This window comes from Equus caballus, chromosome 6 (assembly GCF_041296265.1).
Source record: "Equus caballus isolate H_3958 breed thoroughbred chromosome 6, TB-T2T, whole genome shotgun sequence".
Classification (NCBI taxonomy): Eukaryota; Metazoa; Chordata; class Mammalia; order Perissodactyla; family Equidae; genus Equus; species Equus caballus.
This window is the reverse complement of record NC_091689.1, coordinates 1,856,160-2,000,338: the sequence shown is the minus strand read 5'-3', so window position 1 is coordinate 2,000,338 and position 144,179 is coordinate 1,856,160. Positions and strand designations below refer to the sequence as shown.

The 144,179-nt window shown below is 37.5% G+C and overlaps 1 long non-coding RNA gene across 2 annotated transcripts; it reads right to left on the bottom strand.

The window, feature by feature from the left end:
* Positions 1 to 28,131: 28,131 nt before the first annotated feature.
* LOC138924730 (uncharacterized) lies at positions 28,132 to 110,003 on the bottom strand. 2 transcript variants are annotated; one of them, XR_011439833.1, is made up of 4 exons: positions 109,779 to 110,003; positions 82,692 to 82,845; positions 64,152 to 64,375; positions 28,132 to 28,274 (listed from the first exon to the last, which is right to left on the bottom strand). It is a non-coding gene; the product is annotated as an uncharacterized lncRNA (long non-coding RNA). The 2 variants fall into 2 exon arrangements; XR_011439834.1 differs by lacking the exons at positions 28,132 to 28,274; positions 64,152 to 64,375 and adding an exon at positions 78,202 to 78,271.
* Positions 110,004 to 144,179: the final 34,176 nt, after the last annotated feature.

The window sequence follows — 144,179 nt, the reverse complement described above, 5'->3', positions numbered from 1 at the left end:
CTCTTAGAAAACATAATTTTAATTACAAAATTCCAGACAATGCAACAAAAAATGGAGAGGCTAACACTTCTTTCCAGCTGCTTGATATTCACTTTGTGAGAAATTCTAAGAAAATGTGAACGTACTGTTTTTGTTTTATTTTTTTGAAGGTGAGATGTTACCTTTTTGAAAGTAACAAGGATGAACTTACTGGCTTCCCTCACCTTGACCAAACTTTAGGCAGCCTTCTTTCTGCCTCTAAGCCCCTGACCTTCCTTACTTTAGATCCTTAACTTGTCCTTACAAATTCTTTCTCTGCCTCTTTAAGATGTACATCTTTTTAAAAGCCTCTTGCCAGTTCATAACTCAGGACTCTTTGAAGGATCTGGGAACCATCCTGTTAAAATGTACTCAATAAGGTAAACAGTGCTACTCTCTCTCAGCCTGCATCTCCTGGTCTGTGTGGCAGGGTAGGAGCCGAACTTCAGTGGACACCCTTGCTCCAGGTTGCAAAATTACTTCTTGTTCTGAAGATAAGAGAAAGTTTACTTTCCTTTAGGCTAGGTCAATTAGGGAAAACAGATATTCCTCCACTTCCATCCCAGCTCCCCAAATCTCTCCAGTCCTTTGTTTCAGTGGAGCTGAGCTCAGACTGAGTTCCAGCCTCTGTCCCCTAGTGCAATAGCCTTGAACAAAGTTCCTTGCCAGTTGAACTTTGGTGCAATTTTTCCTTTGACAGTTACTAAATAAACTTTTTGAAACATCTCCTCCTTCTATATTAGAATAGTACATGAGACTGTTATTCCTGCTAAGTGAACCCTTTGAGGTGGGACTATTCCTTTATTTGAGAGGGCATAGATTTCCAACACACTGGAAAAAAAGTACTGGTGCATTTCTCTAGTCCTTACCATCGTACCCACAATAGCTTATTTTTAGAAAAGGAAAAATGATTATTTTAATTCTTACTTTTGATCCCTGAAAGGACCTAACTTTTCAAACACAAACCCAGATGCTCTAATTCCTTCTGGAGATGTCTCCCCCCCAAAAAATATTTATAATTTGTGGCCTAAGAGGCAGCAGTCCATTTTAATCGCTAATTCCAAGGGATGAGCAGCCTTTGAATTCAACCTCTAAAATTGGTGAATTTTGTTAACTTTTAATGGTACTTTTTCTCATCACCAAAATGGACAGCTGTAGTTTCAGTCTCTGTTAGTTCTATTGAGAAGATATCGTGTTTATATTTTGTATAACTGAAAGTTCAGAAGTTTGATTTTTGGTGTTGTTTCTGACCCTTGTTACTGAATCATGGTTGGATTTGGAACCAATCATTTGATGACTATTTTACTGACTTTCCTCCCAAGATGCTCTGGGAAATCATAGATTACCCAGAAACTGCTCTCTGTCAGTAACAATCAAGAGTGATACTCCTGACTAACTTTTATTTAATAAAGAAAGAGAAATGTGTGAATAGGTGTTAGGTTTCAGTGCACAGAGCCAGAGAATACTACTCAGTTACTGCTTAGCACACATTCGCATCAGAACTCTGAAAGCTACTATTTGGTATGTCTAGTGAATGCAGGTGTTTACCTGTTATTCAACCAAGTTAACTACAAATAAATAAATTAACACATAAATAAATATGTACGTGCCTGAACACACACCCTTGCAAGACGTTTGGTTCTGTCCAAAACATTCATCAGACATTTGGTCCGTGCCAAAAGGTACATTTTGAATGTGACCAAATATCAAGTACATTTTGGTGTGGACCAAATGTCTTATGGATGTTTTGGACAGAACTAAATGTCTGCTAATCCCACACAGAGACATACATATATATGGTGATTATTGTTGGATTGTGTTTCTTTTGTGTGATAAGGAACAAAGGAAGAATATATAACAACAATTCTGTGTACCACATACGTCATTGACAAATTTTGGCACTATCTTACTCCGTTGCTTACATGGGAGTAACCAACAATGCTAAATGTGAATTTTGTTGTTATTCTCTTTGTAGGGCTGGGTATCACAAAAGTCCCAGATGTAGCTGCACAAAATGTAACAAGCAATCAAATCATTACAAAATAACAGAAACAATAGTAGGCTTGAGTTACCTTGCAAAGTATCACATCAAGATGTAATTAATGAAAAGACTTTATGACTAAATAATATTCATTCATACAGACACCTGACAATTCAAAAGTAAATTCTAGAGCTTAGCAGCTTCTACTGACTTGGGTAGATGGATTTCTTCCCTATGAAAAGAGAAACCTCTTACCTATGTCTGTCATATGGGATCATAATTTGCTAAAAATGAAAACAATGAAAAAACATAAAAAGTTCGTCCCGATAGCATCGCATAACATGTTTTTCTCTTCTTCTTGGGAAGGTAAGTATCTGAGCTGTTATGCACTTTCAGTAGAAGCCAATATGTGGTATCTTTTGTACCAAAAATCTCCAATAGTCTACTGTGCATGGATGCTACATTCTTAATAATACGTGATTATCTTTGTGAAAACTAATTTTTCCCTATAACTTCTGGTGAATTCAATTCCCGGAGTGGTCATGGTTGGCTTTTGGCTTAGCCTGCCCTGTCCTAGGTGACAGAGGGCAAAGAGATTGCTCATTAACATCCTGTATTTTGCTGTTCTGATATTTAGAGGGGAAATTTTAGATATGAATATGGAAATAAAGCATTTTTTCTTGTGCTTAGAAGAATTTCAAGTAATGTTTTATTAATGTGACTCCTTGAAAAAAATCACATTTCCCAAAGGCCAGCATTTTTTAAGTGGGAGTTCAAAGTTCAGGTAAAATGCAACAAATTCTTAGCATACAGTTATAACTCCTGAAATTGTGGGTGAATAAAATAGGTATTAGTTCTGATCAGGGAAGGAAAGGCTGTGTTTATATTCTTTGAAAATACAATGATATTTCAAAAGACAAGGAAAATCTATGGTTTGAAGGAAAAGTACTTCAGAGCAGATCAGCAAAAGTGGAGTGCTATACACAGATGCACTTTGGATGTTTTTTCTTTGAATTTACTTGATAAATGTTATCAAACAGCAACAATGATACAAATCCAATTCATTATAGAGTTCTCTTTCCTTATAATCATCAACCTCCAAATGAATTCTTTTTTAATCACAGGCGATTCCAAATGGTAAACTACATATTTTGGGGATATCCAATGAATACCTCTGCAATCATCAATTTGTTGAAAGATAGAGCTCCATTGAATTTTAAGTCATTGTAAGAGTGAAAGCTAGGAATCAGTTAACATTAATGCTGGGCCGAAGTTAGTGAAGATAAGGTGGTGGGGTCACCCCAGGAGGTGGGGCAGAGGGCAATGGGTACTCTGATGAAGGCAAAGAGGAAAAGAGACTGACTGTTTTAAAATGTGATTACTCTCTATTATCAATAAAATAAGCGTACTCTTTTAGCAGGAAACATTATAGAACTGTAAATCTTACCAAAAGACTGATCTTTATATGTTCACCAGAAAACACACTGTGGGTTTAGAACTTGTCAGAATGATAGATATTCTGCTTTTCAGAGGTTCTTCTGTAAATTTCTACTGTAGGGGAGGAGGACATTTCCTCTCCCCAAATGTGGGTTCGTCTGGCCGGAGAACGAATTAAATTCACATGAGACAGAATAGCAAGAGAAAATTAAACAAAGCTTTATGAGGAACCATGGCCCGGGGCCTTTCTTCCCGAAGGAAGAAAGGGCACCGAAGAAGTGGGGTGCACAGAGTGGTTATATACCCCCAAATGGGGTGTTTCACATGTGATTGAAATGTCCCTCCCACAATAGTCACAAGATTGCCCTGTTGGCACAGTGCTTGATGGACACAGCAGGCAGTGGTCTGCTATCTCGGTGGGTGTAGCAGGAGGCAAGTGGATTGTCTGGAGCTGGGCGGTCACAGGTGAGCGCAGCAATCAGTTCCTAGCCTAAGGAAAGATGCTTAATCCTTAAAGAAATGCCAAAGTTGGGAGGGGGAGGGAAGTCAGTTACAGGAGGTTACCAGACTAGCACAATAAAATGCAGATTTAAGTCCTTGTCTTTGGTATCGATTAAGAGTTTTTGGAGAGAAGGTCATCTCCTTTCTTCTTCCTGGAACAGAGAGGGAGGCACCTTTTACAGATAGAGATTTACCTTACAAACGTAAACGTGTCCTAACAAAGGGCAAGTTCCATTCCTCAGAGCCTCCTTGCCTGTCCCAGTTTATCAAAAGCAATGAGCCTCAAATAATCCTGATACCAAAGAGACATATCTTGGGGTGGCCATTTCCAGGTCCCCACACTACCATGCTTTCTTTGGTGGAAAAACAATTCAAGCTCAGTCTCTTATAATAAAATGAGTAAGTAATCAAGCAAATAATTTCTTACTTTAGTTAAATTGGGTTACCTTCAGTGAGCGTTGTTGCATACAGTTGAGTCTGGATTTCAGGATGTTAATTGGCTTGTTTAAAAACTTGCATCCAGGGGTCTGGCCCCGGGGCCGAGTGATTAACATTCTGCACACTCTGCTTTGGCAGCCCAGGTTCTTCGGTTCAGATCCCAGGTTCGAACCTGCTCCACTCATCAGCTGTGCTGTGGAGGCATCCCACATACAAAGTAGAGTAAGATTGGCACAGGTGTTAGCTCAGGGACAATCTTCCTCACAAAAATAATAAAGTAAACAAAAAAAACTTATGTCCAGTAAAATTTATATCAAGATTAGACAATAATTGTGCCCTACCACGTCTCAAAATATTGTTTTCTTCTAAAAAAATAAGGGGAAAAATCAAAGTTAAAGGGGAGAAAAGGAAGACATTTATGGAAATTATGAGTGCAGTGACATACAAGCCTTTCATATCCATCCTTGCCACCTGATTCCTAAACTCACAGGCTTTTTAGGGGGATAGAAAAAAATGTAAAAAACCATGACATTTAAACATCAAAAAAAAAAACAGAAAAAATACTGGTTTGAGTCTAAAATTCTAGTCACAGCCAATTGAGGATCCAAAGGGGGAAAAATGTTTTTCTCCATGACTCCTGATTTCTTTTGAATGATCTTTAGTTACCCGACAAATTGGGGGCTATATTACTGTACCCCACACCTGTTCTTAAAAAAAACTATGCTTTAGATACTCTAAAGCAGATGTCAGTGAAAGGTAATATTCCTAAGGTTATGAAAGTAGACCGGATGTGTATAGAATTAGGAGCCCCTGCCTCTGTCAGAAGAAGTATGTTGTGCACTGAGAGAGGCTCTCTCAGAGGTCTCTTAAGTCTCAACTTGCATTTTTGATCATCTCAGTTGAGACTTTTCTACACCCTCGGAATTCTATGTGATTTACTAGCTCAAGTTGATTTGGGTAATTTGTAAACTCTACGTGTGTATATATGCGTGTAAGTGTGTACATATATATGTATGTATCTGTCCATCCATCTAGTGTTCTGCACTCAATTCCAATGTCTGGTGGTATGTTTTTTCACACAACCAAGCAATTCTCAAACACCAGCTGGGTGTCCTACAATTCCACTCAATGCTCATACTGTCTACTTCAACGTAGCATCAGATCCCACAGGTTAAGGGCTCCTTCCTATAAGACTGTCCTACTTCCCCATTCAGAGGCCAGTCACCTGTCCAGTGTTTCTGTGCTTCTCACCAACCTGCTATCGATTGGAGTTTCCAATGACCCCCTCCTTGGGTTCGATTAATTTTGCTAGGGCTTCTCAAAAAACTCAGAGAAATATTTTACTTACTAAACTACTAGTTTATTATAAAAGGATATAATTCAGGAACAGCCAGATGGAAGAGATGCATAGGGCAAAGTATGTGGGAAGGGGTGCAGAGCTTCCATGCTCTCTGAGCGCAGCACTGTCCCCCAACCTCTACATCTTCACCAACCCTGAAGTTCTCTGAATTCCATCGTTTTGGGTTTCTATGGAGGCTTCATTATGCAGTCGCGATTGATTAAATCATTGGCCATTGTGATTGATTCAACCTCCAGCCTCTGAGGTCTGGGGGGGTGGAAATGAAAGTGTGATTGAAAGTGGCCTGCTATGAATATCAAGACGCTTTTACAGCTTTTAACATCTAGGAAATTTCAAGGGTCTTAGGAGCTCTGTGCCAGAAACAGGGAGGAAGACCAAATATATATTTTTTATTATAAACCACAATATCACACCATCATTTACCAATCTATAGAATATATATACTTAAAAAAAATCATTGAGTTCAATGAATTGAAAACTATATTTTCTTGTGTTTTAGTGGAGGTTTCAGGCATCAGAGAGTCTAATTGAGATAATATTTGTGGTACGCTGAGTAATAGCCCCCTCTCCAAGATGTCCATGTCTTAATTTTCAGAATCTCTGAATATTTTCCTTACAAAGTAAAAGGGCCTTTGCAGATGTGATTATGTGATTATGCTAAGGATTTTGGCAATGGAGACATTATCCTGGATTATTTAGATGGGTCCACTGCAATCATAAGGATCTTTATAAAATAAAGTCAAGAACGTTTAAAGTCAGAGAAAGATGTGATGATGGCAGCAGAGATCGGAGTTATGCTATTGCTGGAAGTGCACCGTGAGCCAAGCAATGCAGATGGCCTCTAGAAGCTAGAAAAGGCAAGGAATGGATTCTCCCTTGGAGCCTCCAGAATGAAAACAGCCCTGCTGACCCCTTGATTTTAGCCTCATAAGAGTTGCTTTTGGAATTCTCACCTCCATGACCGTAAGATAACAAATATGTACTATTGTAAGCCACTAAGTTTGTGATCATTTGTTATAGAAACAATTAGAAAATTAGAAAACAAATACACTATTCATAAGGTATCACTTCCAAGAACTTTAAGAGAATAAAATTTTGTATTTTCATGTTACATTGGAATACAATCTTTAGGGAGGAATAGGTCTCACAAAGAAGAATGGCCTCCGGCAAAGAAACAGTGACAGCTGGATCAGATGTTGCGGAATGTTACTTAAAGTTAAAATTAGTGTGAAATACCTTTAATTTTTAAAAGGACATTGTTTAAAGAGAGAAGGTATCCTTAGATATTACCTCTGGAATAATTTCAAACTTTGGAAATAGAATATGTTAATAAAATCTTTAAGTTATCTTAGTTCTATTTCTGATTCGAAGGGAAGGATTCTTAGCTTACAAATATCCCAGGGGGCACATCAAACAGTGGGAAGCAAATCTTCCAGACTCTGAAACAGAAGGGTCTTCATTTGGCTTTCTGTCCCTCTCTCTATGCTGTACAGCATTTCATGGCAATGTTCTGCTGCGTGACCCAGAAACACATCCACGTGTCCACATGGCAGCTTTATGTTAGGGACTCCAACTGTCAGGGCTGGTAGAGTCCTGTCAAAGTTTACTGTGTCCCCCAAACTTGCTATGCTTAGGATCACCTGAAAAACTTTGCGAAAGCACGATGTCTGAGTGGTACCTCATCCTGATTCAATAGTAATTTTCTGGCAATTGAACCAGGAATGTGAATTTCTTTAAGAATCATTATTTTTCCACTCCCAATCCCCGTTTAATAAGCATGATTATATAATACTTTAATAATTTTGACTATGCATCATGTTTAAATCACTGTTCTAGGCACTATATGGGGATACAGAGAGGAATGAGGCTTGGTAACAGCCTCAAAGAAGAAGGTAGATCACAAACAGCTATAATAAAAGTGAGAAATATAGCAGTGCTACACAAAAGTACCAGCTTATGGTCTCAGAGTGATGACCGAACATTCACTGATCTCTGGGGTAAAACCAGAGACAGTTCCCTGGAGAAGGTGAAACTTAAGACAGGCCTGCGAGATTGGGAGACAGTATGGCCTCAGGCTCACGAATCAGACAACCGTGGATTTGAATTTACAATCCCACCTTGATTCCTCCTCCTTGGTGAGATTCAGTTTCTCCCAAGAAAAATGGGGCAAATAAGATGATGCATTGATTAATGCATGAAAAGTCCTTAGGCTGATGCCAGGCACGTTGCAAGCATTCAGCGAATATTAGTGGATGGTGGTGATGATCTTGATGACAATGATAAGATAAAGGAGAGGAGAATTTACTAAGCCTTCAAACAATAAAGATGCATTCTTATTTCATCTCTGCCTTTAGCTTAAAAATCCCTTCCCCATCTGTATGCACGCACGCACCCACAAGCACACATGCACACAACCTGCAGACATGTTAGCTAAACACTACGTAAAAGACTAATGATAAAAAATAAATGCTGTATAAAACAAACTTATCTCTTGCTGCTGTGGAGCTTGTGATCTAGTAGAGAAACGCACGAGTAAGTCAATTTACAGGAATATTAAGTGTGATAAAAACAGTTATCTGGTGCTATGAAAGCTTGTACTGGGGAATTAGGGCCAGTCAGGGAAGGATCTCAATGAATTGACACATAAGCTAAAATATAGAGGGGTAAGTGTCATTATTTGGGTAAACAAGGGAGAAAAGGGCATATCATTGAGAGAGAACTGAATATAGAAAGGCCAGGCCAAGGGACTCCTGGCAGAGAAAAGATAGGCTTTTGTCTAATGAGAAGAAAGCAGAGAGAAGTTAAAGATGATGCTGGAAGATAAATAAAGACCCCACAGCCCATTAGAGATCATGTTAGGGATTTTGATCTTTCTCCTAAGAACATTGGGAAGTTATTGAAGGGTTTAAGCAGATGACTGAAATGATCAGATTTGCATTTGGCATCTATTACTCTCTCTCTACACAGGGAGAAGAACAGTTTAAAGGGTGCCAAAGTAGAGTCTGGGACCAATTAAGAGACTGTTTGCAGTGGTCCAGCTGAGAGATGATGGCAGCTTAGACTAGGAGTGGAATGGTGCCGTAAAAAATTGAAGGGCTAGAGATAGAGATAGGAATATTCTTGAAACTGGATTTGTTGATGAAAAAAAGAGATATTAAGAATAATTTCTGAATTTATGGCTATCATAACTGGATAGATGGTGTTGCATTTGTGAGAAACAGGAAAAAATATGAAGCCCTTTATTGCTTGGGAGAAATAACCGAGAGTCCGGTTTTGTGGATGATGCTTTGGAGTCACGCTTAAGACACTGTCTTAGGCATTTCAGTATGCCAGTTGAGTGCCTGGGGGATAAGGCTGAGCAGGACATACAAACGTAAGAAAAATCTATTTATAGGTGGCAATTGAAGTGGCAGGCAGGGGTGGGATCATCTGATGAGGAGTTAAGAATGAGAGAGGTGGGAGACCTAGGAATGAGCCTGTGGAAGCCCCAGCACAGGGAGAGGATAATGAGTTTACAGTGGACTCACTGTGACCTGATTCCAGTAGTGATGGCTATTCAAGTGGGTGTGGAGAAGAAGGATCGTTGGATCCACTCAAAGATGTGCTTTTTCTAAACAGGATGAAAAAAATATACATAAAATAATGAGAAAGTTTACAAGAATGACAAAGAGTACTATGAAAATGATGACTATGAAATCTAAGATAGATGAGAAAGCCCTTGAGAGGAAAAGATGTGCCAATGAAGATGAGGCTGTTCTCTAGGCCAGGCACAGGGGTTTGGATATCTTACACATACCCCAAAGCATGTTGTTTGTCGGGCTAGTGTCTCTGCCTATGATTAGAGAATAACTCAGTAAAGGAAAAAATTCTAAAGGTCAATTTGGCCAGAATCTAGGAGAATTCTGAGATAACTCTTGTAAATGGTTTTGACATCTTAACACTGAGTCATGAAAGCATTGACTAGCTGGCACATAAAAACCAGTCCGTATCTTCAATGTCATTCCTAAAGAAAAATTCTATATCCTTTCCTTACTTTCTTAGCTTTTCAGAAAAGTTTGGGCAACATCAAGGCTGGATACTCATGACTAGAGCAATTTTTTTATACAACCACTTCAATTTACTGAAGTAAGCTGTCTGGGAGAAATAAATGGATGTAGAAAATGTGAACAGCCCGTGGCAGCAAATGAAAAATTCAGAAATAATGTTGTAATGGAGACGGCCTCTGTGAACTTGCAAAGATGGTTTTAAAGTGCAGTCATGAATTTATTTTCCAGGTTTAAGAAACGTTAGTCAGAAACACTAACACGTCAAAGTTTGGTTTAAAGACATCTCACCCATCTGGTGGGTATATACATGAGAGATCAAGAAGGTTTTTTATTTCTTTTCCTTTTTTAACTTAAATCATGAAAATTTTATTATAAACTGAATCCATTTAAATAATATCCACCTAAGGAATATGGAACTATAAATCTCAGGATAGGTTAGCATAACACAACCGAGGAGTATAAAAAGAATAAAAGAGGTTTGATATGGAATTGAGCAAGCCAACCAGTCTCGCCGTATGAGTTCAAGTTCTCAAATTAACATCAATGCACCATACTGGATAATTTAACCTATTGGAAATATCATTCTATTTACTATTGAGCTATTAGGGCAGATGCAATACCAAGTTATACTTTTTCCTTTCTTTGACTCTATTTGGCCAATGAACAATTGCTTTCCCCCTGAAATTGCTTAGTGTTTTGCTTGTTGGTTGTTTATTTTTAGGTATAGAATCTTATTTTGCCTCTGCTCTTATTTGTTTATTTACAGCAACATTAGCTCTAAGTTATATAAGAGCCATAATTATTCCCTCTTTGTTGTCTATTTTAAAACAGCAGATCTCACTGATTCAAATGGTAGATCAAAAACTAGTTTCCTTGTAGTAGAACGTGCTGTTTGCAACAGTTATCCAAAGTAACCAACCTTATAAGTCTTGTAAGACTAAAATGGTTATTCACAAATAGAAATGTCATGTGGACAAGGACTCCAACAGGAGAAAGCCCAATCGTATTGAAGAGCTTCAAAGAGAAAAATGGGAAGAGAGGATGTCACTTACATGAAAACAGTTGGGTAAGACCCATCAAACTGGTCTTAAGAAATATACTGACTGAAGCAGTTTCATCACATCCTTTTGACCATAAATTATTGTATCATCTAACTATAGTGATATTACGAAGTAACTTAAATAAAAGTAAATCCCAAAGACACTATTAGAGTATGCTGGGTTTCTGTAAATGGATATTGAAGTCGCTTAAAGTTACCAGTTCATCTGCTCTAAGCACATACTATAAGACTCTGAGTTCCTCAGTCTCCCTGATACAGGCCATGTCCTGAGTTTCACAAATTTTTATTCTTCCCTAGTTTCCATTTCTTTTCCTTCCTCTCTGTACCTCTTTTTCTCCTCCATCTGTTTGATTCTTTCTATTTGCTCATTAGGAATTATAGTTTCTATCTAAACAATAGCTATTAATTATTCCCACCCTTTTTTTGGCAGGAACTGAATTTCGAACTTCTCTAACTCTTCATACTAAGCTCTTTTCAGTATCAAAAGTCATTTTGTTTTACTGTAATTGTATATTTCCCGTAATGACTAATGAGAGCAATGTATTTTTTTCCCATCCCCATTTTGTGGCAAAGTGTTACCAGGTTTGTCCCTGTTTCCACACCATCATCCCTAAAATTTGGTCCTTTAGCCTTGGGAGCGAGACTATTAAAACTATTATAACATCTGTTAAGAGCCTTTGGGCTTTGGGGGCCGGCCTGGTGGTGCAGCGGTGAAGTGGGCACGTTCTGCTTTGGCGGCCTGGAGTTCGTAGGTTGGGATCCCAGGTGCAGACATGGCACTGTTTGACAAGCCATGCTGTGGTAGGCATCCCACATATAAAGTAGAGGAAGATGGGCACGGATGTCAGCTCAGGTCCAATCTTCCTCAGCAAAAAGAGGAGGATTGACAGCAGTTAGCTCAGGGCTAATCTTCCTCAAAACAAAAAAAAGTCTTCGGGCTTTGTTACCCAATATCCTTGTTGCCCAACAGCTATGAGGGTTAAACTCAGACTGAAATAATACATAATTAGTTAAACATATTTGGGTATGTCTTTAAAATGAATCCCTGTTGTGGAAGCCTAGCTCCGCACCTCCAGTGCCCAAAAGTCCTCTGGAAAGTAGGTTCACATTAGGCAGCTGGAATTTCTACCAATAACCATGGTTCTATGGCCCACCTGGCTGGATGGTGTGCTTGTCATTTTCATCACAGTCCCATGTATTTATTCTTTTAACAAGTGGTTATTGAGCACCTCCTTTATACTAGACACAATGCTCGTTTCTGGAACTTTCTGCCCTGATCAACAGTGGACAGTTCAATGAGAGGGACAAAGCACATATAATTTAAGTTAATATCTCTTTGATTGCATGACCCAGAAATCTAATTTGATTTAATTTAAATAAAAGTCGTATGTGTTATATTGATGTTGGAGAGCATCAAAGAATCCAGTTTAGAAACATGGGTGGGTCTCATGGACAAATCCAATTAGAGGCACCAATAACCAACAGCACACCAAGGATGTTCTCTTCACTTCTATTGTGAACAATTCCCTGTAGTCTGGGTCTATATCCATAGACATATACACACATGTGAGAGGAGAGTGACTGGAGGCAGGGGGAGGAATTTATTCATTTATTTATTTTTTAGAAGACCCGCTTCCTCTGGTTCCTGGCTCTAGATGACCAGAAATGTGACTTCTAACATTTCCCATGCTTTACCTCTTTCACTTTAGGCACCCCGAAGAGGGTGACATCTCTTCTTCAGTTCAAGCTCCAAAATTCCCGGAGAAAGACTAGGACTGACCTTGATTCAAATGCTCTCTCTCTGCCAGATCACCTACGGGTATTATTATTTTTTTTCTGGGGTGGGTGGTGTCCAGGGAACTGAAGGAGATGTGTTATCATAGCCTTCCCTCACTGAAATGATGGGTGGTGATGAGGGGAGAGGACAGATTGCTCTAACAGAGTACTTGGCAGATAATAACCTGGTTATCTGTCTGCTATATATGTGTAAAGAGATATGTGAAATACTGAGAGATACATAATAATAGGAGACATACAGGGGGAGTATCAGTCTGCTCAGCCTGCCATAACAAAATACCATTGACAGGCTGGCTTAAACAACAGATTTATTTCTCATGGTTCTGGAGTCTCGGAAGTCCAAGATCAAGGTGTCAGATGATTCGATGCCCGGTGAGGGCTCTTTCTAGCTTGCAGACAACCATCTTCTGTCTGTGTCCTCACGTGGCAAAGAAAGAGAGAGCTCTAGTTCCTTCCTCTTATTATAAGGACATTAATCCCATTATAGGGGCCTCACCCTCATAACTCATCTAAATGTAATCACTTCGCAAAAGCCCTGCTTCCACGTATCATCACATTGGGGGTAAAGCCTCAATATATGAATCTGGGGGTAGGGTACATAAACATTCAGTCCATTAGAGTGGCCAATAGGAACACAGAGGGTTTTACCCAGATTTGGGGATTCAGAGAAGACTTACTGAAAGTGATTAAATATAAGACTGTACTTGAAGCATAAAGACCAGCAAACAATGTGAATAAAGGAGACCAGGTAGGAAGAGTATTTCAGGTGCTGTGGTCAGTGTATGTAATAAGGTAGCTGTTTAAAAGATACTAGTCTGACTGCAGGAGGATAATTGACTGAAGGAGTGACAGAGGAGGCAAGCAGACCAATTAGAGAGGCTGTTGCGACACTTCATTAAGTAGATAAGAACAGCCTGCACTAAGGAGTGGCAATGAGGGGTGGGAGAATGGGTGCAGCTGAGAGCTGCTTAGATGGCACAATGGACAGCAGATGATTGTGTCACTTTCCATTATGCTCTGTAACCTCTGAAAAGAAGTACAGGGACTGCTGTGCTTAAGGCTCAGGAGACCTGTCCCTGCTTCTACCTGGGACACTAGGAGATTGTTACATAGTCATCTTATACTTCTTTAAGAAACAGAAATTCTGCACTTGTTTGTTCATTATCATAAACTTTCATTTTAGCTCATTGTTGCAAAAAGGAATTGTTGCAAAACAAAAAATATTAATGAACAATTAAATAAAGAGGTGTAGATTTATGTCATACAGTAAAAAACAAAACCCACTACAGCAAAAACATTTAAACTACTTTCTATACATTCTAAAGGATTGCTCAGCTTCTTTTCCCACATATATTTCATCTACATGTAAACTATAATTTCCCAGGTTTCTCACTGGCTGGGAGCATAGTAGCCCCACGCATTTCAAGGACCATAGTGGACATAAGTGGTATAACAAGTGGCCAGCAAGGGGAGCAGCATTAAATACTTCTACCATCACCACCCAAGACTGGAATGGGTCAGATATTCTTGTAACCACCACAGGGGGTCGTCTACTCACCGCAAGACAAGCTGACAGTCAGGAGACAAGGTGGTAGGAGAGAAAGCGTCTTTTTATTACACTTTGCCAGCAAGGGGGAAGACGGTGGACTCGTGTCCTAAAGAACCATCTTAAAACTACAAAATTTTGAAACAGTTTTATAGAGCAAATGGACCGAAAAGGGGGGTCTCGGGATGTTGACCATCTGGAGCTGTAGTCCTTGAGACTACAGAGCATCCCTTTCTCTCTTCACCAGTGACAGCTATCAGCACAGGTTTTTTCCCAAAGGTCATTACATCCCTGGAAAAGCTGAAAGAACAAAGTTATTGCCTTATCAGAATAGGGAGGTCTATGTATAAGCCAAGGCTACAAAAATAGCAGAGCAAGCAGATGTGTACTTCTCTAAGCTACATGCAAACTAGAGCATTGATAATAAGGAAAAAGGGGTGTCTTGTTATAGTCCCAACATAGCTACCCTCTATAAGAGGACTTCCCTTATGCTAACCTGTGTTAACCACTGGCTGTATTTATCTTAGCTATTTAGGCGGCACTAACATTCTCAGGTACTTGCATCCAGGGATGCTTTATCAGTGGGCATCTCGCATGTTGTCTTTGAAGAAAGGTGTTATGTCTCATCTGGAAAGAACTGGGAGAAGAAAGATGGGCTATTGTTGATTATCTTTCACATTTAATAGTGTTAAAGAGCAAACTCTGTTCATTGAAAATTAATATCATACATTATTAATCAGACTTTTCACACTAATATCCACAGAATTGCTATTTTTATATTTTTTAGAAAAAATTTACAAATCTACCAATAAAATAAGGGCAATTTGCTATTCAATAAATAGTTTAACTATATATTTTTAAATTGGTTTTATAACCCCATTTTACTCTCTAGACGCCCAAGGTTAGATAATAAATTATATGGTCCCCTGGTATAATAGAACTCTTTTGCATCATTATTATTTTATTTTAATTATCATTAGATTATTATTTTATTTAATTAGCATTAAATGACATTTTCAACTACATAGCAATATTATTTCTATTTTGCACTAAGAAAACAAATTCAGAGAATTAGCTAGGTCAAATTTCTGAATTAAACTTTATTTTAAAAAGTTGTTTCAAAATAAATGCTTATATTAGAAAACAAGTTGACTTTTTATGACATTTTATTCTACAGGAAAGTCTTAACATTTCTTCAAATTTTTCAATACCTTTTCTTTTAATAATGAATGCTACATTTGCATTGGGCAAAAACATATTGAGTCAAAAACTTACAAAAGAAGCTATAAACCTTTACATTCTAGCTTGCAAAACAGACACGGTATATTCTTTGATAATTTGATATATAATGCCAGGAATACTTTCATTCTTATAAATCAAAATATATCCCTCTTCTTGAAAGAAATAATAGAAATGTTATTGTCACCATGGAAACAAGAGTTCCCTCATAATCTCTTAATTTTCTTTTTGACAAAGTTCTTATCTTGGATGATTTTTTTTTCTTTCTCTGTAGGGCACAACATCTTATAAAAAATTGAAAGGTTTTGTGGTGAGTTGGCTTATTATTATTCCTCTTTCAAATTCAGGCAATGAGCGATGTAAAGACCAATAAACCAAACAGAATATGTGTGGAAACAGATCTGAGTGAAGGGGACTTTTAATTTCATCAACCTTCCATGCAATTGCTTAAAAAGATGACTTTATAAAAGACAAAACTTTACAAAAATTGCTTAAAATATGTATATATTGTCAGTTGGAAAGTATAAGCAAACTTTAATTTGAAACAATTAAGCATATATTTTTCATACTTTGCTTCCCTGATTGATATTCAGTGTCTAGGATTCCATGGAGGACTTCTGGCAAGGAAGGGGACCACAGCTAGCATAGTAGAAACCACACTCGTGGATCTCAAACTCTATGTGATGACCATTCATCCATCTCATCCTGGTCCTCTCCAGGATATCCCATCTCAGTCAGTTAACTCCATCCTTTCAGTTGTAAATGTCACAAAACTGGGCATCAACCTTAATATCTCCTTCCTACATCCCATCATATACCAGGCATTCTCAGTTTGCCTTCACAAATTTATCCTGAATTAATAACTGGTTCCTATCACTACTACCACTTTAGATTAATCTATCATCATGTCTTTCCTAAATTTCTGAACTCTGGAATAACTTATCTTCCTTCATATACTCTTATTCTCCAATTCATTCCCTGTACTGTGCTGCAGTAAATACTCCAAACTTAAAACTAATTGTGCCACTCCTTTGCTTAAAATATCCAACAACTGGGGCTGGCCCCGTGGCCGAGTGGTTAAGTTCGCGCGCTCCGCTACAGGTGGCCCAGTGTTTCGTTAGTTCGAATCCTGGGCACGGACATGGCACTGCTCATCAGACCACGCTGAGGCAGCGTCCCACATGCCACAACTAGAAGAACCCACAACGAAGAATACACAACTATGTACCGGGGGGCTTTGGGGAGAAAAAGGAAAAAATAAAATCTTAAAAAAAAAAAAAAAATCCAACAACTGCCCTTTGTTTTGGATGAAGAACCATCTACTTCTCCAGGCTTCTTGCTCCAACACCCACCCTTTGCCCTCCTGATCCTAGCTACATTGCTGTAAGATTTTCCTTCTCTGCGGACTTTGCACATACTGTTCCCTGCACCTGAAAAACTATCCTTCCACGTTCATTGCTTCAGAGGATGATTTTCCTATAGGGAAGCCTTCCCTGAATTTCCAGACTATGTCAGGTTCAAAAGGAGAGAGGTTCTTTTAATAGCACTGTTTTTCTTTTAAAACATTAATCACAATTTTAAATTGGATATCTGTTAGTGTTATTTGATTAATGTACACCACGTTTATGTTATATTTTAGTCATCAGTGTATCTCCAGAGTCCAGTACAATGCCATCACATATTAAATAAACTAATTTATTAAGTTAATTAAATAAAATGAATGATAAGTGGCTAAATGGAAGGATGTAAAATGGGAGTTAAGGAAGTATTTCTTTTAAGATACAAAAAGCAAGCATGCTTGTGTTTATAGAAAAAAGCCAGTAGTGAGGAAAATATTGAAGATACAGGAAAGAGCACAGTTCCTCATAAAAGTTCAAGGTTCAAGGATTGGGCTGACATTGGAGAGGTCACACACTTTCTGTTAGAAACAAGAAAGAAGAAGAAAAATTATATTGCATATGCAAGAATTTTTTTAGGATTGTGGCAAGAATTTGTAAGAGTACATAATTAATGAATTCTATATAGTTTTTTTTCCACCAAGGAGGAGAAAAGAGAAAGGAGGAGATGGAGACTCAGAGTTTGGCAGAGCACGGAGAATGTTTGAGGTAGGTATGGTGGAGATTGGGGAAGAATTCTGACTTCAGAAGTTAGAATGAATGTTGGACAGTATCCAGGACTCAATCCAAACAGGAGACTAAGTTGGTAGTGGAAGACCTATCTGCTTGGTGGTGTGATCTCCCCAGTACCTCTCAGCAGCTCAAGCGTAGGAATGGGGGCAAACTATTGGGCTAACTCAAGGTTGGAGATTTACTACATTGGTACAATGGACAGGGAATTGCAGGTGTTGGTAAACATAGAAGGGCTGTCATTCATTTAAACAATATCTTCCCAAAACCATTATGGTTGCTTACTCTTTGACCTCATCGGAATCTCTTCTCAAATGTCATTTTATCAGAGTTCTTCCTTGATGATTCTGTTCAGAATATTACTTCTGTTTTGATTTTTTATCTCCTTAATATGATTTATTTTCCTCCTGGTCCTTGCCATTACGTGATTTAGTTGTTATGTGATTCCTCCCTTCCTTCCCTACTTTCCTGCCTCCTCCATTCCTCCTTTCTTCCTTTCTTGTGTCTATTTCTTCCCCTTAAAAGTGTACTATATGAGATTATACACCATGATCAAGTGGGATTTATACCAGGGACACAGGGATGGTTCAACATCCGCAAGTCAATCAACGTAATTCACTACATTAACAAAACGAGAAACAAAAACCACATGATCATCTCAATAGATGCAGAGAAAGCATTCAACAAGATCCAACATCCATTTATGATAAAAACCCTCAATAAAATAGGTACAGAAGGAAAGTACCTCAACATAATAAAGGCCATATATGACAAACCCACAGCCAACATCATACTCAGTGGACAAAAACTGAAACTCATCCCTCTCAGAACAGGAACAAGACAAGGGTGCCCACTTTCACGACTCCTATTCAACATAGTACTGGAGGTTTTGGCCAGAGCTATTCGGCAGGAAAAAGAAATAAAAGGAATCCAAATAGGCAATGAAGAAGTAAAACTCTTGCTGTTTGCAGACGACATGATCTTATACATAGAAAACCCCAAAGAATCCACAGAAAAACTATTAGAAACAATCAACAACTACAGCAAAGTTGCAGGGTATAAAATCAACATCCATAAATCAGTAGCATTTCTATATGCTAACAATGAACTAACAGAAAAAGATCTCAAGAACTCAATCCCATTCACGATCGCAATAAAAAGAATAAAACACCTTGGGATAAATTTAACCAAGGAAGTGAAAGATCTATACAATGAAAACTACAAGACCTTCTTGAAAGAAATCGACGACGACATAAAGAGATGGAAAGACATTCCATGCACATGAATTGGAAGAATAAACATAGTTAAAATGTCCATACTACCTAAAGCAATCTACAGATTCAATGCTATCCCAATCAGAATTCCAATGTCATTCTTTACAGAAATGGAACAAAGAATCCTAAAATTCATATGGGGCAACAAAAGACCCCGAATTGCTAAAGCAATCCTGAGAAAGAAGAACAAAGCTGGAGGCATCACAATCCCTGACTTCAAAACATACTACAAAGCTAGAGTAATCAAAACAGCATGGTACTGGTACAAAAACAGATGCACAGATCAATGGAGCAGAATTGAAAGCCCAGAAATAAAACCACATATCTATGGACAGCTAATCTTTGACAAAGGAGCTGAGGGCCTACAATGGAGGAAAGAAAGTCTCTTCAACAAATAGTGCTGGGAAAACTGGACAGCCACATGTAAAAGAATGAAAATCAACCATTCTTTTTCACCATTTACTAAAATAAACTCAAAATGGATCAAAGACCTAAAGATTAGGCCTGAAACAATAAGTCTTCTAGAAGAGAATATCGGCAGTACACTCTTTGACGTCAGCTTCAAAAGAATCTTTTCGGACACCATAACCCCTCACATGAGGGAAACAATAGAAAGAATAAACAAATGGGACTTCATCAAACTAAAGAGCTTCTTCAAGGCAAGGGAAAACAGGATTGAAACAAAAAAACGGCCCACTAATTGGGAAAAAATGTTCACAATTATTTATGTGACAAAGGGTTAATCTCCATAATATACAAAGAACTCACACAACTCAACAATAAAAAATCAAACAACCCAATTACAAAATGGGCAGGGGACATGAACAGACATTTCTCCAAAGAAGATATATGGATGGCCAATAGACACGGGAAAAGATGCTCATCATCACTAATCATCAGGGAAATGCAAATCAAAACTACACTAAGATATCACCTTACACCTGTTAGAATGGCAAAAATATCCAAAACCAAGAGTGACAAATGTTGGAGAGGCTGTGGAGAAAAGGGAACCCTCAAACACTGTTCGTGGGAATGCAAACTGGTGCAGCCACTATGGAAAACAGTATGGAGATTCCTCAAAAAGTTAAGAATAGAAATACCTTATGACCCAGCCATCCCTCTACTGGGTATCTACCCTAAGAACCTGAAATCAGCAATTTCAAAAGTTCCATGCACCCCTATGTTCATCGCAGCATTATTCACAATAGCCAAGTCATGGAACCAACCTAAGTGCCCAGCAACTGATGATTGGATAAAGAAGGTGTGGTATATATATATATATATATATATATATATATATATATATATATATATACATACACAATGGAATACTACTCAGCCATGAAAAAGGACAAAGTCATCCCATTCACAACAATATAGATAGACCTTGAGAGTATTATGTTGAGTGAAATAAGCCAGACAGAGAAAGATGAACACTGGATGACTCCACTCATAGGTGGTAGTTAACATATGGACAAAGAGAACTGATTGGTGGTTGCCAGAGGAAAGGGGTGTGGGGGGAGGGCACTAGGGGTGAAGTGGTGTACCTACAACATGACTAATAATGATGTACAACTGTAATTTCACAAGGATGTTAACTTTCATAACCTTAATAAAAAAAAGAAAACAAAACAAAGAAACAAAAAAGTGTACCATATGAGAGTAGGGACTTTTTAAAAATTGTTAAACCCCAGCCCTAACTGTTCCTGGAAAATAATCGGAGCTCAATCAATCTTCAAATTCATTAATTATTTAAATAATTATTGCAAAGACTCTGAGCACAAAGAATTGTATAGAGAGAAATTTTTTGTTGGGTGGAGTAGGGACACAGAAAGTGATAAATCATATTTTCAAGGCTGATCAATGATCATTTCACATGTAATTATGTTTAGTTTGTGCTAATTTCCATTTAAATTTTAAAAAATTTAAAGCATTGACCTATTTGTTGGCTGATGTAACTGTCACGAGAACCCTTTGAAGGCCCTCTTCTTGCAAATTCATAATCTGAATTTAAGACTAAACTTTTCTATGGTTTCTGTGAATTTTTCCTATCCCATTTTCATAGATTAGTTCCATATTTCCACAACACCTTTTTTCATATATTGATTGCCTTCATCACATTGTACTGAATTATTTATTTATAGATTTGTCTCTTACTCTATAGTGAATTCTTAAGCTAGACTTCATTTGCATGCTGTTATCTTTATCACCTCAACACAGAGTCTGACTCTATTAAATGTGAATAAATATATGCTAAAAGAATGAATGAATAAATGAATGAACGAACTAATATCCATTTGACAGATAAGAAAACTGAGCCCCTGAAGTGATTAATTGATTTACCCAAGGCTACAGAGGTGACAAGGGAAGGAGCCCTGGCCTTATGATATCTAGGCAAAAGCTCATTAGGTATTGTACTTTATTCATGGATTTACATTCTTAGAACTTTCATGTGAATTAAATATTTTCAAAGAATCAGAGCATCAGCCACTTAAAATTTTCAACTTAAATAAGGAGGCTTCTGTTTTGTTTTGCACATTCCATACCCTTCTGTGCAAATGTTTTTTACACTTCCTGCTGTAAAACAAAGCAGCATGTTTGCATAAACAGCAGTACAGAGCAGTGTCATGCAGCTAATGGGATGCCATCTTGTACCACAAAAATCCTTGGGGCTGCAGAATTTAACATAAAATAGTAAATCTCTTCAAATAATATTTTTAAAATTGTTATTCACAAGGCAATTTTCTGCCTGATACTGATAAACACTCATTTGAAAGGACTTCATATAATAATAGAGACATCTTGGAAACTGTTTCTAGCTATTGGTTCATTATATTACATTGTTTTGTAAATCAAGATAGAATACCGTTCCTTTTTGGGGCACTGGGTTTGGCCAGTGTTAGAGATAGGTGAACATTACAGGTGTTGTAGGCAAAAAATGTAGGCAAAGTTTAGGAATTCAGATATTTACTCTCTTAAAAGTATGTCAATTAAAGTCTAGAGATTCCATGAGGTGAAAAGTAATAAACATATGGATGAAATGGGCAAGACCAGGAGTCCAGAGATATAATGAAATATCAAGTAAAGATAATCTGAATATGCCTAGCTGTAGGGTGGTGATTTTGTCCTCTGAGTTCTTTTATCATCACTGCTGAGTTAAAAGGTGGTCTTTAGGGACTGGTTCTTGGGACCAATTCTTTTTGAGATTCTTGCCTACTTTTAATTAAGGAATACACAAAGGAAGTATAGTTGTGACCAGTAACACACCTGATTAGCTTTGTGACCTAAGGAAAGTGACCCCATTTCTCTATTCAATTTTCTATTTTATAGGCTCATTGTGAGGATCCCATGAAAAAATTGAAATGAATTAGTCAATACCTCCAACCTCATAGAGTGTGACAAGGAGTAAACTTGCCACATTTTGCCATAGGTCTGAATGTAGACAAGAAACTTAGTGGTTCAGAGCAAGATCACTCCAGTAACGCAAACAGCAAGAGCATCACCATTGTTGCATCAGTTTGCCTACCCTCACGTCCACAGGACAGCAGAGTGGACCTCGATGGATGCTACACATGCAGTGGATTTACGTGCAGCTAAAAAATCCAGAGCTTAAGGAACCCCCTGCTTTTATAGCAAGGAGTAAGCAAGCCACATACGTAAAGAATCCTGAGAAATTACTGAAAAGCGCTAAAAGAGAAGTAAGCACCTTACGATTTTGATAAAATCAATATGAATTTAGGAGCACAAAAGGCCCACGGAGGACTGACTCACAACAGAAAGTACATTGAAAAACATAAAGCATCATTACCCAGGAGAAATGAAAATATATGTCCACACAAAAATGAGTAAATATATGTTCATAGCAGCATTATTTATAATGCCAAAAAGCAGAAAGAACTCAAATGTCTATCAACTGAAGGATGAATAAACAAAAGATGGTATATATGTGAAACAAAATATTACTCAGCAATAAAAAGATTAAAGTATTGATACGTGCTACACATGGATGGAACTTGAGAACATTATGCTAAGTAAAAAAAGCCAGTCACAAAAGGTCAGATATTGAAATGATTCTATCAAATGTCCAGAATAACTAAATATACAGAGATAGGAAGTAGAAAGTGATTGCCTAGATCTGGGAGTTGGGAGAGATTGGGAATGGTGAATGACTGTTAGTAGATATAGAATTTCTTTTTTGGGGTGATGAAAAATGTTCGAAAATCAGATTGGGGTGACAATTGGATAGCTTCGTGTATAAAAGTAATCACTAACTTGTAGTCTTTAAATGAGTGGATTTTATGCTATGTGAATTACACCTTAAAAAAAGTTTCTATTTTTAAAGGAACAGTTAAAGTACAGAGGGTGTTAAGTTGTGTCAACACAATACTATCACCACTCAATTATAAGATATTGCAAGAGAAGCTAGGAACTATATTTCCTGGAATCTCTTTCCCCCTTCAATTCCTGATGAGAACTGGCCAATGATCGGCTCCTCAGTGAGATTTGGAAGGTGGAAGAAGAGAGGTCATTATTTTCCAGGGGCAGTTGCAGCCAGATCATAGGCAAATGTGAGAATCACGGGGAGTCCTTGGGAATGGCCAGCTTTAGTGCGACAGTTTTGTTACCAAACCAAAGTGGATTTGCTCCTTGGTGAGTTGAAATCAAAACCTTCACCAGAAGTAGTTGTCGTACAGAGTACAATTTATTTGCAGCAAATAGGGAGACCACAGAGAATTATTTCCCAAACCATGGTTCCCTGAGCAAGGAAAAGCAAAGGCCTTTTATTTCGGATGAGGAATGAATATTCAAAAGGGAGAGGAGGTATTCACTTGTCCAGGCTCAGTTTGAAAACATGCTTCCACACATCGTGTGTTACGGTAATAAGGCCTAAGCTCCTCCTGGGGTGGAGATCTTAACATTAAAATGAAGCACAGGAACTTTTGGGTGCTTCCAACCCATCTGTGCAGATGTCTTGGGGTCCGGTTTGGACTGGTTCAGTATGGTTGGTGATTGGATCTCTTAACATAACTAAAAAACACATTTGAGAAACAATTAAATGCTTTCAAATCCTCCTTTGAGTTACTCAGGGCAGCCAGTTGGTGATAAAAATCCCTCCTCTAATTTTATCCTGCTCCTCATCCTGGAGGGCACAGGGCAAATGCTTCCTGCTGAGCATGGGCATTGTCAGTAGAAGAGCAGAATTTTTCCCCAGATGACTTGAGATAGGTTTGTGGATCACTCAGTATTGCCTTGAGTTGCTAGTATCCTTGTGTAACAAGCATCTGTAACTTTACAGCTTCGGTGCACAAACTGTACCAGGCGTTTAACTATGCAGGCTCCAACGAGCAAGAGAAGGATAGCCATTGAGAGGCTCAAGAGTGGGAGGAACCAAGTTAAGATGGGAAGGGCTTGTTTGACTCTATTCCAGATTTTTTCTGTGAGGTCTGGAGGGCTTTTTTCTGTTGGCCAAGCGGCCTTTTCCAGTAAGCTGGTTGCACTTTCTTCTATAGTACCACTAGTATTAGCATACAGATAGCAAGTCATGTTAGCTAAGGCACAGACTCCTCCTGGTCTGTCAAAAGATAATCCAAGGCAATTCAAACACCTTAAAGTCCAGATTCACTGGCTCTCACGGCCACCGTAGCAGTGACTTCTTTGATAGTGACTGTATTATAAATGGTTCCTCCAGCCAAAGCCACTAGTGACCCAATCAGGGACATTACCCCAGCACTAAGGAGCTATGCTGTCCTCTTGTTCATTCCTCCTTTGATTTGTGGAGGTGCTAAGGGTGTGGTTATAAACCTGTATATATTTAGGATCTGGGCATTCCTATCGCACTCTCCAGATTCCACCAGCCCTTTTATAATCTAGACACTGGGTTGCCCATCCTCCTCTGCTGGACCCAGTCTTGCTGCCCAGCAACATACAGCCTCCTTGTAAGCATACCATGCCTAAATGGTATGGGGTTGGTTAGGATTCAGAGCAGAGCCTGGGGTGGATTGCCAGTCATTCAAAGGTTGACAGTCATTGGGATTTACTAACCTATATGGTGTCAAAACAAGAGACTCAAATCAGAGAGTGGCTCGCAGGAAAGCTCAATGTCATCAATCGTCTGCATTGATCTCTCTTGGTGTTCAGGCATAGGTCCCTTTTTTACCCATATGCGGTGGATCTGAGGGGTGACTCCTTCTAATTTTAGAGAAGAGTGAGTGGTTAGTAACACCAAGTGAGGCTCTACTCAAAGAGGATTTAGCTGATCTTGCTCTTCCAAATTCTAAGATAGACACAATCTCCCCGCTAATATGGGCGGAGCTTGACCTCCCTAGGCAAGGGAAGACAGAAGTTTCCATATGTATTGAGTGCATCTGCCACTCACTTCAGATTGATGATGTGTTTGATTGTCACGGAACCCTCTGGGTTTGTGAGTGAATCTGAGTCTTTAGGGAATGGCCTCCCATAGGTCATTTCAAAGGGACTAAGCTTCAGTTTGCCTTTTGGAGCTGCCCTTATCCTAGCAAGGGCTATAGGTAGTAAGTTTAACCAATTTTTTTGTGCTTCTTGGTACAGATTAGCCAAAGTTTTCTTTAGAGTTTGATTTGGCCATTCAGTTTTTCCAGAGGACTGTGTTCCTCATGCAGCATGTAGACACCATTTAATTTTTAAAACTCTGGCTACTTCAGAGGTTCTCTTTGATATAAAGCTTGGCAATCGTCACTCTGAATTGATCTAGGGAACCCCAAATGGGAAATTATCTCTTTTTTTTTTTTTTGAGGAAGATTAGCCCTGAGCTAACATCCACTGCCAATCCTCCTCTTTTTGCTGAGGAAGATTGGACCTGAGCTAACATCGTTGCCCATCTCCCTCTACCTTTGTCTGTGGAATGCCTGCCATAGCGTGGCTTGAGTAGCAGTGCCTAGGTCCGTGCCTGGGATCCGAACTGGCAAACTACCAAAGCAGAGCGTGTGAACTTAACTGCTGTGCCAGCTGGCCAGCCCTAGGGAATTAGCTCTTTTAACAACACCTTTGTTACCTCATTCGCCCTTTCCTACCTACAAGGAAAAGTTTCAGTTCATCCAGTAAATGTATACATAAACACCAAGAGGTAGTTTTATTCCCTGGGGGCTGTAGGCATAATAGTAAAATCAACTTGCCAATCTTTCCCCAGTAAAGTTCCCTGAATTTGAGTTGCTCTCTCCAAGGGAGGTATAGGATGTCTGGTACATTGTTCCTCTGGCAATAAACACTGTTCAATTTTTTTAAAAAAAATACATTCTTTTATACCTGGACTGCTTATGACCTTTGTCAGCCATGGGTATGGGTCTCTCTCCCATAATGGGTAGAATCATGAGCACTTTTACAGAGTCCCCAAGCTGTTTGTCTGAGTACCCAAATCTTCCCTCATTGGTTTATCATCTAGCCCTCAGCTATTGGGAACCACTGATAACTCTTTGTAGTGGCTTCCTTTACTTTATCAGGGGAATGCACTGGTGTAAATTCATAGCTTCCTTGATTGAGAGGCAGGTGGCAGCTATAGCTCTCAAGTGTGGATGCCATCCTTTCACCATGGTGTCTAGCTGCTTTGAGAAAGAGGCTACCACTTTTTTAGGTGTCCCAACATTTGGATTAGCACTCCTATAACTACTCCCTGTCTCTCATGAACATATAGGTCAAATGTTTTGCTCAGGTCTGGTAAGGCCGATGTAGGTGCTTCCATTAGCAAGTCTTGAATCGTAATGAAAGCTGGGTCACATAGCTTATCCCATTCAAAGTAGTCCATTTATGGAGCCTGTAGTTTATCCTAGAGAGACTTAGCAATTAATACAAAGTTAGGGATCCAAATGCAGCAAAATCCAGCCATCCCCAAGATCCTCACAGCTGCCTACAAGTTTTTGGTGGAGCAAGTTGACATATTACCATTTTTCTCTCTTGAGGAAGGGCATGTTGTCCCCTTGAAATTATAGAAACCAAATATTTTACAGTCTCTTTAGAGATTTGTGGCTCCCTTTAGACACTTTATATCCTTTACTGGCTGAGATGTTCAATATCGTTACAGTGTTTTCATCAGAGATTTCCTTAGTAGGGCTGGCTGTTACGATATCATCTACATACTATAACACAGGACTCTGTTCTAATTTTAATTCCCTTAAATCCCAGCGTAGGACTTCCCCAAAGATAAGAACAGAGTTTTTGAACCCTTGGGGTAAGACAGTCCAGCAGTTCTATTGCTTCTGGTGGAAGTTTTCATCCTCCCATCCAAAGGCAAATATCTCCTGGGACTTGGGATCCAATGGGATGCAGAAAAGGAACTTTTAAATCCAGTACTGTATAGAACCTGCTGTCCCTAGGGAGATTAACTAGCAGGGTCTAAGGATTCGGTAGTACAAGATGTACGTCTCAGGTTGCTTCATTGACAGCCCTAAGATCTTGAACAAATCTATATTCCCCGGTTCTCAGCATCTTAATGAGTGAAAATAGAGTGCTTATGGGAACCTACATGGCCTGATCAATCCCTGTTCTAAAAGCCTATTGATTACAGGAAAGACTCCTCTTATGGCTTCTGGCTTCAAGGGGTTACTGTTTTACCCGGGGCCAGAGATCTAGCTGCTTCAATTTTACCTTTACTGACATGGCACTGGCTCCTTGTCCCACCTGTCTTTGTGCCCATACTTCTGAGTTAACTCAGCTTGAAACATGTTGGGGTATCTCTTCCTTCTCAGGTGATGGTGTATCCTGTAACATGGCCATGAGCTCAACTCCCTGACTTTTAGGGACTTGGATCTCTATTTTATCTTGTTCCCAGTTTATTGAGGCCCCAAACTTAGACAGTATGTCCCTCCCTAGCAGGGGAACGGGTCATTCTGATACATGCAGCAAAGAATGCTCCAGCATTTTGGATCCCATGTCACAGCTCAGGGGCTCCAGAAACCTTTGGGTCTCTCCTTTTCCTGATACTCCTTTTATGTAACACTTTTTTTTTCTAGAAAGATTTCCCTTTTGGGTGTTCAACACCAAAATTATGGCTCCAATATTGAGCAAGAATTCAACATGCTCTCCTCCCATTGCCAGGCCACCTGAGGCTCCTCAGATGAGATGAGGATTTGGTTGCCTTGAGCCAACTGGGTACCCCCACAGCCCCATCACATTTCATCTGCAGTCAAGGGAAGTTGCCATGGCTCAGTCCTCTTCTATCCTTTTCCTCTCTGGGGATGGTTCAATCCCTCTGCCAGTGCCCTTCCTGTTTGCAATACACATACTGATTATCCTCCAACTTTGTTGGTAGCCTTCTGGTCCCTCAGTGGAGGACTCACCCATGGCATCTTCTTCTTCTCCCTTGGGTTACCTTGAGCAGTCTGGAGGGCCACAGTGAACAGGGCAGCTTGCCTTTTCATCTTCTTGTCTTCTCTTTCATCCTCAGTTACATCCTGGTTGTTGAATACTCTACAGGCAGCCTCTAGTAACAGAGCAGAACTAGTATCAGGACCTATAGCCAACTTTTCGAGCTTCCTGCGGAAGTCTGGAGAACTTTGAGATATGAAATAGGTGTTAAGAACCACTGTACTACCCTGGGCCTCAGGGTCCCAGTTTGTATATTGCCTGAGACAGTCCTGCAGCCTCAGTAAAAAGGTGGAGCAGTTTTCCTTAGAGCCTTGTTGGACCTCTCTCAATTCAGACCAGTTAATGGGTGGCTGGCTTACCATTTGTGTGGCTTTCAAAAGCAGACCCCGAAATTCTCCTAGCTTCTCTTGGTCATCAGGGTCATTGGGATTCCTAGAGTCAGTCCCGGGCACAGCCTGTTCACTGGGCCTGCAAATTTCTGACCCAGGGACATATTCATTAGCTGCTTCTTCCTTGGCTTTTAACAGAACAACTGACTTTTCCTCGGCTGCAAGGAGGGTAATTAACAGGCTTTGATTCTGTCCAGGTTGGATTGTGTATGGAGAGGATTCCATTTGTTAGGTGTATGAGTTCCTCTGGGTCAGCCCTCAGTCATTTAGTGTGTGCCTTCCGATTGTATAAATCAGAGATGGAAAAGGGGACGTGTAGCAGGGTGGTCAGGCTGCGTTACAAAGAAGATCATCTGCTCTTGGGTTAATGAGGAATACTCAAAAGCCTTCCAGTTCTGAGAGATGCATCCTAACAGGCTCTCTTTTGGGGTGGAGCTTCCCCCACCTCATGTTCTAGTGTCTTTTCTATGGTCCATTTCCAACCACCCAGGGGCAACTTATAATGGTTAGTGGTAATGCAGATACCATGAGATTTTGCCCAGAGGAAATTTAGCACCCTAGTAGCCTGAAAACAGCCCCAAGCCAAGTAAAAGCTGCTGTTTAGGCATTCAAACAAATCTAGAAGGTCAAGTACCAGGGGTTGAGAGCCATCTATAAGGAAAGCCTCTCAAATTCTTGCTCCATCAGGCAGTCCCAAAGAAGTAGACTGGGCAGAGTGTCAGGAGAGGCCTAAGGCATAAGATTTCAGACTGAATTTCTTGCTTTAGGAAAAGAAAGAGCTCAGTTGTGAGATTTTTCTGTTGACTGGGGAAAAGGCTTAGGTAGAGGTTCCTCCCTTTTGTTCGCCAAATCTTGCAAGTGGATGACTAAGGAGACAAAAGTACCCCACTGAGACCTGAGGAAGTGTTGTGAGAGGGAAAGGGAGACCAGTGGAAATCCTTTAGCAGAGAGTGAAGGGGAAAATAAAACTGATGCATGCTGGGTTTCACCCAGGGACCACCAATAACAAAGGCAAGGAAAAGAAAGAGACCTACGCGTCCAGACAGCCAGAATGGCAGAGGGACTGTAGATAACAAGATCAATGTCGGGCGTCCCCAACCAAAAGACACAAACTCAGAAACTCCAGAAGGGCCTCAAACACACACAAGACAGACTCAGTGACTCCAGAAAGGACTCAAACCCACAGCTCATCACTCCAGGACTTGAACCTTCAGAAAAGACAAGTCAAGGGTTCGATCACTCCCATTCCACCAGACCCAAAGCATTGGGCTTCTCCAATGGCCAAGCCATGTAATCCCTTAATTCCTTAAGTCAAGTTTAAGCAGACTTTGTGAGACAATTTACAGAAATAACTCTTATAGCTGTGTCATGGTGTTGGTTCCACTTACTTCTATAGAGAGATCCTCTGAGAAGATGCTCAGTGTAGCCGCTGGGTCTCCCAATGGGGCAGCGACATCAAGTCAGCAGCACAAACACCAAGAAGAGAGCCCTTGTGAGGTTCAATACCCCAACCCCCGTAGCATGAATGGGTTAGCTCCCGCCCACTGCTCCATACATTGGAAACCAGGTGGCAGGAGGACCAGAACCTCAGAGGGACAGAAGCGCCTTTGTGGAAACCAAATTTTATCAAACCAAAGTGCGTTTGCTTCTTGGTGAGTTGAAATCAAAGCCTTCGCCAGAAGTAGTTGTCATACACAGTACAATCTATTTACAGCAAATAAGGACATGACAGGGAATTATTTCCAAAGCTGTGGCTCCCTGGGCAAGGGAAAGCAGGTGCCTTTTATTTCAGATGGGGAGTGAATATTCAAAAGGGAGAGGTGAGTATTCACTTGCACAGGCACAGTTTAAAAACATACTTCCACATACATTGCACATTATTGTAATAAGGCCCAAGTTCCTCTTGGGGCAGAGATCTTAACATTAAAATGAAGAAAAGGTACCTCTTGGGCACTTCTCGGCCCATCTACACGGGCATCACTCTTGTCGTGGGGTTTGGACCAGTTCAGATGGTTGGTGATTCCATCTGTTAGTGTAACTGAAAAACACCTTTGAGAAACAATTAAATGCTTTCAAAACTTCCTTTGAGTTACTTACGGCACTTAGTCAGTGGCAGTTTGAGGTGATCTATGGCAGCTTCCCCGACCTTCACCTCTAGCCTTCCCACAGTAGTAAAAGCCTCTACTCCTATTTTAAAACTTCTCATTCTCGTAATACATAGAATGGTTTCTGTTTTCCTGGCTCAAGTGTGACTCAACCACTTTTGGGTTCAGGCAAACAGAAATTCAAAGATGGAAATTTGCAATTCAATCTCTGATTTTATTAAGTTTACAAGCATTTCTCTACCACTTTGGTCAAAATGATCAAAGTATTTGTACATAGAAACCTGTGTTCACCCCTGCTCTCTCTGTGGTCTGGAAGTCAAGCAGCTTGGGGGTGAATGGCCCAAATCCCAGCAGTAGGTCCTGATTCCGTAATGTCTTCCTGTTACTCTCATTGTCCTTGCCTCAGTGATAGACTTTGGTTGCATGCTTGTCCTAAACCAAAACCAGTCACTGCACGGCATTCTCCTGGCCTCAGTTATCGGTTCAGGGAGCAGCATTTCATCCTGTTGGTTCAGCAGAGAGGAGCCCAGAAGTTCTGTTTGATGCTTGCTGAAGCACGGGTATAGGCTTCATGCAGATGTAAGGACTGAGGACTGGGGATGTTATGGCCATTTGAGACACATAGGTAGCAGTCTAAGCTCAAAACCAACATAGAAAGGAGTGTGGGGTCCCAAGAACTGCAGTAAATGAAGCCAGAGTCCTGACGTAAACATATTTAAACCTCCTCTACTTTGGGATGTGTGTCAGCTACACAGGGTTATATATCTTCTTCATGTGTTATTGCTAAGGACTATTTGAGCTACTTTTTCTATTCCTTGCCATTAGATACAACCCCATTCATGCCTAAAAGAGGTCCAGGAAAGCCATACCATGTAAAGAGGAAACTATGACTGTATGCCCATTTTTAATTATCTCATAAAGCTTTGAGTGAAAAAAGGAACGAAAAGTAATGGAGATTAAATTCAAATTCACATTCCAAATCACTCTGGCAGAGTAATGAGTGATAATCAATAATCAACTTCTCCCAGTGTGTTTATCCAATTCACTGCAACTTGCTAATCGAGAGGGACTGCTCTCTGTTAAAAATGTTTGGGTCTTGATATTCAGTCAGACTTAAGAATCTTCTCACTACAGGGAAAAATTAGGTAACGGAGACTCTGGGGCATATTGGAAAATAAAAGGAAGCTATTAAGTTGGTAATTTTATGCAGAAAGAAATCAAAGCACCAGCAGATAAAGAATAAGAAAAGAGTCAGACTTTCAGGAAGTGCCAAGCTGTCTCCTGCGATGCTTTTACATAACAAATACAACTTTTTTACTTATTCAACACTGTAGAGAGGAAGTACTGGGATGGCTATACACGAACCGAACATTGTAGAAAAGATTGTTTGGGGGGGAAGAGAGAACTTGCTGATAATGCAATACTTGCAAAACAAGCTTTTGCTATTTCCCTCTTGATACCACGTCTGTTCTCTACCAGGGCAATCATATCCAACAGTAATTGTCTAACAATTGTTCCATACTGAGAAAATACTTCTGATTACAGACATTAACACTTCTAGGCATTAACCCTCCTCACTGTGATTACCCTTGAGCTTATTCTCACAAATGAATTAATATGCTGATCGCTTGGACTAATACAACCAGCAAAAGGGTGATGAATTGCTTCGAAATCAGATAAAATAAAGCATGACATCATTTAATTAATGTCATGGAAGTGAGGGGTTGAGGCAGAAAGAAAACATTTCCACTGGGGCTATCTTCCCAGAATGGGGTATGAAGCAGGGGCAGGAAGCAGGGAAATGAGGACCAAACCCAGTGTAACTGAAAGCGTTTTTGTTTTCCAGCAGGTGGATTTGGGTACTCCAAGGTGCTATTAGAGACAGTGATACTTTTGTAGCTAATTGCCCAGAGCACAGGCAATTGTGTGCCCCAGTGCAACATCTTAGAAGGCAAAAGGGGCTTGTTTCTCCATTCTAGTGCTGAGAATAATCTGCCTTGTTAAATGGCTAACTTGAACCAAAAGGATAGTGTTAAAAAACAAAATTCATCAGAGTAAGTTTGAAGATCTAATCGGCTTTATTAGGCAATTCATGAATCGGGGAAGCATCTCATCTCACAGAAGAGTACCCAGAGGGGCTGTGCATGCAGAAGGCTTTTATGGGAAGGAGGGTGGGGCAAGGAAGTTATTGGGAAAAGAAAAGAAAGGGTTATTTTGGGCCAGGACATGTTTTTTAGGGGGAAAGGGACTGGCATGGGTTTGATCATGCAGATTGCCTCCGTAGTGGGACTCAGGAAATTCCAGATTGACTGTTTAAAGGGCACATTGCTGGGAGGGACTAAAGCTGCAACTAAATCTTGGTTTGCTGTCACAGGGGCCATTTTGGCTTGTTATTTCTTTTTTTAACAACACAAATATCAAAATTTTGGTTCTTAACTAGAAAATCAAACAAGCAAGTGAAAAACAAAGACGTGGAATAAAAGAAGTGCTACCTGAGTATGGTTAGGACACAAAATGAATTAACCTTCCTCACTCACATCCCACACTGTTGGGAGGCTTAGGAAGGGAACCAGGGGCTGGGTACCTGGAATTGAGTGCTCCTGATCAAGACTGAAAGGTAACTTGCTTCTGTAACTGTGAGGAGAGCAATCCGTCTTCCTGACTGTACCCCTGATGGTTAGTCCGCCCAACAGAAAGAGCTTTAGCAGAGCTGCTCAGAAATCAGTGGCATTTTATTGGATCATGGCTTGATTTCCTCCACTATCTTCTACTCATTTCCATCTTTGAAGAGCCCTGAACCAGCCAGCTAGGGATTTTTAAAGGAGACACATGCTTGATTTAAGGTGGCTTCTGAAGAGGAGCAAAATATGACATGCCAAAATATGGCTTTTTGGCATAGGGATTATTTTGAACTCTTATTTTTAAGAAACAGCAGAAACAGAGAAGTTCTGAAAACTGAGTAGAAGCTACCCTTTTGTAAGAGAAATTTACTTGTATAAGAGAAATCTCCATTTGTAAGGAGGTCACCCCCTCTGTACCAGGAAGGGAAGGATGACAATCTCTAGAAACTTTTATCAGTGGGGAAGGCAAGGATGTAAGCCTGCATAACAATCATACACTTTCTACTCCACTTTTCCTGGTTACCTCCCACAACTGGCTTCCCCAGTCCACCCAAGGCTCTTCTTTTGTCTTTAGCTGGAGATGGTACTTAAGGTAACAGCTTGGGCCATTTCTGAGAGCCATTTCAGTTTTCCTGGGTATCTCCCATGTATACAGGAGGTATACACATTACTACTTCTGCTTGTTTTCCTCCTGTTAATCTGCATTTTATTACAGAGGGGTCTGAGCCAGAACCTAGAAGGGTAGAAGGAAAATTATTTTTTCTACTCTACACTTTCTTCATTAACTTTATGTAGAATTTTAAAGCTATCTTTGAGATATAAAACCGATATATACCTTTTAAAAGTCCCATTGACAATAAGAGAAATTAAACACTTGAGACATTTGAGTTATAATTTTATATTCTTATATTTTTACAGAAAAAACAAATCTTGTTCATGTTTTTATTACATAACAGTAAGCAAAGACTCGTTGAGATTTTTGTTGCCTTCATTTGTCCTTTTATTGAGTAACAATGCATAACTTTGCAAACAGCAGGTTCTCAGCAATGCCTGTTACCTAATTAAACTTATATACAGCATCTGAGGGTGGAAGCTCAGTAACCCTACAGTCTGGTTTGGATCTCAGGGCCCTGCTGTGTGACTTTAGGCAACCTGTCTGACTCTGCATTTCCTCGACTGTAAACTGAGCTCAATAACATACTCATAAACTTGTGTAAGAATTCGATGTAGGAAACATATAAAGTAGCTTGTACTCAATAAATATTGATTTTTCTTCTCATCAATTTTTGAAATTGCCAACATTTATTGTTAGCACGATTCTATTAGTTCAACATGTTGATCCATTCAATGCACACTCACTCCTATACCCACATACACCTCACTCCCTAAAGTCTCTGTGTTCCCATGCTTATCCATTTTCAAACATTTTTTTGCCTAATGGTGAGAATAAACATCTTAAAATATAAACAGGATTTGTCATATTCCCTCCTTAATACCCTTCAATAATCTGACTTTACATTTAAACTGAAATCCAAACTTGTTTCCTTGCCTATGTTCTTGGACTTCTACCTCCCTGATTCATCTACACTGCTTTCTATCAAACTCTTTCTAGTCAACGATTAAAGAAAACGTTAAGGCTAAGAGACCAAAGAATGGGCACAGAGTGGACAAGTTTTACTGCCCAGCAAGGAGCCCAGTTTAGCATAGAATTTTGGCACTGGGTGAGGAGGTTGGATGAGGGGAAAACGAATAGGTCTTTTAAAGCCAAAAAGATCATTTTGAGTCCATCTGAGGAAAGCAAAGCCCCTAGCACTGCAGTTCCATCTGGGCTTGTTAGTTTAAGAGAGCGCCGGAGGGCCACGGGGTTTATGCTGATCATGTGGAGACCACATCCAGGATGCTGGTGTCCCCCTGCCTCTGTTAAGAAAGTGCCACGCCAGAGTCAGAATGATGGCGCCCAGTCAGATCTGCTCCACAGTCCACACTGGACGGCCAGGTCAGAGTTTGCCATGGCACAACCGGCCTTCTTTGGAAACAAACATACCAGCTTCAGAGCTTTGCACATGCTCTTCCGCTGCATGGAGCATTCTTCTGCTCTTCGCATAACTCTCTACTTCTCTTTGTTCAGGTCTTACCTCAAATGTTACCTCTTCAAGGAGGTCTTTTCTGACCACCCCTTCAACCTCTAGTATCATTTTCTACCTCAGCTCATTTTTCTTCATTGTACTTGTAAAAATTTGTAAATATTCTACTTTTTTACTTATGTATATATGTGTTATGCAGGCATGTGTGTGAGCATCTATCTGTCTATCTATTAATCTCAGTACCCTATTAGACTGTAAGCTGCATATGGGAAGCGAGCTGCAATAGAAGGTGAATAGGATTTTTTTTCACCTCATTTTCTTTAATTCAACATGTAAAAGGAAAGCCATGAGGCCTAAACGGGTGCCAAAAAACCTGCTTATATTTAATTCATAGATATTACACAAAGATGCCACTCACATTTTTCAGGGGTATTACCAGTGAATCAAAATGAATATTCCTTCAGTAAAAAGGCTAAAACTTCATTTTTGTATGCATAGTGTTAATATTCATATATTTGTATGCAGTCAGCCTTGGGAGCAAGCAAATGTCCTCTAACTGCAATTTCAGAGTGGTCAAGGTAACAGACCTTTTTCATTAAGTACTTCCAAATTTCTAATCTATCCATGAACATGAAAAATCTGTGCTAATTAAAGCCTGTCATTGAGGCCAATAGTGCAGAGAGGACCCGGGGGCTCCTAGGATGGAAGGGAACAGACTCTGCATTGAATGTAACCGGGATTCTCTGTCCCACCATGCAAGACATTGCTTCCTTCTGGTTTTGTGACCTGATTCATGAGTAACTGTTAAAGTATTCAACAGGATTTTCACCTTGTAAAATGTTGATCAATTTTTGTAGCTAGGAAAAGGGAAACTACCCAATGTAGAGAACATTTGCTAGACAAATTTAATGGGTTAAATCTCTATCTCTTTTACCTCATCCTCTCATGTGCCTCCAGGATTTTAAACTCAAATGTCTTCAGAGTTCTGGAAGAGTGACTTTATTTTTTATTGGCAGCTGAGCTGTGCAGAATGAAGATCTCTGAGCTAGCTAAAGTGGGTAGCCACTGTCAGTTCCAGCGAATTCTTGTCATACAAAAATGAATTCGTGAATGCAGTTTTGTGAAATTTTCCAATTTTTCAAGACAAGTCAGATATCAAGATTTTTCAAAAATTATATGTATGTATTATAAATAATGTATATAATGTATATATACACTGTAAATATGTATGTATATAAACACATAAAGTATATGTTTATAAAAGTATGTAATGTATATAAATATATGTATATGTATTATATACATAATACTACTAACTAATTAAAAAATTTTTAAAACATTGTGTGGACAAACAACATGAGTCTGCAGGCTAAGTGCTCTCTACCAGCACGTGGTTTCAGCACTAAGAGTGTTTCATCCTCTAATGCAGTTCTATTCATTCGAAGTATCTGTGAGCAACACATGTAATTTTAAATTTCCTAGTAGCCACCTTAAAAGAAGTAAAAAGAAAGAGGGGAAATTAATATAAATAATGTAGTGTATTTTACTTAGCCCAACACATATAAAATATAATCATGCTCCTCATAAAGACACTTCAGTCAACGACGGACCACATATAGAATGGTGGTCCCACGAGATTAATACCATATAGCCTAGGTGTGTAGTAGGTTATACTGTCTAGGTTTGTGTGTGTACACTCTTTGATGGTCACACAATGACAAAATTGCCTAACGACGCACTTCTCAGAACGTATTCCTGTCATTAAGCAATGCATGATTGCATTGTACTTTTACCACATAATCAGTATAAAAATTATCGATGGGAAATTTTACATTCTTTTAGTTACACGACATCTATGAAATATGGAATGTGTTTTACACTTACATCTCAATTTAGATACTAAATTTTCATTGGAAATATTTGATCTGCGTTTAGATTTCATAAAATGTACAAGTTTAAAAGTTTGATTCACATACTCAAATTTTTCCAAAAATCCCCAGTTTTCCAATAACTGAATTGAGTACCAGTTTTAAAACTAAAATTAAATTAGTTAAAGTTAAATGAAACTAAAAATTCAGTGTCCCAGTTGCCCTAGCCTCATTGACGTGCTCAATAGCTCCGGGGTACAGTTGACTGCCATACTGGACAGTGATGCTCCACAGCTCTCCCAGCACGCTTCAGCGTTTCCTAAAGGAGAGAAAAGTTAAATCCTAAGGGAGAGCGAGGCCACTGACTTCTCCATTTATACAGAAGAAAGCAACTCTCCAGGGCCTAGGTCATTTCCTTTTTGGTGGTCAGCGTGGGAAATCAAACATGGATGATGGACTCAATGAATTCTCTTTTGCCTTTGGAAATACACATCTTCAAAAGTCTGAATGATCCTATTTTAGTTTGTCTAAGATTTCCCCAACTCATCTTTCAATTGACTATATTTTAACTTAAAGATTACCCAATGCTTTTGATTATTAAAACAATATTGCATTATGTGATATTACATGTAGGTACATGCAAACCCTTAAAAATTGAACACTACACCAACGGTTCCCCCAAATACCCAACTCCACTACCAGAGATAAGTTTCATAGACATTTTGATGTGTACCCTTTCAAACTACACACACATACAGACACACACAAACACATGGCCACACACAGTTATTTATATATTTCAGTGACTATCTATATCTACCTTAATAGGGAGGATTAAAAGCTGCTTTTAATAGCTGACTGTATTTGCGTTGGATTCTCCGGAAATTCAGCAGAATTTTCTTTTAGAGAATGACCCTTTTATTACGTAAAATCTTGATGGAATGCTTTTTAATGGGAAAGTTTCAGGCATTTAGATATAGTCTGAAATGAGAGGCCTATTACAAAAAAGTTAAATTGATTTGCCTTATATAGTAGAGGAATATTAAGATTTTGGGTCTTTCTCTGGCGAGCAGCAGTTTAGAGATCAGGAACTGACAGAACAGTGAGTTACAGAAAGTAGTTCCTAAAGAGAGAAGCCTGGCAGAGAAAAGGACAGAACAGATAAGAAATGTCCTGTGGCATAGATGACCTAGGGGTTTAGAATTGGTATGTGTATCATTAAATATTAATCTGTTGCCTGTTGTGCGCCATACTGTCATCTTCTTTAGAAATTCCCAAGCAAAAGTCTTGGAGAATACGCAATAGCTATAAGTTGTTTTCTGGCAGCATGGGTTATAGAAATGAACCATCTCAGGATGTAAGACCATAATAGGAATCAAGAAGCCTGTAGAATGAGGATAAAAATGTCAACTTCTTGATAATCCTAGAAGTATTGGGTAAAGAACTTGACTACCCAAATAATTGGGGTGGGCTTCAGTAAGTTTATTTAAATTAAAAAAAAAAAAAAAGATTACCTTAGAGAACTGTGTGACATTCAGGTAGCAGATATTTGAATCACATATTGATGTGAGTATGTGTCCATACGCATGTTTGAATTGTGTAAGTTTTTACAAGTTTCATATTATGCAAAATGGTTAATCACATCCTCTCTCTCATTCTCTGTTGAATTTATTTATTTATTTTTTAAGATTGGCACCTGAGCTAACATCTGTTACCAATCTTCTTGTTTTTTTCTTCTTCTTCTTCTCCCCAAAGCCTCCCAGTACATAGTTGTATATTCTAGTTGTGGGTCCTTCTAGTTCTGCTAAGTGGGACGCCGCCTCAGCATGGCCTGAGGAGAGGTGCCATGTCCCCACCCAGAATCCAAATCAGTGAAACCCTGGGCACCTGAAGCAGAGTGTGCAAACTTAACCACTCAGCCACGGGGCTGGCCTCTGTGTTATTTTTAATGGTCAAAGGTTATGCCGATTTTCATTCTAAATCATACTGTATGTGAAAATCTCTTTCCTTGATCTGCTCATTATCTATTTTTTTTAAGCATTACTAATCTCATGGAGAAAAACTAGTGAATCATCATTTTAATTTTTATTTATTTTATTGTAGTGTGTTTGAATATTTCATGTTTATTAGCCCATTGAATTTCTTCTTGTCAAGATGGCATCATTCTTCTCATTTTGATGCATTCCCTCTAAAAACACAGCAATCTTAGATAAAAATACAAATAGAAACACAAGAAGTAGTTGGGATAAATATAAATTTATCAAGATAAATATGATTAGAAAATGTTCCTTTACACATTTTTTATCTTATATTGATCTTTATAATATTAATTTTTAGAATTGTTTACATATTACATTATAAACCTTTAACTTACTATATATATGGCAAATCATGATTTCTAGTTTAATTTTTTAATCATTTTTTCATATAGTTTTGTTTTTCATATTATTGAATCAAATTTCTCTGTCATTTCCATTAAAGTTTCTTTCTTTATTTCATGCTTAGAATTTCTGCAACATTATTTAATAGCAACATTATTCAAATTTATTATTTAAAATAAATAAAATATTTTTATTTATATAGAAATCAATTAAATAATTAACTGATTATTAGTGTATCATAATTATCTCTCAATAATTTTTAGATGAAGGCTTAAATTAAATAGATTTTACTGTCAGAGGTAATGATTAGGGATTGCGAAGTTTGTTTCCATTTGCAAAAAAAGCTAACAATAACTAAGATTCATAGAGTTTTTGATGTGCAATTCAACCGTCAATATTTTTCTAAAAACAACCACAGTGCATTATTTTCTATACTGACACAATAAATCAATACCAATAGAGAAACTATTAAGAAAAAACTTCCATTTTGTTGACAGGTCATAAAATCTGCATTTCCTTTGCTTTTCTCGGAAATTACCCAGAAACAGCAAGGATGATGGAAAATGGAAACCTTCCATTTTTGCAAAAATTAGGGGAAAAAATAAGTGGAAATAATGACATAAGAACTGAAGATTGAACAGGGATGTGGGCAAAAGTAGAGAGAAGATAGGCCTGAATGCAAATCTCAGAAGGAAGAAGCAAATGGGTAACTCTCCAAAGTGAAAATTCATTGGTTTATCATATCTTATGTTCAGGCCCTAGAATGTTTTCTGTAGCACATGGGAAATGCATTAAAAGCAATGGAGTTAATTAAAATGCCCTCTGTATGTTAAAAAGTGAGTAAACAAGCCCAGTGGGTCCATTTTCCTTTAAAATTCCATTATTATGTGCTCGAATAAATGCTAATTAATCCCTTAGATTAGCATTTATCCCTGAAATGTCACCACCTGTACTTACTACTACCAGCTTATACAGTATTTTAGTGTGTTAATTAAAAGAATTTCATATGATGCGCTATTTTAGCCCAGGGCTTGTTTCTAGGTTAAATTCACTTTCATCATTGCTCTTCAGAATTGGTGGGCTTTTAAAATGTAAGAACAAATCTCTGGATAACTGATATTTTTCCTAAGAAACTGAGATCTATTTCTGTTGATTTCTAAATGACCATGATTTTCTTAGTATATACACTTATTTTTTTAAGTTACTTACTAAAGGCCTTATTCAGTTAGAAAAAGCACTAGAAATTTGCTCATCCTAGATTGACTGAAACTAATGCGAATCAAGAATGAAAATTTCATTCTTAACTCATATACGTGTGTATATGTACGTATCTATTTTTAACATGTATATACACACTGTATAAACGTACTGCTTTCTCTGACATGTAAGGCTGGTCTCCACGCAAGCTCCCCACTTTCCAAAAACTTTAGCATCTACTAGGAACTTTGACACAGCCAGAATAGAATCAATATTGGAAGTATCAGAAAAATAAGTATTGGAAGTTAGAAGCCCAGCGAAGAGAGAAATCACTGATATTTATGGCTGAACATCTCTCTGACTATGTCAGAAATGCTTCTTAGAAAAAGTAGGATTTGAATTTAATGGACACAGAAGTGTACAGATTTCAAAACAAGAGAAGTTCTTTCCATTGTAACTAAAGGCAATCCCACTTATTAATATATCTTTAATTAAGACTCTGTCTCTCTCTCTCTTTTTTTTTTTTTGCTAAGGAAGATTGGCCCTGAGCTAGCATCTATTGCCAATCTTTCTCTTTTTGCTTGATGAGGATTCTCCCTGAGCTAAAATCCATACCAGTTTTCTTCTATTTTTGTATGTGGGATGCAGCCATAGCATGGCCTGATGAGCAGTGTGTAGGTCCACACCTGGGATCCAAATTTGTGAACCCCCGGACACTGAAGTGGAGCACACAAACTTAACCACTATGCCACTGGGCCAGGCCCTAAGACTTTTTTTTAAAGCAGTTCATGTGAGTTCAGCATTATAATACAATGAGAACGTAGGTGACCTGGACCTCAAATCTCAGATGAACCACTCGATAGCTTTTGTGCAAATTACTTGAGTTATTGTACACTCAGTCTCCTAAACTATAAATTGTCTATAATAATACCTACTTCATGAGGTTGTAAAGATTAAATGAGAAAAATTACAGGAATGCTCAAAGTGTTGCTCAAAAATGATAGCTATTAATATAGTACAATGGTTAACTTATTTTGAATTAGTTAATTCTAATTTATTTTGATATTTAGATTTGCTCAAGTATGTTAAGGCACTCAGTAAGTCTGTGATAGTTTATTTAGGTTATTGATGGCACACCAATTAACACTATAGATATATAACAATCTTTTTGTTTTATTTCCATGATGAATCTTATTCTATGTCCTTAGGGAAATTTGGATTTTTTTCTATCTATTCCAAAGATAGGAAACCACTATTGATTCCTCACCTTGATCTTTAATATTTAGATGTGACAGCTTCCATATATACCTCAGAAATGATATTAGTGTAGGGGGAGCAGAATGTCAGAATGCTTTAGATGGGGCCTAGGACTACGATTTTAATTACTCAACGTCTCAAATTCGGGTAAATAGCTGTCTTGACTAATTCAGTTTTTTATAAGCACTTTTGATCCAATTTCTCTAAGGTGGAGTTCCAAAGGAGAAAAAAGAAACCCTCTAAATATCAATATAAACGTGCTTAATTATAGCTTGACAGTTAGCCAGCAGCACTGTGAAAGGAAAAGTTCATTAGGGAAAATAATAAATGCAGGAGTGAGTTGGATTAGAAGTATAAAAACTAGACTAATCAGTGCTCATGCAGCTTTTTTCCATCCCTTCTCCTAAGAAGTAGAAGAAACAAGTCCAAATATGGTATCCAAAATGGCACGGTGAAATTAGGTGGGATCCCACCAATACTAGTATCCAAAACAGTCCATGATGAGTGGGAATCCATGTTTCTGAGAAGCAATATCGATTATAAAAAATTCTCCAACTTTCCAACCCTCCGTATAGCCACATAATTTTCAATGAAGCTTTGTAACTTCTCTCATGAATGGGTACCATCTATTTCCCTACCCCTTGATCTGAGCTGCCTTGTTTTGCTAAAAAGACTGTTGCCGAGGTGATGGTGTGTCAGTAGCGAGTCTAGTCCTCAAAGTTCTCGAATTCTCTTAGCTCCCTTCAATTCCTGTCTCCTCCATTAGAACAAGCCCAGGTCAACCTGCTGGAGGAGAATTTAGGTACGCCCTCTCCAGAACCTGAACTGCAGGTCATTGTAGACGTGTGAGCAGCTGAAAACTAAACCCCTGCCTAGCTGAGCCCGGCCTAAATTGCTTAAACCCAGAATTGCGAGCTAAACGAACGTGTTATGTTAAGTCACATGTTTTGGAGCTAGTGATATCTACCTGACAAAATTGGCGATAGCTATGGTTAGGGGAGGGCTTCCTCAACAGCCCACACAGTCCATCTGATTTGGAGCTAGATCTCGGCCAACCCGTAAGGGTACAGGAGCAGCATCTTATTCCAACAGTGCTAGAAAATTTTTCACAGCTCAAGCCAGAGGCTGAAGGTAAAGGCCAAGCACAGGAAAGAACTGGAGTGAATCAGTAACACAGCTTCGACCTGGTGATCCTGATTGGAAAACAGGATTCCCACTAAAACTCACTGACAAACAGGGTGTCTAGACACAGTTCAAAACAGTTGTCAGTTTGAGCAATTCCAGACATTCTGAGGCTGACACCAGCCTTAATAAGAACTGGACAGAGGTGAGCTTGCAGGTGGCAGACCTCAGTCACTAACGCTGAGAGATGTGACCAAGGCAGGAATGAGACAATGAGGAGAGCTAGGAAGTCAGCTAGAAGTTCAGTGCTGTGCAGAGGTGATAGGAAGAAATTTCATGCACGTGTATCTTCCCTCTGCCTCCAAGTCTTCTCATCATCACGCCCCTCCTTTATTCTCCCCACGTGAACTAAATTTTATCTTATTTTATTAAAAATGTATACACAGTTTTAAAGGCAGATTATAATCATCAGGCAAGTCTGGTTATGGCTATTGTGTTATTTATAGAACAGGTAAAAAGGGACCATAAATAATGGAGAACAGCGAAGAGTTATAAGAACATCTGACAAGTTTGTCATCTTTAGGATGCTTGGGAGAATCAATGAGGAGGACAAGGATTTGCCTAGATAGCATTGAGTTAATGGATATTGGTGGGAATGCTTAGCGCTCGCTCTGGATACATCTTCATCTGACGTAATTACATTGAATGCTGGACGATAGATTTTAAAAAGATCAACAGCACCTGGAACAAATGAAGAAAAGTAGGCCCAGCACTTGAAAGATCTGGCAGCCTTCTTTGAAGGAAATAGTTGCAAGAGCTTAGAACTTTTCTTGGGAAAAATAGAAGACAAAAAAAGGAATGACCATGGTCTTTAAATGTGTAAAAATCAGTAATGTGGCTCATTCTGAGTTTCTCTGTGGCAAAGAAACTGGACATGGAAATAGAATTCAGCCTGCAAGGGAGACAAGCTGTAGAAGAGAGAGAAACTCAAACTTTAAAACAAAACTGAAGTTTGATTTGGTTATATTTTGAGATTGGAAACTCGTTTACCAAATGAGACTATGTTGCATAACTTAAAGTTTAATTACCTAGGTATAAGTAGAAAGCACCATTCTACACAGTAGATTTAAAGGGACAATGAGAAAGAATAAGGATGCTTCCTATCTTATGAAATACTGGTTCACATAACAATTACATATGTTTTTATGTTTTCTAAATAACGCTTTGCTCTCCTATGCTTATTATATTTTGAATTCAGTTGATCAATGTGAATGGAAAGCAAGAGATGACATCTTTCATGTAGTGGATCCTAAACATTTCCCTGTTCTGATCTGTCAACAGATGTTAACAGCACAAAGTTGTAAACTAGTAAAATATTTGTATCATTTAAACTTTTGGGGAGCAAAAACTTTTCCTCTACCCTTCCAAATTTTTCTGGCTGTTCTAAGAATTAAATTAACGTGAGACAGATTAACAGGAGAAAATCAAATTTAATTTTGTACGTACAGGAGCTCCATAAGATTATGAGACCCAAAGAAGTGACCAAAGCAGGCAACTTTTATACCTTTTAGATAAAGAGATAATACATTTGTGAAGAACTCACAAGACAAAGAAACTTAGGGTTGGGTACTAAATAGTGAAGAAATTAAGCAGAGTCTGTTTACACAGCCCTCTTGGCCAGCCCTGAATTCCATATCTCTGATGATAAGGATGTCTCCCCACCTCTTGGTGTGGAAGGGTATCTTTCACATGGGGGATTTATCTCCTCTTTCAGGGGACAGAGAGGAGGGTCAGAGTGTTCCTCTTGCAGTGGTTATTTCTTAAGTAACTTTAATTCCAAACAATCACTATGCCAAAGTGGCATATTTTGCAGTAACCTGCCTTGAACCCCATCAAAATTATACACATGCACAATTGTTAAAATCAGTTGTCTTACCAAAGCACATAATCACCTGAAAAAAATAATTAAAGCTCATTTTCACATTATTTTGACTATACAGTACACTACAATTTTCTGAGATTTTTCTTTAATTCATTGGGCATTACTTAGATAGAATACATTTATTCAAATTGAAATATAGCGGTTTACTATCACGAAAAAGGTAAGAGCCCCAAATGCAAAAGAAACACTGATTCAAGTGAGCTATTGAGGTCATTTGGTTACATTCTAGAACATAATTCCAGCATATATATAGCACCATCATGTGTTGATCCCCATTGAAAGAGGTTAGGAACGGCTGAGGTTGAATTTGGCTGTGAAGAAATGGAACCCATATGGTAGGAAAGGATACTCAGCTGGAATGCTGGTCCAAACAAAGGAAGAAAGCAGCCCATTATCTAGTTTTGAAAATAATAAAAAACATTTCAAAGGGTTTTCTTTTTTAGTTATTCCTTAAGCACACTTGAGGTTCCTTCTCTGGGCAGGAGAGCGATTGGTAATATTTGAAACATCTCTTCTTTTTTGTCAAAATGTTTTTGTGAGTATTTTTCGTAGTTGATGAGCAATTTGATTCGCTTTATTTGAAGAGAATCATCTTCACCAGAGAACCAAAACAGATTATGTTGGGAAATGAATTTATTTTTCTAAAAAGCAATCATATTCTGTGAAAAGTTGGAAGAAATTATTGTGATTCCACCGGGGAGTAAAAAGGCCTCAATCTTAAGCATAATATACCCATGGCTCTCCCAGGATTGATCTATTTTCAATGCCAATGAAGGATATAAAACTTTATGTTTTAGTTACTTAGAAAATTCATGGAACAAAAATAAGCTGTATTTCTTTTTTTCTGCTTAGAGGTATTTATTTGTGCAGCCTCAGGAATAATTTTTTAAAACAGAGGAATCTTCTTTTCTCTGTACTTTCTAAGTCTTTCTTTGGTAGAATATGTGCTAACTTTTTGAGGGATGGAAGAGCAACTTTTCAGCTATAAAAAATAAAAGAAAAAAAAGGCAATAGTTGTCAATATCACCTTGTTCATTCCTTGGGCAGCTGATTCATCACATGGATCCATTTTATATTTAAAGTTTCCAAATTACTGCTAAGGCATTTGCAAATTACACACATTTTCAGGGAAATTGCCTATTCTATCTTCTCCTAAGATTAAAAGAAAATATTTCCAAAATTTCTACTGTGGTTCCATCCACAACCCTTGTGTAATGTTTGGATAAAATTGACTTTTCTTTAGGAAATCTTATGCTAGTTCCTTTACAGATACCCTTCTGTAGTTAGCATTAAAACAAACTTAAGAGGACACAATCACACACACACACACAAACATGAAGACTACTTTTATTTAAATTACACAAAGATAAACAGCAAATTAGTTTTTCCTGAACTCAGATGGCTGGCATCTCACCTGGCTCACCTCTCCCTGCAAAATATAATTATTACCTTAAAAAAAGATTTTCAAAATCTAGAAGGTGCATTTATTTTCAGTAGGTCAAAAAAATGTTTTATATTAGTTTTATTTGAGATTAATTTTTAGCTTTTATATTTAACAATTAGTTATATATTTAACAATTATTAGTTAAATATTACATTAATTTTATTATTATCGTTTATTAATTTGCTTGTACTTTATAAATTTGCAAATTTATAACCGTTTATTTATTAATATTAAATATTATATTAATTCTTTAATATAAAATTCATTTTATATTTAACAATTACAACTCAGATATGATCTGTAAAATATTTTATTCTTCTGATTATTGTGCTTTTTTAAAAAATACTTTTGATTTGAGATCTATTTCTTTTTCCCTCTCTCCCTCCTTTCCTCTCACTCTCTCTCTGACTCTCCTTCCTTCCCTCCCTCCTTTCCTCTCTCCCTCTCTCCTTCACTCTTTCTTTTTACTGGTCCCCTATCTACGAGTGAATTTGGAGGATTTTCCCTATTTGTCATCAGGCTAATTCATGACTTAGACAGTTTTAGACCATAAATGTCAACCTGGCCTCTTTTTTTCAAATTTTATGGGGAAGATTGTCACTGAGCTGACATCTGTGCCAATCTTCCCCTGTGTTGTATGTGGGATGCCGCTACAACATGACTTGGCGAGTGGTGCTACGTCTGCGCCCAGGATCCAAACCTGTGAACCTGGGCCACCAAACCTGGGCCACTTAAGCAGAGTGTGCGAACTTAACCACTAGGCCACTGGGCCGGCCCCCCAACCTCCTTTTTAAAAGTCTAAATTACATTGAGACTAAGGAGCAATTTTTCTCACTGAGTCATTGTTACTTTTCCACAATGGTCAATGATGCATGTCCTGTCCACAAGGGAAAGCAGAGAAGGTGAGGGAGTAGAGCGCAAGGTGATCATCTCAACAGTGATGCGCCAAAATCCTAGTAAAGCATAATTAAGTGACAGTTTCTTATGGTAGACAGAATTGTCATTAACTCTGCTGAACCATAAAATATGATAATTTTGCACAGGTAGTCTGCTTGCTGGAATAAATCATAATTTCTTCTGGGTTTCGAATTTGATGTCAGGTCCTTTCCTATATCTGTTGTTACAAAGAAAAAGTTTAAATGCTCATTTAAAAATATAGTGGATAAACTGTATAACTCCTTTTTAAAATTTTTGAAACAGGTGCAGAAAGTAGAGATAATCATTCTTTATTGATTAGTTGGCTGATGAATTCTCTTTTACCCCCATTTCTTCCTTACTCTCCACCAAAAGCAGCTCTATTGATGTTCCAGGTATGCAGAATTGCGAAATACGTAGTACTGTCATCACGTCACCTTCTCTAACTCTGACACTCCTGTTCCCTCTTTTACTGACCATTGTGATTATGTTGGTCCCACACAGATAATCCATGATAATCTCCCCATCTCAAGATCCATAATTTAATCACATCTGCCAAATCCCTTATGTTACATAAGCTAACACATTCACAGAATATGAAGATTAGGATGTAGGCATCTTTGGAGGGTCATGATTCTGCCTACCACAATGCCAGAAAACATGGACATGGGCTTTGTTTTGGTCCTTGACTGTCACTATCTTTACTGTTGTTCCCTCGGGTGGGATATGCTGTTCCAGAGAGTGCAAAGTTTCTTCACAGGGCTATCCACCCCATCAGCTGCAGACTTGGCCATAGACCTCTTGGAAGTATGTCAAGGCCTCAATATGTGTCCTTCCTGTTATCATTTCCCTGCCAATGACACTGTATGCAAGTAGGTCACAGGTTCCTGACAGATAAACTTCTCAAACTTCATCATTTTCCCATTTCAGCAAGCTAATCAGTTTCATCTGGTCTAGCCACCCCTGGCTTTTCCAAGCCTTCATTTCCCTCCTGCTCACAGGTTACCCAGCTACATTGCTTAACTGAGTCTGAGCTTTCTTGAACAAAAGACCATGTTGTATTGCCCGGCAAATTCCATGCTGGGCACTATTTTTCTAAATGAGCAGAAGCACTCCTTATATTTAGGAACATAAGGATTTAATTACCTTCTTAAGATGGGCAAGCACACACCTACACCAGTGAAGGGGAAAAAAGTTATACAAATTACTAAATTAAAATTTGCCTACCAAATTAGGTAATGTGCTTATTGTTTAAGAGTTTTGTTCATTCTTTTGGTTATACTCGCTTTGTGAGATCATGGACAATATCCTATGAGGATGCCAAAATCACGGCTGGACACAGAAAAATCCTGCCAATTGAGATGGTCATGTATAACCTTTATTGACACACTTAGATGTATAGATTGACTATCAGCTTTTTCTGCACCTTTTTCCAGTTGAGCAGCTTTTTCTTTTTTCCTATTCTGGTGGAATGCAACTGATTCTAACGCATTTTCTGTCGAACAATTTTTTACTTCACCTCTGATTGGCTTGTGGCTCCTGCTGATTGACAGGCAAGTCCACAGCTGTGAGTTCTCTTTTGAAGCTATTTTATCTTTTCTCTTTGACTTTCCTTTAATTTGATTGGATTCACTCTTGGAGCACCCTGTGGAAAGAACCCTGATTACTCTCTTTTCCGCTGTGAGTTGGTAGATGGCAAAGCGCACTCTGCGGTCTTATCCCTTCTTTGTTAGGACTGGCTGCCCAAGGAAGCCCTGGGAGTGCTTATCTCAGCTGGCAGATAACAGCTCCCAGGTTTAAACTTCAAAGGCAAGACCCAGGCAGCCCCAAAGAAGGAGACTTCAGTCAGCTTCGGGGGTGAGTGAGCTGGTCCTGTGGCTACTTTTGGAACTGTGAAAGGCATGCTGAGAAGTCAGGCTACCCTCTAGATCTCGAGGTCACTTTTTCACATGTGGGTAGTATTTGCAGGGCCCCGGAAGGAGCCGACTCCTTCGTTCTAAGGGCCAGGCCAGGGACACTCTCAGCGGTTGGGCTGTCGCCGGGAGCAGTTACTGACCTTCTAGCCAAAGACGCCTCAGACCGCGCGTCAGGGGTGGTCGGGAGGCGGCTCCGCACAGGACTGCTCATTAGCTCCAGCCAGATTAGGAGTTTTGTGCTACAACATGAGTGATTCATGTCTTGAACTGACAGATCACATGCACTCAGTAACTGTGGCTCAAGGTTTCACAGGAACCTCTCTCAAATGTTTTTTTCTTTTTCCAAAACACAGATACCTGTGAATGTCTGCAGCATGTTTTTTAAATCCCAAAGTTAGAATGGCTAGAATGTCAAAGAAAAAATATGCTAAAGTTTTTTTCCCCGGAGATAATGCCATAATGGCTATCCATTTTCCATTCTCTCTTCTCTTCTCTTTTCACATGTATGCACACACACATACACACACTCACAGATGCTTGTGACTGGACTTGCTCATGGAGCGCACAGCAGACAGAACACCGGTTATTCCCTTTTTCATTGTTACTATCCACATATGACAGAAAGAGAAGACACTGTAGGGCAACCCCTGCTTCTCAGTGCCCTGGGTCTCTGCTGAGTTTGTGGTAGGCTTGATCTTCAGGCAGTTTCTTAACCCTCTAAGCCTTACTTGTTTCATCAGAAAATGAGCCTCACAGTAGTATCAACCTTCTCTGGTTATTGTCAGGAGTTAATGAGACAATATTAAGTATTCAATAGATGTAATAGGTTATTATTGTTATTGTTGGCCCCTTCCTAATCGTTCCCATCAGAAGTCTCTGGCCCAGTGTGTGTTGGTGTGTGTGGGAGTCAAGTTTGGAAAAGAAGGGAAGAAGGTTACTCTTGTTCCCACACTCACAGTTGCTGCCCAACCTGTGATCACACTACCCTGTTGTCCTTTTCTGTCACTTTCCTTTTGATTCTTTGAGCTTTGGCCTCCTGCTTGGTTTCTTTCCACTCCATTGTCAGCCTTCAGACCACAGATCTCCATGAGGCCCAGGGCGGCTGTCAGCCCGGGTGCCGACCCTGCCAGACTCCAGTCTCTGAGCTTTTCTCACTTGGCCAGCAGGGAAATGCCTTATGAGCAGCTCTGTCATAGGGGATTCCTCTGCCAGATTGTTTGCCCAAAATGGCAGCTCTCTTCTTTCTGAGAAGCCTTATGGGTGGAGAGAGAGCAGAACAGAGGACCAGGTGGGTGGGTGGTCAGGCAGAAACAACCTCACATGGTGCCTGGAATCATTGCTGTCTTTAATATGTGCACTGCGGTTGCCCAGTCTGCCCACTCTGCTAGTCTTCTAAATGCATAATGAATTTCCCTAAAGGTCCTTTTATGTCCTGCCAGTTCTGCTGTCCATGGGAAAGGTCATTATATATGTGAATCTCAATTGTGGCAAAAGTTCACACTTTCCCACAAGGCTCCTGACACTAACATTTATGTTACTATCGAAATATACTCAAGAATGATGTTGTTGAACCACACTGAACAGCCCAACTATTTTTGATAGTTTACCAACAAAGATGCCAACAATTGCACAAGCGCATTGCGGTCCTAACTCAGTGCCTGCTATGCAGGAGGCACCCAATAAATGTTGACTTGCACATTAGGAGCAGAATGTTCTGCAATATGGTTTTTAATTCCTATTTTAGAAATGATGGTAGCTATTTAGAAATGATATGTAATGAACTGAGAGTTTGTATGAATTTAATTGTGTTTATCTGAGGTCCAATAAAATAATACTTCAATGAAATGTTAGAAAAGTCTGTTTTATCTATCATAACATGGCTGCTGCTGACATGTTGAAGCTTACCCAGAGGTTTCATTTATGAGTGAGTTCATTTAGTTTTCTCCTAGAATTGTCTCCTCTACTTCTTTACTCCATTATTCAGTCACTTCCCAAAATCCCTTCTGCACACACATACACATTCCCACATCAGTGGAGCTCAGCTTCTGCCCTGAGTTACCTTCAGGTCCACAATTGGGACCATATTTGCAGATAAATAAGTGGATTGAGGAGGCCGGCCTGGTGGCTCAGCGGTCAAGTGCACACCCTCCCCTTCGACAGCCCGGGGTTCGGAAGTTCAGATCCCAGGTGCAAACATGGAACCATTTGGCAAGCCATGATGCGGCAGGTGTCCCAAATATAAAGTAGAGGAAGATGGGCACAGATGTTGGCTCAGGGCCAGTCTTCCTCTGCAAAAAGAGGAGGATTGGCAGCAGATGTTAGCTCAGGGCTAATCTTCCTCAAAATAAATAAATAAATAAATAAGTGGATTGAAACTTTGACTTAGCCATGGTGTCTTTCTTAACCCTTCGCAGTGATTTCATCTTTTAAACCAGGGGCTACTGAGGCACATCAATTGTCCCCAGACTATCTGTATCCTTACTGCTTCCATTATAGAGTAATCATTGTGGATCTCAAGGACAAGTGCTGGATACCACTCAGCGACCGACCTGAGTAAAATGTTAACATGTACAAACAGTTAAAATACATTTCCCCTGGTTGGAGGAGATGTAGAGGGTTGCAGTTTGAGAGGTTGGTGGCCACATTGATGGTGAAGGGGGCAGGGCTGACTCTATTTCTCCTAGATTATCATTCAATCAAGAAACAGTTACTCAGTATCTATTATCCACCAGGAACTGGTCCAGGGAGTGACGGTGCAACCAATCTTGAATAAAATGGACAAAGTCCATGCCTTGTAGGGTTTACCATAAAGTTGGGAATGCGGGCAAGTAAACAAGATGATCCTTTTACATATACTAGAGTGTGTTAAGCACTCTGATGTGAAAGTGCGTGATTCTAAAGATCATATGTGAGAAACGCCTAAATTTCCTTGATTATCTCTGTGTTCTATAAGTGGTCAAACAAAAATCTTTGGAGGAAATATCTAAGCATCTGAAGGATGAAGAAGAATTAACTAAGTCAAGAGAAGGGGGAAGCATATTCTGGGCAAAGGAAACAGTCTGCAAATCAAGAAAGAGTATGGCTCGTTCAGGAAGCTGAAAGTCATTCCATAATGGTTGAGTGGAAAGTATAAGGGCAGGAAGTGTAACGAGAGAGGACACTGGGAACTTCAGTAAGCCCAGATATGCACAGCTTTGGAATTCATGTTGAAGAATTTGGATGCTGGGGCTGGCCCCGTGGCTGAGTGATTAAGTTCGCGCTCTGCTTCGGTGGCCCAGGGTTTTGCTGGTTCAGATCCTGGGCGCGGACAAGGCACTGCTCATCAGGCCATGCAGAGGTGGTGTCCCACATAGCACAACCAGAGACACTCACAACTAGAATGTACAACTATGTACTGGGGGACTTTGGGGAGAGAAAGAAAAAAAAAAGAAAAAAGATTGACAACAGGTGTTAACTCAGCTGCCAATTTTTAAGGAAAAAAAAAAGCCTATCCTCTTTTTAAAAGGAAAAATAAAAAGAATTTGGATGTTATTCTAAAAGTTTGGAGAGTAGGGGATAATGAGGTCAGATCATTCTGGCTGCAGTGTACTAAATGGATGGGAAGAAGACTGGAATGGAAGCATGGAGACCAGAGAAGAGACTGCAGAAATTCAAGCCAGGGCTGCTAGCGGCCAGAACCATGACTGTAGACAGGATGGTAGGCAGAATGATGGCTCCCCAAAGATGTCCACATGCTAATCCCCAGAACCGAGATTCTGTTATGTTCCATGGCAAAGGGAGTTACAGATGCAGATGGAATTAAAGTTGCTAATCAGCTGACTTTAAAATAAGGAGATTATCCTGGATTATTGGGTTGGCCCAATGTAATCACAAGGTCCTTGACAGTGGAAGGGAGACAGAAGAGGAGGTTAGAGTCAGAGATTTGAAAATGCTTCATTGCTGGCTTTGAAGATGGAGGAAAGGAGCCATTAACTGAAGAACACGAGAAGTCTTGAGAAGCTGGAAAATGTAAGGAAATTAATTCTTCTCTAGAGACACCATAAAGAATGCAGCCATTTTGACACCTTGATTTTGGTCCAGTCAGACCGATTTTGGACTTCTGACCTCCAGAACTGTGAGAGAATAATTACATGTTGTTCCAAGGCACTACGTTTGTGGTAATTTGTTACATCAGCAATAGGAAGCTGATGTAGGTAGAGATACAAAGCAGAGGGGAAGATCGAGAGATATTTAAGTGGCAGGAATGAGAACATGCAGTGTTCAATTTAACATGTGAGAGGAAAGTAGGCTAATGAGTTATTTTTGCAAAACAGGGTTTTTCAGTGTTTTATCAATTACAACTGGAGTTTTCATACTAATGTGACCTATAATAATAAATTCAAATAGTGTATTTGACACAAAATCACGGTGAGTAATATTAAAGACACTAAAAACAGAGATGGGTAAATCTTATATAAATGGCTAATAACTTATTTCTCTGGATATTTTAATGTCAATACTTCTCCATTAGATTGATGATGGATTCACATAGTTCAGATGTTGATATCTGCCAATTGCCTCTAAAAGTAGGTACAATTAAGTGTTGAATTTCAGGGGGCATTATATAAATAAAAGCTACTAGAAAGTTGTAAGACTTTACATATTCTAGAAAAGCCCTGTGGCTCTCAGTAATGATGGACATTATTTAGACACAAAGAGAAAATAAAACATCTTGGGAAACATAGTGAGATTTCATTTTTAAGTTGGAAAGAAACTAAATACGAACATGTAGTTCAGAAAACAATGATTAACATTACTTTGGAATTCAATAAATATGACTGACAGCTGTTCAACACCAATATATTCATCAGATCAAAGGTCATCTAATTCTTAAGTCTTTCACATCCACCCATTTTCTTTCTTCTTCCAGAATTATTCTTTCTCTTTGTGGTTCAAAGACATGTCAACTCTATTATATTTTGTTTCATATTCTTCATTAGATTACAACTATTTCTACATTTGTCTTTATTTTTCATAATTTTTTAAACCACTTGAAGACAGGAAATGTGTCCAGTTTATCTTTTGTATTTATCACAGCATTTAACACAATGCCTTATATAAAGAACCTAGTGAGTGATGGAAAAGGTAGATTGAATAACAGAATACCTCGTTCAGGGAGTCAATCCCAGCCTCGCTAATTATTTGATGTAAACTTGGGGAAAGTCATGTCACATCCTGAAGCCTTAGTTTTCTATTTGAAAACTTCATGATTCAAAACATAAAGTATTGGGATTAAAGCAAGCAAGTGTATTTGGATGTAGTGAGACCTATTATAAATGTACTTAAGGTATCATAGGTAGTCACTACTCAGCTAATTAAAGTTGTTGATGGGCTAAGTTGGGCACACAATTGAATTGCTGAAGGGATTTCTGCAGTTTATGAGAAGAAAGGAAAAGAAAAAGAGAAAGAAGAGATGAGAGAGCAGACGAACATTTGGGGGGTAAGTGCGGTATGGAAAGGAAAATTAAGTTTCTCATCTATGTTGTGCTGTCTAAATCTCCTCTCTGTCTTCCCATGTAGTTTTCAGTTAAATATTATTTTTGTCTTAACGCCTTGTGGACTTGAATCTATTTTTAGAGTACCTCAAAGCTCTGAGCATGGTCAAGAGGTGGGCACTGGGCAGGAGTAAAGGGCAGTGTGGGAAACTACTGTTCACAGTTTAAAGACAATAAGCATTTGAAAGAATTGCCTGCTGATTATTCTTGCACTTTGTAAGAACAAAATTTTATATCACTCTCCATTTTACTTTTGATGCTAGTTAAGACACAGGACTGCTGAGCATTATTTGAGGTAAACTGGAAATATAAGTGTCATTTTTATTGCCACTCAGTTCTCATGGTGTTTTGTCTCACATGGATTTTGTACCGAGTGTTGGCAGTGAGGCTAATAGCGATGCTGCTCCCATTTTTAGCCTGTATTTGATTGACTGAGAGTGAAACTGAAAAATAAGATGTTATACTCAGTAAGAGAGAGAGAATACAAATTACTATGTTGGAGAAGTCAAACAAAGAAGAGTTTTTCCCTTCCTAGGCGAGCCCCACAAAATTTCTTGCATATGTGCTGTCCTTCTACGGTTGCAGTAGAGATGAGAAAATGTCCCTGTGAGTTTTGTCTTGTATTGTTTTTGAAATCACTTGTGTCTCCAGAGTTTCCTATAGTGGTGAGACATAAATATCTGACCCCAAAGCTGTGACATGTGAAGAGAGAGAGGGAGGCACAGATATTATGATCTGGATTCCTCTTACACAGCTGTATTGACACAACGTGGATGCCAACTGTCTTCCTGTTAAACACAATTCCCATTTTATGTTGAGGTAAACTGGGCAATCTTTTACAACATGAATATTCATATGTAACCACAACCCAGATCAAGAGAAAGACATTAGCAGCGCTCCAGAAAACTAGCCATGGCCCCTCTCAGGCATTACTCCCCCTTCTCAAAGTTAACCACTACTCAGACTTCTATCACCACAGACTTCTATCACCACAAAAACTGGCTTTGTATGAAGGAGCTCACAACTACGAACTCTGGTCTGGTGTTGGCATATTGCATCAGTGAGCATTATCCATGTTTTACAAGTACCAGTAAGCCATTCATTTTTATTATATATTGTCACCTGTTGTATAAAAATACCATAGGTTATGTATTCATTTTACTCTTAATGGACATTTGGTTTGCTTATAATTTTGGAATACTTGGAATAATGGTGCTATGAACATTATTTCGTGTTTTGGTGAACGTATGTATGTATTTTCTATTGAGAATATATACCTAGGAGTGGAATTAATGGTTCATAGGATACGTATCTGATCAAACATGCCTAGATACTGTCAATCAAATGGTTGCACCAGGGCCAGGACGAGAGCAGATGAGTAAGATACTTACGGCATGAAATTGAAGGAGGCTTTCGCACCCAGGGTTGACCCTATGCTTGCATGACCTTGAGAAGGCACTCGTTCTCAGGAACATGCAAGTGAGGCTCAGCCCTGAGAGTGCTCTAGGTGCCACACTTACCTCAACTCTAGTCCTGGCCCTGGGTTGCAAAATTTATAATCCTATAAGAAATTTATGAAAATTCCAATTGCTGTTTTCTACTTCACTTATTTCCATTCTTTTCTATTTTGCTTTCTGTCTCCTATTTTTGGAAGATTTAATTTCCTATTCTTCTCCTAATTTTTTGGGACAACTAATTTTAATTATGATTTTAGGGTTTTTTTCTTATATATATTTAAGGTTATACATTTCTTTAAACTTTGGCTTTACTTATATCTCATAATTTAACATATTTTCTATTTTCCATGGTCAATTCTCATTTAGTTAACGGGTTATTTACAGATGCATTAATACATTTGCAAACCTTAGGGAGTTTTCTAGTTATTTTGTTAATTACTTCTAGTATAATTTCTCTGTGGTCAAAGAACAAAATTTTGTGATTTTAATTTTTTGATATTTGTCAAGAATTGGAAGATCCAGCATATGGTAAATTTTGGCCAATGTCCCCCCCAAAATATTGTATACTCTGCATTATTGGGGTGTGACATTCTATATTTATTAGTTAGGTTAAGGTAGTCATATTTTTCAGATCTTCTTTATGCTTACTGATATTTATCTAATCATTCTTTCACATGTTACTGAGACATATATAAAAATCTACTGTAATGGTGGATGTATCTATTTCAGTCTTAGTTATGAGTATTTTTGCTTTACATATTTTAAAGCTAGGTTGTTAGTTGTACATCAATTTAGAATTGTTACATGTTTCTATAGAATTGCCTTGTATAACTTTGCAAAATTCACCTCTATCATTAATATGCTTCTTGCTTTTAACGATACTTATCTGTAAGTAGAATAGCTTCCCTGGCAAATCTTTTTTATTCTTTTACTTTTAGCCTTTTAGTTTACTTGTTTCAAATTCTATCTTGAAAAAGCCTTATAGTTGCATCTTGTTTTATTATCTAGTGTTTTAATTTGGATCCTTAGTCCATTTAATGTAATTACTGACTTATTTAAGTCTAACTCTAAAATCTTATTTTTCTGTTTGTTGAACATTTGTTTCTTTATTCCTTCTTTTTGCTTTCTTTTGAATTGATCAAAAGTATTGTTTTATTATTATTCATATTCTCCTCATTAGCTTTTTAGTTAAAATTTTTTAATTGTCTTTTAGTGTTTTCCTTAGAAATTACAGTATGTGTCCTTTACCTATTATAATCTCCTTGAAATTAGTACTTTTACCATTTCCTGAGTGGTGTAAAAATTTACAATAGTTTAACTCATTTAACCCCTCTTCTCATATTTTTATGACCATGTATGTTACAAATCCCACAAGTTGTTGTTTTAACCAGTCATCAGTTATTTATATTAAACTGCCATATTTATCATTTCTAATGCTCTTATTCCTTCTTGAAGTTCTGTGCTCCCATCTGGGGTCATTTTCCTGCAACCTTTACCATTTTTGAAAGGACAGATCTTTTGCTGACAAATTCTCTGTTTTTGTTTTCTCTGAAAACATCTTTACTTCCTCTTCATTTTTGGTTTTATTGGCTATAGAATTATTCCTCTTTCTTTTGTAAGGAACTCTCTCAGTCTCATTGTGACTTTTGAAGACATTTATCACAATCTCTTCATTCATCTCAAATTAAAATCAAATAAACAAAAATAAAGGCAACTTCTCCTTTTAGCCCCCTAACTAAAATCACTCTTGAAGTAAGAGACTAAAAAAGACCTGGATATCTTTGATGGAGCAGGATCAGGAAATAAAAGAGAAAAGAACAAATCTGTTATCTCAAAAGATGACAATATCACATGTTTATGATCGTGGATATGTGAAGTAAGGAAGTATCAGATAAAATAGCCTGAAAATTTGCCTGTGAATTAAGAGGAAAGTTATCTGCTTGAGAATGAGGAGAATGGTTGTGGAATAGGAAGTATAAAGTTATTTGTTTTGTTTAGAAATGGCGAATATGAGAAATTGAAGAAAGAACAGAACCAGGGACTTGAAAATGAATTGCTGAGCTCTGCTGAAAACCCATCTAGAGACCAAACAGTTGGCACTAATTCATACAATTGCTTTATTTTCTCTGAGTGTTCAGCAGTCTGAGAACAGCAAATAATAAGATGGATGGTGGTATAGATATAAGACTGATGATCTGAAAATTTTTATGATTGTGAGTTGAAGGAATGAGAGTGTTAGGAAACTAGCAAAAAAGTTGTTGGAACGAACTACCAAGGTGCTAAACAAGGAGAGAAAATAAAATACGACTATGGAGGGGTGATGGACTGTGAGTAAGTGGAGGGAAAGAGAATCCATAGTTCTTTATGAATGAAAAGAACAGGAGTGAGAGACCAAAAAGGGCAGATTTGGTAGGTTGATGAAATTTTGGATGATAAAATTTCATGCAAGAGTTTGAGTGTTGAGGTCCATAATATTGTTTTGGTGGTTATTTTGAGAGAGTGGAATTGAGGTAGGGATGTTATTAAAATCAAGTAACTTTGAGGCTGTTTCTTGGAAATATTATCTACATGTATAAATTACCCAATTGACAATGGTTGATTTTACTGTGGGTATACTGAGAGCTAAGTTTCAAAGTCCACAGTGACTGAATACCAGTAGTCAAGATTACAGAGGATGACGTCAATAAAGAGGGCCAAATGATGGTAGACTCAGTTATCATGAACCTTAAAGAAAGAGTGGTTTTTGCTTTATAATAACAAAATATTTGGGAGCTAGGAAATTACTAATATTAACTCAAGGTCATCATGTTCCCTGAACTTGGAAGTATACAAAGTTTTCGCTTAGCTGGGATACAAGGGAAGAGATATTTTCAGGGGGAGATTTGGTTTCAAACCAATAACTAGGTAGCAGGATTTTTCTATGAAGAGATTAGGGATACAGAGGAGTATGGTAAAAGCATGAGGGTTCCAAGAGCCACTGTTAAAAAGAAGAAGCCAACTGTGAGAGGGGAACTGGACTGCAAAGGATCATTTTGTAATGTGATACTAAGTGAGAGGGTGATTAACTGAAGGGCCTTGAATTTGGATTCGTGGCTAACCATGAGAGGGAAGAGAGGCATAATTGAAATAATTATCCTCAAAGTTATTGCTTTGATAAGAATAGTAGGCAGCAATATTTGTTGAGTATTCAAATGGATTGGCATGGGGCATTTACGTATCAAGAGAATTCTCCCTGGATACCCAGGAAGGAAGAACTATATCAACAATTTAATCCAGAACTATTCCTTATTGTCAGGCTCTTCAACAGAACACGCTCTAAGATCTTTGGGAAGAATATAGATTTGATCCTCAGAAGCTCATGCTGTAATTGAGTTTAAAGCTTATTCATTTTAATTAGTCTTTTACTGGATTCACTTGGAGTATGTTGGTGGAAGGTGGGAAATATCCTTTGAGTCTGTTATTCCACTAGCAACGTGGAGTATATGTAATCAGATGTCCACATCAAGTCACCTCTTAATGAAATCACAGTCATTCGAGGTTACTGGAAGGCCTAAGAGGTCAGTGCAAATGTTGCAGAGCTTGTAAATATTCACTCAAGACATACTGGAAGGAGAGAAGCTTAGGAAATTTTCTCCACCCTGCACAAAGTGTCTATCACCCTGCATTTGTCATATCCAGTATGTAATTTCCTAGGGAAAAAAAGAATGAAATGTATTGCATCATTTTACTTCTTCATAATGTGGCCTGATATGTTAAAATTTGGAGGCAAAGCCAAAAGTCTTTTCCTCCCAACCTCTTATATTAGCATGTCCATCTAATCAAATTTCCCCAAAGCCCTAATAGGACAACAAGCACACACAGAATTTTTTCCCACTGTGACTTTGTCATCAAACCCAGAATTAACTTAGATCAGCAAAGAACACAATGACTTAAACAAAAATGTATCCTCGCTAATTTTTGAATCATCAGAGTTCCTCCAAAATTCAGGCATGTAATATAGTACTAAGGCATTTTATTAGAAGGTTTGAACGAAAATAGGCAACCTTGGTCGTCTACTACTTAAGATTCATTGCTCTCACCACAATGGCCTTGTTTGTTTTTGGTCAGGGAACCACGCCCCCGTCTGTCGGGTGTCACACTGTCGGGGCTGCGTGTTGCTGTGATGCTGAAAGCTCTACCATCGGGATTTCAAATTCCAGCAGGGTCACCCATAGTGGACATGTTTCAGCAGAGCTTCCAGCCTAAGACTAGGAAAAAGGACCTGGCCTCCTACTTCTGAAAGCATTGCCCATGAAAACCCTATGAATAGCATCAGAGCATTGTGCGAAGGTGAAAGGATGGCAAAAAAAGACCAGGCATGGTTCCACCCTGCTGTACACAGGGCCAGAATCAACTTGACAGCACTAACTTACAACAGTGAGTGAAATAAAAGTAGATTTTAGATATGCACTCTACTCATAAATATAAAGCCCATATCTGATACTATATTAAAAATCAAGAAAGAACAAATCTTTGAAGACTATTTTTGGACTATTACTGAAGTCCTGGCAGATTAAGAAAATCATATTTTTCTTTACACATTGCTTACACATTTTCGTCATCTGCAGCTTTAATTATTTGCCCTACTCTTTTAGAACAATGAAACTATTTATTATTTTAGATTATTTTTTAAAGTAAGAAAGATTATTTTTAAATATTATGAGGAAAAATGCAATGACAATCAGATTAACAATGGTATTTGAGCAAGGAGCAGTGATGAAATCGACCATAGGTTTTTTAACCCATGTCTTGTGTGAAACATTTATATCTGATTTAAAAGGGAGAAATTCATTTAAAAGGGAGAAAAACATAAAATCTATTTGTTTAAGTAAAACAAATAACCCTCCCTTCTTTCTTCTGTTGACAAAACTAAGATTCGTATATATCTCAAAGCCTTTCTTAGAATTCAAAGTAAAGGACAGAGAGGAGTCACATGCATTATGCCCAAGAAACAGTCTGATCACTAAGAGAGAAACAAAACAGGTTAGGAAGAAGAAGAGACTCCAATAAAATGGAACATCAGAAAGAGGTCATGAGTTTTGACTAAATTAATTTTTAGTTAAGTGAAATCCTATGGCCTTGCAAAGAATTTCCAATAATTATTGGGAAATACTACCGGCATATGGAAATTCCTGTTTGGGTATTATAACTATACCTATGAAGATATATTATAAAGAATAAAACGCATCATTTCTTGTTCAGAGACTTTTCTTTTTCAGTACATATTTAGATAAGAGTGGGAATAACAAAATTAAAGGAGTGAAATAAATTAAAAATAGCAACTGGTACAGAGTAAAGCAAGTGGCTTTAAATGGAATATATATGAACTGAAGCTTAACCTTGCAATGGCTTTAAGAAATCATTTCCTTTCTATTAAATTGCATTTCTAGATTATTGACTATTTCTCTGCTAATACATAAATAGTTTTCTCACTTTCTTTTTTTTTGTATTACCTCACAATACAGACCAATGGAAAAGGAAGAATGCCTCATGCTACCTATGAACTGAGAAAATAAAATAAGGCATGGTATTGAGGAAGTGGACAGGAAAGGTGCCACAGTCTCTAATTCTAATTTGTAACACTCTGTTTCATCTTTTTGAGCCAGATTTACTTATAAAAGTGTGAGAACAATGCTGCCCTGACAAGGTCAAACAGGATAATATAGACAAATCCTCTTACTGGATGTCTGCCTGGCATAGAGCTAACTCTTAACACTGAACTTTGCCCTTTCTATGCCCTAATCCCTACTTTCCCTTAGGAAAGTAGGACAGAAGAGAGAGGTCTCTTCTCCAAAGACCTGGAGAGCATCACTTGGAGACCATCCCTAGATTCACTGATGTGAGAAAGAGACAGAAGACAGCATTAGCCAGGAGGCAGATTATTCAGGGCACAGGACAAATCAGTTTGTGAGTCACCATGAAGGGTCCAACCAAGGACAAAAAGAGAACTTGCTGAAGGACCAGCATAAGTAGACAGGGATATGGGAATACCATTCCTGATAAAAGGGGCCAGGCGTAGAGAATCCAAGCCCAAGTGGACATTCCTTTATGGCAACAAGAGCGGATCTTGCCAGGTTTGAGGCAGATCCTTAAAGAAGATAAATCATGCCCAACTAAATACCATGGTGCCTGTAGTCTAGGATGAGAATAGACTCTTAGAAGACTCTAGCTGTGGTAAAGGGTCACTCAGTGCTGTAACCAGTGGACAGCGATGTGACTTCCTTCTAGCAATCCATGACCCATGAAATTCTGTTTCTGGTCACATCTCATGGGAGATCACAATGCTTCTAGATTCCAGCTTTGGGCATTTCAAGCAGTTCACTTTCAACAATGTTCAAATACCATTAAAAATCTTTTTATTTTTTTTAAGACTGTGGAAATTTTCAGTAAAATGGAAACAAATTGCTATAAGTAAACCATTTGTCACAGTCTGATTACTTTGCGGCCACTGTGGGAACACCAATTTGTCATGCTAGATCAAGATAACCACAGCCTGACTAGAGGAAATGGCTTTTTGCCTACTAGTTGTGATTTTTTTTTTTTTTAATGTTCACCCAGAGAGACGTGCTCTCCAGAGTCTTAGTGTTCCACTCCAGCTGTGTGACCAAAGAGGAGAGCATTAAGAACAAATTGCACCACCTAAAAGGCATTTAAAGGCAAAAGAATTAACTATGGTTAAATGTAGAACTCAGGGTTGGAGCAAATGTACATTTAGAGTACAATATTTCATTGTATATGTTTAAGTTATTTAAATGAAGAAAAATTAAAGAATTATTACTCAGTTGGAAAAAGAAGAGTGACAAATCATCAGACAACTGTTTTCAGCTACATTAATTTGTTAGCATAAAGTAGGCACTTAAGAGATGCTTGGTGATTTGTTAGTTGCCTCTTCTGAAAGAGACCACCAATTTGTCGTCTTAGTTTTACTGGATTTTAAAGTAGAGAAGGTTTTTAAAATTGCATTGTTTACTCATCTGATGTGAGTCAGTTTAAATATAATTTGGACTCAAAGAGAAGACAATTATCTAACATTTTTCCATTTTCTTTTTCTTACATAGCCACTCAGAATGTAATAATAATGACATTAGATGAGTGGACATGCAACTTGCTGAAATAACTAGCATGGGTCAGAAGCTCATAATCAATTGTGTCCCTAGGATGAGTTTTGAAAACTAAGAATGTTTCCAGCTTCCCCTTTGCAGCTTTAATAACCTTTCCCAGGACAATGGTCACTTTTTCCAAAGAACACTGCTAGTTCACCAATCATGGCATTATTGATCACAGTTGAGCTTAGGATAGTAAATGCACTCATTACTTTATTAATCTCATGAAGGTGAAACTGTCAGCAAAGACAGTCAAGTCTTTTTGTAATATGCCATTTGTCAAGTGATATTTCGATATAAATATCCAATTGGGATATCTCTACTGCATTTATATGTTGGAGGCATTTTTCTTAGTCACAACCTGAATGAGTGGTCCAAAAAGTAAATATAAATATTTTTAATCAGTTTATTTTCACTCAGAGTTTCTTCATAAGGTTTTCCTTACATTTTAACACAGGCTTTTTTGACATAAGGTGCTACTTTCAAATTGTTTGATATTGCACTATTAAATAAACAGATATTATCATATGCTGAGCAAACATGCATTCATTCCATCAAACCTTTCTGAGAATCATTGCAGGAGTTAATTTTGAAACCCAAATATCCTCTAAGCCTTACCAGTTTATTCACGTCTTGGTGTTGGGTCTTGGGACTCCATAGGCGTTCAATGGATGGAGATTGGTAATGGAAGAAGGGGGACAAATTGCTTCACATAAATGTGTTATTAGCTTTGCAAACCCTCTTCTCTGGAATCCACTGTATCATTCTACATATCATAGAATATCGTCCTTTGTAGAAACATTATTTATGATCAGATGTTCTTTGTTATCATGATTAGTAGCCTAAAAAAAGATAGATGATTTGATGCAATTTACATAGTTGTTTACTTTCAATAACTCTCTAACATCTATCTATGGAATATTTATCTATAAATCTATTGCTCTATCACTCTATCAACTCTGTTTTTAATTGCAAATATTTTTAAGAATATTATTTGCATATTGGGGATATAAGAGAACTTCACTCACAGAGGTTTTTTTGAAGACTTTCTTTTTTCTTTCTTTTTAAAAAAGCAGTTTTAGGTTCAAAAAAATTTGAGGGAGGATACAGAGATTTTCCATGTACCCCCTCCCACTATATGCATAGCTTCTCTCATTATCAATGTCACTCAACACAATGGTACCTTTGTTCCAAGGATGAACTTGCATTGACACATCATAACCACTCTAAGTTCATAGTTCATATTATGGTCTATTCTTGGTGTTGTATATTCTATGCATTTGGAAAAACGTATAGTGACATATATCCATCATTATAATGTGACACAATGTATTTTCATTGCTCTAAAAACCCTCTGTCCTCTGTCTATTCATCCTTACCCCAAAACCCCTGACAACCACTGATCTTGTCTCCATAGTTTTACCTTTTCCAGAATGTCACATAGCTGAAGTCATACAGTATGTAGCCTTTGCAGACTGGCTTCTTTCACTTTGTAATATGCATTTAAGTTTAATCCATGTTGTTTTTTTTTTTTAAGATTTTATTTTTCCTTTTTCTCCCCAAAGCCCCCCAGTATATAGTTGTATATTTTTTTTGGATGTGGCTCCTTCTAGTTGTGGCATGCGTGATGCGGCTCCAGCATGGCCTGTTGAGCAGTGCCACGTCCGTGCCCAGGATCCAAACCAGTGAAACCCTGGGCCGCTGAAGCAGAGTGCGCGAACCCAACCACTTGGCCATGGGACCGGCCCCCTACTCCATGTTTTTTAATGGCTTACTAGCTCTTTTTTTTTAAATACTGAATAATATTCCATTCTCTGGATATACCACAGTTTATCCACTCAACGACTGAAGGGCATCTTGGTTGCTTCCAAGTTTTGGCAATTATGATTACAGATTTTAGTACATCCATGTGCAGGTTTTTATGTGGATAAGTTTTCAACTCCTTTGCGTAAATATCAAGGCGTTCAATTGTTGGATAGTATGGTAAGACTATGTTTAGTTTTGTAAGAAACCATCAGTTTTCCAAAGTGGCTGTCCCATTTTGCATTTCTGCCAGCAATGTGTGAGAGTTCCTATTGCTCTGCATCCTCACCAGCTTTTGGTGTTGTCAGTGTTCTAGATTTTGGCCATTCGAATAGGTAGATATTGTTTTGATTTGCATTTTTCTGATGATATAGTGGAGCATCTTTTCATATGCTTGTTTGCCCTTTGTATATCTTCTATAGTGAAGTGTCTGTTAAGGTCTTTGATTCATTTTTTAAATTGGGTTGTTTGTTTTCTTATTATTAAGTTTGAAGAGTTCTTTGTATATTTTGGATAATAGTCCTTTATCTAAGGTGTGTTTTGCAAATATTTGCCCCCAGTCTGTAGTTTGTCTTCTATTCTTTTCACATTGTCTTTTACAGACAGAAGATTTGAATTTTAATGAAGTCCAGCTTACCGATTATTTCTTTCATGGATTATGTCTTGGAGTTACATCTAAAAAGTATCACCATATCCAAGGTCATCTAGTTTTTCTCCTGTGTTATCTTTTAAGTGTTTAAACTTTGTATTTTACATTTAGATCTGCCATCTATTTTGAGTTAATTTTTGTGAAGAGTGTAATTTCTGTGTCTAGATTCATTTTTTTGCATGTAGATGTCTAGTTGTTCCGGGACTGTTTGTTGAAAAGACTATTGCTCCATTGTATTGCCTTTGTTCCTATGTCAAAGATCAGTTGACTGCATTTATAGGGATTTATTTCTGGGCTCTCTATTTTGTTCCAGTGATCTTTTTGTTTATTCTTTCACCAATACCACACTGTCTTGATTACTGTAGCTTTATATAGTAATTCTCGAAGTTGAGTAGCATCGGTCTTCTGACTTTGTTCTTCTCCTTTAATGTTATGTTGGCTATTCTAGATCTTTTCCTTCTCCATATAAACATTAGAATCAGTTTGTCGATGTCTGCAAAATATCTTGCTGGAATTTTGATTGGGATTGCATTGAATCCATAGACAAAGTTGGGAAGAACTACATCCTGACGATATTGTTTGCTCCTATCTATGAACCTAGAGTGTCTCTCTATTTAATTAGTGCTTTTTCATTCATCAGATTTTTACAGTTTTCCTCATGTAGATCTTATATATATTTTATTAGATTTATACCTAAGTATTTCATTTTGGGGGATGCTAATGGCATTGTGTTTTTAAATTCAAATACCACTTGTTCATTGTTGATATGTAGAAAAGTGGTTGACTTTTGTATACTAACTTTGTATCCTGTAACTTTGCTGTAATTGCTTATTAGTTCCAGGAGTGTTTTGGTTGATTCTTTTGGATTTTCTACATAGACAATCATGTCATTGGCCAAGAAAAACAGTTTTATATCTTTCATCCCAATCTGTAGACCTTCTATTTTCTTTTCTTGTCTTATGGTATTAGCAAAGACTCAGTAAGATGTTAAAAAGGTGTGGTAAGAGGGCATATTCTTGCCTTGTCCCTGATCCTATTGTTAGAGCGTCTAGTTTCTCACCATTAAGTATGGTGTTAGCTGTAGGTTTTTAGTAGGTAGTCGTTATTAAGTTGAAAACCTCATAAGGTTGTTGAAAGTATTGAAAAGGTAATGAATATAGATTGCTTAGAACTGTGCTTAGTATGTAATGTCTTCAATAAATGTTAGACATGAAGATGATGATGTAGTAACTGAAACTGTAATAGATAGTTTAGATGTGAATTCATGCAATTTATTAAACCTTCAATAAAGGACTTTCACATATCAGCAGAAATAGATTTCAGATTTATTCTTGCACTTGGTCCTTCCAGTAATAAATCAGTGATCAGTAGCTTTTCAGAGGTTTTTGTAAATTCTACAGAAGATCTTGGGTGTATTCTCTCTGTATACAACACGTCCTCCAGCAAATGTGTTAGAAATGCTTACTGTCAACTCTTTTTTCCTTAATAGGGAATTGTCAAGGAGACTAAATCTGCCTGTCTTCTGAGAACTTCTAAAAAATACTTTACTTGCTAATACTCACTGATCTGTGGAGCCTTATATATCTGGAATAGTGGCTTTGGAGATTAGCAAGAGTTCTAGGTATAAATTTTAGAGGCAGCCCTTCCATATCATCCTCGTTCAATAGGACCTGACTGGTGTTCGGGGGCTTTTTAGGCAAATACTTTAAGCGCAACCTTTTCTTCCTCCCCCACCCTCAATGAACAAAAATGAAACCAAAAAATCTGTCTCCTAGGGACACACCGCAGAAGGAAACCAAAGTCAACTCTTCACTGCTTTAGGCACTGGGGGATGCACCAGAGCCCTTGTTAACAGATACTTGACTTTTAGTAGCGAAGGAAGGAAATATATGGAAATTGCTGCCAGCCAGAATACATGGAATAATAATAATAACTACTACTGGGATATAAATAGCTTTAGAAAATAGTTTTGGAGAACCGTCATAATGATTCACTTAGAATGCTGTTGGTGTTTTAAAGTACACCTGTGAATTTTTAGTTTAACATTAGGAAAAACAAACAACTCCAAATTCTTTGATGTCTTCCTCAGTCAGAATTCTAGGCAGGAAACGGACACCTCCTCAGAATGGCATTTTCTCTAATCTTATGTTACTTAAAATATTTTCAGCTTTCTTAAATATCCTATCCTAACATTTTTAATTTTTTAGCAATTTAGAAAATTGGCATTTCTCAATAGAATAGCAAGTTATTGGTAATGCCATCTGGATAAAGCACCTAAATTAAAGCAAAGCATAAAAAAATTAAATTGAGCTATTTTTATATAATAATATTATTTCAATCCTTTGAAAATTAAATTATGCCTTATTTTCCTTGATGGAGAAAACATATGGAATCCCCAAAATTGATGAAGGTACTAAATGGATGGGAATGTCCAAGGAAAAAAGACATATCGAAAATATATAAGAAATTCTCACTGTATATTTCTACCTGATATTAGCCATTCCCCAGAAAAACATTTCTGTGATAGATTTTCAGTCTCCCAAAATTATTGATATTTATTCAATGTTTGAAAGTATTTCTTAACACGAAATATCAACTTAAAAAAACTTTCTGTTAAAAGTCAGGTGGAAAGTTAAGAACAAGAAGTTAATGGTGAGATAAGTGTAATTAGAATTATATAATAATGTAAAAGAGATGAATTACACCCTATACAACATATGCTGGCCTTTCTTGATGTGAAATACACCAACTAAAAAGGTCTGTTCTCTTCCTTTTAAGAACAGATCTATTCCCTCACAGGGATGATGCGTTTTGACTATCAAGTGTGGTTAAGTTTTGCTTAACAAGGGTAGTTTAAGTACTATGTTTACAATGCCAGTGATTGGAGCCGGCCCGGTGGCCTAGTGGTTAAGTTCAGCACACTCCACTTAGGTGGCTCGGGTTTGCAGATTTGGATCCCAGGCGTGGACATACAGCACTTGTCAGCCGTGCTGTGGCAGTGACCCAAATATAAAGTAGAGGAAGATTGGCACAGATGTCAGCTCAGGGCTAATCTTCCTCAGCAAAAAATAAATAAACAAATAAAAACAAATGCCAGGAATACAAAGTTTACTATAAGAAGATTTTTAATTGGTGCTATTTTGATGCATCCTGTGTGCAATCATTTTTTTAAAACCAACTTTAAAGACATAAAATCATCTAAACACTAGTTTAATGTCTACTTTACTGAGAATGAAGAAAATAGTTATAAGTGAGAAATTAGATAGCTACTTTTGTCTTTTATGATGCCAAATTTGGGATGAATTTCTCAGACATTTTACTTTTCCTAAAATTCTCAGTTATATCCAAGGCCTGAAAAGAACTTGGCTATATCTGAGACCATAAGAAACATTTCCCATTTTTGAACACTGCACAAGACTAGCAAAGATGATGAAGCGTTCTGAAATAGCTTTTGACTTATTGTCTACCACATTTGATTCTGCACAGTATTGATCAGTATACTTGCTGGGTTAGCAACAAAACTTAGCATCATTATTCAGCGCTATTTAAATGTAGCTGAAGGAGCTCATTTTATTTCTTTTCCTGTTTTCTCTTTTCTCCCCTGATGAATGGCACTGGACCACATTTAAATTAGACAGGACAGCAGGTGGGATGTTGGGGTACATCCATTTGCATTTTTGAACTACATCTGTTGGATTACAGGTGGCTCATGGAAAGAAAATGAACAGTGTGATTCTTTCACTCTTCCTGTTGAAAGTTTTCAGAATATAACTGTAAAAATTTCTCTTTCTACTTACAGGGTTTTGTCTCACTACCAGACTCCTGATGATGATTTGATAGAGTCAGCTTCTGAATGCCCTTGGTTCACGATAAGATCTTCTCTATTCATCTGAAGTCTGATTGCCAACCATGCTAACATTGTTAGTAATAAGCTCATTCAAGTCTTTCCTGTAAAATGCTATCTTCTGTAATATACTTAATTAACTTAATACTACCACTACTCTCTATTCCTTACAAAACCAAAAATCACTGAAATTTAAGAATGTCTCCAACCAAAAGTGATCTCCTGCAAGCTCTTTTGGAAAGACTACTTTAGACTGAACAAGATAAAAAATGTTCCATCTCAAGGTAAGTTATTTTTCACACTTAAAATTGGAAGATGCCTATTGATATTTGGCCTTTAACCCAAATCAATAATCACATTTTTTGTAATTTGCATTTGGTCTGTAAATTCCATTCTTAGAATTTTGCATTTGTATCAGAACACCTCTTGCACCCTGCCTCACATCCCCTTAGTCCGCCTTTCACTCGTGCCACTGCTGTGGCAACCTGCTTGGTGTAGATGTAACTAGAGGGCTCTTCATTTCAATTGTGCCAAGATTCTGCAGCTTTCCATCTAGATCTTTTCTAGTGCATGAGACTCTTGCAGGAACCCACTCAGAGCTTATTCATGCACCACCTGGGTGTGGGATGGAGTTAACAACCCTTCACTCATGAGTGAGCAGCCCATAGGTGGGTCTCGTCTGTGGACAATCCTGTAATGCACCTGGGAGGTCTTGGCAGGATTGAACTGATGAGTAACTTGATAATGTACATTTGTTTTGACTTCCGCCTTCTCTTTACTACTCTCTCCATACCTTCCTTCCCGTTCTTTGAAACTACTTCCTAAATAAACCATCATTTGAAAGCTATTGTCTCTGATTCTGCTTTTGTGGAGAACTGAAACTAACAAAGCATCCTAATTTCATTTTAGAAGATACAAGGCTTAAATTGGAAATTATGAGATTGTATTCCTTTCTTCTTGTCACTAAAATATTAACAAAGGGTCATCTAATCAGCATAAAGGAAATTGCTAAGGGAATCTTCTTGGACCTATCAGTTATACTGAGCTTCAAATCGAAGGTTCCTTTTTCAAAGAACTTTAATATCAGATAAGGAAGTTGCTAGATCAAAAGAAATGCCCATCAAAACTTAGACTCCTTACTTTTGAGAGTTTCAGGTGATTTCACAATTCCAATCAACCAAGGGCTTTCAATCCATAAGCATAGACCAAAGCAAAGGCAACAAAACAACAGCCACTCACTCAAGCACCCATCAGTGGGCACATTGGACCCTCAGCCTCCTCTAGGTGTCATCCACCCCGGCATGTTCCTGAAGTGGCTCAGGAAGAGGCTCAGCTGTAGTTGTCCATATCTGTTAACCTGGACCCTTGGCTTGAATTGATGGGTCCTCCAATCAGGACCATGGGACTTGTTTCCTTCCCCTTAGTGTTAGTTCTATCTCTTGTGGTGGTCAGTGTCATTGGAGCTATGATCACTATGCAAAGTCCCTCTGAGGCCAGGGCTAAACTCTGGACACTTCCCCTTCCACCCATGAAGGTGGAGCTTTCAGACATCCTGGGTAATGCCTGCCTCCCCCCAGCTTTATATGGAGGCTCTACCCAGCAAAGACAGCCAGCTAAGGGCTAAGCTACTGCTGAGAGTCGCACCTGGGCTGCTCTTGTGTACAGGGCTCCTTCCAAGTGGCTTTTCTATGTATTTCTTTTTCAAAGCTAGGCCACTGGAAAAGCTCACCAGGACGTGTCTCCCATGAGAGGAATCTGGCTTTTCTGCCCTCCCAGGTACTAAGGACTTCTGACTACTATTTCTCTCTCAGATTCTAGGAGAAGCTAATGTTTTTCCCCTCGGAAAACAACAAGAGTCTGAATATTTTCCTGACTATGCTTCAGTCCTGCCTGTACACGTCAAGGTCACGGACAGATCAAATGTTTCGCTCTGGAATCCTCATGCCTCAGCTAGCTGCCACATTTAGTAAACAGCCCTGCACATCTTCTTTATTTCGTCTAGCCGTGCTATTTATAAGTGATTAAACAAGCTCATTCATTTTAATTGCTTCACAGTATTTCATTGTACCTACATATCCAAATATCTATACATGCCAATGTGAATAATTGTTGCAAATATAAAATTGAATGAAAAATAAAATGTAAAAGGATACACACGTAGAGATATTATTTATGTAAAATCACGTAAACATCAAGAAGTCAGCCCTATATGCTGTCATGAGTACAAATATACATAATCAAAGTGTAAAATGAAGACATACCTAGAAAGAACAACTACCATCTTCAGGTTATTGGTTACCTACCCCTGGGCATGAAGGGAGCCTATGAGGATAAGGTGAGAGGATGTTCTGAGTGTAACTACAGAATCATAAAGTAAATGAAACCAAAGAACCCAAGAAAGAAATAAGCCTGAAGCAAATATGACCAAATATTGTTAAATCTGACTGTGTAGTACATGTATATTATATATTTTCTAATTAACTTCAGTATATGTTTGAAGAATTTAATATTGAATTGTTTAATAAAATACTCAACTAGAAATAATTAATAAGATATTATTCGCATAATATCACAATTTTTAAAAATTCTGCTTTACTATTGGACAATATTTCAATCTCAGAATTGAAATCCATAGTATTTAAGTACTTAAGTACTATGGCACTTAAGAATCCATAATTCTTAACTATGGATACCTATTAGAAATCTATTGATTGAGAGGCATTGTATTGCCTCAAAAGATCTCTTTTCTAATTTTTTAAATCTTCATTTGTGCTTTGGTGGAATGGAAAACCACCTAATAGTATTTTCTATATAAGAATCCTTTATGATCCAGTTTCTCCTTCACCCCAACCTAAATTAATGATTGTAGCTCGCTTAAGCCAGTGATCCCTAACTAGGAGAGACTTTTGTTCCCCCAGAGGACACTTGTAATGTCTTGAGACATCTTTGATTCTCTGAACTGGGGAGATGGGGGCTTTTGGCAGCCAGTGGCCAGAGGCCAGGGATGCTGTGAAACATCCCACAGCTCCCAGCTCCCACACAAAGAACCTTCTGGTCCAAACTGTCAGCGGTGCTGAGGTTGACTGAAGCACTTTTATTTTCCAAATATTTAGGCATTTAATTCTTTTCTTCTTAACTATGTTCAAGCTCTCCATATCTCAAAAAATGATCCCAGTATTCCAACGAGAGTCTGGCCTGCTCCTTTGCAGGAAATTTTTTTTGTCTCATCTCCTCCTTCTTTATTTATCTCCCAATGCTGGCTGCCTTTCCAAAGTCGCTTCAGCAGGTTGTTTACTTGTGCGCATCTGCACACCAGAGTGACCCTGGATTTAAGGCTATTTATCTTCTCTCTGATGTTACTTTTTGTCCACTTTTCACTATCCTATCAGATAATAAGCTCCCCTCATTAACTTTTGCTTTTGAATTTTTTATCAAAGTAATAATATTAAATCTCCATTTCCTTTCTTCTATTTTTCAACATTATCAATCTATTAAAAGAGAAAACAATCTAAATTCTATATTTTAATTGAAAACTTTATTATTTGCATATAGCCTTTCCTTAACATATTGGCCATCTGTACCAACTAACAAATATTGTGTTTTGTTGTAATAATGAAGAAATAAAGAAGTAAATGCTGTTCCCACAGAAGTGTTTGCTATCCATTAGGGTCCTTTAGCTACTTTTATTGATATGCAGAGGACAGCTCCTAAGTGTCTGAAGTAAAGCGTCTGATTCAGCAAGAGGCTTACCCAAAGGATGTTTACTTCCAGAGCATCTTAGGAATAAGCTGAGGATACACAAAATATCCTCACCAAGGAAAGGATCACAGAACCCTACTTGTAAGGAAGTAATTCGTGTGTATGTATGTGGTGTGCACACGTGTGCATGTGTGTGTGCATGTGCAACTTCATTTTCTATTATATGAAAGATAAGTCAATCATTTTTAAAGAACATTTTAGAGAAATTATAACTGTGCATTCAGGGAGGTATCACCAATCTTTTACTCATGACCTTTGATGCAAAAAAGTATATAAGCATCAGATTAGAGCAAAGGCTGAAGGCCGCACATGCCCATGTGAGACAAACACAAGAGGCTTTGCTCTGATCTATCTGGGGACTAGGGAATCCAATGTGGTAAAAAATAATAAAAAACGGAGATGCCTTTGAGCCTTGGCACGTGGCAATGCTTGAAGCAGTAGTGCCAAAAATATATCAGATCTGACTTCTCATGTATTAGGACCTAGCATGCTACAATTCAGTCTACTCTACTAAAGAGGCACTTAAAAATTATTATTATTTTTATACTTTTAACAATGCCTTAGAACTTGAAAACATATAATTTGTACTGAAGACTAAAATTTAGAGTGTGTGTCTGTGTCTGTGTGTGTCAGGTGTAAGCCCTCAAGGCAACACACAGGGGAAGCGGATAGTTTCACAAACATCTTCAGTGCTTTCAAACAATTTTTTAATTGAAACACACACAAAACTGACTATTGTGACCTTGGGTACATTACTTAGGCTCTCTGCACTTCCATTTTCTCCCCATAAAATAAGAATAATAATGGGATTTGCTTCACAAGGTTGTCAGGAAGTTTCACATATATATGGTACTTAACACAATGCTCAATATTTAGAAGGCAAGCAACCAATGCTAACCATTATTACTAAAAATGATGCTTAACCATAGAATCTCAATGGAATGATATTTCACAAACTACATCTTAAAATTAATAATTTGGGGCCGACACAGAGGTTAAGTTCTCACGTTCCACTTTGCTGGCCCAGGGTTCACCCATTCAGATCCCCTGTGCAGATCTACGCACCGTTTGTCAAGCCATGCTGTGGCACATGTCCCACATATAAAGTAGAGGAATATGGACACAGATGTTAGCTCAGGGCCAATCTTCCTCAGCAAAAAGAGGAGGATTGGCGGCAGATGTTAGCTCAAGGCTAATCTTCTTCAAAACATAATAATTATTATTATTACAGTACGCTGATGCTTCCTAATTTTGTTTTTTGTAAAATAAAGTAGACTGATAGTGTTCACTAAAACAAAGTCAATTCCACTCATTAGCATTCCAGTAAGATTTCCTGAGTGGAGACAAAGCGGTGGAGATAGGACTGGTGCCCTGTAAACCACGGTCTCCCTATCTACTCTGGAGGTTGTGCTCATGGAAGTGCACCATGCCCATGAACTTCAACTGTTGTGCAGGCTGTTGGAGAAAGGTAAACTGAAAGACTCTAATGTGTACTGTTGACAAAATAGGGAGAAAGAGTGAGCAGTGAGAGATGAGACAGTTTGCACAGCCAGTTGAAAAAGACGTTGAAGGCCATGGTAATAAATTTGAATTTTATTCTGTGGGAAATGTGAAACCACTGGTCTTTTAAGCTGTAAAGAACAATTCTGTATCCATCCATTTACTCAACTAACACTGAGTACCATAGAAGCTCAGGCAGTGCCAGCCTGACGGACACGGTCACGGTCATTGTCATCTTGACCAGTGGGGGCCTTGGGAGGATGAGTGCATAGCAGCACTGCACTGGGGTAGGTTAGAGAGCCGAAGCACTTCAGTCAAGAAAGTCTGCTCTGAGGATCATACAATGGAGAAATAGATAAGGTAAATGCAAAGAACCATACTATAATCAATTTCCAAAATACAAGAGTCTGCTCTTCAGAATCCAAGTAAAAGAAGCAAAGAATTTTACCAATCTTCATCTTTTTTTATGCCAACATGAATATATATTTTTCTCTCATGAGGTAACATTTAGCCTCTAGGTGTCATCTAGTTTTTATAGATGACAGAGACATAGTTTTTCTGGCTTCACCACTTACTAGCTAAACAAATTTGACCAAGTTACTTAAACTCTCTGTGCCACTGCTCCCTTTTCTCAAAAATGACAGAAATAATGAAAACCTACTGCATGGGGTTAAATGAAATAATTAATGTAAAATTCCTTGCATGGTCCCTGTCACTTAGTAAGCGATCAGCAAATTTTAGCAATAATTATTACTTTTCTATCTTGCCAACACAAAGACAATTTCAATCCCCCAAATCTCTCCAATTACCCTGTCCTGGGACCCTTTCTCTTAGTTCTTAGCTAAGAAATAGGCATTTTCCAAATTGACATGGGATTAACTCTAGATTCAACAAAGGGCAGGAAAATCTTATTTGTTTGATTGAAAAGAATAAAGGGTGGAATTTCAAATTGTCAAGTGGATGATTAGAAATGATAATAGGACAGTAACACCGCTTGAGGCCCTCTTGTAACAGTCATACCAATTGCACCATAATAGGAAACTCTTAGGTTATCTGCTCAACTGAAAATAACCACCTTACCTGCCCCACCTCATTTGCATAGATGGGCCTCTCAGAGCAAGATTTTACTCTGTGATCACCATGCTTCGGCCCAAGTGGATGGACAGAGGCCACCCGGCCCATTCTGGGTCTATGAAATATTCTCTTTCAGAAATTTGGAACTAGATAAATAAGTTCTGGGTTTTTCTTTTTTTTTTTTTTTTTTGCTTTCATACACCACCCACATTCTTATCATAAATTTCCTGTTTTCCTTAAGCTGGCCTGTGTTAGTTTCTATAACCTCACTTTAAAATATTCTAACTAACATTAGTAAATATCATACATTTTAGTATAAACTCAATCCAAACCTATGTCAATAGGTAGATGGATGACCAAGATTCTAATATTATGTTGAAAATATCAGCATTTACACTACAATATATTTCTCTAAACACAAAGCAGTGAAAGATTAACAATAATTAGCCCCATCTATAAGAAAGGGAAATAAAAACATCTCATTGCCTCAAAACTAGGTATATGATCTTCCCAATAGACCTCATCTGTTTTCATGGCAGCTATTAGGCATCATGGCTGGTTCGCATCCTTGGAGGTTATAAGGCATTCATTTTTATTGATGGCCACACATATACATTCCACATACATATTATAGGACAAAGCTCAAGAAAATAGTGAGAATAAAGGAATCTGGTAGACATGCCTAGCAAAATGAGAACGACATTGATAAAACCCTAAGTTCAAAGTCTTGGGGAGAATAAATACATAATTCCAGGACGTCTAAGGCCTTTCTCAGATCTGACTTTTTGTGAAGATAGAGAACTACTGTCATGATTGTTTAGGGGGCTTACGTTTAGCTGGGAAGTATTGATAAAATATTATATGTTACACAGGCATACAGAGAAAGAGAAGGCAGAAAACTATAGACGATGCTCCACTAGCTATAGTAGTTTTGATACTAATCTGCTGGGAAAATAAAGAAGAAATGAATCTAACACTGTTCATAGAAGTAACTGAACTTGATCTTACAAATGATGAGGAAAGTACTTTATATTTGTAAATTAATAAAAACAACTTCCATTATAGATCATTATCAGCCAACCACTTTTAGTACTTACACTCAAATCTTGTCCATTTACTTCAACATCTTTTTTCTTCCACAGCTGGTTGAAGTTATTGAAATTCCTTTTATTAACTCAGAGGAGAACAAAATTAATATTAATTTTCGTTCTGAAACCCATATAAAAAGGGATTTTTCCCATTATTAAAAAGAAAAAACGGTTTAGGATATCCAAATGAAGAATGTAAAATTTATAATAGAGTAAAATCGCAATCGTGAAAAGCTACAAAATGGTATTATTATTCTCTTAAAACTTCCACCAAGCCAGCCATAGACAGTGAAATATGAAATCTAAGCAAAAGTGTTCACACAGCTATGCATAGATGGGTATTGTAAATACTTTTATTCAGCTTATTAAAGGTTCCAATATTGTCTCAGTGCAATTTGTGGTTGTTTCATCAGCAGAGAGCATTGTCCTTAAGCTATCTGCACACCAGTTTTCAGAGTTAAAGGATACAGAGACCACGAAAAAGCTATGAAAGCAAGCTGACTAATTTGTGGCAATATGGAACTGAATAAAGGATTGATTTCGTCAAAGGCAGATGGAAAGATATTTCTAGCTTTTCAAATGTTAATAAATAAATAGCATTTAATTTTGTAAATTTTCAAAGTTATTCTGAAGATAATTATTTCATAAAAATTTCTCATTTCCACTACATGCAAGCAGCTGTGCTGAAGACAACAGGAGATGTTTGCATGCAATTAAGGGCAGGTGGTCATAACTCATTATCATAACTCAGAGGTGACTCCTATATACTATGAAAGTTATCAGAGCACAAGGCTTACTGATGAGAGCATTCCGCTTAAATCCATGTCCAGAAACACGGAACAAGACAAGAATTTATGCCAGTGAAACTTGGCCTGTTTTGCCAAAGGAATCTGTCACTCTGAAGCGACACTCTTAACTTTTCCTGTCCTGAAATTAACCAATTCATATTACCTGATTTTGGATTATGCATTCTGAGTCAGCACATTCTTCCTATGTGGCATGCTGGCTCCTCAAAACACAACTTTAAGAAAAGAATATTAAAGAGTATCAAAAACACGTGATTGCTCAGATTTGTAAGAAGAAGCTACAAAATGCTGTTACATTACTTGTCAGGATGCTGCATTTAAAATTAGCTGATAAATGAAAAAGAGTCTATATCCCTCTATTTTTGTCTTTTTTAAATTTACTTCCTAAATCTCTCCCTGGTCCTGGAGTATTTTTATTCTTCTGTCTTTATCTGGAAGCCTTTCCTTTCACATTGAAAGTATGTTGGATGACTAGATATTTGCACATTCATAGAATAACGTAGCTAGAGTAGGCATTGAAAAATCAATCAGATGTAAAACTGAGACCCAAAGAAGCCAAATGACTTGTCCAGAGTCTCATGGTTAATTTATGATCAAGGCTAGATAAAAAACACACACACACATCTCTGAATTCTTTAGACTATATATATGCTCCTTAGAGGGAGAGCCAAGACTATGTAAATTAGAGTAACCTGGAGTGATACTCAAAATACAAATTCACAGGTTCTTTCCTACATCTAATGAATCAGAATCTCTGGGGTATAGCCTAACAATTTGCACTATTAACAAGATCCCAGATAATTCTTAGGAATGTTAAAATTTTAGAGCAACAGTGGTGTGCTGTGTGAACCTCTTAGATTCCACGGGATATTAGTGAATTTTTCTTTTGGGTCTTAGAGTGCCCTAGTTGTAGTGTCTGGTTTGGTATAGACAGATCTAAAGTTATCAAAAATGAAACGGGTAAATTCAAGGGACAGATATTTGAGTAAGAAAAAAATGGCAAATATATCTGGAAGATAAAAAATATAATAATGATAATGCCTTTGGTGAAGGAAGAGAGACACACATTTTGGAAATGAATTGCCTTTTTTATGACAAGTATGGAGTTTAAGTAAATAGGGTAGAGGATATCACATGTAGGAAAAGCTAGTATTGATGATGTTTTGATGATGATGATAATTTTGATATTGTCAATCATGAACCTGGGCTGATGCTATCAAGGAGATAGGAAAGAGTGTCTGCGCCAGAAGCTGAGAAATAGGTTATAATGGTTGGTCAACCATAAAGACATGTTGAGTCTAGTGGGGAGGACAGGGGGCTGAGTGTGATAGTGTTGGGCTTCTGTTGGCCGTGGAAAACATTTGTGATTAAAATACAGCATCATTGTGAGGCCTCCATGGCTATCCCACAACCTAAGTCCTTTTTAGCCTCTAGCATGAGGTTCCTGCCGAGCTTAGATTTGTCCATTAATCTATATTATCTTTGTTGCTTTCTGTCAATATTTTAATACAAAAATTTGCTTTTAAGCCTCGAGCTTCAACTTAAACAAACATTGTCAGGAATTGGAGGTGACAGCTCCATTCACCTCCTAGAGGAAGGGAACCTCCACAGCCTCTCTAGTTTTCAGAGACGCGGACAGAGGATGATCTAGTTCTCTGTACTCAGTCTGCAGACCAGTATTAGGATCACGGCATCAACTGTGAGCTTGTCAAAAGAGCAGAATCTCAGGGGTTGGCCCCGTGGCCGAATGGTTAAGTTCGCACGCTCCGCTACAGGCAGCCCAGTGTTTTGTTAGTTCGAATCCTGGGTGTGAGCATGGCACTGCTCATCAGACCACGCTGAGGCAGCGTCCCACATGCCACAACTAGAAGAACCCACAGGGAAGAATACACAACTATGTACCGGGGGGCTTTGGGGAGAAAAAGGAAAAAATAAAATCTTTAAAAAAATAAAAATAAAAATAAAAAATAAAAAAAAAATGCAGAATCTCAGCCCTCACCCTAGACCTTACTAATTCAAAATATGCATTTTTAACAAGATTCCCAGGTCATTCCTAGGTACACTAAAATTTGGAAGCCATTAATCTGGGGTAGAAGAAGATGGACCATGATTCCAGTTTTGTCCTTTCTAGTGTACGCTACTAAACAGTCCCAGATTAACTTTCTTACTTTAAAATACTTCTCATGTCATATCTCTAATAAAAAACAAAACAAAACAAAAGAACGAAAAACTTCAAAAACCTTGTATTAAGTTAGGACAAGTTTGAAGGCATTCTAAGTCATCCACAATCTGCTTTCATCCTGATTATGTATTTTCCCCACCCATTTCCCGTCAGTGAAATTACGCTGCTTGATATTATGCAAATATGTTGGCACTTTCTGGCCGCCTTTGTCCCACTCTTGGTGTTATCTAAAACTTAAATTCTCATGTTCCTTCTCTGCCTATAGAAGTGGAACTTGCAATGTCCAATAAGTCTATCACCTCTTCCTTGAAGTCTTCTCTAATATGTCCATCTTCATCTTTTGATAGTCCCACATCATCTTGTTCATACCTCTTGATCATTATCGTGTGCTCCTTAATACATCCACTAATAACTATAAACTTGGATAAGCCACATCACCTCTTTGAACCTCACTTGACTCATCTGTAAAAGAGAGATCTTCATATACTTATTTAACAGGCTTAATGAGAAATAATTCATGGACAATCTCCTGAAAATGTGAAGTATAATGCAAAGTGTAAGATGCTCATATTCTTTAGTCTCTTCTCCAAAACGTAAGACCCTTGAGGTTAGGGATCATGTGTGTGCATCCTCTCCACAGATTAAGTACAGTAAAAGCACACAACAAATTTTAAACAAATAAGTGTACACAAGTACGGTTCCATTTTTCCTTAGTTTTATATATGTGAAAAATTTTACAGTTATATCACTTTATTTTCTTTGCAAGGACCTGTGTGTTTAGGCACCTGTTCAAAATTTTCGGTTTTTATGTCTTGGTTTCTTTCATTTCCTTAAGCATTGTCTGCAAGTATAATCACAATCACCTAGATTGTTTATCTTCAATGATATGGTTATAATTTCTATTCCATTTCGACTAAGATTTCTTCAGTGTTACAAAGCCTTTTGGGCTCCATCATTTCCATCTTCTCGATTGGAAACGGTTAAAAATGCAGGTTCTGGAGTCAGACTGCCTAGGTTGGAATCTCAGCTATGTCGCTTAGTAGCAAGGTCATGTTAGAAATTAATTTACTCTTTCTGTGTCTCGGATTTCTTATCTTTAAAAGAAGGATAGTAACAGAACTTAGTTTATAACACTGCTGAGAGGTTAAACATGCTAACTCACGTAAACTGCTTAAAACAATGCTTGTCACATAGTGAGTTTCAATTAATGTTAGCCATGCTTATGAAGATTATGAAGATGATGAAATATGAGCTATTGTTTGTGAAAAATCTTTGTAATTTAGAAAGAACTTCACCAATTTTAGGAATTTTATTATTGCTTAACCCAGAATAGATCTTTTATAGCTAACTGAAGAGATTCCTCTTGATTTATTTATGAGTAGAACTTTAAAGAAACACGAAACTCTTTTCAACTAACAAATATTATATAAATTTTATGCATTTTACATGATATCAGCAAATAGAGTGAATCATTCTAATTTCAGGAAAGAAAAGATGCTTTCATGGGCACTGAAAGTCAAGTTTTCATTTAATTATCAGTAGGGTGATGCTGCTGTCAATGTAGAGAGTGCTAGTGGCATCTATTGATGAAAGTACAGCACTGATCACAATTCTGGTTGATTTGTATATTCATAAGTGAGAGGGATGGAGAAAATATAGGATGAATCATTTTCCTCTACAATGTACATCAATATTTTCAAATAAATATGTTTATTAGTAAAATATTGTATTTGGTCTTCATAATAAACTAGCACAGAAATAGAACTAGCCAAATTTATCAAGAATTTGACATTTTTTTCAAAACAAAACATTTTATTATACATAGTACTATATTTCTGATATATGGAGGTACTATCACACTCCTACTTTAACCTATTTGGAGAAAGCATTTGAAATGAAATGAAAAAAAAAAAACCTATAAGGCAGAGATGTGACCTCCAGGGTTAGGCACATCCAGGTATATAACAAATGGAGTTTTTACCAGACTATTTACCATTGTTTATTTTAAAAAATTCTGGCAGAAAAAGGTAGCCACTGCTTGAAATAAGAGTTGTGCATTCTGGGAAGTGACTCTTGAGAACAGTGTGACTGCTTTAAGACAATAAAATGGAATCTAGAAGAAAAGAAAGTGGAGCAAGTACGCAATTCCCAAGTTTAACTTTGTTCTGGAAAAATTGGACCAAATGCAGTGAGGACCCTAGCTTTGCAACTGTTCCTCTGGCATTTGAAAGCTTTGCTGCCTTAGCAAAGTGGTGGTGTGTTTCTGTTTTTCTTGGGGTATTTTTTCCTCCATACGGTGCTTTTCAAAGGGAACTTATCATTCAAATGCTGCCTCTGAGGAAGCTCATGTTGTAACAGATGAGAAGTCAAGAATAATTAAGGGAAGAGAAAGTTTTGTATGTCTCCCAGAAATCAAGGTAGATCTTTTTATAAATAACTCTCATCAGACTTACCAGAAGTATTACACTTGCAGCATCGTGTGATAGCATTCAACTTTCACTTTTTTGTGACGAAAAATTTGAAGTAATTATCTTGGCTTGATTTCTCAGTAAAATATAGAGGCTCCCTGTGAATTCAGAGTGCTGGAATTTCTTATTTCCCCTCCACCTGCAAGAATAATATTAGAGTTCAAGGAACAAACTTCCACTTAAGATAGAATTAAATAAAAAGCATTCACTGTAGTCAGCACAAAGCAAACACTAATAATTTTAGGGCTCAATTTCCTTAAAAGATGAAATAATTTTAGGTTAATGTAAAAAAGTTCTCCTGTAATGATTTCACTTGCAATTTCTCTTTGGGGGAGCATTCATCAGCTCCAAGTGGTTTCTCAGCAGAAAAATGCACTAGGAAAGCAGACATAGTGACACGTTACGGCAAAGTGGGAAGAAGCACGCTCTAACAATAGGGAAGGCAATGCATATCCTAGACCCCACATGTTTACTATTACAGCCTTTTTAGTTTGAATTTCTCAGAAGGCAGAATGCCTGTGAATACTGGCACGTACAATACAATACAATACATTGTACTGGCACATATACAATACAATGGCGTATGCCATGTCAATGTGCTACATCATATAAATTTGAACACTTAAATTTTAAGCCTTTATGTGAAGTGCATTGTGAATATCTTTAAGTAGGTCCTCCTTCCTGAGTACACATAACTCCTATTCATAAATACGTTTATTTATTTTATACTTCTCTTATAGGGATAATAGCCAATATTGTTTACAATATTTATAATGGTTTTTAAATCTTAAGATTGCTTTGTGAATAGCAACTAAGGATTGCACTAAAGAGATCAGCATTTCAACAAAGTATCTTAAATTTTCAGCTTTCAATTTGCAAAATCTTTTCAGTAGGATCCAAGTGAAATGCTGCCTCTTCACCGGTGTGGAAACATACCATTAGCACACACCTCCAGATTACACGAATTTTGGTTGTTCTCTATTTATTTGAAAGTGAGACTGAGAAGAATTACTTATGTGCAACACCCTGTTCCCCTCTTTGCTCTATCTCTTCTTTTTCTCATCCCCTGGCCTATCCAAAGCAAATTGTCTTAAAGTTCTGGACTATAAGACATCTTAGATTGTTTCAGTGGAAGTTTATACTATACCTCTGTCCTACATCTTGCTTGGAAGATGACACATCCCATTCACCCAGCTCACACTCTCTACCTGTGCAGACAGCTTTCAACTTAGTAATTACATGCCTGAGAAGAAAGACCAAGAGGACATGAGGACAACGATCCTTTTGAGAGAGAGAGAGAAAAGAAATTCAGTGTTGAGCGAGGATGTTTCAAGCTTTGAAAAGAAAGAGGAGATAGGAGGCTAAATAGAGTACAGTAGCTTGAGGGAGAATAGAAAATCCGATAGTTCTGAGTACTGTGAAGTGGAGAGTGAGAAGAGAGTAGTGAGCTCAAATGTCTGTTTCTCCAGCAAGCAGCTGGAGGACAGGAAGCAGGTTTTACTCCAGGGCCTATTTGTTGAATGAATCACGGATGAATGGATGAATGAATATACTATTTCAGTCTAGATTGAGCAGAAGAAAAGTATATTCTTCAATGCCAATTTAGGTAAATACTACTATTGTTACTGACAACAATAAGAATACTGTACTATCATTCTTACTTTGTACATGAGGAAGCTGAGTCTGATAATACTTAGGTGACTTACTCTAGTAATCTTACTCTAGTTAGTGGCAAAGCCTTGGACTCGTTTAAACAGTCTCTATTTAAACCTATCATGATCTGTCACATGGCCATCAGCTGCCACCATGTTTGAATGAAAGAAGCAGTTGCCGCTATTCACACGTCCTACTGCATTCGATTGCAGTGGAAATGAAAATAACCAGCTATGCTCTTGGTCCTTGGATTCCTACTTTTATCTGGTGCTCACAGGCGGGTGTTGATGACACGAAAAGATAAGATGAGACCCTCCAGGACAATTCTCCAAATTGTGAGGGGTCAGATAGCACATTGACATAGTCCTGTCGGGGTCTTTCCTGCTCATGCCCCCTGCTGTTTGTCATGAGATGTTGGTTGTTATATTGATGTGAGAAGAGATGTGAATTGGAAGTGGACTAAGATTTGGGTCAGTTTTGTCAAATAGCTAAGAGTTTAGGCTCCGGAGGCAGAGTGCCTCGGTTCAAGTTTTTGTTCTGCTTCTCATTTGCTATATGACCTTGAGAAATTTACTTAATCTCTCAAGTCTAAATTTCTTCATCTATAAAGTGGGAATGATAATTTCTACCTCATGGGTATTGTTGTGAGGCTTAAAGAAAATACTTTGTTGGAGAAAAATACTCAATAAGTATTAGCTGTTATATTTATTACAACTGGACAAATGTTTTTTAACTTATATAAGTTTTGCTCTAAATTTATCTATCTGAACTGGTTTGAGAATTCTATGACCTATTGCAATGAGAGTGAGGGTCACATGAAGTCAATAAAATCTTGTAAGACTCTGGAACAAATCATATTGATCTCTCTTTTCTGAGTTAGTCATAACTCTGAAGGCTCTTGCCTTGAAGGGATGGTGGGAAAATTCTGTTAGAAGTTTTAACTAGACATATCATCGAATTCCATGCCACGTGCACTTTGTTCTGAAAATTTTTAACAGCCCTAGACACCAGAATAAATCAAAATTGACCAATATTCACTGCAATTCCATTTATCTTTTCCTATGGACTCTCTCTCCAACATTTATTGACAGCTGAGGATTCTATTCTGGACTGTTCCTGTTGTAAGTTATGTCTACATTTCATGTTTGGTACTTTGATGTCTAAATAGCCAGCTAAGCTTTAAGTCAAACACCACAGACACTCTTAACTACACACTCTTATATAATTATCTTTGTGAAATTTTAGTGAGGATTACCCAGAGTCGAAATCTCTCTGTGTGTATGTGTATACTTTTCAACTGAATAATAAAAGAGAAAAAAATTAAAAAATAAAACAAAGTATGGTATATCACAATAAACTGACATCAGTTAACCTGTGTTACTTCAACTCTGAGCTGCCTTTTTTTTCTTTTTGAGGAAGATTGGTCCTGAGCTAACACCTGCCGCCAATCCTCCTCTTTTTGTTGAGGAAGACTGGCCCTGAGCTAACATCCGTGCCCTTCTTCCTCTACGTTATACGTGGGAGGCCTGCCACAGCATGCCTTGCTGAGCAATGCCATGTCCCCACCCAGATTCCGAACCGGCACACACCAGGCTGCCGAAGCAGAACGTGGCATTTAACCTCTGCGCCACCAGGCCGGCCCCAAGAGCCTTCTTATGTATAAAGTTGCTGGACTATGCAATTTCCATGTTCTTTAAAAGTTTGCATTTTAGACCTTAAACATGTCGTTTTGGTATATCGCCATCATTTATTGAATGCCTACTAGGTGCCAGACAGTGTGCCAAACAATTTTACCAAATATATTAATGGCTACTCACAACTCATTTGTGTTTTACAGATGAAAAAGTGATGGTCCCTGAAGTTCTTGCCCAGGGCCGCAGCCTGGAAGGCAGCCCACGTCAGTCTGCCTGGCTACAAAGCCGGAGCGCCAGCATTCAGCCCCCTGACCCACAGGCTCTAGGCAGAGTACACCAGAGTGAACTGGTATTTGTACTAATCATAGAAGTCCCCATCTCAGTTCAGCTGCTCTTATCCACTTTTGGAGGAGGCTAGGATATCTTTCTGAAGCCCTATCTCAGAAAACAGTATTAATACGTAAGTAGAATATTAATACATAAGGAGGCTTTAGTAAAATTCCTTCCATATGATATTGTACCTAAATTCCCTAAGCAAAAGAGTCTCCTAGGATTGTGATGCTTTTGGCTGCACCCCATAATATTCTAGACATAAAGTGTCCCTAACAAAACTAAACTCCAAGAGAAGGATAACCAACCAGTGTTCATTTATTCAATGAACACTTGAATTTATTCAATTCAACAAGTGTTCAAATATATTTATTGGACTCTTGCTGTCTGTCACACACTGTGTGTACAACTGTTTCAACCATAGGCCTCACCCTGAAGGATGGACAGGTTTGTATGAAATGGGAATGGGAGAGCAATTCATGTGGTGCTGTCACGTGACGGCAGCTTTAGAAAGCAGCAACTCAGTGGCCATCACCAGCAAAAGGCTTTATGCTGGAAATAACAAGAGATCAAAATCAAATACAGATTTTCACCAGATTCGGGAGGGCCTTGAATGTGAGGCTAAGGAGTTTGGCCAATTTCTACAAGAAGATAAATGTGCAAATCTCACTTAGTGTTATTTCTAAATTCAATTCAAAACAAGAAAAATCAATGATGATTAGCATAATCAAGCATCAGTTCTCTAGCGCTATTTTTGAAAGAATTTAGATAATTCTTCAACTTTGTCAATTTCTACTTTTGAAAATGAAATTTACTGTCGTCTTTCTCTTCACATATTCAGCATGATTGGACTGCCACTGCTCTGATTTACCCTAGATAATTTGATCCAAAATAGATTGAAAATCAAGTCAGCAGCATTCCAATACGTTCTCTGTTGCTGCCCCCTACTGCTCTCCTCCCACTCCTCCAGCCTCCTGGAGTCATCTGTGTACCATGACACGGGTGATGTGAGAGAGCAAGTGACGTTATTCATATGCAAACTGTTTACTGGAGATGAAGAGATATGAGGTTTTTATTGGTGAGAATTCAAAGTTGGTTGTGGAGAGCTGCATTTTCAAAGAACGCAGGACACTAAGCAATACCTAGAATTGATATGCCCAAAATATTAATAATAAAAAATGAAACTCTAGCAACACACTCTTTCTCCACACCTTCGTATTCCATGGTCATCCTTGAACTATGAGTACTTTTATCTCTTTGATTTTACAGCTAATTTATAGACGGAGAACTATAAATTACAGGCTCTCAATCTGGAAAACAGCGAAGGAGGTAGGTTAGAACAGCTTCTTGCAAGTTTGCCTCATTGCAGATAGTAAGGGAGTTTTTTTTTTCTATCTAAGTTTATTTTTTGTAGACTTTTAAACCGTCTGACTTTCTACCAGAAAGAAGAAACTGTCCCAATCTCCACCTGGCAAAAAGTAGGACACTGCCAGGACATGTTTGGAGAGCAATGTGTGTGGATGGATAATTTAGATTAAAGAATTTGGGGGGCTATCCTATAAATATAAGTTACTTGGATCCTACTCTATGACATAAGGGAGTCAGTCTATCTTACAAATTTCCGTACAGTTTATTTTTCATTCGTTTTCCATTCATTAACGAGGAAGAAAATGTAATGGAAAGAAAACGGGCCTTTGGATTAGATGAACCCGTGTTGAAATTTTAGCTCTGCCATTTAGAGAAAATGAACTTATTTGCTTAATCAATACAATGTAATGACGAGAGGTATGTCTGAGAAATGTCCAGTAGTCTATCTTGTGAGTTCTTGTAGATTTGACGCATTGGGGAAACAAACATATTTAAAAAATAAAATGTTAATACAATGAGGTAAGTAGTTTAAAAGTAATGGGAGTGCATAAGGTGGACATCTAACCAAAGTGGGGAAAAGAGTCATCCTAAGCTGTAAATTCTAGTATAAGCCCTTGAAGAAAAAAAGAAATTCGCCAAGTAAAGGGGACTAGGGATGGGGATATTGAAAGGAGAAAATGTATCCAATCTAACCCAAGAGAGCAGAGGTGCCACAGCCCAGAGTAGAGAGAGGAAAAATGACACATACGGCTCTGAAATAGCTGAGTCGGGTAGGAGCTTAGAATGCAAACGAGCATGCCTTGGTCATCCCAGCAACTGTTTTCACTGCAACAGTGAAGCTTTTAATTTTCTTGAAAGAGCCAGTAAAGACAGAGTGCTGTCACAGAAAGATCTTGCTTATACCTGCTCATGGCGGCCTCTATGATCCTGCATATTCAGTGGTATTTGTTGTAATGTCTCCTCTTTCATTTATACAGTTATTTATTTGAGTCCTCTCTCTTTTTTTTCTTGATTAGTCAAGCTAAATTTTTGTCAATTTTGTTTACCTTTTCAAAAAAACTTCTTAGCTTCATTGATTTTTTTTATATTCTTTCTCTTTCCTTCTGCTTACTTTGGGCTTAGTTTGCAATCTGAAACCAATAATGAATAAGGAGATTGAAATAGAAATCAAAAACCTCCAACAAAGAAAAGCCCAGGACCACATGGTTTCACTGGTGAATTCTTTCAAACATTTAAAGAAGAATTGTCATTAATAATCCTTCTCAAACTCTTCCAAAAAATTGAAGAGGAGGGAATACTCCCAAACTCATTTTACCAGGACAGAATTACCCCAATAACAAAGCCAGATAAGGACACTACAAGAAAAGAAAACTACAGGCCAATATACCTGATAAATACAAATACAAAAATTCTCAGCACAATACTAGCAAATTGAATTCAACAGCACAATAAAAGGATCATACACCACAATTTATCCTTGGAATGCAAGGATGGTTTATCATATGCAAATCAATAAATGTAATACACCACATGACTAGAATAGACAAAAATAGAAAAGGAACAAACAAACATTATATGATCATCTTAATAGATGGAGAAAAAGAACTTGACAAAATTCAACATCCTTTCATGATAAAAGCCCTAAAAAAAAAATGGGTATAGAGGGAACATACCTTGACATAATTAGGGCCATATATGACAAACCCAGAGTTAAGACCATACTCAATAGTGAAAGGTTGAAAGCTTTTTCTCTAAGATCAAGAACAGGACAAGGATGCCCACTTTCACCACTCATGTTCAACATAGAACTAGAAGCTCTAACCAGGTCAATCAGGCAAGAAAAAGAAATCAAAGGCATCAGAATTAGAAAGGAAGAAGTAGATTGTCTCTATCAGCAGATGACATGATTTTATATGTAAAAAAACCCCTAAAGACTCCACAAAAAAACCTGTTCGATCTAATCAACAATTCAGTAAATTTGTAGGATACAAAATCAACATACAAACAAAAATCAGTAATATTTCTATACACTAACAACAAATTATCTGAAAAAGAAAGAAAAAAATCCATTTACACAGCATGAAAAAAATAGAATATTTAAAAATAATTTTAACTAAGGAGGTGAAAGATCTGTACACTGAAAACTATAAGATAATGCTGAAAGAAATTGAAGAAGACATAAATAAATGGAAAGATAGCCCATGTTCATGGATCAGAAGCACTAATATTATTAAAATGTTCATACTACCTAAAGAAATCTACAGATACAATGGAATCTCTATCAATATTCCAATGGCATTTTTCACAGAAATAGAAGAAATAATTTCAAAATGCACATGAAACCACAAAAGGCCCTGAATAGCCAAAGTAATCTTGAGACAGAAGAAAAAGTTGGAGGCATCACTCTTCCTGATTTCAAATTATTCTACAAACGTATAGTAATTAAAACTGTGTAGTACTGCATAAAAACAGACACATAGGCCAATGGAAAAGGCTCAAAAGCCCAGAAATAAATGCATGCTTATATGGTCAACCACCATTTGACAAAGGAGCCAAGAATACTCAATGGAGAAAGGATAGACTCTGTAATAAATGATATTGGGAAAACTGGATATATACATGCAAAGGAATGAAGTTGGACTCCTATCCTACACCACTCACAAAAATTAACTCAAAATGGATTAAAGACATAAGCATAAAACTCCTTGGATAAAACATGAGGAAAAATTTCCGTGATATTTGCCTTAGCAATGAATTTTTAGATATGACACGAAAAGCAAAAGCAAGAAAAATAAAAGTAAAGACGTGAGATGACGTCAAACTGAAAAATTTCTGTACAGCAACAAAATAAAAAGTTACCTTATGGAATGGGAGAAAATATTTGTAAAGTTTTTATCCAATAAGTGGCTAATATCCAAAATATATAAGGAACTTATACAACTCAACAACAAAAAACACAAGCAATTGAATTTAAAGGACCTCAAAAGACATTTCTCCAAAGAAAATACACAAATAGTCAACAAGTTCATGAAAAATGTTCAATATCACTAATCATCAGGGAAGTGCAAATTAAAACCACAGTGAGATACCACCTCATACCTATTAGAATGGCTATTATAAAAAAAGATAAGAGAGAAATCTGGTGAGGATGTGGAGAAAAGGGGACCCTGTGCACCATTTGTGGGAATGTAAATTGGTACAGTCACTATGGAAAACAGTATGGAGGCTCCTCAAAAAATTAAAAATAGAAATACCATATAATCCAGCAATCCCACTTCTCAGTATATATCTGAAGGAAGTGAACATAGGTTATCAAAGAGCTGTCTGCACCTCTATGTTTATTGTAATAGTATTCACAATAGCAAAGACATTGAAACAACCTAAGTGTCCATTGATGGATGAATGGATAAAGAAGACGTTGTATATATACATACACAATGGAATATTATTCAGCCACAAAAATGAAGAAAATCCTGCCATTTGCAACAACTTGAATGGGCTTTGAGGGCATTATGCTAAGTGAAAAAAGTCAGACAGAGGAAAACAAATACTGTATGATATCACTTATATGTGGAATCTTTAAAAAGACCAACTCATAGAAACAGACAGTGGAGTGGTGATTGTCAGGGCCTGGGGGTATGGGAAATGATGTTGATCAAATGGTACAAATTTTCCATTATATCATGAATAAGTTCTGGGGATCTAATGCAGTTGTGCACCACATAACAACATTTCGGTAAATGATGGACTGCGTATATGAAGGTGGTCCAGTAAGATTAGTACCATATAACCTAGGTGTGTAGTAGGCTATACCATCTAGATCTGTGTAAGTACTGTCAGGAGGAAGAAATTTTCCTCTACTCTTCTAGGTTCTTCTGGCTTGTCTAAGAATTAAATTCACATGAGACAGATTAACAGGAGGAAAATAAATAAAAGTTTAATAACGTGTATACATGGGAAAAAACCAGGAAAACTGAGTAACTCACCAAAAAGGCGGAAACCCTCACCTTAAGTACCATCCTCAGTTAAAAAAATATGTTGGAGGTGGGGAGAGTCAGGGATTTCAAAGGGAAGGAAGGCAGTTCACAGGTAGGTGAAAAGGAGCAAATGTTTGGAAAACAAGTGTTTGTTTGGCCACAGAAACAGAAGAACACAGAGGGGAGCCCAACAAACAGACTTTTCTAGGTTCCTCCTTGTCTATCACCTAGTTCATGTTATGCTAAGGTGATAGCTCATTTCCTGAACCAGTTTTTTTTTTTTTTTTAATCTGAATTCTTTTAAGCAGTTCCACATGAGGTATTAAGAAAATTTTCTGAGTCTTTTGTTTCTTAAAAAGAATCAGCCTAAAACGATCCTCATGTTAAGGAGACACATTTTTGAGTGACAAACTTTATTTCCTTTCAATGCACTCTATGATGTTCACACAAGGATGAAATCACCTAATGATACATTTAACATATTCTCATCAAGTGACTCATGACTGTATGTAGCATCATGACCATAATTAACAAATCTGTATTGTGTACTTGAAAGTTGATATGAGAGTAGATGTTAAGTGTTCTCACTACACATGCACAAATAATAACTATGTATATGTAACTAAGTGATGGGCGTATTAAGTAACAGTCTTCTGGCATCATTTCACAATATAGATGTGTATCAAATCATCATGTTGCACACCTTGCACTTAAAACAATGTTGTGTGTCAATTACATCTCAAAGCTGAGGAGGGGAGAAAGACCTTGCAAACTCCTCCTTGAGAAAGACACCTGGTTAACCCTTAACTGTAGCACTTCAAAGATGAAAAAATCTGTATTAATTATTTCCCCAGAGGGAAGAAAACTCTCAAATCTTTCTTATTTATGGGTAATATCCTTGACTATTATAATTTGCACAACTTTTGTGGGATCACAAAAGTTAAACCTTTATTTTAGATCAAACTGTATTGAATACTCCCAAGAGGAAATTAAGAAGCAGTTTTAGGCATTTACACCTTTTTGATTTCCCAGCAATCACTGTAGTCAACAGTCAAATACTCCTACTTCTTCGTTTTCCCACCTTTCGTGGAACTAACAGACTGTGAAGTTTTCATTAGCTTTACTTGAATTTTAAAATATTTTGGCTATCTGGCCATCTACTATTTGAGAATTGCTATTTATCTACTATTTTTTTACAGTTCTTATTGAGGTAAAATATACATAACATAAAATTTACCATTTTAACTGTTTTTAAGTGTAAAATCAATGGCATTAATTATATTCACAATATTGTACAGATATCATCACCATCTATTTCCAAACCTTTTATCACTCCAAATAGTAACTCTATGATCATTAAGCAACAATTTTCTATACCCTTCTCCTCAGCTCCTGGTAACCTCTAATCCACATTCTTACTCGATGAATTTGCCTATGCTAGATATTTAACAAAACAAGAAGAAGAAAGAAAAAATAGATAAATTGGACTTCATCAAAATTGAAAACTTTTATGCATCAAAGAACATTACCAACAGAGTGAAAAGACAACCTACAGAATGAGAGAAAATATTTGAAAATCATATATCTGATAAGAATTTAATATCCCAAATATATAAAGAACTCTTACAACTCAACAACAGAAAGAAAAATAACCCAATTAAAAATGGGCAAACAATTAGAGCAAACATTTCTCCAAAGAAGATATACAAATAGTCAATAAACACATGAAAAGATACTCAACAGCTTTAGTCATTAGGGAAATGTAAATCAAAACCATGATGAGATACCACTTCACATCTACTAGGATATTTATAATCAACAAAAAATTAAAAAAAATAAGTGTTGGTGAAGATGTGGGGAAATCGGAACCCTAGTACATTGTTAGTGGAAATATAAAATGGTACAGCCACTGTGGCAAACAGTTTGGTTTTTCTTCAAAAGCTAAACATAGAACTACCACAGAACCCAGCAATCCCACCCCTAAGTATATACCCGAAAGAATTGAAAATAAGGACTCAAACCGATGCTTGTACACCAATGTTCATTGAAGCATTATTCACAATAGCCAAAGGGCGGAAACAACTCAACTGTCCATCAACAGATGAATGGATAATCAAAATGTGATACATACGGACAATGAAATATTATTCAATCCTTAAAAGGAATAAATCTCTGATAAATGCTAGAACATGGATAAACTTTGGAAATATTATTCTAAGTGAAATAAGCAAGACACAAAAGGACAAATATTCTATAACCCCTGCACCATTTTTCTCCAATCTTCAGAACCATTGAAACTGTTTCAGTGACTCACTCTTCAGCCACAGTTGTCTCTGAGATTCTGGTGTTGTTAATTTCTAGCTTTTGAATCTTTTGGGATTGTGCATGGATCAACTTTATACAATTTCCGTTGCATCATCATTATATAAAACAATGTTCTTTACAGAGAATAGTAGATTTTGAGTGATAATGTATATTAAAACCTACAAAGGTTAAAACAAAACACATAAATATTCACACGTGTCTCAGTCCATACAGGTCATAACACAAATACCTTAGACAGGGAGTCTTAAACAACAAGAGTTTATTTCTCACAGCTCTGGATGGTCCATGGTGGTCAAGGTGAAGGCAGATTCAAGTCTGTTGAGGCCTACTTGCTGGGTGACAGAGGGATGTCTTCTCACTGTGTCCTCACACAACAGAAGAAGTGAGAGAGCTCTTTGGGGTCTCTTTCATATGGGGACTAATCTTATTCATAAGGGTTCCACTCTGATGACCTAATCACCTCCAAAAAGCCTCTCCTCCTAATACCGTCACATTGGAGGTTAGGATTTCAATATAGACATTTTGGGGAGAACACAAATATTCAGTCTATCACAACCTGTATACTGAATAACTCTATATATCAAACCTTAATGAAATGGAGTTTCCATGATGATATTTAATTTTAAGGAAAAGGTCGTGACTGCTCTTGGTGGTGTCATTTTATAAAAGACATTACTTGAAGTGGAACTAGAAAGTTTGGAAAACTAGCCAAACTATCTGAGAAAGAAACATGATCTTAGCGTGAATCTTCACAGACATTTTGTACTTTCATATGTCTTGCTTGATAAAAATTCGATATTAAAATAATGCCCAGGAAAAATAAAAGGCCACTCAGATTTAAAAATTTTTCTTATGTTTCTTTTACTAAACAAAAAATCAAGCGTTAGATATTGGGAAATAATGGAGAATAAAATAGATATCTTTTCTATAATAAATAGCTTCTCTTGTGTATAAGGTAAATTATTCTTTATGGAGTTTTTACATTTAAGAGAAACACAAAAAATTCAAGTTTAAAAATTACATCTAATAATTATAATTATATTAAAGTCAATCAAAGTTAGGTCAAGTCTGGGTACAAAAAAAGCAATGTTACATTGCATTTTCCCAACCAGAAAATTCTAGAATCCAGTATTTCTGACTTTTTTTTCTGACTGAAAATCTTGTCTCAGAACCACAGCTGATGCCAGAGATAAATAGAATTGATTCTAAACCAGCTCAACAGGCAACGTAAAAACTATTTCTGCTGAACACGTTCTTTCTACTTTGGGAATCCAAAGCCTAATCTTGTTACATTTGAATGTGTAACCTCTGTCCTGTCGCCTTCTGGTAAGCATCTTTGAGTGCTGGAAGAGCAATTTTCTCTTTACTTTTAAAATTTTCTGCCTTTACTATAAATAGCAAGCGATTTATTGTCAACTTGCAAAGTTTATTTTTGAATTAACATTTATTTTCATCCTTGTGAACATTTTTAGGTTTTGGAAAGATTGAAATTTGAAGTGGCTTTAATTTGCACATGTATTCATGCTCTTCTTATTCACTTCACTCACCCTTCTAACAATCACTCCCTGTATTTATATATTGTCCTTTAAAGTATCCTGATTTGGACTTTCTATTGAGAATTATTTGGAGATATTTGGTCTTGAAAGATAAGGCAGAAAAATGAGAAAGTGTTGACTATCTAGACACAATATGAAATGTTTCTTTATTAATGAGATATTTTAATTAACTTTGATCTATTCTCCAAACCTGTGTTGGAATATCTCTGTTGTTTATATAATCATAGTACGTTAACCTCTTTTATAGACTTCAGTTGCATTCAAAGTACAAATCTTACCCCTGAACAAATGTGGTTCCTAAATTTATCCCTAGCTACCACAATTTTTAAACTCCATTCTTGTACCCCACATTATCCTAACAGAATTTCTGAGAAAGTGGGTGCCCAAGAAATTTGAGTTGAATGAAGGTCATTCAAGATTTCTGATATCAACTTGATCATTGTTCATTTTAGGGGAGAACTCTTATGCACATCTCCTCATATTTCCTTAGAAACTTCTAAAGTGTTCCTTTCTTGCTCTCTGCCTCTTCTGTTATGCTTCCCCCGAAGACAAGGAGGGGCTCATCTCTTTATGACTTTGGAATAAGCAGCTAGGCATGTTAGTCACAAACACTTCCTCCCCCTTCCTCTGACCTTTTCTCCCAACAGTAGGTTGCATTGGGTTATGAATTCATCCCTTAAAGTTCGGAGCCTGTCCCTATAGATGGAGACCTGTCCTTGTCTAGCAGTGTCAATCTGTTAATTCACAGGCGATGCCCAGTTTCTATCTTTCTGTTTCCTGGATATACCTCTGATTTGGTTTCTGAACTCGGGTGAGAATAGGGATGTTATTATGGGCCTTCAAAAATTCTATGATTAGTAGAATATAAAAGAGCTAGCCAAGACTTCCACATGTTTGATGGTGTCTGAGAAGCTGCTCTCAGGTTCCCTTCTATAATGAAAAATATCTAGTCTGGTCTTTCCTTAGCAACTCTTGATGGGCCTGGCACAGCCAGGAAACATTTTTGATGCAATTAACCAGATAAATAGATGGATCTTTGATTACACTCTGCCAGTGGTTCTCGAACGTTAGCAAGCAACAGAATCTCCTGGAGGCCTTGTTAAAACACAGATTGCTGAGCCCCACCTCCCGAATTTCTGGTTCAGAAGGTCAGCCTTGGGGCTGAGAATTTGCATTTCTAACAGTTTCTCAGGTGACATTAATCCACTGTGCTAGGCCAGTGATTTTCATACCTGGTGGCACAGATTTACTTGAGGGACTTCTTTAAAAATATCGATGCTTGGGGGCCAGCCAGCGGCGCAGCAGTTAAGAGCGCACCTTCTGCTTCAGCGGCCCGGAGTTTGCTGGGTTCGGATCACTGGTGCGGACATGGCACTGCTCGGCAGGCCACGCTGTGGGGGGCGTCCCACATATAAAGTGGAGGAGGATGGGAGGTTAGGGCCAGTCTTCCTCAGCAAAAAGAGGAGGTTTGGCAGCAGATGTTAGCTCAGGGCTAATATTCATTAAAAAAAAAAAAAAAAAAAAAATGATGCTTGGACTCTGCCTCCTGGATTTATAGGTTTGACTGGTGAGAAGCTCATCTATCAGTATCTGCTTTTTAAAACCTCCCCCAGGTGAGTCAAATGGGCAGAACCACAGCCATGAGCCAAGCTCAGCAGTTCAATGATTTTATGTCATCAAAGGCAATGCTGTTTGCCTTAGGTCATGCTTCAAAGTGTTCTTGCAGAGGTGGACTGTTCCACCTTGCTGGTGTCATACTCATCTACTCCCATCAAGTAAGCTGATTTACTGCTACAATACCCCCTACTCTTTTAGATTATGATTGGAAATGTTACACTGAGTCGGGTACACAGTGACAAATGGTTGGTAAATTGGGCTTACACTTAGCCATTAAGCACACATAATTCTAGAAGGATTATAGGATTAATCTTGATGTTGCAATTATAGAACTAAAAACACCATGGTATATGAGACAAAAATGTTAAAATAAAAGATGATATTTTGTAACCAATTACATAGTATATCTTTGTATTTATAATTTATCAAATACTATTGGAACGTAGAGCCATACAGGGATAAAAAAACAAGACTCTTCAGAATAAAATCTACATATAAGCCACATAAAGATAAAACATTAATTAACAGGTGATATTTTTTACTGAAACAAAGTGAAACACCACTTTTTAGACCAAAAACTATGCAAGCCTATCTGCTTGTGTCACTTTGAAATAAGGAAAGTATAGTTGCCAGAATGGATAGCATGTTCTACTCAATCTTGAAATAACTTCACCTATTTAAACAAATTCATACTTCAGTGTACAAAACAAACTTTCTGCCTTTTTTCATGAGGACAGAGAGAAAAATAATCAACTATTTTAAGTATCTACTAAATTAAGACCTGTAAAAAGAACAATAGAAACACATTCCTAAAGCTTATTCGTGGTTTTGTATCCTGTGAAAGAGGGCAAGCTTTCTGAATGAATGGGAAAGATTGTGTGAACTACGCTGTTTTCCTCTAATGAAAATGCCAATGATCCTCATGCTCAAGAACTTGAGGGTCTTCTGTTCCTCAACTCACAACTTAAGGAAATAGACTCTGAAATGGAGTATAAACTCTCTTCTTGGAAAATCATTGCAAAATGCTCTATTTTGACTTTATGACCTTCTTGATGATACAGGGCACATGTGGTCAACTGAGATAAACTTCTTTTAGGGGAAACCCAAGTGGAATAAAAGTCCTTGTCTTCCAGGGATGGATTCTGTGGAAGCCAGTTGTCTGGTCCTGGCGCCTCTTTCCTTACAGTTTTGAAGTCTTACCACTTCTGCATTACAACCTGCATGCAATTTTCAAATTAAGAAAATAAAAAAATGTACTTTATATGTTCAGAGGTCTTCTGTGATGAATAGTGACATTTGTTTTCTTGCCCCTGCTGACCAAGGCCCCTTTTTATTCAGGGAGGCTCTTGTCTTCTTTGTCCTGGTAGTTCTCAACTACAGTTTCTTCAAACTTAGATTACAGCCCTTTCCTTGGCCATTTCCAAAGGACTACTTCATTGAAATACCAGCTGCCACAGAGAGGACCCCTTCGAGCTGCCTTGACCCTAATTAAACAGAGCCACATCCTTTACCATCTTTTAGGAAAAGGCCCTCTCATAGGAGTGAAGCTTGAGAAATGTAAACTAATGAAAATATTCTAAGCTAAACAAAGCTGCTAATAAAGAGAAGCCAGCTATGCACAAATTAGCCAAGGCTAAGACCTTAAGAAAATTATCTCAGTAATAAGAGGTCAAAAATATACGTAGTTGTTTGAGTCAGTAATGCTAATTGTCCCCAGCTGAATGTGATCTCTCTTCACTATGAACAATCATAACACTTGACTTGAACAGACTGTAATTATATGACTGTTTTAACTGTGTAACCTTTCTGAGCCTCAGTTTTTCAACCTGTAAAATGGGGCTAAAAATAGTTGCAAATGACTAATGTGAGGATTAAGTGAGAGAATCAATATAAAGTACTTAGTACAATATCTGGATTATAGTACAATATCTGGATTATACATTACATATATATGAATCTTTGAGTATATACATATACTCTAAAAATATCCTAAAAATAAATTCATTGTAATAGTAATAATAGGAATCATTTATACAAGGCTTACTATTATTCCAAATGATTTACATGAATTAGTGTATTTAATCCTCATAACAACCCTTTGAGTATTATTATTGTATCTATTATTAGATGTGGAAACAGAATCATGGAGAAGTTACCAAAGATCAACCGACTGAAGGGTTGAGCAGTGAAGTACCCTAGGTAAACTGACTCCAGAGACCGTTCTCTTAGTCCCTTTGCTCAACCACCTTGACTGCGCTGACTCGCTGTCATTACACATGTCCTGCAGTGACCTGTAAACATTTTTTTGGTTACTGATCATTTTAGTGTTAACTCAGAAACTGGGTGTGAGGAGGTTGATATACCTTTAAATGTACCACACTTATTCTGCTGCATATGGAGGCCCATTCATTCTTTGTTCCATGGCTATATCAGATTTACTAATTTGTATACAGTTTAAAAATGAATTGACTATTACAGGACAGATAATTAACTCATAGGGAATTCAGGATGACAATCAAATATTCTCAAGCCATCTAGGACTCTTTCCTCTTTACCGGTTACTGATATTTCTAACTCACTCTGAGAATAAGAATCACAAAGTGCTTACTAAAAGTAAGATTCCCAGGTTTCTTCCTTAAAGATTCTGATTCAGCATAGCATTGAAATTTATATTTTTAATAATCAATCCAGATAATTTTTATGATCATCAAGTTTAGGGAAATCTAATCTAATCTATTCAAAAATGCCAACAAAATTTAATCAGTTAATAGTTTTAATAAGTAAACATTAATCTGAAATTTACAGATAAAATGAGAACATTATTTCTAAGGTAAGAGCTTTGAGTGTATGCCAAACTTGACCTCATTGTTTCAAAGCAATTGTTCATACTATTCAAATTATTGGTGGAGCCACATATCCCAGATATGACAGATAAAACCTAATTTTACATCTAAGTGAGATGACCTGATTAGAAGGAAATTTCCTAAGAATTCTGTAGACTGAACTCTTTAGAGAGATCTGTTCATACCCCAAATGATTTCAGTACTCAGCACAACGCATTCAAGTTTTAGTTTTTATTATTCCCAAATGAGAAGTTATCACGGCATAACCAGTTATTGAGTGAAGCATGCATGTCTAACTGGGGGGCAGCAGGCATCTCCATATGTACACTGTGCATATATTGTCTTTCTGCACTTCGTGAAGGCACTAGGAGTTCGCTGGGGGGATAGTTCTGTTCCCAAGATGACAACCATTTTCAGTCATAACCCAGCATGAGTGAGGGCGTTATACCGTAAGACACGATAGTTGTGTTGCAGGAAAGGGAAAGTGTCAGATCTTAAGGGGAAGAAGCAAAATTGAGACAAAGTAATGTCAGTAGCCTTCTCCCAGGCGTCAGATAGGCTATGAGGTAACATAATCTGGGATTTGATAAGGCAGACTTTGGATATATCTGGCTTCTATACTCTAAGGAAATATATAAAGAATAAAGCCACAGCACAAAGTAGTTGCCACTGAAAGGTGGGCTTGTGGCAGTGTTACAAGTTTGCCACTACAGGTGCTGCAGAATGAGAATCATTTGTTTTCATTTTCTTCTTGTTCTGAGAATAGCTAACACTTACAACAAAAGCATTTTTTCATTTGTTCCTTGCAAAAACTGTGAGAAGTGCTTCTATCAGTCTTATCTTACGGAGAAGGGAACTAAGTCTGAGAGGTGAAATAGTTTGCCCAAAGTCACACGTGCCTAGCAGTAGACATGAGATACAGACCTACACATGTGTGACTCCAGAGATCTTAATAACAACATGAAACTCACTGTTTCACACACTTTGTGTGCTCAGCCATTACCTTAATCAAACCAACACTGTGCCCATGTGACGAACTTAAAAATGTCTCTTTTCATACTATGAAGATTTATCTACCAGAAACTCTGACTCTGACTCCATCTTTGGTTTTTCATCTCACTTCTAATCACTAAGCCTCCTGAGACCAAATTTCCAACTTTGAACCCAAGTTCTCCTAACAGGGATATCCATTCATAACTGTCAAGTCTCTGGGTTAACTTGATTGTTTTTTTTCCAATTTCTGTAATTGAATCTTTTGCTCATTTATTTAAACCCTTCTTGAGATATAATAAACGTATTTAAAGCTCTAAAATTCCCTCTAACTGAAGCTTTAGTGGTGTCTCACAATTTAACATGTAGTGTTCTCACCATTACTCAGCTTTAAATATTTCTTAATTTCCCTTTAAATACAAGGATAATTCAATGAGATATTGTTTGGTTTCCACATATTGGATTTTTGTTATTAATCTGTTATTACTCCTAATTTTATTGCATTATTAACAGAAACATAGTAAATGTGATTTTGCTGCTTTATAATTTATTGGGTTTTTAATGACTGTTAATTGGTGAGCTAACACATATATATATACATTCATTATTATATTTTGATTTATTTTTGTCATTTTATTCCATATTTCCACATGCAACACTTTTTGTTTCCTTTTTTCCCCCCGTTGGAGACAGAATTTTCTTCTTTGGATTAAAGTTATATGTATATTCTTTTTGTTTTTATTATGAGTAGTCATAACTTAAGATCCATACTCATGATTTTTACCTTTATTGATTTCTTGAATATATCTACTACTTCAATTTCTATCTTCTAACTTTTTAGCTTTTCTTCTATATTTTCTATCTTTTTACTCTTTTCTGCTGCTTTCTGAGAGAATATCTATCTTTCCTCTAACAAGTTCTGAGTATTTTAACAGGCTCTCATATCCTTTGGTCTCAGTATGTTGCTATTGTCTAAAATTTCAGTATCAGGTTACTAAGGATGTACTTTGCCATTTTCTACTTCTGTCTTAGATCTTTTTTTTCCCCCTGAGACAACAGGAAGCTAAGTCTTTGATCATCTTACTTCCCATAGTCTCTCCTTGTTAGTGCCATCAAGCTGATTCTGACTCCTAGCGATCCTGGGTACAGCAGAGCAAACTGCCCAATCTTTTTGTGCCATCCTCTCGCCTTCTTGGCTCTATTAGACAGTGCCCCGCTGCTGTTCACAGGGTTTTCATGGACAATGTTTTTGGAAGTGGGTTGCCAGGTGCTTCTTCCTCATCTGTCTTAGTCTAGAAGCTCTGCTGAAACCTGTCCACCTTAGGTGACTGTGCTAGTATTTGAAATCCCCGTGGCAGAGCTTTCCGCATCACAGCAACACACAGCAGCCACGGTTTGACAATCGACAGCCTCTCTTGTAGCAGCTCTTAAATTGTTAAACCTGTTTCTCCAGAAGTGTATTCAGTGTAGGTCTTTGTACATTAAAACTTCCGTGACTGTTACAACTACTTCAATTGTATTCTAGTTTTTTAGTTTTTTCTACTACAATTCTCTATCTTTTTCTTCTTTTCTGCTGCTTTCTGGGAGCATTCTTCTTTCTGATATTTATGTATTCTTCAGTCGGTGTAACCTTACTATTTGTCCCCACCTCCTGGGATGGAGAGTCCCAAGAATGACAGAACCATTGTTTACCATGTCTATTTGCTCCCACTTCCTCAACAATTACTCTCATCAAGTTTTCATTTTTAACTTTTTCTCTTTTCAAAACAGCAGCATTAGGAGAAGGCAGTCTCCTGAGATTTGTAGCCCATCAGACCCAGGGCTAAGGGGAGGGAGCAGAAAAAAGAATACCGGACGTGGTACCTCAGTTCCCATCCATTTATTTACCTCCTCGCCTCTCACCTGCTAGTCTTCGAGTTCTCTGATTTGAAGCAGAGGCCCTAGTAGTCTGGCCTGTTACGCCAGTTTCTGAGGTGAAGGGAAAGGCACTGTCTGTCCAAAGGCGGTGGATGCTAGAGCATAAATTACAACCCTTTTCTTCCACTCCCGCCTGGGGCTGCCTTTCACTGTAGACTTGGCCTTCACCTCTCAGAAACATGAGAGATCAAGACAGCCTTCTTCTTTCCATGTTATCTTATAATTTTTATATTCTTTTTTTTTTTTTGCTAATAGAAACCAGGTTTCTCTTTATTACTCGAGTTTAGAGTAGATGTTGCAGGATGCAGTCAACAGTTGGGCTGTTTGCCATTTTAAGAATCCTTAAGTTTCTGTATTAGTAACCGCCTTGGTTTTCCAAGCTCTTTAGGACTTTAGACAAACTGGGCTCTGTCTTGTTCTAGCTCACTCGGCCCTACATACACACACACACACACTCATATATACACATCGTGGGACTGGAGTTCCACCTTCAAACCCCAGAAATGTGTTAAGGTTTCCATTGTTGACTGATGGCCTGTGCACCTGCCTGTCTGGATATTTGAATACAGCTGGTGTATTAGTTTTAATCTAGTCAGGAAAACTGTCATTTCATATAAGGAATTGGTTAGATAGGTATTGGAGGACAGTAAAGGCAAAAAGAACGACCAAAGGTTACACTAAGATAGCAACTGTAAGAAGAAGCTACCACTGTTGGAGCTGGGAGAAAAAAAGAATAAGGATGGGGTTGTCAGAATACACCATCTTGGAGTAGGGGCACTCTGGAGCACATATTCAGACCACTGAAAAGGTTGTATCAGCCAACTGGGTGGATACCTCTGAGAGGTACCATGAGGCTGGTACTCAGAGTATAGAAAAAAATTGGTAACTGGACCAGGTGTTGCAGCCATGGTGATGCCAGCAGAAAGGAAAAGCAAATAGGAAACAACGGCTTCTTTTTCTCTCCTCCATCCTCCCTGTCTTCCTCTAAGCCCCCCTACCAGCAGAGTTGGACAGCCAGCCAGCTGGGAGGGGGAAGTGTGGCTTGCACAGGCGGAGTCCCAGGATCACAAAGCAGAGTATAAGAAGGTGGGTTTGGAGCTGAACAGCAATAATTATTTTATCAACTCCTCCTTAGTTTTCTGCCTACTTGGTGTACAACACTTACATTTACCTTCATGGACTTCTTCCAATCGCCTGATGACTTACCTGATACAGGGAATAGTGAGCACTGGTAATATCCCAGATTGGACACTCAACAGAAAAGGAATTGATACTGGGGACCCTACTGAAAGGTCTCTAAAGCTGTAACAGCCAGAGGCTTCCAAGGCTAGAAGCTGTCATCCACTATTTTCTCCACTTACAACAGCAGCTGCCAGAAGCATGACTTTAAGACTCTGATTAAAGCTGGCAGCAGCATGTACTTTTGGCTGAATAAGGGGCCTTTATTTCTGCTCATCTCTGAGAGAAAACGGGAACAGAGCTCAATGCTCGTTTTACGTTTGGGTGGATGAATGAAAAAAAAATCATACGTAGACTAGGAGACTTGATGCCCAAAGAGATCAGATAACTTGCCTCAGGTCACATGGCTCATTAATGCTAGAGCCATATCAAACTCTCGACGTATTACTGAGTTTCTTCTGTTACATTAGAGTATCAATTCAGTTTCAGTCTAATTCTGGATATAGAAGAAACACACCTTCATGTATATATACGGTTCTATATGCAACCCTAATTTCCTGAAATTTGGCTGAGGGTGTCAGGAGATATAGGTTGAGAAGAGCACATTTCTTCTCTGCAAACAGTTTGTAATCCTTTAAACGGCAAGATAAGACATGTACATACGTAGCTATAATCCAAAATAGAAAAAGACTTTCTCTCCTGAAGCAAAGTGTAAGTAGAGATTACTAATACCTGGGAAAAAATAGAATCTATCAAACCCCCTCAAAATGGCCATTTGAAATAGTCAAGGAATGCCAAATATCATTTAATGCAGGAACTTTCTGTAATTTAATTAAAAGTATTATAAATTATAATTGTGAAAAAAATCAATCCTTCTCTTACAAGTGAAAATTACCTGAATTTTCTTATTTAAAATGATTTTTTAAATGCCATTTTCAGTAAAAACAAGTAAAGACAATACGATAAACAGAACAAGCATAGAGACACAAGATCAGCTTTCAGTTCTTCAGAAATGAAAGGGAGCCCTCATTCGTTAGAATGCCAAAGAAATTGCTTTCTTGTGTATTTTGTGTTAAAAATAGCTATCAATTGAAAGGACAATTTATTGCTCAAATGTTGAAGAATGCAAATCAACTCCAAATGGTTTAGTACAAATAAACTCCAAATTGTACAGCAATTGCAGCTATTTGCCATAGAGGTAACACAAACATGGATCTTGAGAAAATGAGCTAAGATTTTCGATCTCAATCATTGGGGTATTTTGCTGATAATATCAAATATTATAACTTACTGTCATGAGACTGAAGATATAATATTGATATGTGAAGAAGATAATTTCATGATCAACAATAGCAAAAGAAAACCAGAAAAAGGCCCCAGAACACATGCCTTTTGGGTCTTGTTTATTTATTTGGTGAACTTGTATCTGTTTTTCCCAGAATGTGAATAATGTTGTTAAAATCCTGAAATGTTCTCACATTTTCTCCACTGCCTTTACGCAGAAATATACTTGAAACCATTCAAGAAAAATGCCTACATACTCTGGACGTTTGCTAAAACAATTTAGACTCTGAAAGTCCTTTTGGCTAAACAATCTCTCTCTCAGAAATTTAAGCTTGTTTTCTTTACGGCAAAAATGAAAATTGATCATTTACCTGTGTCTTTATTACTCATCCATATCAAAAAGTAGTGTTTTTAAAACAATTTATCTCAAAGTTCCTCACCTTCAGCTTTACTGACATTTTGGGCTGGACACTTGCTTGCGGAAGGAAGCTGTCCTGTGCATTGTAAGATGTCCAGCAGCATCCCCCGGCCTCTACTTGCTAGATGCCAGTGGCAACCCCATATGCCTCCAGGCATTACCAAATGTGCCCTGTGGGCAAAATTCCTGTGGTTGAGAACCACTGGTTTATCTTTGCCAAGCTTGTCTCTAATCCAAAGCATCTATTAGATTGATACCTCATTATACTAATTGATCGATTTAAGGCAAACATGGGACATTAAGTTTGGAGAATATATGGGGGTAAGAAAGATGTGGAATTGGAAAGATGCCAGTGGCTTGAGGAATATAGGACAATAAAGCACTTATATAGCACAATCCATGCACTTAGTAGACATTTAATACATACTTTTCAGGTAAACTAACCATTAGGGAGGAAACAGGCTTGAGAGTTTCTGGGATTTGGGGATAAGAGTGCTGGGAAGAAAGAGGAAGAAACACAGTTAAAGAGGTTATAAATCAGCATAAAACTCTGAAACAGGCATTGCAAGGTTAAAAGTTTGGGGCCCAGCAAGATTTTGCTGGTATTCGAAGGTTTTAGAAGCGGTTCTCAATCTTATGGCAGTCTGACCCATGAGAAAGAAAAAAGGCTCTACAAGTGACACCAATGGCGCTTCTCAGGCTCCTGAGAATGCTGAGTCTGACAGGGGACTTGAGTACTATTGGGGTTTGTCTTGGAATAACATATAATGTACAAAGCGAGGTCCGTAACAGTGAGGTTCATAAAGAAGAGGAATGAAGGGACAAGTTTGGGGTCAGCAGAGACTGAACACTGACAGTGTGCACGTGGACTGGGAGAAGTGGTGGGCAGGCCTGCAGGTCTTCTCTCATGTTTGGGCTTTCACTGGGCCTGCAGTCATGCAGAGGGATCCCGGCAGCCTCCTGGGCCTACTCTTCATGGAACACTGTTCTAGAGATTTTCTTACGCAATTGTTCTGAGTAGCTGTGGACGGGAAGTTCCGTGTCGTGTATATTCATCTTGTGGCCCATTGCCAACCTCAAAAATTTTCTCAGCTCTTTCTATAACTAGATCATTCACTATATTTTTCATACCTACAGAAGAAACGTTTTTCTCTGCCTTTTTTTTTAATGTATGCAATCATGGTTATGTTCATTAGTTTCACTGTCTCTCTGCATGAAAAAGCTTTATGAAAATAAATAGCTATTGTTTCATCTTCTAACTTCTATTTCATCTAGGTCTTAATATTTATTTTTAAAAAAATCACCTAATTAAATGGGAAAATATGGGCTTCAAAAGTGTCGAAGTACAGGATTTACCATCTGGAAACAACTGTGCCTGGAAGGCTAATTGCAGTTTAAGTATTTTGTCTAAGAGGTAAGTCTAAGAAAACCCCTTCCAAAACAAAGGATTAAAATATTTATTAGGTTTTCAAGTGTTTTCCTAAATATTCAAATGAAGTGGTGAGGTGGTGAAATCTCTCTTCTGACTCGAGACATTTTCCACTGACTTATTCTAACTACACAGCATGTCAGACATCTGAGGCATGTTCTGAACACTTTGAATGACTTAAATTCCCAAGGAGAAAAGTGTAATCCATCTTAGGTGTCTTTAGATATTATTTTTATTGTTCAATAAATTCGCTAAATTGCATATTCTAATTGAAAAAATGGCTACTGGAAAAATTATAAGCATAGATCGTTTTACCCCGGAGAAATTGCTTCTGCATTTTTCTTTGTTTGAGTATCTGTTATGATACTAATCACAGTGGGTTATACATTACCGGTGTTTACATTTGTGTCAGTGTGTTAGATGAGAGACATCTAATTAACTAGTAAATATTAAGAAGTGTCCAGGAAAATCATATTTTGTCTCTGCTCTAAGTCTTGTTTTTAAATCTGAGGACCTTCTTTTAAAAGGATTATAGTCAAAGTGGATCGTGTTCCGAGAAGAGAAACTGGCTGATGAGAAATAAACCATACTACATAAAGGAGCTACTGAGCTACTTGGGCTGTTCTCCTAGAAATGAGGCTACAATAGGTCAGACGGAGAAAGACAAATACTGTATGATTTAACTCATGTGTGGAAGATAAACAAACAAATGAACACATAGATACAGACACCAGATTGCTGGTTACCAGAGAGGAAGGGGGTGGGCAAAAGAGGTAAAGGAGACATTTGTATGGTGATGGATGGAAACTAGATTTTTGGTGGTGAATATGATGTAGTCTATACAGAAGTTGAATATAATGACGTACAGCTAAAATTTATATAATGTTTAACCCAATGTGATCTCAATAAAAAAAAAATGGAAGAGCTATGCCCACAGTGACCAGGTAAGCAGCATGGCAAAAATACATAGAAGGGACTCTCACTTAAAAATGTATTCATGACTGGTGGTTTGTACAGGTGAATTCTAGTTCTTTGCCAGGTCCTCCTGCACAGTCTGACTTTCTACTCTTTCGCAGAAGAAAGGCTCCCATCTCACAGATCTCTGCTTGATTGTCTTGCTCTTACCCGAGGCATTGGACATGCTAGAACTATCAGGAGAATGTGCCTGGAGTTCCGCAGCCAGGGGCGTGACAGTCCATACTAGTGCAGATAATGAGGTCCTTGGCTTGCAGAAATGGCTTTATGATATTAATTTAGCTAATTGTGGGCAATAATGATAACAATAGCAGAAGATATTTATCAAACATTTAATATCTGTTAGATGCTGATCTAGTATTTTACCTACACTAACCCATCACACCGACCATAATTCTGTGACATTAAGTACTGTTATTACAGTCCTTTTACTGAAGAGCAAAGTAACACCGAGAGTATTTAAGAAACTCCCTCAAAGTTGCAGTTCATAAGGCTGTAAATTTGGTTATTGTCACAGGTTGAATTGTGCCCCCCTAAAATTCACATGTTGAAGTGCCAGTGGCTCAGAATGTGACCTTAGAAATAGGATTTTTGTAGACGATCAAGTTAAGATGAGGTCATTACAATGGGCCCCAATCAATATGACTGGTGTCCTTATAAAAAGGGGAAATTTTGCATAGGACAGACACAGATACTGGGAGGATATTGGGTGAAGAAGAAGACAGAGGTTGGGGTGAAGTTTTCTAAGGAACACCAAAGATTGATACCAAAGCACCACAAGCCAGGCGAGAAGATCGGAACAGATTTTCTCTCACAGCCAGCAGAAAAAAGCACCACTGCTGACTCCTTAATCTTGGACTGGTTCTAGTCTACAGAACCGTAAAGCAATAAAAGGCTGTTTTTTTAAGCCATCAAATTTCTGGCAGCCCTAGCAGACTAACACAGGTATCCTGTGTGTTTGTCAGTCCCAACTGTAAACAGTAACATACACAGTGAATCACGCACTTGCTTAACATATCTTTGTTAAATAACAAGGCAAAGTAACACAGACTACTATTCTACAGCCCTTACAAGTTGCTCCTTCCCTATTAGGGTCTAAGTGGGATACCAGAGCTTTCTGGGTCTCCCGGCCTATCATGCAGAAACAAGATTAGATGCATTTCTGGTTGGACACAGGAAGCAAAATTAGGATCCATGAATAAGAGTTACATAGGAGTAAATGTTGGCAAAATGAGAAGAAATCTTCCCCTGCAACAAAGGCTGCCCAAAATGGGAATGAGAGTTCTCGAGAGTCTGTGGGGTTCCCATCTTAATAGATGTTTGTCATCTCAGGAGGGATCTGGTCCTCAGTAAATGATTGACCCCTCTAATCCTTATGAAGCAGCTCCCTAACTGTCTTGCTGTGCAGGAAAAAGCAGGTCAAAGGTGAAAATTAGTTTCTAATATGAACAGGGTTGACTACACTAGATCTATTTCTAAAGTAGTTATAAAGGAGCACGTGAGTCTCAGAGAAGTGTCCCAGCGAAGATTACTGTTATGCGCTCAGATGCAGTTTAAAGAGAACTGTTATACAGTACCTTCCTTTATCCATGGTTTCGCTTTGTGTGATTTCAGTTACCCGTGGTCAACCAAGGTCCGAAAATATTAAATGGAAAATTCCAGAAATAAACAATAGATTTTAAATTGCATTCCATTCTGAGTAGCGTGATGAAATCTCCTGCTGTCCAGCTCCATCCTTGGTCCAGTGTGTCCACCCTGTCTCTGCTCCACCCCCACCCCCATTAGTCACTGAGTAGCTGTCTGGGTTATCAGAGGGACTGTGAGGCATCACAATGCTTGTGTCACTCTTATTTTACTTAATAATGGCCCCATAGTGCAAGAGCAGTGCTGCTGGCAATTCAGATATGCCAAAGAGAAGTTGTAAAGTGGTTCCTTTAAGTGAAAAGGTGGGAGTTCCTGATTTAATAAAGAAAGAAAAAAAATCAAATGCTGAGTTTGCTAAGATCTACGGTAAGTTTTATTACAGTATATTGCTATAATTGTTCTATTTTATTAATAATAATTGTTGTTAACCTCTTACTGTGTCTAATTTATAAGTTAAACATTATCATATGTATGTATAGGAAAAACATAATATATGTAGAATTCAGTACTGTCTGTGATTTCAGGCATTCACTGGGGTTCTTGGAATCTATCTCCCAGCAGATAAGGGGGCACTAATGTAGCAACAATCTCTGAGAAAGACGTGGAAGGAAGAGCTTAAAAATTACCTGATACTCACAAAAAAGAGCTGGCAAGAAAGATATAATGGTATTTTATTTACCGGTGGTGAGAGAGATACAGAGCAAAGAATATCACAATTGTGAAGAGGTAACCATCACTTCTCAGATCGTAAAAAGAAGTTTCTCTGCTACCCAGGGCTGTAGATACTTTATCCCCCAAAACATACAGAAAGCAAGAGCTGCTGAGGCAGTTACGTGTCTGAAAAACATAGATATGACATAACTGCTATTTAAGATCTGTTTTTTCTTCCAGAAAAAAAAAAAGGCAAAGAAGTATGCAGCTGTGTGGCTTAAGTGGCTAAAAGTAAGATATGAAATCATTTGCTCTGGTTATTTTTAAACTAGTGCAGTGCTGGAGGTGCTGTCTGAAGAGCTTTCCTATATGTAGAAAGGAAATGGAAACTGAAAATATGGCACCCAGAGCAAAACAGATTTTGTTTAGTTTTTGGTGTGGAACCCACCTGAGACCACTCATTTTCATATATCTACTTTGTAATTCTGATGACAGACCAGACATTTTTGACATTAAAATTGTATGATATCTTATAAAGAAGTGCCTCCTCTCAAGTCTTATGCCATATTAGCAGCCAAGAAAGGACTCCCAGTCTCCTGACTTCTAATCCAGGCTCATTTTTACTCTGAATTGTGGACCGGAAATTATTCAGAAAACATGGACACGTAAAATTTCATTCCCAAATTGAGAAAGACAAAAATTTGGAAATGTTGGGTTTGGAGAGATTATTATAATTTCTCGTTGTTCTATTATTTAGTTAAGTTCACATTTTTTACAAAAATTGGTCAGCTTCCCTTGTGCTAAAAGACGGTTAGTATAGAGTTGTCTAGCTTTTTCTAACCTAGGAAGAAAATTAGTGGGGGAAATAATTTTCGTGTCTTCATAAGAATAAGAGAAGAAATAATATTTATAATAATAAAACTAAGCATTCACAAATTTAATCCACAGAACCTAAGATTTACCTTAAATAAAACTAAACCAACCCAAGATGTTTGAAGCCTGCCTAATTCTTAACTATATAGTTTCCTCTGGTCCTTCTTAAAAATACTTTTGAAATGTTAGATCTAAAAACAGTGAAATAACTTACCTTCCCCTTTCATCCACACAGGACTCTTCCTTCCCTAATTTTTACTTCTACAATAAAGCTGAATTGGAGACATTAAACTCTGGTTCTATTTTGATGTTATTATCAATAAGTACACACACACACATGCAATGCCCATGTGTTCATTTCATGATGAGTCATTTATAAGTTAGGAGCACAGTAAAACATGATTTTTTTTTTTTTTTTGCCTATTACTGTTTCTAAAATTGATTCAAATGTAGAGACACTCAAAATAAAATGCTCCATGTAGGTTTTCAGTTCTTCCAAATTACTATTTTGAGGATTTTTTCAAGTGGAAAAATGGAATTTTCCTATATATTTTTTTTTTCTCTTTTTCAATCTGGATTCACGTAAACCACCGGAAGGAAATTGAGTTCTTAGAGTGATCTGATGATAAGAATAGAAATTCTTCATTGTACCTACAGCTCAACCTTTGAGTCTCTGTTTATGATTCCTTGGTAGTCAATGAGAAGTTACGCTTTCTTTCTCCTTGTACCAAGCATTTTGAAGAAACAAGAATGGGCAGAGGATGGTTACAGCACTCTTCCAAGAGATGACAAGGCCTGGGTTTTCCTTATGCTTTCAAAAAAATGATTTTTTAGTTTCCATAGAAAAATTGCTTCTTCATATTTGTCTCCTTTCATCTTTTTACACGTCTTCCTTTCCTTCTCTGAAACATGTTAGCATTTTGCCATCTTCAGTAGGTTGGAGTAAGTGGTAGTTGTTAATGCTATTTAACTCACATTGTATACTGACAAATTCTCCCCCAAGAAATGAGATACAGATACGATAATTTGAATACAATTATTGAATTAAATTATAAGTTCTTAGAGGGCAGAGCTGAATGTTTTATTCTTTTTAATCTCATGAAAATGTGCTAAAATAAAAAAGTAATTCATAATCAGAATTAATTCCTTTATCATTTAGTTTTGGCTTTTGTTAGCAACAAATCTAGAATAATCTATAAATAATTACCATAGATTTCAATTGTAACCATTTGTGCTTGTTTTACCTAGAATTAACTTTGTAATTAAATAGACAACTTTCCTCTTGAATCAAACACATTTAAATATATATTGACTTATCGGTCAATATCCTACAGAGCTAATATCATATAAAAATGATAGCTACCATTTATTGAGTGCTTACCTTGAACAGTTGCTGTGATAAGCACTTTAAAATAATTATTCTAATTTCACTGATGAGGAAATGGATTTTCTACTAGAAAGCTTAATAAATTTCCCAGAGTCACACACTATTTGGTCGAGATTCAAGAATTTGAATTCATGTCTGAAATTCTAGCTTTTGTGTTCTTTAAAATTGTGCTAGAAAATTTGAAGAATTCTAATTTGATTGGAAAAAAATGCAAATACATTTACATTAGCTATCTTTCTTCAGAGAGAGTAAGCATTCTAATCTTTATTTGGTTCATTCCAATGCATATTTATTGTTTTCCCTTGAGAACCACTGAGTTGGGAACTCTGGGTAATGTGGAGATTAAACTCACAAGGCCTACCTTCTAAAGCAACTTTCATGACAGTGCATTCATAGTATGTTTACAGCAACAGTATTATTTATGACGATTTACCTCTCTCTACCTTAAAAGAAGCATTTAAAATGAAAATGGACTCATGTCCTGTGCACGGGGCTGGTTCTCAGTCTTCCTTGTTACCCAATACGCCTCAGGGGTGTTCATTTTAGTAACATTGGATCATGATGCTGGTATTTCTGGGAAGAGAGGTGGTATTTGCTGCTTCTCTCCCACTCCCCATCTGCCAGTTAGGTTTCTGTGCAGAAAGTGATCAAGGAAGGCAAGGTCCCTGTTCACTTGTTGCTTAGAGCCAAATAGGCAACAGAATCTTTCAGGAAGCTTTCCTATATCGTTAGGAAATGCTGCCATGTGATTCAACTCTTCTTTCCCTCCATGGCCTGCTGAAAACTGCTTCTTTACACCATGTGTTTCCTGTTAATGACTAGAGTCACAATAAGCAATATTGACAGGTTTTGAAAGAACGAGCATGTTCACTTGTTCCAATACAGAACGAATAACGGGATAAAAAAAGAAAAGAAAAAACACATGAAACTGGAAATATTGCTGCACTGCTCATCAAAATTAGATTAACTATAAAAAGAGAAGAGTCAATCTTAGAACAGCAGATAGAAAGAAAATCACTTCTCAGAAAAGTTTAGGATAAAATAAGCCAATGCTGATCTTCCTGGTAGAATTCTTATTCTGTTTTCTAGAAAAATGTCCCTCAGACAGTCTTTGGTGCCTGGTCTTTATTTTTCAGAGCTTTTTTCCTGGTTTCCCTGATTATTTGAAGTTTTTGAATATCCTTATCTAGGCAGATCAGACTCCTTTTTTTTTATTCTTTTAACTTTTATGTCAGGAGCTTGGGAAAGTAAAAATAAACTCACTGCATATTAAATCTTTTTCTGTATACTGACTGGATCCCAAGAACAAAAAATGTGCAAGATTATGAGGCAATGCATAAAACGTCTCTTTCATGTTTAGGCCTATGGAGTTTAACGATTGTGCCAAAAAACTATAACTAGCAAACTTTCATTTTTCTCTGTGTGTGAGAGAAAAGGGGGCAGGGATTGGGAGGAAAGAGAGACCAACAAGAAAATCAGGGATAGCACTGAAAAAATATTTGCTATGGCTACGCTACCTAACTTTAAAGTTAACTGGATAGCTTTAAGTATCATCATCTATGAATTTTTAAGATATGCCATTCCTTGAGAGATAGTTCTGAAATGACTTATTTGTACAGCTGAGGGAAATCCCTCTCTTGAATGACTTTCTCAGAATAACCCACTCTGCCTCCTATAATGCCAAACTTGTCAGACACTATTACTATCATTTGTGAAGGTTAATATACAGTCTTGTAAAAACCTCTGTTACTCAGAGAATTCTATTGGAAGAAGACACATAGTGCTGTCAAATGACGGCACACAGAAAGGCAAGAATAATTTATTTCTATAATGCACATTTCCACTAGTGAGCTAGGCCTATAGATAATGCATATTATTAATCCTACGTTGTATAGGAAATCTTAGAAAAACTCAGATTTATTTTAGGGCCATAGAGAGATTTTGGCAGTACTAGGAAATAATTGAAACTTTGTGTTCCTATATTTCTTTCTATACTTTTCAGAATCCCAAAAGACAAAAACATCTTTTTAAAACTCCAAGAAAATAAACTGTTCACCCCAAGTCAGAAAAAATACGACGTGTCTGGCATATGGATAAAACTCCATTATTCAGAGCTCTCTAATCTTTCAGGTTTAGTGTAATTACAGATTTGTTATGACTTGGTCTGTGGAATACCACTGATCAGAATCTTTTTGCTTTAGTTGCGTTATATAATGGCAATGGCTTCTGTTCACTCTGAATATGCTTCAGGGTCCAATGAAAATGACAACTGTTTCCCAAATGCATTCTGAGGAATACCAAAGCTGCAGCCAGCCAACTTGTTCACCCAACTTGTTATAAGTCAAATTGTTAAATGGGGGGAGGCCAGGCAGCTAGGAGAAAAGAATGGTTGTGAACCTCTCATAATTTCTGCAAATGATAATTGCTGTGCAGAATTGTGTTCCAGCTAACTCCAGTCTAACCAGTTCTTCCATCTGTGAAACTATCATTCTTCCCCCTCCAATAAATACACGAGGATCTAGCAAAATGCCCTAATCAAGCAATAAAGCATTTTTCAGAATCACAGATTAAAAGTTTCATCATATAGATCCTGTACATGCTTTTGTTTTTGATAGATACCTAAGTATTTTATTTTCTTTGGAGTAATCACATAAAAGAAAAATTATTAAGGAACATTCTATTCAAGTCTATTGTAATGAGGGTCAACTCTACTGCAATAGGAGAGAAAGACTGAGCTCAACTCCAAATACAATAAGAACAAGTGGGGATTTATTGCCAATGGGCAGAGCAAGGGGGGGGCACCAGATGGAGAAATATTAAGAGGAAACATCAAAGGTAATCGGATTCTTGCTAAACTGGCCTAACAGGATTTTTACTAAAGTCAAGACAAGGGCATATAAATCAAGAATGAGGGATGGTGGATTTGGTTAGATATCAAGGGTGATCAGACATCGAGGGTAGGAGGATTCTTGCTAAACTGACTTAATGGGATTCTTTGCTGAAGGCGGGCCAATGTCAAGGCCTAGTCAAGAAGAGGGCTCAGAGCAGCCCAACTAATGTTTGGTCAAGGAGGGTCTTTTTCAGTTGTGAATGGTATTGGGCTTTTAATTTTTTTTGTGTGTGTTCATTGTTAGTATATAGAAGCACAAGTGAATTTCATGTGTTGCACTAGTGTTCTGCAACTTTGCTGAACTCTTTTATTAGTTGTAGAATTTTTTTGTGCATATGGTTTCTTGGGATTTTTTTCAATTATTTTATTGAGATCATAATGGTTTATAACATTGTATAATTTCACTTGTACATTATTATTTATCAATTTCTGTTCAGACTGCATCATGCTCACCATCAGCAGTCTAATTTTTATCAGTCACCATACATATGTGCCCCTTTACCCATTGTGCCCACACACCCCGCTTCCCCTCTGGTAACCAGTAATCATTTCTCTTTGTCCATGTGTTTGTTTCTCTTCCACATATGAGTGAAATCATGTGGTATTTGTCTTTCTCTGTCTGGCTTATTTTACTTAATATAATACCCTCAAGGACCATCCATGTTGTTGCAAAGGAGATGATTTTGTCTTTTGTTTATGGCTGAGTAATATTCGATTGTATTTATATACCACATCTTCTTTATCCATTCATCCATAGATGGGCATTTGGGTTGCTTTCACATCTTGGCTATTGTGAATAATGCCGCAATGAACATAGGGGTGCATAAATTCTTTGTTTTGTTGATTTCAGCTTCTTAGGATAAATAGCCAGTAGAGGGATAGTTGGATCATATGGTATTCCTATTTTTAAATTTTTGAGGAATCTCCATACTGTTTTCCATATTGGCTGCACCAGTTTGCATTCCCACCAGTAGTATGTGAGGGTTCCTTTTTCTCCATATCCTCTCCAACATTTGCCATTTTTTGCCTTGGTAATTGTTATAGCCATTCTGACAAGTGTAAGGTAATATCTCATTGTAGTTTTGATTTGCATTTCCCTAATAATTAGTGATGTTGGACACCTTTTCATGTGTCTGTTGGCCATCTGTATATCTTCTTTGTAAAAATGTCTGTTCATATCCTATTCCCATTTTTTGATCAAGTTGTTTGGTTTTGTGTTGTTCAATTGTATGAGTTCTTTATATATTTTTGGAAATTAACTCCTTTTCAGATATATGATTTGCAAATACTTTCTCCCAGTTAGTGGGTTATCTTCTCATTTTGTTCATAGTTTCCTTTGCCCCTTTGCCTTGAAGAAGCATTTAGTCTCATGTGGTCCCATTTGTTCATTTTTTTCTTTTGTTTCCCTTGCCTGAGTAGACATGGTATTCAAAAAGATGCTTCTAAGACCAACATCAAAGAGTGTACTTCCTATATTTTCTTCTGGGAGTTTTATGGTTTCAGGTCTTACCTTCAAGTCTTTAAGCTAATTTGAGTTGATTTTTGTGTATGGTGCAAGATAATGGTCTACTTCCATTCTTTGGTAAGTGGCTTTTCATTTCTCCCAACATCATTTATGGAAGAGACTTTCCCCTCTCCATTTGTATGTTCTTGGTTCCTTTGTTGACAATTAACTGTCCTTAGATGTGCGGTCTTATCTATGGGCTTTCAATTATGTTCCATTGATCAGTGTGTCCTTTTTTTGCCAGTACCATGCTGTTTTGATTACTATAGCTTTGTAGTATGTTTTGAAGTCAGGGATAGTAGTGCTTCCAGCTTTGTTCTTTTTCTCAGGATTGCTTTGGCTATTCAAGGTCTTTTGTTGTTCCATATTAATTTTAGGATTCTTTCTTCCATTTCCATGAAGAATGTCATTGGGATTCTGATTTGGATTGCATTGAATGTGGAGATTGCTTTAGGCAACATGGACATTTTAACTATGTTTATTCTTCCAATCCATGAGCATGGAATATCTTTCCATTTTTTTGTATCTTCTTCACTTTCTTTCAATAATGTATTATACTTTTCAGTGTATAGATTTTTCACTTCTTTAATTAAATTTGTTCTTGGATATTCTATTCTTTTTATTGTTGTAAATGGGATTGTATTCTTGACTTCTCTTTCTGCTAGTTCATTATTAGTGTATAGACATGCAACTTATTTGTCTATGTTGATTTTATACTCTGCAACTTTGCTGTAATTGTTGATTATTTCTGAGAGCTTTCTGATTAATTCTTTAGGGTTTTCTATATACAGAAATATGTCCTATGCAACCAGTAAGAGTTTCATTTCTTCCTTTCCAATTTGGAATCCTCTTATTTCTTTTTCTTGCCTAATTGCTCTAGCCCAAACCTCCAGTACTATGCTGAATAGGAGTGACAAGAGTGGGCAACCTTGTCCTGTTCATGCTCTCAGAGGGATAGGTGTTAGTTTTTCCCCATTAAGTATGATGTTGGCTGAGGGTTTGTTATATATGGCCTTTATTATGTTGAGGTACTTCCCTTCTATACCCATTTTCTCAAGAATTTTTAGCATAAAAGGGTGTTAGATCTTGTCCAGTGCTTTTTCTGCATCTATTGAGAGGATCCTGTGATTTTTATTTCTCATTTTGTTAATGTGGTACATAACATGGATTGATTTGCACATATTGAATCCGCCCTGCATTCCTGGTATAAAGCCCACTTGATCATGGTGTATCACCCTTTTAATTTATTTCTGTATTTAGGTTGCCAATATTTTGTTGAGGATTTTTGCATTTTTGTTCGCCAGCAATAGTGGCCTATAATTTTCAGTCTTTGTGTTGTCCTTGTCTGGTTTTGGTATCAGGGTAATGTTGGCCTCATAGAATGTGTTAGGAAGCATTCCATCTTCTTCAATTTTTTGGAATAGTTTGAGAAGGAAAGGTATTAAAACTTTGAATCTTTGGCAGAATTCTCCAGAGAAACCATCTGGCCCTGGACTTTTGTTTTTTGGGAGGTTTTTGATTTCTGTTTCAATCTCTTTACTTGTGATTGCTCTATTCAGGTTCTCTATATCTTCTTGATTCACTTTTGAGAGGTTTTATGAGTCCAAGAATTTATCCATTTCTTCTAGGTTACCCTATTTGAGGGCATACAGTTTTCCGTAGTATTATCTTATAATCCTTTGTATTTCTGTGGTATCCATTGTAATTTCTCCTCTTTTATTTCTAATTTTATTTATTTGAGTCTTCTCTCTTTTTGTCTTAGCAGGTATGGCTAAGAGTTTCTCAATTTTGTTTATCTTCTCAAAGACTAGCTCTTAGTTTCATTTCTATTGTTTTTTTTAATTTGTTTTTTGTGGTCTCTATTTCATTTATCTCTGCTCTAATTTTTATTATTTCCCTCCTGCTGACTTTGGGCTTTGTTTGTTCTTTTTCTAGTTCTATGAGGTGTAGTTTAAGATTACTTACTAGAGATCTTCCTTGTCTTTTGTGGTAGGCCTGTATTGCTATGAAATTCCCTCTTACAACCACTTTTGCTGCATCCCACTAGAGTTGGTATATTGTATTTTCATTTTAATTTGTCTCCAGGTATTTTTAAATTTCTCCTTTGATTTCTTCATTGATTCAATGGCTGTTCAGTAGTATGTTCTTTAGTCTCCACATATTTGTCACTTTCCCAGCTTTTTTGTTGTAGTTTATTTCTAGTGTCATAACATTGTGTTTGGAAGAGATGCTTGATATGATTTCAATCTTCTTTAATTTGCTGAGGATTGCCTTGTTTCCGAACATATGATTTACTTTTGAGAATGTCTCATATACACTTGAGAAGAATGTGTATTCTGCTTCTTTTGAATGGAATGCTCTCTCTATATCTATTAAGTTCATTTGATTCAGTGTTTCATTTAAGTCCATTTCCCTGTTGATTTGGTGTCTGGATGATCTATCCATTGATGTAAGTGGGGTGTGGAGGAACCCTACTATTATTGTGTTGCTGTAAATTTCTCCCTGTAGGTCTGTTAACAGTTGCTTTATATACTTTGGTGATCCTCTGTTAGGTGCATGTATACTCACAAGTGTTATGTCCTCTTGGTGGAAAGTTACTTTTATCATTCTGTAAAGCCCCTCTTTGTCTTTCATTGTCTTTTATTTATCTTGAAGTCTGCTTTATCTGACATAAGTCAGGCAATACCTGCGTTCTTTTGTTTGTCATTTTCTTGGAGTATCAACTTCCATCCCTTCATTCTGAGCCTATGTTTTTCTTCAGAACTAAGATGTGTTTCCTGGAGGCAGCATATTGTTGAGTCTTGTTTTTTAATCCATCCAGTTACTCTGTATCTTTTGGTTGGAGGATTCAGTCTATTTACATTTAGAGTGGTTATTGATATATGAAGGCTTAATACTGCCATTTTATCTCTTGTTTTCTGGTTGTTCTATATTTCCATTGTTTCTCTTCCTTTGTATTTCTGACTGCCCTTTCATTTTGGTGGTTTTCTGTGATGGTTTTCTGAGTTTCATCTTTTTTTATGAATTATGGCTCTGCTGTGATTTTTTGTTTAGGGGATACAATGAGTTTTGTATAAAAGATCTAGTAGATGAAATAGTCCATTTTCTGATAGCCTCTCATCTCCATTTGCCTAAGCAAGTTCCATGCTTTTTCTCTTCCCCTTCTGAGTTATTGTTGTCACAAATTATAGTTTTGTGTTGTGAGTTTGTGACCAAGTTGAAGTGTTTATAGTTACTTTTGATGTTTTCCTTCCCTTTATCTGTTAAGTTATAGTTAAATATTTGCTACCCTGTTCTGAAAGAGACCTGCAGTTTTCCAATTTTGTCTGTCTATTTTTCTCTTTCCACAAAGTTTTGTAGGCCTTTGCCTGTTTGTTTCAGGTACAAGGGCATCCTTGATTGTTTTTTGTAGGGGAGATCTAGTCACAATGACCTCCCTCAGCTTTTGTTTATCTGGGAAAGGTTTTATTTCTCCAGTATCCTTAAATGATAGTTTTGCTGGATAGAGTATGCTTGGGTGAAAGTTGTTGCCTTCCAATATTTTGAATATATCATTCCATTCTCTCTTATCCTGTAGGATTTCTGCCGAGACATCTGCTGAAAGACTGATAAGAGTTCCTTTGTAGGCTATTTTCTTCTGTCTTGTTGTCCTTAGTATTTTTTCTTTGTGTTGACTTTTGCCAGTTTTACTATTATATGCCTTCAAGAAGGACTTTTAGCATTGATGTAATTAAGAGTTCTATTGGCTTCATGTACTTTTACATCCAGTTCTTTCCCCATGTTTGGGAAGTTCTTAGCTATTATTTCTTTGAACAAGCTCTCTTATCATTTCTTCCTCTCTTTTCCCTCTGGAATACCTATAATCCTTATCTTGATTTTCCTAATTTAGTGAGATACTTCTTAAAAACTTCCTTCATTTTTTACAAACCTTAGTTCTCTAACGGCCAGCCCAGTGGCATAGTGGTTAAGTTCATACACCTCGCTTTGGTGGCCCAGGGTTTGTGGGTTTGGATCCTGGGTACAGATCTACACATCGCTCATCAAGCCATGCTGTAATGGTATCCCATGTAGAAAACTGAAGATAGATATTAACTCTGGGCCAATTTTCCTCACCAAAAAAAGAAAAAAACCAAAAAATCTTTGTTTTCTCTTCTCCTTTACATGAAACAGTCCTATATTTCTATTCTCTAAATCACTAATTTTTTCCTCCATGACATCTGCTCTATTTTTTAAGGATTTTAGATTATTTTTTATCTCATTAATTGTATTCTTCATATCCAGAATTTCTGTATGTTTGTTTTTTATAGTTTCAATCTCTTTGGTGAAGTATTCATTCTTCTCATCATTTTACTCCTGAGTTCATTGAACTGTCTTTCTGAGTTTTCTTGTAACTCATTGAGTTTCTTGATGACAGCTCTTTTGAATTCTCTGTCATTTACATTGTAAGTTTATGTGACTTCACTGTTGGATTCTGGAGACATCAATTTTTTCTGCCCTTAATTGTTGCTGTAGTTTCTCATGGTGTTTGATGAACTAATCCTTTGCTGGCATATTTGTGGTGGTAGCAGGTCACAGGTAACTGCAGGGAAGCAGGAGCTCTGTTTCTGATCCCACCTCGTCTGCTGAAAGTTCTGGGGATTCAGTGGGCACTCCCTTAAGCCAGGAAAGCATTTGCCCATGGGCTCAGGGCTGCGGCTACCTCTCTTCTCATGGTGCTGAGGCATGTTCCCACTTGTGGGACTGCAGCAGTACTATGGGCACTCCCACTAGCTGAGGAAGCATTCACACAGGAACACAGATCTGCTGCTGCCTCTTATTATGGCTATGCCAGTTGCTGTGCTTGGTGGGCAAGATTTTTTCCCTGAGTCTGAGCCTAGGCCACTTGTTGGGACCACAGTGGCACAGTGGGCTCTCCCACGAGCCAGGAAAGCATTCACACACAGGCTCAGGCAGTCACTGCCTCTTCTTACAGTCACACTAAGATGGCTTTACACTTGAGAGACTGCAGCAGCACTATGGGTGCTCCTGGCCAGAAAAACATTCATGCGCATGCACAGAGCTGCTGGGGAAGGGTCAGGGAGTGCTCACTGACTTCGCATAGTCCCAGTCCATCCACCTTCAGCTATAAAGCTGTATGGGTTTCTCAGGCATCCTGTTGTGCTTTGTGGGTATCCTCCATTAATCAATGAATGTTCATTTAGTTATAGTTCAAAGGAGGAGAGATTAAGGGAAGAGCTCACTGCACCATGTTGCTCATGTCACTCTCCTGATTTTTTTTTCAATGTAGACAATTATGTTATCTCCAAATTGGAATAGTTTATTTCTTCCTTTCCAATCAGCATGACTTTTACTCTTTTTCTTGCCTCATTTCAGCATGTAGAACTTCCAGTACTATGTTGTGTAAGAGTGGCGAGAGTAATCACCCTTTCCTTATTACCAATCTTAGGGGGAAAGCATTCAGTCTTTCACAAAAAAAAATATAATAATAGCAGTAGGGTTTTGGTAGATCCTCTTTAACAAGTGGTGATAATTCTCCTGTATTCATAGTATGCTGAGAGCTTTTATCATGAATGATAGTTGGATTTTGTCAAATGTTTTTTCTGTTCCAATTGATACGATCATATGATTTTTCCTTTATAACCTATTGATATTGTCAATTATAATGTTTGATTTTTTAACATCGAACCAGACTTGTACAATTGGAATACATCCCTCATGGTCATGGTGTATAACTACTTTTGTGCCTTGTTGGATTCAACATGCTAATATTTTGTTGTGGATTTTTCATGAGAGATATTCCTCTGTAATTTTCTTTTTTATTCACTGTCTTTGGTTTTGGTGTCAGTATAATTCTGGCTTCACAAAATGAGTTAGGAAATGTTTTCTTCTCTTCTACTTTTTGTCAGAATTTGTGTAAAATTGATGTTAGCTCTTTAAATATTTGTAAAGTTCTCCTGTAAAAACATGTGTATCTGAGGATTTTTTCCTTGGGAGTTTTTCAATTTCTTTAACCATTAGTGGCCTATTTAAGCTATCTAATTCATTTTAGTTGAGATTTGGGAGTCTGAAGTTTTCAAGGAATAAATCCATTTCTTCTACATTTTTGAATATCTGAATATAAATTTGTTTACCATATTCCCTCATTATTATTTTACTAGTCGCAGGATCTGTGGTGATATGCTCTGTTTCATTCCTACTACGGGTTATTAATGTCTTCTCTCTATCTTTGCCAGTCTTGCTTGAGAATTACCATCTTTATTGATTTTTTCCTGAAGAACAAGCTTTATACTTTTGTTGATTTCTATAGTGTTTTCCTATTTTGAATTTCATTGCCTTTTGCTGCCAACTTTATTATATCTTTCCTTTTTCATGCCTCAGGTTTTCTTTTCTCTTCTTTTTCTAGTTTCTTCAGGTTGGAGCTTACACTATTATTTGAAACTTTTTCTCTTTTCTAATGTAAGCATCCCAGGAATGCTTTAGCACCATCCCATATATTTTGATATGCTTTATTACCATTTTTATTCATTTCTATAAATATTTTATTTTCTTTAAGACATCTCCTTTGACCCTTGTACTATTTAGAAGTGTATTTTGAAATGTCCTAGTGTTTAGAGGTTTTCCTCTTATCTTTCTATTAATGACTTCTACTTTGAATTCATTATGGTCAGAGAACATACTTTGTATGATTTCAATTCTTTTAAATTTTGGGGGGGGGGGTTCTGTTATGGCCAAGATGTAGTTCATTTTGGCAAATATTCCATGGACACTTAAAAACTGTGTATTCTCCTGTTATTGGCTGGAGTATTCTATATGTGTCAATCAGATTCTGTTGGTTGATTGTGCTGTGCAGATCTTCTTTTTCTTGCTGATATTTTTATTTAGAGCTTACGTGATTTACTGAGAAGTGGTATGTTAAAGTTCACAATTAAAATTGTGGATCTGCTTGTTGGTCTTTTCAGCTCTATCATTTTGCTTCTTGTATTTTGAGACTCTTGGTTTGTGCATACACATTTAGCATCTTTATGTCTTCCTGGTGGATTGGTCCTTTTACCATCATATAACATCTGTCTTTGTCTCTAGTAATTTTCTTTGCTCTGAAGTCTATTTTACCTGATACTAATAAAGCCATGCCTGTGTTTTACTTTAATGCTTGCATGGTATATTATTTCCATCCTTCAACTTTCAATTTACCTATGTCAGTGAATTTAACTTGAGATTTTTGTTAACAGCATATATAGTCAATTCTTGTTATTCATAATTCTGTATTTCCAAAGCTACCTACTTGTTAAAATGTATTAGTAACCCCAAAATCAATACTTGGAGCACTTTCACAGACATTTTTGGACATGCACTGAGTGCAAAAAACTTGTCACCTAATATGTACGTTCCCAGTTGAGGTCAAACAAGGTGATGCTCTGCCTTCTTGTTTTGTTCTCCTACTATAAACAAATGTCTTTTTGGGGTCTATTTAGTTCCATGCTTTTTGCATTTTTGTGATTTCTGTTGGTGATTTCACTCTTTATAACAGCCAAGCCTAGTGCTGAAGTGCTGTCTAATATTCCCAAGTTAAGAAAATCTGTGATGTAGAAATTCACTGCCGTTCAAATTGGTGTTCACCTATAGATAATGTTTCATTTCTCTCTGGCTTTTTTTAGGATTTTTCTTTGTATTTGTTTTCAGAATATTGATTATGAGGTAATTTTGCATAGATTTCTTTGGTTTTATCATATTTGGTGTTTCTCAGCTTCTTGAATATGTGGGTTTACATCTTTCATCATATTCTAGACGTTTTCATCAATTGTTTCATTGAATACTATTTCAGCCTTGCTCTCTTTCCCCTCTCCTTCCAAGATTCCAATGATACAAATGTTGGACTCTTAGTTACTGTGTTGCAGGTCACTGAGGCTCCCTTCACAATTTTTTCCAATCTATTTTCTCTCTGCTGTTTAGATTAGGTAACTTCTATCGATTTGTCCTCAAGTCCATTGATTCTATCTTTGGTGATTTCACTCTACTACTGAACCTATCCAGAAATTTTTTTCTCTGTTATTGCATTTTTCAGTTCCATGTTTTCTATTTGCTTCTTTCTTCTAACTTATTTCTTTGATGATATTTTCTTTTGTTTTTTTTTTTTAAAGATAATTTGTAATTACCTGTTGGAAAATTTTTATAACAACTGTTTTAAGATCTTTGACAGATAATTCCAACATCTGATTAATCTTGTTGTTGGAATCAGTTGTCTTTTCTCTTTTCATTTGTGATTTTCCTAGTTCTTGCCCTGACTGGTTATTTTCTATTACATGCTGGAAACTTTGCCTGTTGTGTTAAGAGTCTGAATATTATTTAAGTCTTTCCTTGTTCTCTTTTAGAAGAGAAACACTCTGGTTAGGTTTAGTATGCAGGTCCTAGTCTAATTTTGTAGTCTGTGGTTCTAATGAAAATTTAATTTCCCAAGACTTTTCATTGATTTTCTGGCCTGTTTGGTCTATCTGGTACCATTTATGCTCCCATTCATCCCTGCTGGTGCTACCTGCAGTGCCAGCAGTAGCTTCCACAAACTAGTCTACCTGGTGCTTCTTGATTAGAAAAGGGATTGTCTGGCCCATAGAGACAAAGGTGCTTTCTGTGCTGTAATGCTTTTAATGGCCAGATCCTTTTACCGATGCTACCTTAGTTGTCCAGTGTCTCTAGGTGAGGAAGGGCATCTCAAGCTCTGTTAAGAAAGAGAGGACCTTCCCTGACCATTTACTATTAGTGTGACTCCTGATTGATCTGCCTTGTTGGTGATGCCAGGTTCACCTGGTGTTGTTGGAGAGAATCCTGTTTGATATGGGAGAGAAATGATCCTATCTGAGCTGCCTTCACTTTCTAGGTTTGGAGTTGAGAAATGCTAGACTTGGGCCACCTTCTTCAGATGGGTGGGAAGAAGTTAGATGCCTTGCTGCTAGGTTCTTTCTCAAGTCCTAGAGTCTCTAACCACTCTACCTTCTTCTTTACAATTTCAAAATTCCCTTTTCTTTTCACTTCTTGTGTTACTTCCAGGCTTTATAATTGTACTTAGTGGGGAGAAACAGAGAAAAACAATTCTACACAATTTCGTCCAGACCAGAAGTCTGTACTATATTTTAAGTATGTTTTGGGGGTATAAAAAGAGTCATATGTTTTCAGTATATTTTTAGGTGAATAAAATCTCTAAGTGAGAAAATAGACAAAATGAAAAAATGCTGTGGTATTGAGGAACTGGAAAATAAACGTCATATATATTTATATATACATTTAATATATTTTATCACGGTACTCAAAAATAATCAAATTTGGCCACATTATAAGGTATTAGGATAATCTATTGTGTTAGGTTGCAAAAAAGGAGAACTTATAAAAGCAGCAACTTCAGCAAATCATACCTTTAATTAAAAAAACCTTTTAAAGAAAATAATGGGCTGATTATTTGCTTTAAATGGATTCATAGGAGTCTAGAAAACCATGTCCTCCTGAGTTGATTTAATTTATGATTTAACATGCCCATTACAAATAATTTTTTAGACATGTATAATTCTGCCCACAATTTTGATGACTGTTTTCAAAGTTTGATACCAAGGATGCACTCCAGGAAAGCTGGATTTGGCCAGTTGGAACTCTTGCCATTGACTAAGCCTTCAGATCTTAGGGTCTTGGGGTTGACCAGAATCAGAAGTCTGACTTAACTGGACCAAACCATAACTCTAAAGAGATAGCATGAGAGAATGCTCTGTGGTGATACATTAGTTCTGATTCTTGATTGCAGTGGTGTTAACACAAATCTACACATGATCAAATCACATAAAACCGAATGCACATACGGTACCAATGTTAATTTATTTGATTTGATCGTGTATTATAATTAAGTAAGATATGACCATTTGGGTAAACTGGGAGAAAAGTACATAGAAATTCTCTACTCTCTTCAAATTCCTGTGAATCTATAATTGTTTAAAAATAAAAAGTTAAAAATGTTATTATAGCCTTATTTCAATTTATGTAGGGAAAGTACCCCATCATTATTACTATTTTTTTCAAAACTCTCGTAGTGTAAGTATTCTTTGAAATGAATGTTAGAATCATTTAGTGAAGTCCTAAAAATGATTACAGATTTCAGTGGTATCATATTACATTGACAGGTTATTTGAGGGGGAGAATCCAAAAATTTATAGTATTGTCCTCCTATCCTTGCAGTTACCAGATGGAATGGACAATACCCCCAGCCTCATGAACATTGTAGCTTCAATGCTGCAGGCACAGAAGTCTAGCAGAGGAAGTGTGTGCAACTCAAGTCATTATGGAAAATGACATCTTCCTTTCATCAAGAAAGGAGTCTGTGGAATCAGATAATCCAGAAAGTGCTAATAACAAACTATAATTAACATGTCAAGAAAGGTAAAGCATCTGTATGGAATTGATATTTGGTAAGATGAGATATTGGGTATTTAATAAAATTCTTTTTATTAAGAACAATGTTTTTGCAAATCATATAATATTTTAGAAAAAGAAATAGATGGGGTTTGTAATATCCTTAAAGTCTTAGATCATCACTTTGTCTTCTCTCTAGCTGTGTGATTCTCTAGGCTTTAATTTTTAGACCAGTGTTTTAGTTACTTAAATGTTTTGTGCCTTGTGTAAAACTCAAGTGTGGGATCTGGAAATTAAGCAAAACACACATTGAGTGTAATTTTAAGAAATGATCAAATTACTCCTGATTAAAACTGTCTAGTGGTTAGAGAGAATTAAATCCACTCTTTCCACCGTAGTCTGTAGCATTCTATGTAACCTGGTTCCTGCCTGTCTCACTGATCTCACCTCTCTCTGTTCCTCCTTTCATTTTACACATATTTATTGATCATCAGCTACATATCAGCCACTATTCTATATGCCGGGCATCCAAAGTGAAAAGACAGGGACCATGGAGCACCTGCCCTCACGGAGTGAACCTTCGAGTAGGGAAAGTCAGATATGTCAAATCAATGGATGTTTGCTTTTCTATGCATTTATACCTATAAAAAGTTGTTGAAGACTAAAAAAAGCACTTACTTTATTCCCAATTGATTGCCAGTTCTTATTTTCTGTTTTTTGAAGAAAGGAATTAGAAAAGATTATAATCACAGCACTGCTGTTAGCATGAACTAGGTACAAACATTTTCAGACTTTGTGACACTACATTCAAGGCTGAAGGGAGTGTCTAATTGGTGGGACATTTTGTCATGTGCCTACCACTTGACCATGAGATACTGGAGCATCTTGACAGACTATGCTACCAGGAACATTTCAAAGGTGGGAGGGATATTTTCCCACAGGAAAATTAGGATGCTATTTCCGTTGTGGTGTCTGTCATGACAATTAAAATACTAGGCATAATTTTACCTTTATTCTCCTGTGAAGAAGGTAGGACACACATTATGGTGTCATTTTACAAGTGGAGAATCTGAAAACCTGGAAGCTCAAATTGGCTAAAAAGGTAGTGAGTGACATTCCTAAAACTTGAACTTATTTTAACTTCAAAACTAGTGCGTGTTTCACTATTGGGGATTATTAAACTAAAGTTCAGAAAGGAGCTTGAGGGAGTTTAGAAATCTCTTGAAATAATATGCAAAATATTGTTTATAGGTTTGGATACGATTTATTTGAAGAAGTGTTCTGTGGATTTAATTAGATTCTTAAAAGGCCTGTGACCAAAAAAATAAACAAATCATAATAATAAAAGTTAAGAACTACTGCATGCATACTGTAGCTATTGGAAAAAAGTGAGCAAGTACAAGTCCCCTACCAGTACACAGCTCACATCTGTCTCTTTCATGTTTGGGAAGTTATGAGAAATTAAAACGAAGTTATGAAAGGGCCAGTGTATTCCACCATTTATCACTAGTTTGGGATTATTTCCACTCCCACTTTCTGGGGAGCATCCCACAGGAGCGTGTCTGTGGGAGAAGGGCTGCTCTGTTTGAGAGCTAATGAGAAGGGCTGCTCACTTCTACAGTTCTTTGAATCATCTCCACATAAAATCAGGAAGGATTCACGTTTAGGCTCTACTCTTTTTAGGACTTGCACGAGTGGGAAAAGAAGATTGCCAATTTGTTCCCTCCCTCATATGAAGGAACTTGGACCAGCTCCTTTCCTAGCTTCTGCAGTTGCCTCAAGGGAGAGTTGAGTGCTAGAGGAGATTAACCTTCCAGTCTGTACTTACGTAATTAGATGAGAAGAGGGACCGGAGGCTCATTCCTCAATAAACTTGCACTACTTTAGGAAATAGAGTAAGTCAGGGATTCCCCAAGAAACCAAAGCAAAGCATTTCTTGTAGGCTCTAAAAGTAAAATTACAGGTATAACAGATGTGAAAGTGTTTTAGAAAAGTAGTTAAAGCACTAGAAAAATGTGAAGGTTTATGATGGAAGTGATTCCCCTGCCTTTTCCCCCAAATGCTACATTACAGTTTTGTGTGCAGAAAGCTGCAGAAATAGCAAAATGTATTATTGAGGAAGGGCGCATATGTAGGGGATGATTTAAGAGTGATGAGTATTACACTTAAGAATGAGCATACTCTGGTAGAATTACCTAAATTTATTTTTTGCAGTGATTTTATTTTGGGTACTTACGAATGGTATTTTTCCCTTTGGAGAACAGAGATTAATAGAGGTTAATTCTATTTGCACCTGGCTGAGCGTTCCCAGACTGCTCCTGCAGGCTTCCGAATCAAGCACAGACGAATTCACACAAAGCCCATCTTGGCTGGCTCTACACTCATTTCTGACTTCTTACCCCTAGAAAATAGTTAAAACGATTTTCTGAGAGAAAGAGAAAAAAGTGCTACTCTTCCAGCTTCAGAATTCTTTGTTCTTCATTTCGGGTGTCTGTTGGATAATTCAGGAAAACAGGACTTTGTGTCTTCACTTGTCATTCCTCAGTAAAATGTTATTAGATTGAGGAATTTATGTATACCCATCTCAAAACTGTGTTAGGGACCCAAAGGAGTATATGAGGAGCCAAAATTAACACAAAAGTGGGAATTCATTTCTTTTCTTCCATGTATCAAATTACATACAGGTCTAACCAGCCACTATTTTTTTACGATCTTTTCTAAAAGCCACTTCTTATGTAGGTTAACTGGGCCCCTTTTTCATTAGGCAAGAGTTTTTCCCTTAGGAGATGGCAAAGGCTTAAAGTGAGTGAGTAAATATAGGGGATAGAGGAGGAGGCAAGGCTGTGATTACTACATTTTCACAAAGTTTGTCGTATCTCAGTCGTCTTTATTAAAGATCTATTGAAAACAAGCTCTGGCACAAGGGAGGATCCAGTAGATCTAAGAGCGCAAGTGAAATAGCCTATAGCAGTGGTTGTCAAAGTGTGGGTCTCAGACCGCCTGGGAACGGATTAGAAATGCACGTTCTTAGGTCCCACCTCAGACCTCCTGAGGACTGGACCCAGTAATTCCTGTTTTAACAAACCCTCCAGGTGATTCTGAAGTCCACTAATGTTTGAAAACATCTGTCCTATTGAAGAGCCACATTCTTTTTCCATTAAGAGAGCTGAGTAAATATTTTAAATGGGGTTAATTTACTTTCATGAGTCTTTTAATTTTTAATATCACAAATTTTGGTTAAATCAATACTAAACTTCTATTGTGATTATATTCACATTGTTCTTTGCTAGGCTGCGTTCTAGGATTATATTTCCCTTTTTTTTTTTTTAATTTCATGGCACTAATTATTGCCATTTCATTTGCTTCATTTCCTGTGTTCTGTCAGTATTTCTTCCCAAACTATCTGAGAGAATGTACTATTACTCTGCACACTATTATGTACTTGGTCATTTACACCAACTTCTGCCCCCACCCTCACCCACTGAGGGTTTCCTCCAGGAGCCCTGTAAGCTCCTTTTTGGATTGCTGTTCTCCAAGCCTTAGGCAGAGCTCTCAGTCTTGGCAACCGTAGGGGAGAAAGACATTTTCTCTACCCTCTCTGGGTTCTTCTGGGCAGAGAATGAATTAAATTCACATAACACAGAATAACAGAAGAAAATTAAACAAAGCTTTATAACTTGTATACATGGGAGAGGCTCAGGCAAGCTGAGCAACTTGCCAAAATGGCTGAAGCCCCCACCTTAAATATCACCTTCAGCTAACAACAAAGGCAGATGTTGGGGGTGGAGGGCGAGTTGATCATGGGAGATTACCAAACAAGTACAGTAAACAAATGCAGATTTAAGTCCTTGCCTTTGGCATTGATTAAGAGTTTCTAGAGATAAGTTCATCGCCCCCCTTCTTCCTGGTACAGAGAGGGAGACACCTTTACAGATGGAGATTTCCTTTACAATGTAAATGTCTCCTAACAAAAGGCAAGCAAGTTCCACTCCTCAGAGCCTCCTTCCCCTCTGTAGTTTATTAAAAGTAACCAGCCACAAACAATCCTCATGCCAAAGACATATATCTTGGGGTGGCCAATTCCAGGCCCCCACACTTCCCATGTTCTCTCCTGTGGATCTCATTTTTCCTATATCCACCATTTTCCTCTCTTGATTAACTTCTTTCTTCCTTCTCTCTCCTCCCTGATAAAAGATGAATGCAAGTTAGAAATTTTGAAACATGTTTTGGGAAAACGCTTTTGTTCTACTGTTAGACTTGAGAATCAGTGATTTTTTGTGTTGTCCATTACTTTTTAAAACAAACTATTAGAAAATGGCATGGAGGTCTTGTGTTTATGGTGGAACTTGTCCATTGATGGGCTTTGCTATGAGAGATCTCATCCAGCAGAAATTGTCATGTTATTAGAGAACCCTTCGAAATTAACATCTATGTGTCTTTTCTTATGGGATGTTCAGTTTCCCTTCCTAGGGTTCTTTCAATTTCTTATATTAAGAGAGAGGGAAAAGTGGTGGTTTTATGCCTGATGACCAAGCAGAGCTATTGGAGGCAAGCAGCAGCATGGATGAGGGGTCTTGCCTTCCAAGTGCCACTTTAAGAAGTGGACTTACTTCTCAGTACTGCACCTCTCCTATCCTGCGACTTCATCCACATTCCCCACATCTGGAACTGCTCTGGTTCCATTTACCCTCATGAGAAACTTTGAGGCTCCAGCAATTGCCTGGCTGTGCAGTATCTAAAGATCCTTATACAGACTTTTAAATAATTGTTTTAAGCAATTGTTTTCAGCCCCTCACCTCACATGACATGTCAGACATAAATGGAGTCTCCAAAGCTTGAGATTTTTCTGGAATTCTGCGTTGTGAATAGGCTTGTTTCTCATTGCAATCCTTCTTGGAGTCACTTAATATTCAGCTTCCTCCACTCTGCAAACATCAATCCAATAGCTGACTGACACATGGCATGAAAAGAATAGATGCGTGAGATATTATGAAGAGGAGAAATGACAGACCGTGATGACTGGATGAGGGGATGGAGGAATAAATGAATCAAAGAAGAATACCAATTTTCTGACTTGGGTAACTGAGTGTTTCTCATTGGGTGGTGTTGGAATTTACTGAGTTGGATAACAGAAGAGAAAGAGTAGGTTTGGTGGGTTGGAGTAGCGGTGGACTCAGTTTACAATAGTATGTTGATTTTGTGGTGCCTGTAGGTCTTTCAAGTGAAGGTGCCCATAGTGAGCTGTATCTACAGTTCTGGTTGTCCAGAAAGTGATCTTTTCTGGAGATAAAGATTTGGAACATACTACTAAGTGGATACTATGTTGTATATATGGAAGTAACTAAAATGAGTTATTGTATGAAGTAAAGAGCGATGGGTGGAATACTGGGACACTAACATTTAAGGGGCAGCTGAGGAAAATTCCCTAAAGAAGATCGTGTTAGTTTGAGTCCTCCAAGAAACAGACTAAATTAAATGTGCAAGAGATTTACTGGGCAAAACACTTGAAAAGGATAAAAGAGAGAGTGAGAAGGAGTACGAGGGGAGAAATTTCACACCAAGATGTGGATCTGATGCTTGTGAAAGGAGGGAGAGAAGGAAGCATTGGGCATGAAGAGTCTCATGCTTCAATTTGCTTCTCAAAATTGTTTGACCAGATCAATGGGATGTCCTTGAGCAAAGGTTAGCTTTTGGATGAGTCTTGTGCAGGCAGGAATGGGTGGATACTTGTAACCCTGTCATGCTCATTCTTGACTGGAAACAGCCCAGGCTGAGTGTGAACTTGGTATACATGTAGTAATGAATCCAAAGGTGCAGCAGCCTGGGCTGTCAGTTATCTATGCTTCCCGAAGCAAGGCTTCTTGAAGAAGATTTGAGAGGCAGATCTTAGAAACACGAGAGAATCTAGACAGAATAGTGGTACTAAAGCCACAGAGAGGAGGTTGTATGTATTATACTCTTAACGTTCCTGTAAAGAGAAATGATGAATAAATCATCTTAAAACTGCAAATTTGAGCCTGAGACTTTTCCCTGTGAAATCTGTAGTTAATAGTCATGTGCAAAAATGTGCATAATTGGAGGCAACATTAATAGTGGAGAAAACATAGTTCTGGAGAAGATGATGGATTAGCTTTAAAGTTTAGAACCATTTATAATTTTCAAATATGCACTTTGAGTTATTTGAAATATTTCATACTTGAGTTTCCTAATGGAGTTAATTAATCACAGCTGATTTCATTGGGAGCACAGTACCAACCAGAAACAACGCAGCCACAGCACAAAATCAAGGCGTATTACGCCTACATATTTAGTGACGAGGAAGGGATATTTTTTCTAAACTTCCATTCTTACTTTATTAATATGTTGTTACCTAACATACTTACAAACTCTCTTATGGCTATAGCCTTCTTATAAGTACAACTTTTCAATTTCTATTTTATTTTCTTTGGAAAATTTAAAGTTATCACATTTTTCTATTATCTCTGTTAACTTATTCAGGAAACCAGAAAAAAACTGAGTCCACATCTCATGATCCCTAGCTAGAGGCATTTATCTGTTGAGCAATGATCCAAAAGCAGGGGTTCATTTTCAGAAGTATTTTGGGAAGTGTTCAGCACATATATACAACAACACACACGGGGAGTTTATGGAGGGCAAAGAGAGAGAGGGGGAAATCCCTATTTATTGCAGAGCATTGCTGCACCTGCAAAGCTGAGTGATGACCTCCCTGATGACATGCCCCATTACTTTCCAGTATGATTGCTTTACATAAGAAGGGAGACAGCTTGTGGGTGTGTGGGGAGCATACAGGAAGGAAACCACAAGGTCTGGGATGGCTAAGTCATGGAGTGGGAAAAGAGCAGAGATAGGGAGAATAAGACTATCAGTTCCCTGAGGACAGGACCATATCCATCTTTGCTCTTTGTTTTATCACCAGCACTGTGCTGGTTTATTGGCAGGAATTAGCAATTTGCAATTCTAATGTTCAAAGTTAAATGGATTTTGTTCTCAAATTGACTCATGTTTTAAATCTAATTTCTGCAACCAGCTCCAATTGTGAATTACCCCTTTCTTTAGTTTAGCCCACAGAATTTAGACCTGTTCTAGAAACCGTGTAGACATTTAAGAACTATTTGACAGAAGTGAACTGTCACACAGTTTTGAAGTGATTTAACCTCTGAGATGTTTAGTTTCTATAAGGTGATCACCATTATTTTGTTTCTGGATTATCAAAATTCAGTTCTGACTTTTGAGAAGAAAAAGTCTTTCCTCTGCAATCCTCAGTGGCTAACAGCTTTGGCACTTTTCTTTACAACTCTAAATGAAAGGAGGCCTAGCATCAGCTCAGTAAAATCAAAATTGCCTCGTATGCACCTGACTGGACCTGCCAGCCAACCAGGCCTAACCGATTTCTCTACATGAGTAGCCATACATTGAAAAACATTCAAGAACAGCACAAAGATGGGTCCTCACATCACTATAATCAGACCTCTGGTTGGCAGCCACTACTCTGCGTTCACACACATCTGCTCCCAAACTCAACAACTTAACAGAATCATGTTTACATTTTTTAAACTTCCAGAATATGTTGATTTTGAAAAGATACAATAATTGTATGATTAATACCTCAAAAGAGAATACTTTAGAAAGATAACTCAGCTCTCCAATGATCTCCATTTCCATTTTTCTAAGAACCAAAAAAGTGTGTATGTATATAAAATAGGGAAATGTCATATGACACATCTATGTATGTATGTATTATATATACACATATATACATATTCATATAAATATATACATACATACACACATATGGTACAAAATTGTAATAAATTTGTAAATACAAACCAGGAGTTCAAATCTTTCAAATTATGGTTAAGCATGTAGATTGTGTTTAGCTGGTTCTTATTTTTGACACTGGCAGAGCTTCAAAATCTTGAAGTTGAAAATGATTTTTGTTACAATTCTGAAACATCAACTTAGAGTGCTTTTAGGGACATATGTGATGATGAAAACAGTTGAAGTCATTAAGCTTCAGTGAGTTTATTAAAGTGTTTACGGATCAGGGTGATTTTGTTTTCAGCTGAATTCAGGATATCTCCAGAGCTGGCATCAGTAATCCATCTGAATTTTCCCTTACTGCTAACACTGAACAAAAAGTAAGACAAAGGTAATTAAAATTATAATTAAACCAATGCTGAGAAAAAACTTGCGACAGAAGTGTATAAGTTTATGCAAAAGTTTTCTTTTTAGGAAGGCTTTCAGATTTTCAAAGGTAAAATAATGTTGGTTGTATATTGTGCATTTCTTGAAGATGATCAAGTATTCTCCATTTACTTCTTATACACATTTCCATAGCTATCAAGTTGAACATGCAAATTTGAGTTATTTCTAGACTTCCATATTATATTAAATTAAAAAAGGAAGCTGCAAAGTAGAGTGAGTAGTACAATTCCTTTTTACATGGCAAAAAATTAGTATTGCTAGTAATATAGATACACAGACCTACATAGTTCAGTATGCATGAATATGTAAGGAGTGAAATGTTAAAATTTCTCTGATAGACTTAATGGTGGGGTGAAGGTTTGTGGGAGGTGATGCAAAGCTTTCCAATTCTATGCTCTACCTTTCAGTACTCTGAATTGCTTGATAATATATACCATCACTTTTATTAAAAAAGTCAGCAAGGACTCTAGGTCATTTTTATCTTTATGAGATTTCTTTTAAGATAAAGAAGAATGGTTTCTAGTTCTGTTGAAAAAGAATTTCTCTTTACATTCTGATTGTTTTCCTAAATCTTTCTGAATTGTTATTATTTCTCCCTTAACCTGGTTGTAGCATGGGTTGTATGTAGGGAGTTTGAAAGACCTCTCAGGAGGGGGAGTAGGAGTGAGAGTTGTGAAGGACAACACTGAAAAGAAAGCGCGCTGAGAAATTTAGGGAGTGGGAACAGCCATGCAAGGAAGAAAGGCTTCTGGAAGAATGGGGCAAGTCCCTCCTCCTCGTGACCCCAGAAATGACTTAGGACAAACAATAGGTGAGTTGGCCTCTCTGAGAAAGATGAGGGTTGAAGATGCATCATATCCTGCGCTTCACTCAGAGAGGTGACAACTGAGCTCTCTGGTGGACTCTGGAGAGCTGGCACATTGGGGAAAGCAGGACATTTTGTAAAGATCCCTCCAAAGGTAATAATAAATTCAAACAGATACTTAGAGAAGGAAACGTGTCTTGTTAAATACAGTAGATAAAATACTTAGATCTCCACTCTTTCTCAAGATACCATTAAAACGCCAATAAATCGGGGGGAGGCAGCAATTCTTCAGAATGTGGAGATAGAGAAGATGAGAGATGGGAACTAATTTTTTGAAGCAGGAAAGTAGATGGAGTTTGCAGACGAGGAAGCTGAATCCAAGTGACCGCAGGGGAGGCTGCCTGAGAAGCAGCCTACTCGTGATGCAGAATTCCAGCAAGTCTCAACATGGGAGCCACCACTTAATGCTGAGGTCCCCTCTGAGGTGTGGGTTGAAAACAAGGGGTTGTCTGTATGTCAGTATAGAGAGAGCATTCGGTCCTGCTCATGCAGGCAACTGCGGGAGCCAGGGGAGCATTTAATCGCACCAACACCCAGGACCTAGGCCCACAATTCTGATTTGTTAGTCCAGCTGGCATCCAGGTCTGTGCATTTTTTGAAAGCTCCTGAGATGATTCTGACAAGTAGGCAGGATGCATAGCTCCCACACAAACTGACCATTGTTCGCAAAAGGAAACAAGCCACAATTTAGTGACCTGACCCAAGGCTTCCCGTCAGATAGGACAGAGCTAGAATGAGAAGCAGTTCACTTTCTCCAGGTTTTCTTTTCATTGGTCATCCTGTTTCCGGTCCTGTCTATTAGCAGCCTCCGGTCCTGTCTGTTACCCACAGCTCATCATGACACCGAGTCTCCAGATGGTGCAGCCAGAACCCTAGCAGAAGAAAATTTTGTAGGCCAGAAATTGTTTATACATTAAGACTAAAAAGGCATCATTTTCACACACTGTTGAATTACAATCCTGAAAATAGTTTTTCTCTTATTTACTCATGCCTCTGTGCCCATGAGAAAAACAAAAGAAAGAAACAATGCAGGTGGTCAAGGAGTTAGATGCCCTTTGGTGTTGATTTTAACACCCAGTTCTCTGCATTTCAATTTGAGAATGCCAGGTTTCCATGCCATGCATTTTCATAGCATTATGTTTTCATACCACAAGGGCAATTTTGATATAAAACAACATTGCTTGGAAAATAGAGTGCCGTCCCTCAGAATGAAGGCAAATGAGGATTGAGAACCCTTGCAGGTTGCACTGTCAGTACTAATTTGCGCGCTAAAGTTCCATTTGCAAACCTAAGTAAACAGGAACGTAGACAGCTTGAACAAGATGAAATTGTGATATCGCCCAAAGGAACATGCTGATCAGGGAGAGCTCAGCATGAATTTAAATCAAAAGCATCTGCAACAACTTTAACTCTGCTTCATGCCGTCAGGGCTGGACCACGACAAGAGAGGTTTAACCTCTAACACCTGGGATAGAGGGCAGAGCGCCATACACTAGCCATTCTGATAGCCTCTCCAGATTTTTCCAGCACATGGGGGCTTATGCTAGACAATGACTACATCTAATTCTGCAGCTGTCGATGACAGAGGGCACCAACAAATTCTGGTTCCTAAACTCATCAGGAGCAATAAATATTTGCTGCATGTTTAGAGAGCACTTTGCTAGCAAGACTGAATTTGCGCTAAAGTTGAGTATAAAAAGTCTTACAATTTAGACAATACACATAAAGACACATGAGAGAATTATTTCCTAAAGAAAAGATAAATAGCTGCTTATATAATAAAAAGCCTCAGAGCCTAGCAGCACCCAGGGGCTTCTATGATTGAAGGAAAACCTACAGAAAGAAAGATTTCCTTTTGAGCTGAGGATTTTGGCCTCGTATAAATCCAACAGTAATATCTCGGTTAGCCAAGTCTCTCTGCTTGAGTGGACAGCCTAACGAAGGTGGCAAAAGTGGTGTTATTTGGACTCATAAAGTTTCAGTTTTATGGAAGCCACCTGAGGATGTGTACTAAGGCAGGGCAGAGAGTCAGAGGGAGCAGGTGCGCCCTCCTGCATGGGCAAGGTCTGACTTCAGGGGACGTCAAACAGAATTTCAAAAAGCACTGATTCAGGACCACTAATGAAGCTGAAGAGTGAGAATCACGCTAAGTGTCCAAACTCCCTGTGGGCGATGGGAGCGCAGCCGTCGCACACACACAGGCAAGAGTTAAATACAAATCCTCTTCTCTCCTAAGCGATCCCAAGTCTCTTTTCTCTTAGACTCTGTGTCCAGAGCTGTGTGAATGAAATAATCATTTTTTCTACTAACCAAAAATGTCCTCTTACTGTTAGACTGTACTGACTAGGATGAAAGAAAATCTGTCTTGGTAAATATTTTTTTTTGTCATATCTTGATCACCAATGGCAAATTCAAAACATGAAGAAAGAAAGAACCGTCTTCCTGAGACCAGAAATGGGATGGAAAGGAATGAACAAAAACTAGTTCCAGAATAATACGATTTTAATTTTTAATTATCAAGGTTTCACAATTCGGTGTGGTGTGTGTGTGTGTATGTGTGTGTGGTGCACTCATTTTTATACACGCAAGCTTTCTTTTTGCTCATTGTGCAAGAATAGTCAAATTAGAAGACGTGGAAAGCAGGACAGCAACCAACAAAACTTAATGGAAAAGGCACCCTTCTGGTCAAATTAGCGAAAATGTGCTTCTTTCTCCAGGCTGAGGACAGCCCATCTACACGGCTCACTGCTTGGGATTTCAACCCTGCCCCCATCTCCGCCCCCACTGCCCTGTACTTTTGCATGGGAACAACCTGCATAATCTTAGTGGCTTACCATCCTGGCGAGCAAAATGCAGTTGTCCTTTCTGTCTTCTTTAAATTATCTTATGAGAGAACAAAAATAAATAAATTGATAAATTATAAACTGATAAGTTGATAAGTTATAAACTTCATATTTTTTCCTACTCCAAGGCATGTCATAGTTAAATATGAGTATAAGCCAGAGATTCTAAACCTAGGGTACCAAGTGCCCTTGGAAATACAAAGTCTTTCTTTGTATTTTTTTGTGTATTTTTTGTGTACATCTGCATTTTTCTGGGGATAGAGGGTTTGCAAATGTGTCAGTGACCCCGAAAAGTTAGGCCTTAAACTGAAGTATAGTGGAATTAATAATTTGGAAAAATTCACAAAATAATAACTTTTAAAAAGTGCCCTTGGATTATCCAAATGAATTTCTTATACGTTAAGGTCTGAATTCACCAAACTTGCTTGAAAAAAATTCCTCATAATTGTAGGGAATGATTTCAAATGAAAGTTTCCCAAGTTATTTGTAGTCTAAAATCCTAATCTCAAAAGCCAAATAAAGATATCTGCCTCTTGTAGTTAGAAGTGTGTTTTCTTTCATTTATTGTTAGTCCATGGCTCTGGTTTCCCTCTAGCATACTGGCTTCCACTTTGAAAAAAATATTTAGTGATTGAAAAGTTCAACTAAGTTCAAGTGATGTTGTGTATTTTTTCCCTTATCATATGAGAACCACAGAGTTGGAAGATGCTGAAATCCCTTGGTATTTTTCTCCTTATGGAAGATTATTCTTCACTTGACTATATTTTCTTTTTACATTTGAATGACAAATCAATTAAAGGATTTCCCTCTGTTTATGGACCCTATAAACCTATGAAATATATTCCATAAAGTGATGTATTATTAATAAATTAGCTGTTGGCCCATGTCATATACACTATGATGTCTACATTGTTACTTTAGAGCTCTCTGGTTTTCCTAAATGTTATTAAGTCTTTATTGCAATAAAACATTGTTGCTTTCAGTTCCATGCTCTAAACTTTATGATTTTTCTGAGAGCTAACGCTGAATTTAACCTGTATGCCTTTACAATATCATCTTTATTTTGTATTTGCTTAACATGCTTTTTCAGAGATGGAGCAATTAGTTTCATTGCTATATAAAACAGAAAATACACTTTTATTGAATTTGATGAAACTGATTTGATGCACTTGTTTCTCTGTTCTCCTTTGACTAATGAGCAAAAATGAGCTTTATTCCTCAGCCTCAAAAAAATGAGCAATTTGCTTTACAGAAATATTACCTTCTATTCATATTTATATATTTGTTCACAAAGAATTCATGTACTTTGTAGATTTTCTAGAATTCATTCTCTCAAGATATTAAAAACAAAGACAAAAGAAGAAAGGAAAGGATAAGAGAGTATCCAACAGCACACAATGTATTTCCTTAGAAGTTTTCTGATGAAGATCTCGTTTCCCCAGTCCTCATGGAGATTAGAATTTTGATCGTCTGATGAAACTCTCTCCTTTCTGCATTTCACCTAATTTGTTTATTTTCTAATATTAGCATTGCATAATTAACGTGTGTCTATTTCAAAGCAGGTCCTTTAAGCAATGCGATATTTGCAATTCTTAGAAGCCAGGTACTTCTGGAAGGCTCTTCTGGGACAGAACCCTCTCCTGGAGAGAGCAGGGGAAACCAAGGGCAGTCCAGGGCATCCAGCTGTGCTCAGCTGAGGCTCTCAGGTGTTCCTCTCTTCTCCTTGTTACCACCTGTGACTTCAGCCATTTTGGATCTTTTCTGTGCCCAAATGCCCTGACTTCTGCTCTCTGACAAGAGGACAATGGCAGCACACTCTAGGTTTGATCCATTTCAATGTCCTCGCCTTGATTATGTGTCTGCCCTTTAAAATTGTGGTACCTAATTCACGTTTGGTTTCCACACAGTGTGGCATCTAGCTTGGAAGTCTAATCCTCTCGGGGAGCCCCTCTTTATCCAATCTCAGGGCTATCGACTGCACTCCAGAAATACCCATCTCTGAATTCAGGTACCTGTGCCCGACTTGAAACCTGCTAAGCCCAGAATTAAGTCGATATTTACTTCAGTCATGTGGGGAAACACAAATGTTAACCTGTGGGCGTCTATCAAGTTCTTTTACTTGGCAAATACTCAGAATGCATCATACTCTCTCCTAGAAGTTATCCCATATGAAAAAAAGAGTAAGAAAGTTTATTCTAATTCTTAAAACCACGTAAAGGAATGTTATTTACTGAATTCTATTTCCCCAAAATTCATATGTTGAAGCTTCAACTTCCAACATGACTGTATTTGGATATAGGTCTTCTAAGGAGGTAATACGGGTTAAATGAGGTCATAGAGTAGAGCCTTAATCTAACAGGACTGGTGTTCTCAGGAAAAGAGGAGACACAGGAGATCTCTCTTTCTTTCCACATGTGCACAGAGGAAAGACCGTAGGAGGACACAGCAAGAAGGTTGAAGTCTATAATCTAGGAAGAATGTCTCACCAGAAACCAACCTTGACGGCACCTTGATCCTGGAATTCCAGTCTCCAGAACTGTGACAAAATGAATTTCTCTTGTGTAAGCTACCCAGTTTGTGGTATTTTGCTATGGCAGCCCGAGGCAGGCTAGTGCATGGAAGACAAGAGAAAGAAAATTATGATCAAAAGTGGTATGTGAAAGAAGGTGTAAGAAAAGAGAACCAAGGACAGAATTAGGTTTCTTCCCTTACTGAGAAGAAAAACACATTATTTCTTCTCGAATATTATTCTCCCAAAAGTGTCAAGGCTCAAAAGCTTTGAGAAACCAGGAATAAACGTTTTTGTCTGTCTGATACTAAAACTAATGAAAATGATTCTACTGTTTTGTTCCTTTTTTCTCACTTTCTTTCCCTCTTCCTGGAGCCTTCTATACCTTTTTGCCATTGCTTTCTCAGGCACACATGGAAATTTGAGTGTAGAGCCCAGCTGTAGTTAAGTGGGTACTAACATATGATGAAATAAACAATTTCTTAAAAGAAAGCAGGTCTTAAAACTGGGAGGAGAAGTTGCCATCCTCTCCAGTCTTGAACTATAGTGTGTCTTCTGAGATTCTCTAAAGGCAATTTCTCCTTTAGAATGGAAATGCCTAAGAGATAAAATGAGGTAATACCTGGATAAAATCGGTCTTAGATGAAATGGATCTTATAAAACCAAAAGAAAGTCAGCAGTAGAGTTGGGCATTTCCATTTTTATAAAATTGAGCATTGTTTCGCTTCTTGAATTTCCTTCACTTTTTCTCCCTTTCCTGTTTATTAACATTTCTTTAGAAATTGTGAGCCTGAGCCCTCTTGCTGGTGGTTGGGCTGGAATCTTAAACAGAGGGCAGGACATGTGGAGGAGGTAGCTAAGAATATGGCAATGGTGTTCAAAGTGAGAAAAAACATGGGAGATAACAAGTACGACACAGAGAAAATAACTTGGATTTTTAGGACCTGGATTCAAATTTATTTGGTTGCGTGCATTTTGGCAGGCTTCTTTCTTTTTTTAACATCAGTGTTTCTTTCACATGAAGTAATCCTGAGGGATAAACTCAAGAATAGCATTATTTTAAGATTTCGAAGTTTGCTTCATTTTGAATTCACAATAAAAGGAAGTCACATTGTTACCTGTTTCTTTTAATGGGGCTTTGTGAGCAATGACAAAGTACTTAAGAATAGTCAGTTATCTTTGATGAATATTATGACTTATTCCAAAATTCAAAAGACACTTGTGACTTAATTGCTATCATTTTCTTGTTTCTTATTTTGATCCATTATTTTTTTTAATTCAATACATTTTTGCTATTTATTTTCAAAATCATATTTTTGTGCTTAGGAAGATGACTGAATTTCTAAACAGTTTATGAGGTTGGAATGCAAGCAGAATTTGTTAATCATAAAAATCACTGGACTGATTTATATTTCAATTGGTTAGAGAGTCCATGCCATATCATAATGGTTCTACAATTAGTTTTTAAGAAAGAAAAAGCTCATTTTTATCTTATAATTTTCAGCTGAAGGACAAAGCACAGAAAGACTATGAAGCTTAGATAAAAGAATCAATGAAATAAATGAAAGGACTAATAGCCACTTTTCTTTCTTTTTTTTCTTAAAGATTGGCGCCTGAGCTAACATCTGCTGTCAATCTTCTTTTCTTTTTTCTTCCTCTCCCCAAAGCCCCCAGTACATAGCTGTATATCCTGGTTGTAGGTCCTTCTAGTTCTTCTATGTGGGACACCGCCTCAGCACGGTCTGGTGCTAGGTCTGTGCCCAGGATCCAAACCAGCGAAACCCTGGGCTGACGAAGCGGACCACACTAACTTAACTACTCGGCCACAGGGCTGGGCCCCAGCCACTTTTCTGATAAGGTTAATAAACTAAATGGTCTCCATAATTGAAAATTAATATATATGAAATTTTAAACTCTTAAAATAAAATTCATTTTATTTATACAAAAAACAAATTACGTCTGCTATGTAGAATCTTTATGCTGATAATTTTAGTTATTTCTCCTGCTATTAGAAAAAGTAATTTGAAATGCAGGCACGCACTTCAAACTTTTCTCTTGGGTAAAATGTTTTTGACAGTATTCTGTACTGGACAATTACAGAACAAATCTTCCTCACATACTTTATTAGAAAATGCTGAGTGACACATTTTTGATGCTCTAGATAGTTGGTCACTGGATGTCTCCCAAGAACTCTATTTTC